The sequence below is a fragment of the Bufo bufo genome, chromosome 10, assembly GCF_905171765.1.
Source record: "Bufo bufo chromosome 10, aBufBuf1.1, whole genome shotgun sequence".
In the NCBI taxonomy this organism is placed as follows: domain Eukaryota; kingdom Metazoa; phylum Chordata; class Amphibia; order Anura; family Bufonidae; genus Bufo; species Bufo bufo.
In genome coordinates this window covers 108,893,495-109,037,673 of record NC_053398.1, presented here as the reverse complement: position 1 = coordinate 109,037,673, position 144,179 = coordinate 108,893,495, and positions in this window count along the sequence as shown.

Below are 144,179 nucleotides of genomic sequence, written 5' to 3'. Positions count from 1 at the left end.
ATGTAAAAGTAAATTCCCCATTAAAAGTGCCCTGTCTGACCCAGGAAGAAGTACAACAGCGACGTAAAAAGATTAAAATAAACAAATCGCCAGGACCAGATGGCTTACACCCACGTATCCTAAGAGAATTAAGTAATGTCATAGGCAGACCCTTATTTCTGATATTTACAGACTCTATACTGACAGGGAGTGTTCCACAGGATTGGCACATAGCAAATGTGGTGCCAATATTCAAAAAGGGTGCAAAAACAGAGCCTGGAAACTATAGGCCGATAATTTTAACAAATGTTATGGGTAAACTGTTTGAAGGTTTTCCAAGAGATGCTATCTTGGAGGATCTTAATGAAAATAAGCAAATAACACCATATCAGCATGGCTTCATGAGGGATCGGTCATGTCAAACTAATTTAATCAGTTTCTATGAGGAGGTAAGTTCTAGACTTGACAGTGGTGAATCAATGGATGTTGTATATCTGGACTTCTCCAAAGCATTTGACACTGTACCACATAAAAGGTTAGTATGTAAAATGAGAATTCTTGGACTGGGAGAAAATGTCTGTATGTGGGTAAGTAACTGGCTCAATGATAGAAAACAGAGGGTGGTTATTAATGGTACACACTCAGATTGGGTCACTGTCACTAGCGGAGTAGCTCAGGGGTCAGTATTGGGCCCAATTCTCTTCAATATATTTATTAATGATGTTGTAGAAGGCTTGCACAGTAAAGTATACATTTTTGCAGATGACACTAAACTGTGTAAAGTAATTAACACGGAAGAGGACAATATACTGCTACAGATGGATCTGGATAGATTAGAGGCTTGGGCAGAGAAGTGGCAGATGAGGTTTAACACTGACAAATGTAAGATTATGCACATGGGAAGGAATAATGCAATCACCTGTACTTACTAAATGGTAAAACTCTCGGCAACAATGACATGGAAAAGGACCTAGGAATTTGAATAAACAGCAAACTAAGCAGTAAAAAACAGTGTCAGGCAGCTGCTGCCAAGGCCAATAAGATAATGGGTTGCATCAAAAGGGGCCTATATGCCTGTGATGAGAACATAGTCCTACCACTTTACAAATCACTAGTCAGACCACACATGGAGTACTGTGTACAGTTCTGGGCTCCTGTGAACAAGGCAGATATAGAAGAGCTGGAGAGGGTTCAGAGGAGGGCAACTAAAGTAATAACTGGAATGGGGCAACTACAGAACCCTGAAAGTTTATCTAATTACTATGTATAAATATATCAGGGGGCAGTACAGAGATCTCGCCCATAATTTATTTATCCCCAGGACTGTGACTGTGACGAAGGGACACCCTCTGCGTCTGAAGCAAAGAAGGTTTGTACACAAACATAGAAAAGGATTCTTTACGGTAAGAGCAGTGAGACTATGGAACTCTCTTCCTGAGGAGGTGGTGATGGTGAGTACAATAAAATAATTCAAGAGGGGCTTGGGTGAATTTCTGGAGTGTAATAATATTACAGGCTATAGCTACTAGAGAGGGGTCGTTGATCCAGGCAGTTATTCTGATTGCCTGATTGGAGTTGGGAAGGAATTTTTTCCCCCTTAAGTGGGGAAAATTGGCTTCTACCTCACAGTTTTTTTTTGCCTTCCTCTGGATCAACTTGCAGGATAACAGGCCGAACTGGATGGACAAATGTCTTTTTTCAGCCTTATATACTATGTTACTATGTTAATGTCAAAGGATGGTGGCTCACTCACTGTTCCACTATTGGAGAAGGTGCACTGCCCCACAGCACTCCCTATTGCTGATAAGGTAGGGAAAATCCGATGAAGTTGGGTGTCACTCAATACCAGGCAATCATATAGACAATCCAACTTGTCTATATGATTGCCTGGTATTGAGTGACGCCCAACTTCATCCAATTTTATGTTACTATGTTACTATGTTACTTAAAGGGGTTATCTCATGAAAACTATTTTGCCATTTTTAAGCCAGCACCTGGATCTGAATACTTTTGTAACTGCATGTAATTAAGAATTTACTATAGCCACTGAGTTATTCAATAAAATGTATCTGTATAGCACCACCTGCTGTTTGTTTTTCCCTTATTACTTTGTACACTTCGCTGAGGTGGTCACACGTGCTCAGTTCTATTCTTTAACTGCTTCCTGAGCAGTAATAGGGAGAGTGCCCTGTTGAGTGCGCAATGATCAAGGATGCGAAACATTTATTTCTGATCATTACCCACTAATTAGCTGTATCTACATGCAGCAATGATTGCTTATGCTTGGGGATTAACGAATGTTACTACAATCATTTGTCCCCATACAGCTTTGTTTACATAGGATGATGTGCTACAGATAATTTATTTTGTGTGTTCTCCTCTAATTTTTCTCCTCTACTATTCCTCTGAATATTTTTATCTAACAGTAGCATACTGTATGTGTATATACCCACTGTTCTCTGATGATCTTAAAATACTGTGTGTGAATGTATAAGCTGAACTATAGGCTGTTTTCAGAAGGCCTATAGACGTGGATGGAGAGCGTACCACTCGTGCATGGCTACCTTTCCTTTCACCTTTATGGGAAATAGCCGAGCCAGCATATCGCTGTTTTCAGAACTCCCATAGAAGGGAATGGAGGGCGGCAGCACTTGCGCAGTTCATTCTTGTTTACTTTGGGGCCCCGTTTAAGAAATAGGTGTGGGTCACTATCTGACTTTGGTGGCATAACCTAGTGATATGGCAGCAATTTCTCAGATGAGACAACCCCTTTAGGAACTGGGATCAGGCTTGGTGATGATATGATCAAGGATAGGTACACATGTATTATAAAAATATACAATTTATTGTTGATACTGTAATGCAGTATTTCTTTGTTGAAGTATTGTTGTTGTGGCAATGAAGTGTCTGAAGAAGGGACCAGTATGGTCCCAAAATGCATTACACTATCAACAATAAATAGTGTATTTTTTATAATATACATGCATTTATACTTGACCACAGCTCCATTAAGCCTTACTCCAGTTCTTCAAGGTTTTTTTTAGGGATTACTATGGTCTTAAACAGATATGCTCATATACGGTAGTTGCTTACCTCATGTAATCTTCCCCATGCTTTTCTTTCCAATTTGGGCTCTCCTAACCCATTTTCACCATATAGACAAATCCCTCTGGTTGGTTTTCATCCTGTATGCAGCACTTCCTGTTCCTATATCCAACCAAACCCATGATGCACTTCTCCTCTCTCTGCCACAGCTCCAGCACCGCCCTAACAAGGCCCAGCTACTTTATAGCTCCTCCCACCCAGCTAGTTACATAGAGACTCCCTGTCACTGCTCCTCTTGCTGTTTGATGCTCATGGATATAACATCACAGGAAATAAGAAAGAGCTGCATGGACATGGTCATGTGACCATAGCCCAGAACGGGAGACAGGAGCAATACATTTAAAAGAAATACAAAATGAATTTACAGCTACATAGACAAAACAATATGATAAATAAACAGATTTATTGTCCACTCATTCAGATGCCACATAGATGCAATAAATAAAGCCTGCTCAAATACAGCCTGCTGCAAAAATGGTGCAAAAGAGGCGTGAAGCAGTTTCTTGCAGCTAATTATTTAGTTTGCAATTTTCATTAAAAAAATGGAGAAGCAATATAAGATTTGTAAACTGACTAATTGCTGTGCTCCACTTTTTCATTGCCACATTTTTGATCAATCTCACTCAGTGTTTTAACTGGACTATACACAACTCCCATTCACCAAATCTGGAGGGAGTAATCACTATGAAGATAGTGGCTGCATCAATAATTATATAATTTAACCTATAAAAGCAAGCAGTGGATTTTGACCTGTTGTCTGTGGCCTCTTGTTTTTCTTGATCATAGGGGCCCCTTGTTCCCATAGGCAATAAGCCTCTGCTAGATGAGTCTAGAGGCAGGCATGTTTATGATGGATTCAATAGCTATCAATCTTAAATGGGTTGTCCTAGGAAGACCAGCTAAGTTCTTATGCTCTATTAGGCATGTGGACATCATTGAGAAAGGGTGGTCCCTTGTTCAGGACCTGACTCTACAAGTTAGAACTGGGACTGGCTCCTGTTCTTGCTTACTCAACCGTCCTTGTATTATATGGACGATCATTCATCTGAGAGATCACAAGCCACCATTTTGAAGAGCCAAGCAACCCCTTAAATGTATGGCCATAAATCATTTAGTGCGGCTAGATGCCGATCCCTATATCCAAAACCTCTTTAATGCAGAAAGTAGTGATATGCAAAGTATAAAAAAATGTGATTCAGCTGCTTCGCTGAATTTTACAAAAAAATTTGGTTCGTGACAAATGACTTTGTCACGAAGCGCATTTCTTTGTGAGTAGTGTGTGCAGTGACAGGGAGCTGCAATTGCGCTGCTCCCTGTCATTGTACCCCTCAGATGCTGCGTTGATAGCTGATCGCGGCATCTGACAGTAATAACACAGTGTAAAATAAATTAAAAAAAGAATGAAATCATATTTACTTCATCCATTTGCTTGCGACGGGCCACCCATTGCCATCTTAATTGAAGATCTAGCGTGAAATCTTGCGCGGCCTGTGATGACATCATCACGTTGCCCGGCGTGGTGATGTCATACGTCACCACGCACAAGATTTTTGTGTGATATCTTCAAACAGGATGGCGGCAGCCGGCTCTTCGCGAACTAGTGGATGAGTTAAGTATGATTTATTTTTATTTTTATCACCATTCAGGGAAAATCGATTTGCTACCACGAAGAACGAGGAAATTCGGCTGCATGGCGAATCTAATTTTCCCTGAAATTCGGATTGTGGACTTCGATTTACCCAACACTGGCAGAGAGAAATTAAGTAGTTGAAGAGTAGCAGAGCAAAGAGATAGTACTAATACAACATGATGCAAGTGAAATACAAAATATGCTGGTTTTTGGTTGTCAAACAGCAGTACTTTGGGACCTACCATTTGCCTGTACCTGTGCATATAATTCTTGCTAAGCAACAATAAACCTATTATATAGACCTTAATTTATGCTATATTTAGGGAGGACGTTCCAGGGAATGACACAGAAAAACATTGAGCTCATGCATGTAATGTAACTAAATGCACCCAGCAGTTTTCCACGTATGATAGGTAACCTTACTCAAGATTACATTCATTCTGTACAAGACAAATTGTCATAGTAAATTGAAAGGTGAAGGAAAATTTTCAGACGACACTTTCTGCCAAGTCATCTTGTTATATCCATCAAATATTGCTAATCGATGAAGCCATATTATATACACCTCCATTTGTGCTGTCTATGCTATTGGGTAATTACAGGGGAGGAATTACGGCGACATTAATCCTGTAGGTGAGATCCTTAGAAGAGAAAACATTTTGGTTGTATCAATCAAATATTGTTAATCAATAGAGATGTATCTTTAATTTAGAAAAGCAAATTTATAAAGCTCCTTATTAAAACAGAGTCTCAAAGAAAATTTTAATGGCATCAGTTATGAACCTAAAGCTTGTAGGACATCTGCTGAAGTACTAAGCACAGTGTGCTATGGTCAGCACTAGTGGGGTACTGGTAGCACATAGGCCCAAGATAATGAGTGGCAGGGTCGAGTGCCACCAAACCATTATGCCTTGCATCTAGAATTTATATGCAAGGCTATCGCATCTGAATCTTTGCCTAAGGCCTCTTTCACACAGCCGTTTTTTTTTTCCGTTTTGCGGGCCGTTTTTTGCGGTCCGTATACGGTCCGTATACGGAACCATTCATTTCAATGGTTCCGCAAAAAAAACGGAATGTGTTCCGTATGCATTCCGTTTCCGTATTTCCGTTTTTCCGTTCCGTTTAAAGATAGAACATGTCCTATATTTGGCCGCAAATCACGTTCCGTTGCTCCATTAAAGTCTATGGGTCCGCAAAAAAACGGAATGCATACGGAAATGCATCCGTATGTCTTCCGTATCCGTTCAGTTTTTTGCGGAACCATCTATTGAAAATGTTATGCCCAGCCCAATTTTTTCTATGAAATTACTGTACACTGTATATGCCATACGGAAAAACGGAACGGAAAAACGGAACGGAAACGGAAACACAACGGAAACAAAAAACGGAACAACGGATCCATTTAAAACGGACCGCAAAACACTGAAAAAGACATACTGTTGTGTGAAAGAGGCCTAAGATGAAGGACATTCTAGCTATACTTTTATGCTCCGGTCTATGCAATGCAGGCCTGGACTGATCATTGCCCCTACTATACAGATTCCAAGTGGGTCATGCTTCTGGTCCTCACAGTGGGCTGCACACTTAAATTCTATAATTTCTCACTTTTAGACATGGGTTCCTGAGCAACAGCCCAACCGGGCATACAACAAACTCCCGATACTAATGAAAGAACGTTTTTGAGTGTTAACACTAGATTCTGTTTGAAGCTTAACTTGGCATCACTGTCTGGTAGTTCAGCCTCATCCTATTGCTCCCTTTTTTAACAGCTCTAGGCAAATTTGATGGAGTCATTGCAAAACTGATTTTACTAACTTTGTTAACCCTTTAGGTGTTCTACAAGAATTAATGGAAAATAGAGATACAATTTAAAAATTTCACATTTTTGGCAGATTTTCCATTTTAATATTTTTTTTACTTTTACAAAGCAAGGGTTAAAAGCCAAACAAAACTCAATATTTATGGCCATGATTCTGTAGTTTACAGAAACACCCCATTTGTGGTCGTAAACTACTGTACGGGCACACGGCAGGGCGCAGAAGGAAAGGAATGCCATACGGTTTTTGAAAGGCAGATTTTGCTGGACTGTTTTTTTTTACACCATGTCCCATTTGATGACGCAAACCTAGAGTAGAAACTCCATAAAAGTGACCCCATCTAAGTAACTATACCCCTCAAGGTATTCAAAACTGATTTTACAAACGTCGTTAACCCTTTAGGTGTTCCACAAGAGTTATTGGCAAATGGAGATGACATTTCAGAATTAAGTTTTTTTGCCAAATTTTCCATTTTAATCAATTTTTCCCAGTAACAAAGCAAGGGTTAAGAGCCAAACAAAACTCAATATTTATGGCCCTGATTCTGTAGTTTACAGAAACACCCCATATGTGGTCGTAAACTGCTGTACGGGCACACGGCAGGGGGCAGAAGTAAAGGAATACCATACGGTTTTTGGAAGGCAGATTTTGCTGGACTGGTGTTTTTGACACCATGTCCCATTTGAAGCCCCCCTGATGCACCCCTAGAGTAGAAACTCCAAAAAAGTGACCCCATTTTAGAAACTACAGGATAGGGTGGCAGTATTGTTGGTACTAGTTTAGGGTACATATGATTTTTGGTTGCTCTATATTACACTTTTTGTGAGGCAAGGTAACAAGCAATAGCTGTTTTGGCACCGTTTATATTTTTTGTTATTTACAACATTCATCTGACAGGTTAGATCATGTGATATTTTTATAGACCAGGTTGTCACGGATGCGTGTATACTTTTTTATTATTTATGTAAGTTTTACACAATGATTTCTTTTTTTAAACAAAAAAAATCATGTTTTAGTGTTTCCATAGTCTGAGAGACATAATTTTTTCAGTTTTTGGGCGATTACCTTGGGTAGGGTATGATTTCTGCGGGATGAGATGACGGTTTTATTGGCACTATTTTGGGGTGCATGTGACTTTTTGATCGGTTGCTATTACACTTTTTGTGATGTAAGGTGACAAAAAATTGCTTTTTTACACCGTTTTTAATTTTTTTTTTTTACGGTATTCACCTGAGGGGTTAGGTCATGTGATATTTTTATAGAGCAAGTTATTACGGACGCTGCGATACCTAATATGTATACCTTTTTGTGATGTAAGGTGACATCATTTTTTTTATTTAGTACAGTTTTTATTTAAAAAGATTTATGGTGTTCATCTCAGGGGTTAGGTTATGTGATATTTTTATAGAGTTGGTCGATATGGACGCGGCAATACCTAATATGTATACTTTTTTTTTATTTATGTAAGTTTTACACAATAATATCATTTTTGAAATAAAAAAAGATAATCTTTTAGTGTCTCCATCTTCTGAGAGCCATAGTTTTTTCAGTTTTTGGGTGATTATCTTAGGTAGGGTCTCATTTTTTGCAAGATGAGATGATGGTTTGATTGGTACTATTTTGGTGGGCAAATGCCTTTTTGATAGCTTGCTGTTGTACTTTTTGTGGTGTAAGGTGACAAAAAATTGTTTATTTAGCACAGCTTCTATTTTTTTTTTTTTACGGTGTACATCTGAGGGGTTAGGTCATGTGATATTTTTATAGAGCCGGTCGATACGGACGCGGTGATACCTAATATGTATACTTTTTTTTTATTTATGTACATTTTACACAATAACAGTTTTTTTTAAACAAAAAAAATGATGTTTTTGTGTCTCCATATTCTGAGCCATAGTTTTTTTATTTTTTGGCCGATTGTCTCAGGTAGGGGCAAATTTTTTGCGGGATGAGGTGACGGTTAGATTGGTACTATTTTGGTGGGCAAACGTCTTTTTGATAGCTTGCTGTTGTACGTTTTGTGATGTAAGGTGACAAAAAAAAAGTTTATTTAGCACAGTTTTTATTTTTTATTTTTACGGTGTTCATCTGAGGGGTTAGGTCATGTGATATGTTTATAGAGCCGGTCAATACGGACGCGGCGATACATAATATATATTTTTTTACTTTTTTGGGGAAAATTACGTTTTTGTTTATTTTTACTTGAAACTTAATTTTTTCAACTTTTTTTTCACTTTATTTTTTGTCCCACTTTGGGACTTGAACTTTTGGGGGTCTAATCCTTTACAATGCATTCCAATACTTCTGTATTGGAATACATTGGCTGTATGAGTAATACTGTGTGTATTACTCATACAGCTTCTGGCCTGTGAGATCTAGGGGGCTGGATCTCACAGGCTCGTCACCGGAAGGCAGCGCGATGCCTTCTTTAGGCATCGCGCTGCCTTCCATGCCATCGGGTCCCCCCTACAGCCGCATGGGGACCCGATGGCACCACCGATCGCTGCCGCAAACCGCAGGTAAAGCCGCAAACCGCAGGTCTGAATTGACCTGCGGTTTGCGGCCACAGGCATTTAGCCAAGGTGCCTGCTCAATGATTTGAGCAGGCACCGGGTTCCGATCACCGCCCGCCGGTGATCGGAAATACACAGGACGTACCCGTACGCCCTGTGTCCTTAAGTACCAGGACATCAGGGCGTACCGGTACGCCCTGTGTCCTGAGGAGGTTAATGTTTGTGTGTCTCATTAAAAGATATCAACACTATCCACTATAACAGTGACATCTACAGCACCCCGCCCCCAAAACAGTGACTTCCACAGTACCCCACCCCATAACATTGACCCCCCACAGTGCCCCATCCCTTAAAATTGGACCTCCACAGCAGCCCACCCCCTTAACTTTGACCTTTACAGCAGCCTTTCCCTTTAACAGTAACTTTCACAGCATACCACCCCCTTGAAAGTGACCTCCACAGGGGCCCGCCCCCTTAACAGTGGCATTTACTGGATCGGGGGTGTGTCCTTTTGAACAGCTCACTCTAAGACAGCAGCACTGTACTGTGTGAGTGTGAGCTGCAATGAGAAAGTCAACCTCCCTCCCACTCCTGCAGCTGACAGAAGTAGATTTTTACCTTCATTTTTTTTCAATCCCTGTCGGCTCAGGAGTGGGAGGGGGCGTGGCCTATCAAGGTAAGGGGCATGGATTAGCGGGACCTATTGCTGGAACAAAGGCACATCTTGAAATAAGGTACTAAGTGCTATTAGGCCATGGCTTTACTTCAATAGTGATTATCTTTGTGACAGATTTCCTTTAAAGCTCTCCTACAGCAGTGAAGATAAATGGCTGGGTTGTTATGGAAATCTAGAATAAAACTGTGTATGTGGAGGCTGGAGGACCTGCGAGCTTCTATTGGCTAATAAGGGTCATGTGACCAAGCTTCTATTGGCTAATGCATTTTTTGGGAATATCTCAGGAATGGCACATCGTAGAGAGCTGAGACCTGGTCTAAAACCTATATATATTACACTAGCTAAAAAACCCAGCTTTGCTCGGGTATATTTAATCTATTTCATTTAATGTTTGTGTGTGTCGTTAAAAGATATCAACACTATCCACTATAACAGTGACATCTACAGCACCCTGCCCCCAAAACAGTGACCTCCACAGCCCCCCACCCCTTAACACTGCCCCCTCCACAGTGCCCCGTCCCTTAAAATTGGACCTCAATAGCAGCCCACCCCCTTAATTTTAACCTTTATAGCAGCCTTCCCCTTTAACAGTGACTTTCACAGCATACCACCCCCTTGACAGTGACCTCCACAGGGGCCCGCCCCCTGAACAATGGCCTTTACTGGATCGGGGGGGTGTCCTTTTGAACAGCTCACTCTAAGACCTCTTTCACACGACCGTATGGCTTTGTATGTGGAGGCTGGAGGACCTGCGAGCTTCTATTGGCTGATAATGGTCATGTGACCAAGCTTCTATTGACTAATGCATTTTTTGGGAATATCTCAGTAACAGTACATCCTAGAGAGCTGAGACCTGATCTAAAACCTTCCCGGACACATGATGTAACTGTGTGCCAAATTTTGTGATCGTAAATGCGACGGTGCGGATTCCTTTAGTGGACATAAACACACATACACTCAGCTTTATATATTAGATTGTAATATATCCTGTTGATTGCCACTGTTCTGCAATATATCTGCAGAGCACTGTAGAAAGGGTTGATACACAGGCAGTCTAATACTGAGATACTTTGAGACTTTCTATCTATGTGCTGAGAAGTTAGAAATTGTCCACTAGAAGGAACTTTGAAAAGGTTTGGATGGAAAAAACAGACACATTGACCTTTTCACTGTCTGGTTTAGCTTTATTGTTTACATCTGAATACTTGTTTATGTCTGGAAAAACTGCTTAGTCATTTCCATAGACTTGTATTGAAACTCTATACAAGTCTATCACTGAAATTGCAACACTGTTTCTGTTAAAGCTGTGATTCTCCACTCCACCCCTCCCACTAGAAGATTCTAGTTCAGTTATAAACTGTATATTATGAGAGCAGTTAGAACCCCTAGTTGTCTGCAGAGACCAGTGGTTAGTAAAAGAGACTCTGCAAAACTGCACTAGTGACCAGAAGGAGATGCTGAGATGAGGTACTTTGACCCTGAGTCACCAGCCCATTTGACCAGAGGGCCAGATTTCTCAGAAAGAGAGAGGGATATCTAGCTCAGGTTTTTCCTCAGTGCCGACCCTTCTTCTGCCAGGGAGGAGACAGTTCAGTCCTTTGTCTATAATGGTTTGCACCTGAGTTCCCCCAGTAAAAATGCACACTGGTTTACTACAAACCCTGACTTTGGACTTATTTCCCATTGGGGTGTGCCAGGCCTTACCATCCCCTCCAGAGAGCAGCAATATGTGGTGACACTTCAATGGTGTCTGGGGGACCCATCATACCATTTTGGCCACCCCAAACTTAGCAACGGAAAGAGGGGAGCTGATATTACTGCTTTGTATTAGATATTGGACAGACATGATTTCTGTATTGGGGAAAGGGGGCTGGCATATAACCTTGGCTTTTGTAGGGACTTATTTATGGTTAAAACCAGGCAGTGCAGAGGAACCCACATGGCCAAAGCCCTCATTGTGGCAAATGGCTGGATAACTTTATGGCAAGATCATGCATCCATTGGCCTCTGAGTGTGGTCGTGGTTTGACTATGTCTATTCAGTGTCTGGTATTTACTTCCTTCTCATGCTATCCAGCTGGTAGCAGCCACCTGTACAAGACACTAAAGCTGGAGAAACCATGGGCTGCTGCTAAGGTAGAGCCTAGACATCCACCCATGCCTATGGCCTACATTAAATCCAAGAGGGGTCAGCAGAGTCACCAACATCTGCCAATATTCTCGGAGAGGAAAACTGCATGGCATATTACAGCCCCACCATAAATGTCACCACTGGTGAGGTATTGCTGTACGTTGTGCCCCCAGGAAAATGTGCAAAGCGTAAAAGGAACAACAGCTAGAGAAGCTATAGCTTTTGAAAGGCTGACTGTGGATGAAGCAGCCATAGATTGATGATCTATAGATGTCTAGGAGCAAAATCCACCCAACAGAGGGAGAATGACTTGCTGATGTAACAGAGGAGCAATAGCCTGCGGCAGCAGCAACAGAGCCAGAGTTTGACAAACCTGATGAGGTCCAAGAGAAACTGCCTTCAGCCAAGAGTAGCCTTCTGCAGATACCTTCCAACAGTCAAGGATTGCATGTGAGGTAGATAGTAATAGGGTGGACCCTTCTAAATAAATGTACCATTATCTGTTTGGTACAGCCAAGGTCCAGGGGCAAAGAAAGAAAACACAACCATTGACCACAGTCTGAAATAACCTGTTGAAGTAAGATATTAAACATATGTGAACTGTACTGAGCAGATGAGTAACCACCAAGCTTGAACTGTCCCCTGTGACCCAGAAGTATATTACTAAAGTATGTTTGTGACAAGTAAAGATTAACTGTAAGATCACCCTGCTCCTGTTTCTATGGTACACCCCCTGCTTCTCTGGATATTTGCACCCTCGCATATGACCTACACCAGGGAAAATAATATAGCCTGGTGCATAACCTCCATTTTAACTGATGTGTGCAATGAGGAGTGGAGAAAGAACCAACCACCACAAGAGGCTTTACCTGTGAATAGAAGTCTGCCTCATGCACCATCCTTGTCAGTCTCCTACACTAAGTATATCACACTAGAGTTTTCATTGGCCAGAGGATGCGCTCATTAAGCAGGCAGCACCGCCCGCACTTCAGTCTGATCTCCGCAGAACCAGAGAGGTACTCTCCTGGACCTGCACTGCTGGCATCCTGTTGCCAGGTAATGGGCCTTCCTGGCTGTCCGACGCACTTTGCTTGTTGCTGTCCTGCCGGCATTGCAGGCCCACTGTAGTATGCCTAAAGGTGTGCTCCATTGTGGGCTGTGCTGCTGGTGTCCTGTTGCTTAGTAATGGGCAAGCTCTATGAGCTGGAGAACCGGACAATCAGGGGGGTCAAGATCCAGCATTATGATGTAACAGGTCACATGGGTGGACGTCCCATGTGACCTAGGGAGCACCCTATTTAAACAGGAAACTGCTGGCCACAGTTTCCTGTGATTAAGATGTTTATACATATGCCCAGCTATATTGAGCTTTGACCTCTGGATTTCCTGGACCACAGCGTGTTCTGCATCTCTTTTGCCTGACCATTTGGACTTGGCATAATTTCCTGGTTTGACTTCTCAGCTTGGTACATTTCGGCATTCCGTTTTCTGATTTGGCTTTAGATCTGATTCTCCTGATATTGACTTCGGCTTGTACGACTCTGCTATTATCCTTTTGGTTCTGTTCTGGTTCTGACCCATCCCGTCAGTGTCTGCTCTGCATATTTGTCATATTTTGTTCCCGCTTTGTTTCCTGTAGGCCCCAGCACTTAGTTTGGAAGGGACCGCCGTCCAGTTGTGGGCTGTCATTTAGGGAGGATTGTTCAAGCAGGTAGGGACAGTGGTGTGGGCGAAGTTCAGGGCCTCATTGATCCCTAACATGATAACAGTACCACACATAAGGCACATTGTGTATCACTGAATGGTGGTACACAATAAAGAATATCAGGATTTTTTTTTTCTCTCAGGTTCATTTAAAAAAAAATTTAAAAGCAATATTTCTCAATATTAAATTAGAAGCTTGTGGAGATATCTTAGAGCTCAGTTAAAGTCTAGTGGTGCCATAGCGCATATGCGGGCATATACATAGATAGTAGAGCAGGGCTGACTTAGATTGAATAGATTGAATTGAATAATTCCTTGCTTGCAAGTCAAACCATGAAACCATTTTTATACATTGCTTGCACCAGCTTTCTATAGATGAAATAGTTCAAATAAATACATAAATATCTAAAGCTATTTACTGCCTTACCTCAGTTTTGCTGCTAGTGGTAGGTTCCATAATTTGTTTGGAATGTCTAGGTAGGTGTACGATCTGAAGTCCAACGTGGGGAAAGAAGTAGACCAGTCAGGTAAAAAAAAAGTGTGCTATGGATGTTTCTTTCTAAAGGTTGTATTCAGTATTGCAGCTCTGTTCCATTCCCCTTGGAAAGTATGACTATGCCATGGGCATTTCGAATAAAGTATTAGTGCAATATACATGCAATAGAAATATTGGTTGTTTTTTTTATATACTGTACATTACATTTTCCTCTCTGGTAGCGCCCCCTGCTGTTTATCCTTCTGGTCTACCTTCTTCTGAATTTAGTGGCGGACTAACACGCTCATTCGTTTCCATGCTTCGATTCTTTCCCCTTAGTGCAGTCAGGGGAAGAAGTGCAAACTACTTTCATTCATTCATCCCTTGTACTAACTTCATAGAAATGTATAACCATATCTCTTTCAAGACAGTGAAGAAGGATATTGGGCATATGTGAGTAACTATTTTCAATGCAGGGAGGAAGGGGTTAACAATAGCTGTATGCAATGCATCCTGAGAGATGCAGAAGCATGATGAGACGCTGCCCTCCTACAGAAAGGGAAGAAAGTCCTCCAGATGAGTTGTAGTTTTTCAATTTGTGGGGTAACCCCTTTAAAGTTGACCTACAATACCAGACATAACCCCTTCCCCTGGACAGTCATCGAGTCATACCATTCTAACTGTGTTCAACCCTTTAAAAGTAGTTTTGTTATGATTAATAAAAAAAATAAAAAAATAAAAATCAGGCATCATATAGTACATGACAATCAAAGCTAGAACAAGCCTTGCACCTTATATGGATCCAGAGCTTCCTCATTTATTTTTCCAATTGCTCTTCTACTGTAGGTTCTCTTTGGGCTGGTACCTCGGAGGTGTGTGTATGTGGGGGGAGGTTGTCTTTTCTCAGGAGGTGTCTCCTTTCTTCTCTCCTGAATCTGTCATAGCTTAATATGGAGGGTAGCAGTTGAAGGATAGAACTGAGCATAGTCGTCCACATTAGCAGGTGGACGTGCACATTACCATACTGACTAAACACAAGGGGCATCATTTTAATTAGGTAAAGAGAATATCTCACAACTGGAACATTTTTGTAACAAAGTAAATTACAGAAGTAACTAGTTTGTCATTCTTAATTTTATTAAGATGATATTAAATGGTGACACAACCCCTTTAAGAACACATTCATATAAATGTGACACCACCATATTGATTAACATAAGCTGTGAGCTGCAAACAGCTCTTTAAATAGCTACTTTAAAGCAGGACTCTGGATAAAAGGAACCTCAGTCTGAAAATACCTCTATAGGATTTCTATGGAAGTACGTTGCGGTTGTGGGCATGTGCAGAGGTCATTCTGCTGGGAGGGGCAGCATCTTAGTTGTCCGCCTCATTTATTGTTGGTGGTGGACTCTGTCTTATCTGTTTCTATTCTTAATAACAGAGGTGTTACCTTTCATTATAATCCTGCCTGTGAAGATAATGTAATTATTGCTGTGAAGTAATCTCTGCACAACAGTAAGCGTCAACCTATGGTGAGGCTCAGTGGCCCCTGTGAAAAAGAATGCTGCAGGATTTTTTTAAATATTCTGAGAAGGGTATGGTTTGGGAGAACCGATATCTGCCATTGAAACGGTGAAACTGTGTGTGGTAAGCATTGGGCGTGTCTCTGGGAACTGAAAGGTTAACCCACACACATGATAAGCAGGGTTGATAGTCTGTTTTGTCTATGTTAGCCATAGCTAACATAGACAGATTGTAAAATATGTACTGGGACCTGCCTATACTGGAGTGAGTGAGGTTGGCAGTGGGACGCTCACTCCACACAGGCTTCGGTCCTGGGCTTCCATAGCCCACAGCTGTGGGTCATATGAATCGTTAGGGCCTAATTTAAAGCTCAGTGAAGAGCTGAGCAGGATGGCCATACCTGGAGAGCTGAACTACAGAAGGTATTGCATGTGCCGGCCCCACGTATAGTCAGGGATTGTCTTTTGTATACTTGCTCAGCCGAGCAGGGTTTGTTTGTATAAGCCTATTTGTTAAGGCTATGCTTACCTTTAAATATATAAGTGGGAAATAAAAACACTTATCAGACTAATCAGACTTTTTCCTGTCTGTGTCCCTGCTTCCTGCACAGCTACCAAGTGTCAACCAGAACAATTCCCCACAATACAGGGAGTGCAGAATTATTAGGCAAATGAGTATTTTGACCACATCATCCTCTTTATGCATGTTGTCTTACTCCAAGCTGTATAGGCTCGAAAGCCTACTACCAATTAAGCATATTAGGTGATGTGCATCTCTGTAATGAGAAGGGGTGTGGTCTAATGACATCAACACCCTATATTAGGTGTGCATAATTATTAGGCAACTTCCTTTCCTTTGGCAAAATGGGTCAAAAGAAGGGCTTGACAGGCTCAGAAAAGTCAAAAATAGTGAGATATCTTGCAGAGGGATGCAGCACTCTTAAAATTGCAAAGCTTCTGAAGCGTGATCATCGAACAATCAAGCGTTTCATTCAAAATAGTCAACAGGGTCGCAAGAAGCGTGTGGAAAAACCAAGGCGCAAAATAACTGCCCATGAACTGAGAAAAGTCAAGCGTGCAGCTGCCAAGATGCCACTTGCCACCAGTTTGGCCATATTTCAGAGCTGCAACATCACTGGAGTGCCCAAAAGCACAAGGTGTGCAATACTCAGAGACATGGCCAAGGTAAGAAAGGCTGAAAGACGACCACCACTGAACAAGACACACAAGCTGAAACGTCAAGACTGGGCCAAGAAATATCTCAAGACTGATTTTTCTAAGGTTTTATGGACTGATGAAATGAGAGTGAGTCTTGATGGGCCAGATGGATGGGCCCGTGGCTGGATTGGTAAAGGGCAGAGAGCTCCAGTCCGACTCAGACGCCAGCAAGGTGGAGGTGGAGTACTGGTTTGGGCTGGTATCATCAAAGATGAGCTTGTGGGGCCTTTTCGGGTTGAGGATGGAGTCAAGCTCAACTCCCAGTCCTACTGCCAGTTTCTGGAAGACACCTTCTTCAAGCAGTGGTACAGGAAGAAGTCTGCATCCTTCAAGAAAAACATGATTTTCATGCAGGACAATGCTCCATCACACGCGTCCAAGTACTCCACAGCGTGGCTGGCAAGAAAGTGTATAAAAGAAGAAAATCTAATGACATGGCCTCCTTGTTCACCTGATCTGAACCCCATTGAGAACCTGTGGTCCATCATCAAATGTGAGATTTACAAGGAGGGAAAACAGTACACCTCTCTGAACAGTGTCTGGGAGGCTGTGGTTGCTGCTGCACGCAATGTTGATGGTGAACAGATCAAAACACTGATAGAATCCATGGATGGCAGGCTTTTGAGTGTCCTTGCAAAGAAAGGTGGCTATATTGGTCACTGATTTGTTTTTGTTTTGTTTTTGAATGTCAGAAATGTATATTTGTGAATGTTGAGATGTTATATTGGTTTCACTGGTAAAAATAAATAATTGAAATGGGTATATATTTGTTTTTTGTTAAGTTGCCTAATAATTATGCACAGTAATAGTCACCTGCACACACACACATCCCCCTAAAATTGCTAAAACTAAAAACAAACTAAAAACTACTTCCAAAAATATTCAGCTTTGATATTAATGAGTTTTTTGGGTTCATTGAGAACATGGTTGTTGTTCAATAATAAAATTAATCCTCAAAAATACAACTTGCCTAATAATTCTGCACTCCCTGTATACAGTACAGACCAAAAGTTTGGACACACCTACTCATTCAAAGAGTTTTCTTTATTTTCATGACTATGAAGGCATCAAAACTATGAATTAACACATGTGGAATTATATACATAACAAACAAGTGTGAAACAACTGAAAATATGTCATATTCTAGGTTCTTCAAAGTAGCCACCTTTTGCTTTGATTACTGCTTTGCACACTCTTGGCATTCTCTTGATGAGCTTCAAGAGGTAGTCCCCTGAAATGGTTTTCACTTCACAGGTGTGCCCTGTCAGGTTTAATAAGTGGGATTTCTTGCCTTATAAATGGGGTTGGGACCATCAGTTGCGTTGAGGAGAAGTCAGGTGGATACACAGCTGATAGTCCTACTGAATAGACTGTTAGAATTTGTATTATGGCAAGAAAAAAGCAGCTAAGTAAAGAAAAACGAGTGGCCATCATTACTTTAAGAAATGAAGGTCAGTCAGTCAGCCGAAAAATTGGGAAAACTTTGAAAGTAAGGGCTATTTGACCATGAAGGAGAGTGATGGGGTGCTGCGCCAGATGACCTGGCCTCCACAGTCACCGGACCTGAACCCAATCGAGATGGTTTGGGGTGAGCTGGACCGCAGAGTGAAGGCAAAAGGGCCAACAAGTGCTAAGCATCTCTGGGAACTCCTTCAAGACTGTTGGAAGACCATTTCAGGGGACTACCTCTTGAAGCTCATCAAGAGAATGCCAAGAGTGTGCAAAGCAGTAATCTAAGCAAAAGGTGGCTACTTTGAAGAACCTAGAATATGACATTTTCAGTTGTTTCACACTTGTTTGTTATGTATATAATTCCACATGTGTTAATTCATAGTTTTGATGCCTTCATAGTCATGAAAATAAAGAAAACTCTTTGAATGAGAAGGTGTGTCCAAACTTTTGGTCTGTACTGTATATACACTGCATGCAGAATTATTAGGCAAATGAGTATTTTGACCACATCATCCTCTTTATGCATGTTGTCTTACTCCAAGCTGTATAGGCTCGAAAGCCTACTACCAATTAAGCATATTTGGTGATTTGCATCTCTGTAATGATAAGGGGTGTGGTCTAATGACATCAACACCCTATATTAGGTGTGCATAATTATTAGGCAACTTCCTTTCCTTTGGCAAAATGGGTCAAAAGAAGGACTTGACAGGCTCAGAAAAGTCAAAAATAGTGACATATCTTGCAGAGGGATGCAGCACTCTTAAAATTGCAAAGCTTCTGAAGCGTGATCATCGAACAATCAAGCGTTTCATTCAAAATAGTCAACAGGGTCGCAAGAAGCGTGTGGAAAAACCAAGGCGCAAAATAACTGCCCATGAACTGAGAAAATTCAAGCGTGCAGCTGCCAAGATGCCACTTGCCACCAGTTTGGCCATATTTCAGAGCTGCAACATCACTGGAGTGCCCAAAAGCACAAGGTGTGCAATACTCAGAGACATGGCCAAGGTAAGAAAGGCTGAAAGACGACCACCACTGAACAAGACACACAAGCTGAAACGTCAAGACTGGGCCAAGAAATATCTCAAGACTGATTTTTCTAAGGTTTTATGGACTGATGAAATGAGAGTGAGTCTTGATGGGCCAGATGGATGGGCCCGTGGCTGGATTGGTAAAGGGCAGAGAGCTCCAGTCCGACTCAGACGCCAGCAAGGTGGAGGTGGAGTACTGGTTTGGGCTGGTATCATCAAAGATGAGCTTGTGGGGCCTTTTCGGGTTGAGGATGGAGTCAAGCTCAACTCCCAGTCCTACTGCCAGTTTCTGGAAGACACCTTCTTCAAGCAGTGGTACAGGAAGAAGTCCGCATCCTTCAAGAAAAACATGATTTTCATGCAGGACAATGCTCCATCACACGCGTCCAAGTACTCCACAGCGTGGCTGGCAAGAAAGGATATAAAAGAAGAAAATCTAATGACATGGCCTCCTTGTTCACCTGATCTGAACCCCATTGAGAACCTGTGGTCCATCATCAAATGTGAGATTTACAAGGAGGGAAAACAGTACACCTCTCTGAACAGTGTCTGGGAGGCTGTGGTTGCTGCTGCACGCAATGTTGATGGTGAACAGATCAAAACACTGACAGAATCCATGGATGGCAGGCTTTTGAGTGTCCTTGCAAAGAAAGGTGGCTATATTGGTCACTGATTTGTTTTTGTTTTGTTTTTGAATGTCAGAAATGTATATTTGTGAATGTTGAGATGTTATATTGGTTTCACTGGTAAAAATAAATAATTGAAATGGGTATATATTTGTTTTTTGTTAAGTTGCCTAATAATTATGCACAGTAATAGTCACCTGCACACACAGATATCCCCCTAAAATAGCTAAAACTAAAAACAAACTAAAAACTACTTCCAAAAATATTCAGCTTTGATATTAATGAGTTTTTTGGGTTCATTGAGAACATGGTTGTTGTTCAATAATAAAATTAATCCTCAAAAATACAACTTGCCTAATAATTCTGCACTCCCTGTATATATATATATATATATATATATATATATATATATATATAGATTGTGACAAGGAAAATGAAAGAAAGCTAAACCTTATTAAAGAAAATCTGTTTAATATTAAAACTTGATTTAAGCAATAGGTCATTTTTCAGCTGCATTCCCTTTAACCCCTTCCCACTCAGCACCAAATTACTATATCATTGTAGTCATTCTAGGTCAAATGTTTAAGTCCCCTAGTGAGGCATAGAAAGAATGCCTATATGCACAACCACCTACCTGAATATTTAATACTAGTGATTAGCGGCAGGGGCAATATTTGAATTCGCAATATTTAGCGAATATTTTGTAGAATATTCGTCGAATATTCACGAATTCGAATATTCGTTATATTCTACATATTATTTTTTTTACTCAAATAGGCAAGGTGATGATCGCGTAATATGCGAATATTACGTGATCAATACAGGCGTGGGTCAAAAACGAATATATAGAATATAATGCAATATATTTGTTTTTCGAATATTCGTCATTTTTTCCATCTGAACACATGATTCCTCCCTGCTTGTTGCTTGTGGGCCAATGAGTCATTGGCCCAAAAGCAATTTAAGCAGGGAGGAATCATGATTTCAGATGGAAAAAAATGACGAATATTCAAAAAAACGAATATACGGTATAACACTATATTCAATATAGTGTTATATATAAAAATTTTAGAATATTCGTCATTTTTTTTCCATCTGAAGTCATGATTCCTCCCTGCTTAAATTGCTTTTGGGCCAATGACTCATAGTCCCACAAGCAAGAAGCAGGGAGGAATCATGTGTTCAGATGGAAAAAATGACAAATATCCGAAAAACGAATATGTAGCACGATATTCTAAATATTCGCAAATTCTCGAAGTTGCGATATTCGAGATAAAAATTAACTTTTCGAATATTCGCGCTCAACACTATTTAATACTGTATAGGTGTCCCCAAGTGTATCGTCATGAATGAGACTGCTTCCTTTTTATTAGTCTTAGCATTGACCCTGTTAAGATGCTCCAATAATAAAAACTGCCACCATGTCCTCCTTGTCACTATATATAAACCATTGATTAGCATACTTGGAAAGGCTCACTCAGCAATTCAGTTTATATCAGGGAAATTTCTCTAGAAGACCCAAATTGTTGCCACCTCTCATGATGGCCCTCTGTGCCTGCTGCCCTTCCACAGCCATGGGTGTCTCATCACTTACCCTACTGTTGCCCAGTGTCCAAGCCACACAGATCCCTCCTTGCCTTCCAGTAGCAGGGCCAGATGCTGGAGTTATATATCCTTCGCCTGGCTGTTAGTCCTCTTTCCCTGACCCATAGGGAGCACGCTTCCTGCTTCTTAAAGGGCCAGTTTACCTGTACACCAATCTTCACCAGCCAGTGGCTGGACACCTGTGGGTATTTAAGATGCCTTTCCCAAGAGAGAGGTGCCTGAGCAATAAGTTTCTCTAGCTTGCTAGATCCTGCAAAGGTGCTATAATCTTATTTCTGCCTGTGTACCTACTTCTGACTAATTCTCTATTCTGACTTTCTGCCACCTAATTTGAACCTTGCTTGTTCATGGTTCTGACCCTTAGGCCTCTTTCAGACGGGCGTTGCGGGAAAATGTGTGGGTGCGTTACGGGAACACCCGCGCGAGTACAAAACATTGTAATGCGTTTTGCACTCGCGTGAGAAAAATCACGCATGTTTGGTACCCAAACCCGAACTTCTTCACAGAAGTTCGGGCTTGGGATCGGTGTTCTGTAGATTGTATTATTTTCCCTTATAACATGGTTATAAGGGAAAATAATAGGATTCTGAATACAGAATGCATAGTAAAATAGCGCTGGAGTGGTTAAAAAAGAAAATAATAATACATTTAACTCACCTTAATCCACTTGCTCGCGTAGCCGGCATCTCCTTCTGTCTTCATCTTAGCTGTGTGCAGGAACAGGACCTGTGGTGACGTCACTCCGGTCATCACATGATCCATCACCATGGTAAAAGATCATGTGATGGATCATGTGATGACCGGAGTGACGTCACCACAGGTCCTGTTCCTTCACACAGCTAAGATGAAGACAGAAGGAGATGCCGGCTACGCGAGCAAGTGGATTAAGGTGAGTTAAATGTATTATTATTTTCTTTTTTAACCCCTCCAGCGCTTTTTTACTATGCATTCTGTATTCAGAATGCTATTATTTTCCCTTATAACCATGTTATAAGGGAAAATAATAATGATCGGGTCTCCATCCCGATCGTCTCCTAGCAACCGTGCGTGAAAATCGCACCGTATCCGCACTTGCTTGCGAATGCTTGTGATTTTCACGCAACCCCATTCACTTCTATGGGGCCTGCGTTGCGTGAAAAACGCAGAACATAGAGCATGCTGCGATTTTCACGCAACTCACAATTGATGCGTGAAAATCACCGCTCATGTGAACAGCCCCATAGAAATGAATGGGTCGGGATTCAGTGCGGGTGCAATGCGTTCACCTCACGCATCGCATCCGCGCAGAATACTCGCCCATGTGAAAGGGGCCTTAGAGTTTAGATTTGCTCATTTTTAAACTTTGCATGCATGTGTGAATCCAGCATTTTTGAAGTTTCGTCCCTAATAAGGTTGCGACAAATTAACAGTAATAGTGTGCTATGAGTGGTATCACATTTTAAACAAACGATACTGTTCATATTTGACCATTAATTTATATTGTCTGGTAGTTAGTGCAGCTATATTCATTTATATACCTCTGGAAAGATAGATAGAGTTTGGTTTTATATATTTACATAGTCCTATTAAGTGAGTCAATAGGTTATAAAAAATTATTTAATAAAATCAATAAACCTTTCAGTGACAACATGAATGAAGTTGGCAAATGTGCACAACAAGATTTTGATTGTCTAAGCAAAAAAGCTATAAAATAGCGTGAACATATACAACATAGAGAATGACTTATAGAAAATCTATAATTTAGCATAAGCCAGTTATCAAGATTGGCATGAAAGTTATTGCTTCTGGACCTCATAGAATGACCTCATGTATGGAGCTTTTTAATGGTCAGCTCTGCTATGTTGCAAACTATAGTTGTGAAAATCATTTAAATGATAAACACAATAAAGTTGTATCCTCTAAAGAGAAGTAAGACAGCAAAGGGAATCTTATGTAGTGTGGTAGCAGCTCTCCTTAAAGGGAATGTATCATCAGAAAATTGTTTTAACATATTTTAATATGTTATTTTTAATTTTCTATGTCACGATCTATATTTTAAGAAACTCCTGCAGATTTTGTCCTGGCCTAGCAATAGGTGCCATTTAAAGGGCTGTTCAGATCACTCTTCAGCAGTCATCTCATTGTTATCACAAGGTGGATCACAAGTGCAGATACCACCTATATACAAATAACATAGAATCCACCATTCACAATAGGTGACATCACAGTTTATCTATCTCCTCCCAGCCTCTGCACAGGTTGCAGAGCATGCCTAGAAAACTCCCATAGAAGTCAATGAGTCCCCTCCAGTCTATTACATCTACGACCCACGTTGGATGCTGTAAAGCATATCCGTAAATGCTGTTAACAGCTCAAGCAATATGGCTTCCCCATAATCATCTTCTGGAAATAGACTTTTAAACAATGTACATTCATACAATAAAAACAGATTAGAATAAAGGAATATGTATCACTATTGAGTTTAAACCCTTAGGATACTGGAGGTTTTTTTGTTTTTGAGTTTTCATTTTTCTTCCCTATCTTCCTGGACAACATCTGCATGGAGTTTGTATGTTCTCCCCGTGTTTGTGTGGATTTCCCCCGGGTACTCCGGTTTCCTCCCACACTACAAAGACATACTGATAGAGAACTTAGATTGCGAGCCCCAATGGGGACAGCCCGATGCTAATGTTTGCTAACCCCTTAAGGACCGGGCTCATTTTCACCTTAAGGACCAGGCCATTTTTTGCAAACCTGACCAGTGTCACTTTATGTGGTGATAACTTTAAAACGCTTTGACTTATCCAGGCCATTGTGAGATTGTTTTTTTGTCACATATTGTACTTCATGACACTGGTAAAATGGAGTAAAAAAAATATCATTTTTATTTATAAAAAAATACCAAATTTGCCAAAAATTTTGAAAGATTTTCAAATTTCCAAGTTTCAATTTCTCTACTTCTATAATACATATTAATACCTACAAAAATAGTTATTACTTTACATTTCCCATATGTCTACTTCATGTTTGGATCATTTTGGGAATGATATTTTATTTTTGGGGGACGTTACAAGGCTTAGAAGTTTAGAATTAAATCTTGAAATTTCTCATAAATTTTTGGCAGATTTTCCATTTTAATATTTTTTTTTCCAGTTACAAAGTAAGGGTTAACAGCCACACAAAACTCAATATTTATGGCCCTGATTCTGTAGTTTACAGAAACACCCCATATGTGGTCGTAAACTGCTGTACAGGCACACGGCAGGGCGCAGAAGGAAAGGAATGCCATACGGTTTTTGGAAGGCAGATTTTGCTGGACTGGTTTTTTTGACACCAAGTCCCATTTGAAGCCCCCCTGATGCACCCCTAGAGAGAAACTCCAAAAAAGTGACCCCATTTTAGAAACTACGGGATAAGGTGGAAGTTTTGTTGGTACTAGTTTAGGGTACATATGATTTTTGGTTGCTCTATATTACACTTTTTGTGAGGCAAGGTAACAAGAAATAGCTGTTTTGGCACAGTTTTTTTTTTGTTATTTACAACATTCATCTGACAGGTTATATCATATGGTATTTTTATAGAGCAGGTTGTCACGGACGTATTGTATACAATTTTTTTATTTATGTAAGTTTTACACAATGATTTCATTTTTTTAAACAAAAAAAATCATGTTTTAGTGTCTCCATAGTCTGAGAGCCATAGTTTTTTCAGTTTTTGGGCGATTATCTTGGGTAGGGTATGATTTTTGCGGGATGAGATGGTGGTTTGATTGGCACTATTTTGGGGTGCATATGATTTTTTGATCGCTTGCTATTACACTTTTTGTGATGTAAGGTGACAAAAAATTGTTTATTTAGCACAGTTTTTATTTTTTATTTCTTACGGTGTTAATCTGAGGGGTTAGGTCATGTGATATTTTTATAGAGCCAGTTGATACGGACGTGGTGATACCTAATATGTATACTTTTTTTTATTTATGTAAGTTTTACACAATAACAGCTTTTAAAAAAAAAATATATGATGTTTTAGTGTCTCCATATTCTGAGCCATAGTTTTTTTATTTTTTGGGCGATTGTCTCAGCTAGGGTCTCATTTTTTGCGGGATGAGGTGACGGTTAGATTGGTACTATTTTGGTGGGCGTATGCCTTTTTGATTGATTGCTGTTGTACTTTTTGTGATGTAAGGTGACCAAAAAATTGTTTATTTAGCACATATTTTTTTTTTATTGTTTTACGGTGTTCATCTGAGGGGTTAGGTCATGTGATATGTTTATAGAGCTGGTCGATACGTACGCGACGATACCTAATATGTCTATTTGTCTTTTCCCTATTTTTTAGAATTTTTTTTACTTTATTTTGGGAAAAGGACGCTTTTATTTTTTTTACTTGAAACTTTAAATTTTTTTGTAAAACTTTAATTTTATTAACTTTTATTTTTCCACTTTATTATTTGTCCCACTCTGGGACTTCAACATTACAGAGGTGATTTACATATGAATAAGATCGCTTTTTATAAGAATATAAGGCACACAGAGCATAAACAGAGGGATCATTGTAAACACTGCATGGAGACTAATGGGCACATATAAATATCTACATATCGTTAATCCTGGTGACAGAATCCCTTTAAGAGCTGCAGAATGTAGTAGTGCTATATAAGTGCATAAATTAAATAAATAAATAAATAAGATGCTGTTACACTTGGGAGGCTTTTTGTGTGTCATGATGCATCCCAGTACTGCAATAATGCTAAAGGAATAATCCAATTTTGGCAAAAAATATTTCATTTCTTACCTTTTATCTACTTCTAAGAATATAGAGAGTGAGCTTTCTCCTCTTCTCCTACCATGTAAGCCATACTTATTCAGTCATTCTGTAAACATGCTGTCATGAACATTAACATTTTGAGTGCTTACAGAGCTCAGTATTCGTAATTTGTATCTCTGACCCTCAAGTGGTATGACCTTGGACTCGATTTCCTCAAATGCCCACTTCTAGGAAGATTAGCAACTGTCTTGAAGGTTTCCATTAACAAACAATCCTTTTTACTCTAGAATGGTGAATTTCAAATTGTTTTCAAGTGTCCTTATAACCTTTGATGAGCAACAACAATTGTTTCACTGAGGTCATGAATAATATTTTTTCTTCATAGGATAAAGACAATGTAGACACAAACCTGAGTGCTCCAGAACACCAACCTTCTACTTGCTCAGTTTTTATGAATCATGTACATAAGATTAGTAATAACAGCAATAACAAGCATTGGTAGTGGACTTTTCCCACCCAGGGACCTCATAACGCTGCTTGGAAATTCATCTTGTTAATTCATCTTGAGAATTATCGAAAGTTGCAGAGGAAGGGAATCAGTGGCTACCATGTAGACATTCATACCCAAACATCTACTAGAGTCAATTTTCATAGGAAGCTAATTAATGAAGCCTTTTTTTAAAAAATGGTGTCAAAATATGATGAAATTTGCATGAATTTTTTGGAAATTTGGCCGATCAGAGTTTTAGAAAAATCAACCTTGTCTAGTTTGCGGGGGAGTGAGGCATTGATTGGCTTAACAAAAAGGGGTTTGGCTTAATGCAGTGATGGCTAACCTCCGGCACTCCAGCTGTGGTGAAACTACAACTCCTAGCATGCTCCATTCATTTCTATGGAGGTCTGAGAACAGCCAAGCAAGTGTGCACCTTGGGAGTTGTAGTTTTACCACAGCTGGAGTGCCGGAGGTTAGCCATCACATGCTTAGTGGAAAACAGGATGGCGTAAGTTGTAGCATTTTGTGCCACAATGCTGACTTGAATTCTGTCACAAAGTAAGCCTACCAATAGTTGGTATAAAGTAAGACGAAACTGTCTATGCTAAATTTATCATATACATTTTGTAAGATTTTGGTGTGTTTGAGGAAACTGAGTTTCCAGAGGAGACCTACACAAACATGGGGAGAACATACAAACTCCATGCAAATGTTGACTGAATTAGGAATTGTCCTACCATACCATGTGATTCATTTCTTTCTTGGATTTCATTCCTTGGGCTTAGGTCCTGAGTCTTGATTGACATAGACCTCACTTTTGTTCCTGGATGTTGCTCATGTCTTATCCTGGGGATTTTTTATCTGGTACATGTTGTACTGACACTCTGATTCATTCCAAACTACTACCCATCACATCTCCTGAATGCTCTCCTTCTCTCCTGGTGATGACACTTGGCTTTGTTCATAACTATGCTACTACTTACTCGGAACTACTTCGACCAATCAATGACTATTCTGGGGATAGCTACATGGGCATTTGAACAGTCTGAATTAGGCTACTTTCACATTAGCGTTTTTCTTTTCTGGCATAGAGTTCCGTCCTAGGGGCTCTATACCGGAAAAGAACTGATCAGTTTTATCCCCATGCATTCTGAATGGAGAGTAATCCGTTCAGGATGCATCAGGATGTCTTCAGTTCAGTCATTTTGATTGATCAGGCAAAAGATAAAACCGTAGCATGCTATGGTTTTATCTCCGGCGAAAAAAACTGAAGACTTGCCTGAATGCCAGATCCGGCATTTTTTTTCCATAGGAATGTATTAGTGCTGGATCCGGCATTCAAAATGCCGGACCCGTCCTTCCGGTCTGCGCATGCGCAGACCTTTAAAAATGAGAGAGAAAAAATACCGGATCGGTTTTGCCTGATGACACCGGAAAAACGGATCCGGTATTGCAATGCATTTTTCGGACTGATCAGGCATTTTTCAGACTGATCAGGATCCTGATCACTTTGATTAGTAGAACTACAAGTAACAGCACTCTGCTAGTCAATTGCACAAAGATATAAGCAAACACTGAAAGTGCTTGGTGGTCATACTTACTGCAAATGCAGCTAGAAGCTCAGGATCCTGATCAGTCAGAAAAAATGACATGCATTTGCATACAGTTTGCCTGATCAGGCAGGCAGTTTAGGCAACGGAACTGCCTGCCGGAATCAAACAACGCAAGTGTGAAAGTACCTTTAGGAATTGTCCTTGTGGCAATTCTTAGACTCTGCAACCTGAATAAAAGAGACAAAATCTGGTTGTGGCTCTCAGGATACCACTTCCTCAAAGTCACAATATGAGGGAAGTAATAGTCTGCCAAAACCTAGACATCAGCATAGACAGGTGTGTATTTGATGTCTAAATGGAGAAGAGCTTTAAATTGATTTCTATTAATGAGAGCCATTCTGCCCATAACATTTTATCTCTACTAACGCTACTTATACTAATACAGCACTTAAAATAACAATATAAATAGGGACAGGGTAATGTTGTTCCTATGTTTTTTTTATCTTATCCAAAACTTGAATGAGAAAAATATTTGTTAATAAAAAATTTGAATAGATTTCCTTTTTTTTTTTTTTATTCCTGATGTTAACCATTACTTTACCCACACTAGCCTGTTGCGATGTACAACTGCAAAATGCTTTTACAAAATCTATAAAATATAACATCAACTAAGGGTACTTTCACACTTACGTCAAAGTTTTCCAGTATTGAGTTCCGTCCTAGGGTCTCAATAGTTTTATCCTAATGCATTTTGAATGGAAAGCAATCCGTTCAGGATGCATCAGGATGTCTTTAGTTCAGTCCTTTTATGGTATTTGGACGGAGAAAAAAACGCAGCATCCAAAAATCCTGCACACTTGCCGGCAATTTTTTCCTTTGGAATGTATTAGTGCCGGCATTAAAATTGCCGCATTGACGGATCCGGTCCTCTGGTCTGCGCATGCGCAGACCTTTAAAAATGTAAAAAAATAAAAATACCCGATCCGTTTTTTCCGGATGACACTGGAGAGACAGATCCGGTGTTGGAATGCATTTGTGAGACGGATCCGCGTACGGATTCGTCTACAAATGGTTTCCGTTTGCATACAGATTGCCGGATCCTGCCGGAATCGAGCAACGCAAGTGTAAAAGTACCCTAAACTGCTAACATCCAAGCTGACACTTATCTCTGCATAGAAACTGAGCATGTTCTGTTGACACAACCTTTTTTTTTTAATTCAAAAGTAATACAGGAGAGTGGATATAAAGGAAGTCTACCTAAAAGGACAAAAGAAGGAGGAACGCAATCATTTATATCTATTTTTATTGTTTCCCCTACATGCAATAAGCCCAGGCTTTCTCAATTTGTGACGTTGATTGCAGATACAGTATCTGAGTACATATGAAAGCACAAACTGTGTGACATTGGGGGAGATCTACAGTACTAATACTGTCTAAAACTAAGACCATGTAAACATAGACTAGACAGTCTTAAAGGCATTATCCAACCCCTATAATGCCCCTCCAAATGCCCAGGCAGCTCATAAAGGTTATACTTACCCCACTCCCCGGCACCCGCGTCAGTCCTGATGCCCGCACAGCCACCGTTGCATCTCCCTGTCGCGCAGATGAAAACATCCGGCAACTAGTGGGGCAGCCAATAGCAGGCCGCTGCGGGAACAAGCCTCTCTAGCATCACCCGCAATGCTAGGGAGGCTATTCCTATCACGGCTGGCTATTGGCTGCCCCCCCATCACTGGATGTTTTGATCCACACTACGGGGAGATGCAGCGGCGGCCCTGCAGGCATCAGTATCAACGCGAGTGCCAGGGAGCGGGGCAATTATAACCTGTATGAGGTGCCTGGGCATTTTGGGGGGCAATATAGGTGTTCGATAACACCTCCTTTAAACTGCACCACATTTATCGCAGTGGATGATAAAGCTTTCACATCTTTAGACTGTCTATTGTAACTTTACTCCATCTATAAGTTTGTAGGTGGCAGTGGAAGTCCCCTTACTGTCCACACCAGGTTGAGAGAGAGAGGCCACACCGGAGTATAATAGAACTGAAGACTTTACTGGAGAACTTTTTCAGCAAGATGTTGGTGTACAGATATCTTGGCACAGACTCTTTACACAGGTAGTATGTATAGGAACACATACAAACTGATAGCTTAAACCGGAATGCTGTTAATAGAGGCAGTCTCTTTCTTGCTTTTGTGGAACACATTTTTTGGTTACACAAGTTTCCCTAACACATAACGTCAGATCGAGGGGTGCAGTCAGGCTCGGACTGGCCCTCAGGGGAGGCGGGGGATTCCTCGGTAGGCCCCCAGTCTCCTGCGCCCGGAGATAAGACCGAGGAGTATATATTTCTCTTGTTTCTCAGGAGAGATAATTATTGTAGCCACTAGGTGGCAGTATCGCACAGTCATGCAGCCACCTACTGGTGTAAATTTTACAGAAGGCCCCGCAGTATTTTCTAAACAGTGAAGGAGAAGGGAACATTTCTGGCCATTCTCCTGCCCTCCCTGCTGTCAAAAAACTGTGGTTGCTGGAGAGAAGGACCCTTCTGCGGTGCTGGGCTGATTTCTCAGGTGTGTGACAGTAGTGAGCTGTAGGAGACTGTAAGGGGGAAATAGAGTATTTGTTTACAGTAGACTCAGATCTATGAATGAGTACTGCTCTCTTCAGAGTTCAGAGTGGCATTGGGGGGACTCTGCCCTAGGTCCCCCCAATGTCTCTGCTTTAGGTGCACCCCCATAAATGCCCCAGCTCCAGATGTCCCCACCTCTAAATGCACCACTAGTATTGCCTCTTCTCCAGTTACCCCTGCTCCAGGATCCCCACTACTACCCTGCCTCAGGTGACCCTAATCCCTCTGTTTCAGTTATGACCCTCCGTTTGTGTCCTTTGCTCACATTGCTCCTCTAGCACCTTTGTTAAAAGGAAGTGACCTGCAAAGGGGGTTGGACTTATGACTGAAAATTCTGCACAGTGCGTCACATTCTCCAGTATTGACACGTATGGTTTACATGGCGGTAGTGATGATATTCCGTATTTACAGGCATTACTGCTGCCATGTAAAGAGATACTGGTGGAGTGGTGGAGGATTTAAAGGGGATGTCCAGATTTTCAAGTTATCCTTTCCACACCATAGGGCATAACTATATGATTAGTGGGGTCCGATTCAGTGACCCCCCCCCCCCCACTGATTCCAGGAACGGGTCCTGTTCCCCCTTTTTGATGGTGTGGCAGGCCACACATATGCCCTGCTGCTACATTTATTCTCTTTGGGACCACTGGAATTAGCGAGCGCTGTACTCTGCCATCTCCAGAGACCCCATAGAGAATAGATGGAGAGGCAGGGCATATGCTCGACCTGCCACTCAATCAAGAAGGGGGATCAGTGGGGGCTCCACTGTTCAGACCCCCATTGATCACTTAGTTATGCCCGATCCTGTGGATAGAGGATAACTAGAAAAGTGGACTCAGGCCCTTTAACAGGTGAGCATTTCTATTTTAGTTTGACACATATTTTGGGCCAGATTTTTAATTTTAATTTTATTTATTTTTTTACAACCAAAGAAAACCTTTTAGAATAGGGAATGTGAAAAGGTCCAACAGCTATGACACGACAGGTGATAAGTGTCTGATTGAGGGGGGTCTGACTGCAGGGATCCTCATGATCAAGGGAATGTGGTCTTAAGACCCTTGTGTAGATTGGCGGTAATGTAATTGAATGTCTCAGGACCCCTTTTTTCATGATCAGTTCCAGCAGTCAGACCCCAGCAATCTGATATTTATTACCTATTCTGTAGATAGGCAATAGGTCATTACGGTAGGACAACCCTTTTAAATATACTGTAATGTGCAATCTGAGGAGGTTACGATTTGGTAAATTTCATGCCAGAAATGTATGCTTAAAGGGGTTAAAGGGTTTGTCTCACTTCAGTAAATGGCATTTATCATGCAGTTAATACAAGGCACTTACTAATGTATTGTGATTGTCAGTATTGACTCCTTTCCATCACATTATACACGGCACGTATCCGTGGTTATTACCACCATGTAATCCAGCAGTGGTGGCCATGCTTACACACTATAGGGAAAGGCTGGAAGTGCGCATAGGCCAACACCTTTACCTATATTATGCAAGCACGGCCACCGCCGCTGGATTACAGAGTGGTCAAAACCATGGATACGTGCTGTGTATAATGTGATGGAAAGGAGGCAATATGGACAATCACAATACATTGTAGTAAGTGCCTTGTATTAACTTTCTCTACATGATAAATGCCAGTTGCTGATGTAAGACAGCCCCTTAAACCCCTTTAAATGTGCTACATTTAATAGGGTTAGGCATAAATGTCTTGGTGTGTGCATTGCTTGTTTCCTATGTGTGATTGGTGTGTGCTATACACTCACCTAAAGAATTATTAGGAACACCATACTAATACGGTGTTGGACCCCCTTTTGCCTTCAGAACTGCCTTAATTCTACGTGGCATTGATTCCACAAGGTGCTGATAGCATTCTTTAGAAATGTTGGCCCGTATTGATAGGATAGCATCTTGCAGTTGATGGAGATTTGAGGGATGCACATCCAGGGCACGAAGCTCCCGTTCCACCACATCCCAAAGATGCTCTATTGGGTTGAGATCTGGTGACTGTGGGGGCCATTTTAGTACAGTGAACTCATTGTCATGTTCAAGAAACCAATTTGAGATGATTCGAGCTTTGTGACATGGTGCATTATCCTGCTGGAAGTAGCCATCAGAGGATGGATACATGTTCTCATTCTGTTTACGCCAAATTCGGACTCTACCATTTGAATGTCTCACCAGAAATTGAGACTCATCAGACCAGGCAACATTTTTCCAGTCTTCAACAGTCCAATTTTGGTGAGCTCGTGCAAATTGTAGCCTCTTTTTCCTATTTGTAGTGGAGATGAGTGGTACCCGGTGGGGTCTTCTGCTGTTGTAGCCCATTCGCCTCAAGGTTGTGCATGTTGTGGCTTCACAAATGCTTTGCTGCATACCTCGGTTGTAACGAGTGGTTATTTCAGTCAACGTTGCTCTTCTATCAGCTTGAATCAGTCGGCCCATTCTCCTCTGACCTCTAGCATCCACAAGGCATTTTTGCCCACAGGACTGCCGCATACTGGATGTTTTTCCCTTTTCACACCATTCTTTGTAAACCCTAGAAATGGTTGTGCGTGAAAATCCCAGTAACTGAGCAGATTGTGAAATACTCAGACCGGCCCGTCTGGCACCAACAACCATGCCACGCTCAAAATTGCTTAAATCACCTTTCTTGTCCATTCTGACATTCAGTTTGGAGTTCAGGAGATTGTCTTGACCAGGACCACAGCCCTAAATGCATTGAAGCAACTGCCATGTGATTGGTTGACTAGATAATTGCATTAATGAGAAATAGAACAGGTGTTCCTAATAATTCTTTAGGTGAGTGTATATGATCTATCACGATGTATCAGTGGTGTATGTGCAGTATGTGCATATGCATCAGTGGCATGTGCGCCACGTATAAGTGTCTTGTGTCCCACATCTGTCCAATGAGTGATTGGTGTGCGCTGCATGTGTCTTGTTTCTGACTGACTTAAGTGCAGGATATCCAAATATGTGTAAATTCTGCCACATGTATGTTTGCTGTTAATGTCTGCCATCATACTTCATCATTAATACTTCTGTTATCACTGTAAGGGCTCATGAACACGACCGTTGGATGTTTTGCAGTCCGCAAATTGTGGATCCGCAAAACATGGATACCGGGTGTGTGCATTCCACATTATGCGGAACAGAACAGCCGGCCTCTAATAGAACAGTCCTATCCTTGTCTGTAATGCCGACAATAATAGGACATGTTCTATCATTTTGCAGAACGGCCATGAGGACATACAGAATTTTTATTCAATAGCCATTCCATTGAATGTTCCAGTAAAAGCCCATTCTTTATAGTATATGACCATCAATTAAGGGTCCCCCTTCCTGTGATTGTCTCTTCTGGAGTTCCTGTGGCTGACTCTATTATCAATAGTTTATCTCCGATGTGGCAAGAAACTGAGACTTCCCTGCCACAGGCATCTGCTCATATTAAGAGGTACACTTATTGCAAGCTCAGGACCTTGCCTCAGTTTTCTCCTGAAAATAAGGTCTGACTCTTTACAAAAAAAATATCAGAATCAAGGTACCCTAGTACAAGTTGGCACCCACTTAATTGGTCCCTTTGAGGTGCTGAAACTGTTGAATATACAGTAGTTTGTTACCAGTTACGCCTTCCAGTTCTCCCTCCTCAGGCCTGCGGTGTTCAATCATTATTTCAGAGATTCTGCTACTTCCTCCTGCGAGTATTGAAGATGTGTTTAAAGTGAAGAATATTCTGGACATGAAGAAAATCAGAGGCAAGACTTTCTTCTTGGTGGATTGGAATGGTTACAGTCCATAAGAAAGATCTTGACAGCTAGCTGGGAACATTAATGCCCTTGTTCAGGACGTAAGAAAGGATACTGTTATTTCGGTGGCCTCACTGTGTCTACCAGGGACATTAGTCATTGAACAATTACTACTCCTCTTTTTTACTTCACTACCACTCCCTCCTCTCATAGCTCTATGTACAGCTGCACAGCTGCTTCTAATTGATAATCAAATTCCCCTGTAACACTGTGGTGCTAACCTCATTTGCTTAAGAAAATATGTTCCTAGCATGCTTTTTCCTTATTAAGTTGTTCTCTATTTTCTGCCCATGTACCAACCTGTGCCTGTTTACTGTTGTGATCCTCTGCTGCCAGTATTACCTTGGACCTATTTCTCATGTTCACATGAACTCTGCATGCCTTGACCTTGGTCTGTTACTGATTACAAGTTTTGACTGATCTTTTGGTGCACTGTTTGAGCCCCAGATGTCAACCATACCAGGTGTCAGGATTTGAACCCAGAAACTCCTGCATCCCAGGCAGTAGCATTTCTCACTGAGCTACTGGCAATTCTTGACAGCTCCTTCTGATGGACAGTTACTTGTTCCTTAATAGGCTTGCCTTGATTGCCTAATTAACTCCACTCTTGGACTTTCTATTTAAGTCTATAATCCAGCTGCTGCGCCTGAGCTTCTTAAAATCTGTTGTGCTTATCTGTTAAGCCTCATGCACACGTCCATGAAACACGGACCATGTGATACCGGCCTGGATTTCTTCTGAGTGCAGGAGCGCACGGTGTCATAGGTTGCTGCAGCGGCAGCAGGAAGCGCACGGCATCATAGCAACCAATGGCACCGTGCGCTCCTGCACTCAGAAGAAATCCAGGCCGGTATCACACGGTCCATGTTTCACGGACGTGTGCATGAAGCTTTACTGAACCTAGATTGTTATTTGGCTACACCTCTGCCTCACACTACAACTTTAGCTATTCATCTGTTACCAAACTCAGACTGTTATTTGACTACACCTTCCTTCAGTAAACCCCAGTTATTCGGATTGTCAGAACCACTGGATTCCTACCTCGCTTTCCAGTCCTTGATGATTTAGGTGAGCAATTGTGTCAGTCCTATTACACCGGGATTACTCCAAGAGGTAGCAGCTTGATGGTTTCCCTACAGTGAAGTCTAGATCCCTGTACAGGGGTTAAAGGGTGAATACAAGAGGAATGCCAGGATAATGCTCTTAGGTTTAGCCCAAAGTCAAACTGTTTTTCTTGACACAATTTTCAGACCCATTGCAGTAAAAAGTAAATCTGCTCCTATCTGCTTTACAGTATTTATTTATAAAACTTGATAGGGAAATCTCACATGATGTCTTTTGCAGGAAAAATTTGGTGGGGATTCTGTGACAAAAATGACATTGGATGGCCACTACTGGGAGCCGCAAATTAATGGGTGATCACCCTAAGAATAAACATGTCAGTTCTTGGGGCCTGAATCTTTGACTTCATCAAGATACCACATGCTAACCGTCAAAAACATATGTAGTAATATTTACCCCAAAATGACTTGCCATATTTTTTACCCCATAAGACACAGTGAAATTTTCTCCCCACTTTGGGGGGAAAAAAGTGCATCTTATTCCATTATGGAAGTGTTCATTAGTATCTGAGGACCGGGAAGTGGTGAATGCAGCGCTCCCCGGGCACTGTACTCAACGCTTCCTGGTCCTCTGCTGTCGACTGTGCTGTGGCTGCGCACAGCGCGAGGGCACTCTGTGACATTACGCTGTGCGCGTCGGGTCATAGCAAAGACGCAGCAGGAAGAAGAGAGAAAGTGCTGCTGGTGAAGAGTGGATTTTTTATTTTATTTTCTCTGAGGATGGGGCACATCTGAGGCTGATGGCTGGAGGCACATTTGAGGCTGATGCCTGGGGGAACATCTGAGGCTGATAGCTGGGTGTCACGGGGAAGCGTCACGGGTATAAAGATAGAGCGGAGGTGCACCCCCTGAGCTGCCACCCGGTCCCCTGTCTCTGCCTACTTGCACCACCAGCCCTAGGTGACGGGGCGCAACTGGGCGACAGTCCCTGACCTGAGTAAGTGCAAGCAGAGAGATAGAGACAGCAGGGAAGCGGACAGCCAATGAGAGGTAGCACTCAAGCGGACAGAGAGGTGGAACAAGCAAGGTACCACCAAAAACGGAAGGGCGAGGCGGGTCAACTAGCCGGGGTCAGTCCAGGAGGTCACGTCAGTACGAGGGAGGAGACAGAGACAGATCCGAGAGCGGGCCGAGGTCAAAATCCGGGAAGTCACGTCAGTACAATAGAAGAGGCAAAGACAAAATCCAAAAGCAAGCCGAGGTCAAAATCCGAGAGGTAGCGTCAAGGCTCAGGTAGCAGGCAGAAGAGGTGTCAGGAAGCAGATCAAGGGTCAAATCCAAAGGTAAGCTTAATAACAAGAATAATACACAGCCTAAGGGACCAAAATCACAGGCAACCTGTAGCCAGCAGGTTGCCTGTATTTATAGTGGGGAGTGAGGGTCATGTGACGTGGCCAGCGTCACATGCCCGACAGACAGATAAGTCGAGCACCGAGTGATCAGCTCGGCGCTCAAGGCAGACCTAGGAGCAGGGAGCCTCCCAGCTAGCAAAGCCGCCCTGGGAACGAGGCCGAACACAGATCCTCGCTCCCGAAGCTAAGCAGCAGGTGTGCGGCTGATGGGAGACCGAGTACGCCTTCGGCGCCCCGTTACAGCTGGGGCCACATCTGAGGTTGATGGCTGGGGGCACATCTGAGGCTGATGGCTTGGGGTTGATAGGAGGCTGATGGCTGACCTGAGGTATGGGGGTCTCATTTATCAGAAAATTTTGTTTTCATATTCAGGTAGATAACATCCCTACAGGACACCCCTCATAGAGTACATGTAAAAAATTGTAATCAGTTATCAGCTGATCTGAGGCATAGGGGTCTCATTTGAGGTCTGAATGGGGGTCTTATTTAGATTGGGGCTATTACTGTAGCTGAGGTCTGATTGGGGGTTATTCACATTGGGATTTGAGCTGAGTTTTGTTTGTGGGTCTTATCTGAGGTCTTATTGGGTTCTTATTAACATAAGGAGTCTGATCTGAGGTCTAATTGAGAGTCTTAATAACATTGGGGGTCTGATTGGGGCTGTGATGAGCTGATATCTGATTAACATTGGGGGTCTGATTATTGGTCTGATCTGAGGTCTAATGAAAAATTTTTTTTTCATATTGTCCTCCTATAAAACCTAGGTGTGTTTTATGGGCCGGTGTGTCTTATGGGGCTAAAAATCCAGTACATTATACTAAATTCAATACATTGCAATTTTTATTTGGTGGATAATTTTTTTTTTTTTATCCTTACACATTAGGAAATTGTATAGCACTTTTCCAATATATTTCCATTATTAGAATTGCTGACATTTTTTCATGGTTGTAAAGGAATAGGCTAAGCCCACATCTCTGACAGGTAACTCTGATAGTCTGTTCTGGCAGAGGAGCTTGAAAGGGGTTGGATACAAATTTGGGTTTGATGTATTCAGACTGAATGGAATTGGACTTGAAATGAATTTGGGGAAATTTGCTCATCTCCAGTTATAAGCATATTTATCCAACACTAAAAAGAGGAACAGAAATAAGCATTTTTTTTATATATTCAGGTAGATAATCTATTGAAAACCCCTCATAGAGTGCATATGAGAAGCCTATAAATGTCATCCCAAGTTATAGAGAAAATCAGTTATGTAAATTATTGTTATATAAAATATTTAGAAATAATTAAAAAAAATTATAAAAAAACTCCCAACAACATAAAAAGGTCACTAACTAACAGTGTTGGCAGAATGATACAGCCACCCTAACACTCTACACAGTTCTTACGGTACATTTCCATTGACTATGGAAAGTGGAACTACATTACATGTTTTAGTGGCACTATCGTGGGTTTGTGTACTTGCAGTGAGGTTGGCAATAATACTGACTAAGGCTCTGAGGCCTCTATTCCAGTAATGGTCCCAGTAGCCAAGGGCAGATTGGCCATAAACCCTACAGGGAAATTTCCCGGTGGGCTGATACCTAGGACAGCAACCCAAGCCCTCCTCACGGCCGCCAGACAGGTACATGATGATCCAATTCTCTCTATGCACCTGGCCAGCAGCTGCAGGTGCCATCCAGAATTCTACTGTATTGCCATTCAAAGGATAGCGATACAGTTGAATACTGTGGTGCAGGTGACAGTATATTGTGCTACATTGTGTTTTTTGAGTCAACTGGGGTGGTATATTGCTCTTACCTACTTCTGCTGTCTCTGCCTAACTTTGTTGCCCTGCCTTCTGTCAATTTGGACCCGCCTGCAACATGGAGACACTTTTACCCTTTTTTCCAGGGCCACATTTAGTTCCCAGTCCGTCCGCCCCTGCCGATAGCGGTAGCCACACCTGAGTCTGGTTCTGTACTGTAACGGAGGGAGTGGCATACCCCACTACCAACCTACATCCCACTCTATTAAAATCCAGCCCATGAAACTAAGTCTAAACTACCTGTCTCAGGAAACTATGCTTTACTGAAGCACAGCTTTCTGGATTCTATTATCTCACCCAGCTAAGGACTCTGGATGAAATATATACCCCTTCCAGCACCTTACTACATGCATTGTTACTGCCACATTATGCTATTAAAATAAAAAGCATGCAAGTTTTTTTTTCTCCAGAAAAAGGGATTGATATAAAAGTGGTTTTACTTCAACTCAAATATTGTGCATCTGTTGTTATACCGTATCACGCCAGATACAAAAAGTGAGCAAAAATAACTAATCATCAGTCAACATAACTGAGATCCCGTGACCTCAGCTGGGTTTCACATTATGACTTTCATATATTTGAAGTTATGAAGAATATACTCAATATGACAGGTGCTGTGCTTGGAAGAAAACACAACCATTTTAAAACTAACTACCTCTGCAATTTGAGCTCCAAGACAATGTCAGCAGATGTCTGAGATTCATGTGTAAGGACTTGAATCAGTAGATGATCTTGTTTTCAAGCTGATCTTCTGTAGTGTAGTGGAATCTGTGAGTAATAATTGCAGATAATACTCTGCTTGTGTGAGGACTTGATCTACTCTGACCATTTCAGCACATTATTTCATGTTCATTTTTTATTTCTGATTAATGATTTAGTCACAATATTTTCTTACCTTTAGAGAAAAATTTTCATAATACCAATGGGCTAATGTATGATTGTAGGTGTATATGACGCTAGTTTTTAGATTGTTTTTTATAAATTAAGTGCAAGTGCAATGGTCATTTACCTATTTCAGATAAATTATTCCTGGAGGATACCTGGAGTGTATTATGCCCTGGAACCCTTGTAAAAATAACAATTGCTTAAAGGGGTACTCTGGTACAGGTGGCCTTGCGGTTCGCCCGGCGGTCGTTTCGCGGCGAACTTTGTGCGTTCGCGATTCGCCGAACATGCGAACATATGGCAATGTCCGCCGGCGCCATAGTCTTTTGCATTGCGCCGAACTTTGCCCCATGACAAATCCGGTGGGACAGGACAGCCAATTGAGACGTTTCAGCACATGGACACACCCCATACCCTATAAATAAACCCGATCTGGCCGCCATTTTACATTCAGTCTTTTGCCAGCGTAGGGAGAGGTTGCTGTGTGGAGCAGGGACAGACTGATAGGGACACCAAACTCTAGCTAATAGGGCCATAAAAGACCTTTTAAGGACTGGTATAGGTGTGCTATCGATAAGTGTGATATACTAAGGGGTGTGACATACTTATAAGATACTTTCTAACATAGAACGTATATAATAGTGCATTTGTATTGTGCAGCAGTTGTACAGAGGGACAAACGCTATTGGAACAACTAATTGCAACGGGTGTGATATACCTTTTGCCCCCATAAAACTGATTGAGGGGTGTGATATATCTATAATATACTTTCTAACATACAAAGTATATACTGCTTTTGTATTGTGCAGCAGTTGTGTGCGGTTCTGCTGCGATACCACAGCTATATAGAGGGACAAGCGCTATTGGAACAACTACCGTATATACTTGAGTATAAGACGAGTTTTTTGGCACATATTTTTGTGCTCAAAAAGCCTCCTCGTCTTATACTCGAGTCTAGTCTAGCTCCGGTAATACAGGCAGTGCGGGGGGCGGCGCTCAATCACTGACGTCACGCGCCTGCGCCGCCTAGTGGGAGAAGGTGCGTGACATCAGTGAGTGAGCGCCGCTCCCCGCACTGCCTGTATTACCGAAGCAAAGACAAAGTAAGAATACTGCTGTGAGCGTCGGGGAGGGGGATCTGTGGATGGCATTGTAGGGGGATCTGTGGATGGCACTGTAGGGAGATCTGTGCATGGCACTGTAGGGGGATCTGTGGATGGCACTGTAGGGGGATCTGTGGATGGCACTGTAGGGGGATCTGTGGATGGCACTGTAGGGGGATCTGTGGATGGCACTGTAGGGGGATCTGTGGATGGCACTGTAGGGGGATCTGTGGATGGCACTGTAGGGGGATCTGTGGATGGCAGTGCCATCCACAGATCCCCCTACAGTGCCATCCACAGATACCCCCTCCCCTAAACAGTGCCATCATGGCACTGTTTAGGGGAGGGGGGATCTGTGGATGGCACTGTTTAGGGGGGATCTGTGGATGGCACTGTTTAGGGGGGAGATCTGTGGATGGCTCCCTGTATTTAATGCAGAGTGTGTGTGTATATAATGCACACACTCTGCATTAAATACAGGGAGTCACCCTCTTGCAGATGTGTGTATATAATGTAGAGTGTGTGCATTATATACACATACACTCTGCATTATAGCTGCATTTCCCACCCTAGTCTTATACTCGAGTCAATAATTTTTCCCATTTTTTTGGGGTAAAATTAGGGGCTCGGCTTATACTCGGGTCGGCTTATACTCGAGTATATACGGTAATTGCAACGGGTGTGATATACCTGTTGCCCCCCAAAAAAACTGATTGAGGGGTGTGATATACCTTCTTCCACAAAATACTAATTGAGGGCTGCGATATACCTGTTACCCCAAATAAATAGGGTGGTGTGATATAACTGTTGTGGCAAAAAAAATAATTGAGGGGTGTGATATACCTGCTTCCACAAAATACTGATTAAGGGGTTTGATATAACCTGCTTCCACAAAATATTGATTGAGGCCTGCAATATACCTGCTTCCACAAAATACTGATTAAGGGGTTTGATATATCCGTTTCCACCAAGTATTGATTGAGGCCTGCAATATACCTGCTTCCACAAAATACTGATTAAGGGGTTTGATATATCCGTTTCCACCAAATATTGATTGAGGCCTGCGATATACCTGCTTCCACAAATACTGCACTTCTCTAGTGACTTAGGCACAGGGTCATTTTGAAAATGACAGGCACAGGAAGAGGCAGGCTGTTAAGCAGGGGTGGTAGGGGTCGGGCAGGTGCACCAGGCTGGAGCCTCAGTGGGAAGTTGGAGAAGGCGTTTGTGATTACTTCAAAGGACGCACCAGAGTTGGTTGAGTGGCTCATTCAGCCTTCCACTTCTGCACCCTCCTCATCCTATGTATCTGCACCCTCCTCACTCTCTGCTGTGTGCACCCCCAAAGACACCACCACCACCATAGCCCCTCCACTGGAGTCAGAGGAATTATTTTCCTATAAATTCCCAGACTTTACCGATGCGCAGCCATTCTTGACATTGGATGAGGAAGAGGAGGTAGCAACGACCGCCACCCAGCGGTCTGACAACAGTTCCCAGATCAGCCCAAGGAGGGAGGTCCCCGCTGTTGCTGCCAACTCCGAGATCTCAAATGTCAGTGGTGGTGAAGGTGACGATAATGACGTGTCAGTGGAGGGACGTCACGTGGGAGAAAGGGAGGGAAGTTCAGAGGGAGAGATGGAGCAGCAGAGAGGGAGGAGAAGGAGGAGAAGCAGGCAGAGCTTGCAGGGCACAGGAGGCAAAAAGCAGACTGCAAATGTATCTGGAGCGAGCCATCCAACATGCTTGGTTACTTCTGGCGCTCCCAGGATGCCAATTCATGGCTCCGCAGTGTGGGATTTTTTTTAACGTGTCAGCTGCTGACAATAGTGTTGCCATCTGCAGCCTGTGCTATTCAACGCATAAGTCACGGTAAGCCAAACACTCACCTAGGGACGACCACCTTAAGAAGGCACCTGGCCTCCCATCACCAAGCCCTGTGGGAGCAACGCCGTCAGAACCCACAAAGCCACACTTCCCGCGCTCCACGTCATGCCTCTTCTTTTTCTCCTTCTCCTCTCTCCTCCCATTTGTCCTCCACTCCACCTTCCACTGTGCCATTGTCGCATTCATCTGGCAAAAGGCAGGCTTCCGTGGCCCAAATTTTCGAACGTAAAAAGTTGATGAGGCCGGATAACCCTTTTGCCCAATGGCTGACCGCCGGCTTGTCGGAACTGCTAGCCCGCCAACTACTGCCATATAAACTGGTGGACTCGGAGGCCTTTAGAAAATTTGTGGCCATTGGCACACCACAATGGAAGGTCCCCGAAAGGACTTATTTCTCCCAGAAGGGCATCCCACAGCTATATGGCCACGTTCAGCAGCAAGTGAATATATCTCTGCACACAGTGTCGGTGCCAAGATACATCTGACCACAGACACGTGGTCTAGCAAAGACGGGCAGGGAAGGTACATAACTTTTACTGCCCACTGGGTGAACCTTCTGACGGCCATCAAGCATGTAACCTGTGGCTCCTGTGTGGATTTAGTGTTACCGCCATGGATTGCATGCAGGCCTGCCTCTTCTTCTCCTCCTCCTACTCCATCCTCCGTCTCCTCCTCAGCTGACTCCTCCTTTTCCACTGCTACCGCCTCTTCCGCTGCACCCCCCAAGCTCCCCAGAACCTATTTAACGTGCCAGGTGAGACATTAGAAAATGATATAAAGCACTCCAATATTCCTTGTTCTTTCCTTATTTTATTTCACCTAACACAGCAACGTTTCGACCTTGCTGTCTTTATCCAGCTCACAATACAATACCACGATAGTGAACATTTAAAAACCTTCAAAATACCTCTGATTGGTTACATGTTTCCCTGCCTCCATTACCCCCCCCCCCCCCCCCCGCTTCTCAAACATCGATTTACACTTTCATGCAATTACTTATCATATACACATATTCACATACCGTGCCCCATGCTGCGGGAATATCCCCTGGTCCTATGGCTGATTTACATGCCTTCCATGAATATGCCAATCAGTTGCATGGCCAGCTAAAATTCACAAAGGTCTTCTCTACAGAATCCCTACAGTTCCTAGATACACTGGTCTATGTCAAGGATGGTAAATTGGAGACCGATCTGTTTATTAAACCTACGGATCGGAATAGCATGCTACGCTTTGACAATGCACACCCGAGGAGGACACTGGAATCCCTACCATATAGCCAATTCCTACAAGCCAGAAAGATAGCTTCAGAAGAAGGTCTGATAGATGATAGATTACAAAAGATGGGACAAAGATTCAGGGATAGGAAATATTCCAAAAATCTTGTAGACCGGCATCTTGAGAGGGCTAGACGTAGTGAACGGCAACAACTATTATCAGCAGCTGGGAGAATAAAAGAGCAGAAAACAAACTCCATTTGTGTCGACATATATGAGAATAAGTAATAAGATATCTGATATACTTAGACACAACTGGCATATTCTGACTCAATCTTTTCCAGGGGTAGAGGAGTTTCAGTCACCTCCCTTGATGGCATACAAAAGACCAAAGAATCTAGGTGATAGCTTGACATGTGCAGATATAAAGGCGAAGAAAAAGCAGGAAAAGAGAAGGGGGTGTTACCCGTGCTTGAGCTGCTGCAATTGCGGCAGCCTAATCAGGGGTGACTCCTTCTGTCATCCGGGAACAGGAAAAAAGTATAACATCAACGATTACTACACTTGTAATTCAGTTTCGTTATATATAGCTTGCAGTGTCTGTGTGGCCTTCTATATATTAGGGGAGATGACGCAGCCTTGCAAGAATTGGATTAACCAGCATAGATATACTGTACAATCCGAAAGTTACTAACTAAGGGACAGAATCAACAAAATCAGGACTTTGGGGATGAAGTAGAGCTACCTGTACCAGAACATTTTTGGAGATACCGGCACAATATTTCACAATTGAGATATTGTCATGCCCTGCTCAGGCTATGTGCGGAGGTCTGCCAGATTAGCAGCACGTGTCAAGCCTTTTGTTTTGTTTTGGAGTCAAGCTAGATCCGCCTCCCTTCAGGTGCACTGGGTGGGGTCGTTGGTTTCAGTTTAAATCACACCCACTCCCAGTGTTGCCTGCGGGTTATAGCTTCTGTCTGGCTCTGTGTTTGCAAGGAAGGAAGGATTGGATGTTCCTGCTCAAAAGATAAGTTGTTTTTTTGTTATCTTGTGGTTTGCTGTCTAGGCTGTTAGAGAGACGCCTGCCCCTCCAGGTTCGGAGGGAGCAGGCTGCCTCTATTACCCCTTTCATCATCTTAGGGATTTTTAGGGTATTCTCAGCCCAGGCACGAGGACACGTTATTCCCACCTTTAAGGGTCTGAACGTGGGCTTAGGAGTATAGGGAGAGCTGGTAGGGATTTATCGGGAGGTGACCTTGATCCCCAGCTTCTCGCCTAGAAACTTGTTTGTTTATTTATCTGTGTTTCTATATCCTGTCCGCCGTGACATTATAACCCGCCAATACTTTGACTGCCATTGCTCAGCGGTTTTGAGATGGAGTCAATTGATGCGCTAGTTGATCGCATGCAGGGATTATCCCTAGAGGTTGCTTATCTGCGTAATTCGGTCACACAGTGTCAGAATGCTCTGGCATCAGGTGCAAGTCAAATTTATGGGGAGCCTAAAGTCGCGCTCCCTGATAGATTTGCAGGGGGTGTGGATGACTTTATCCGATTTAAAGAATCATGCAAGTTGTATTTTCGGCTGCATCCATCTTCATCTGGTGATGAGAGTAAGAGGGCAGGGATAATCATTTCTCTGTTAAAAGGGGACGCGCAATCCTGGGCCTTTTCTCTGCCGCCCGGTTCTCTGGCCCTCCGGTCGGTGGAAGAATTTTTTAAAGCCTTGGGATTAATATATGATGATCCAGATCGGGTCTTGATGGCGGAATCTAAATTGCGTTGAACATACTGCAGAGGCTTATTGCGTTGAGTTTAGGAGATGGGCTACCGAGTCAGAGTGGAATGACCCCGCGTTACGTAGTCAGTTTTGTCAGGAGTTATCTGAGAGATTGAAAGATGCCCTTACCTTTCATGAGTAGCCGGATACATTGGAGAATGCAATGTCTTTGGCAGTACGGTTAGATAGACGTATTATAGAGAGGTGTAAGGCTCCCTCCGCGCAAGGGATCCTTTCTGTGAGTGGTTTCGTCTCACCTGCTCCCCAGGGTGATGTTACATGTAACTCTGGGGTAGGGGAGAACCCATGCAGCTGGGTCAGGTATCTTTCCGTTCTGGTCGTAGAGACTTTAGGAGGTTGCATAAACTATGTTATTACTTTGGAAAAAGTGGTCATTTTATTTTTGCTTGTCCTTTCGTTAAACCGCATGTTGATGAAAAAGAATCACCAAGAGGTTAACTTAAAGAAAAAAAAAAAAAAACATTCCTGACACTTGGTAGTGTGAATGAAGTGGTGGAGCAAACAGGTATGCAATCTTCCTGTAGTACTCGTTTTCTCCTTCCAGCTATGGTGGCGCTAGACTCAAGAAATATTTTTGTTGAAGTATTCATTGACTGTGGTGCTGGGGTAAACCTTATTGATTTTCTTTTTCTTCAAAATCTGGGTCTAAGTACTTGCACTTTAGAAAGAGAGATTCTGGTTTTCGCAATTGATTCTTCCCCTCTTTCTCATAGGAGTCTCACTCATATTGCTCATGGTATTTTGTTAAGGGTGAGTGATTCACATGTTGAGATTATGTCTTGTTTTGTCATGAAGGACTTACCCGCTCCTATAGTCTTAGGGTTACCATGGTTGACAAAACATAACCCAATTATTGATTGGTAAGCAAGACAGATCATTGGTTGGAGTGAGTTTTGTTCAGATAATTGTCTTGGCACATCTATTTCTGGTGTGTCTACTACGGCTCTACCTCTGTATCTCTCAGATTTTGCGGATGTCTTTTCAGAGGGTGGGGCTCAGGAATTGCCCCCTCATTGTGACTATGATTGTCCAGTTAAAGGGTTTCTGTCACCCCACAAAACTCTTTTTTTTTTTTTTGGATAGTTAGATTCCTTATAGGGCGATATAGGAGAATATAATAGTCTTACTTACTTTCATGCGGCCGATTCTTTATAAAACGAAGTTTTATAATATGTAAATGAGGGCTCTACCAGCAAGTAGGGCGTCTACTTGCTGGTAGCAGCAGCAGCAATCCGCCCCCTCGCCGTGTTGATTGACAGGGCCAGCCGTGATCTCCTCCTCCGGCCGGCCCTGTCAGTAATTCAAAAATCGCGCACCTCTGGTCATTCGGCGCAGGCGCACTGAGATGAGGAGGCTCGTCTCCTCAGTGCGCCTGCGCCGATGACATCACCGAAAGAGAAGACGTCATCGGCGCAGGCGTACTGAGGGAGTGCTGAGGAGACGAGCCTCCTCATCTCAGAGCGCCTGCGCCGAATGACCAGAGGCGCGCGATTTTTGAATTACTGACAGGGCCGGCCGGAGGAGGAGATCCCGGCTGGCCCTGTCAATCAACACGGGGGCGGATTGCTGCTGCGGCTACCAGCAAGTAGACGCCCTACTTGCTGGTAGAGCCCTCATTTACATATTATAAAACTTCGTTTTATAAAGAATCGGCCGCATGAAAGTAAGTAAGACTATTATATTCTCCTATATCGCCCTATAAGGAATCTAACTATCCAAAAAATAAAAAAGGAGTTTTGTGGGGTGACAGAAACCCTTTAATCTCATCCCAGGGGCTAAGTTGCCAAAGTCTCGGCTTTACAATCTTTCTCAACCTGAAAGAGAGGTCATGCAGAAGTATATTGCCGAGAGTTTGGCAAAAGGTCATATTAGGCCATCTAAGTCTCCAGGGGCAGTGGGTTTATTCTTTGTAAAGAAAAAGGATGGATCGCTGAGACCTTGTTTGGATTTCCGGGAATTGAACCGTATTACGGTCTGTGATCCGTATCCCCTTCCTTTGATCTCCGATCTTTTTGATCAGATTGTTGGAGCCAAAGTGTTCTCCAAGTTGGATTTAAGCGGGGCCTACAATCTGATCAGAATCAAGGAAAGGGATGAGTGGAAGACTGCCTTCTACACACATGAGGGTCATTTCGAGAATCTGGTTATGCCTTTTGGGTTAACGAACGCGCCAGCGGTATTTCAGCGATTCGTCAATGACATTTTCCATAATTTTGTAGGGAGGTTCGTAATAGTTTACTTGGATGACATTTTAATTTACTCTCCTGATCTGAAGACCTATCAGGATCACGTGAGACAGGTTTTGACGATCCTTCGGGAGAATAAATTATATGCCAAATTGGAGAAATGTGTGTTTTCTGTGCAGGAGCTTCCGTTTCTGGGTTATCTGCTTTCTGACTCTGGTTTTCGTATGGACCCCGAAAAGGTCCGGGCGGTTCTGGAATGGGAACGACCGAAGAATCAGAAAGCTTTGATGCGGTTTCTGGGGTCTACTAATTATTATAGAAAATTTATTTTGAACTATTCTACCATTGTAAAACCTCTAACCGATATGACTAAGAAGGGCGCCGACGTCTCTGTCTGGTCGGATGAGGCATTGCAGGCCTTTTTTACTATTAAAGAATGTTTCGCGTCTGCTCCCATTCTGGTGCAGCCCGATGTGTCTCAGCCATTCGTGGTGGAGGTTGATGCATCAGAGGTGGGGGTTGGAGCAGTGCTGTTTCAGGGTTCATCTCCTGGCAAATGGGTTCCGTGTGCTTTTTTTTCCAAGAAGCTCTCGGTCGCCGAGAGGAATTATGATGTAGGAGATAGAGAATTGCTGGCCATCAAATTGGCCTTTGAGGAATGGCGTCACTGGTTGGAGGGGGTGTCTCACCCCGTTACTGTATATACGGATCATAAGAATTTGGCTTACCTGCAATCTGCCAAGCGACTGAACCCTAGACAGGCCAGATGGTCACAGCTTTTTACCAGGTTCAATTTTGTAATTACTTTTCGCCTGGGGGTTAAAAACGTTAAGGCAGATGCGTTGTCTCGCAGTTTTCCTGGGGGATGTGATTCAGAGGATCCTGCTCCGATTTTGGCTGATGGGGTGGTGGTCTCCGCTCTGTATCCCGAATTGGAGATGGAGGTGTTGGGAGCCCAGGAGGGGGCTCCTGGTTCTTGTCCCCCAGGGAGGTTGTTTGTTCCTGACGGACTGCGATATAAGGTGTTCAAGGAACATCACGATACTGTCCTTGCTGGACATCCTGGGGGTAATTCCACCTTTGATCTTGTGTCCCTGGGGTTCTGGTGGCCAGGGTTACGTAAGAACGTTGAGGATTACGTGGCAGCCTGTGAAAACTGTGCACGGTCAAAGGTTGCTCATACTCGACCTGCTGGTTCACTTCTTCCGTTGTCTATTCCGTCTCGTCCTTGGATGCACTTGTCTATGGACTTTATTACGGATCTGCCAAGTTCCTCCGAGAGGACAGTAATTTTGGTGGTTGTTGACCGTTTTAGTAAAATGGCTCACTTTATATCGTTAGCTAGTCTGCCCAATGCCAAGACTCTTGCGCAGATTTTTGTGGATAATATCGTGAAATTGCATGGCATTCCTTCGGATGCTGTTTCTGATAGGGGCACACAGTTTGTCTCCAGGTTTTGGAGGACGTTCTGCTCTCGGCTTGGCATTCAACTTTCGTTCTCTTCGGCTTTCCATCCACAGTCGAATGGGCAGACAGAGCGTACTAATCAAAACCTGGAGACCTACTTGAGGTGCTTTGTGGCTGAAAATCAGGAGGACTGGTCCTCATTCTTGTCCATTGTTGTGCTTTGAATAACCGTAGGCAGGAGTCCACGGGTAAGTCGCCATTTTTTGGCGCATACGGTTTTCATCCTCAGTTTGGTACCTTTTCTGGGACTAGTTCCTCTGGGATGCCAGATGGAGAGATTTTCTTCTGCCTTGTCTTCTATCTGGCGGAGGATCCAAGTGAATTTGGAGAAGGTGGGTGAGAGGTATGACAAGAGACGTATGACTGGTCCAGACCTGTGTGTGGGTGATCTGGTGTGGTTGTCTACTAAAAATATTAAACTGAGAGTACCATCTTGGAAACTGGGTCCAAGATTTATTGGACCGTACAAAATATCTGCGGTGGTCAATCCAGTGGCGTTTCGGCTGGATCTTCCGCAAACTTGGAGGATCCATAATGTGTTCCACAGGTCTTTGCTGAAAAAATATGTGGAACCGGTGGAACCATCGCCTTTGCCTCCTCCTCCTGTTCTGGTTGATGGAAATTTAGAGTTCGAGATCTCCAGGGTTCTTGACTCAAGTGTTCTTCGGGGTTCCCTTCAGTACCTGGTACACTGGAGGGGATACGGCCCTGAGGAAAGGATGTGGGTTCTGGCTCGGGATGTTAGTGTCAGACGTCTGGTGAAGGCTTTTTACAGATCCCACCCGGATAAGGTTGGGCCAGGGTGTCCGGAGGTACTGTCATGCCTTGCTCAGGCTATGTGCGGAGGTCTGCCAGATTAGCAGCACGTGTCTAGCCTTTTGTTTTGTTTTGTTTTGTTTTGGAGTCAAGCTAGATCCGCCTCCCTTCAGGTGCACTGGGTGGGGTCGTTGGTTTCAGTTTAAATCACACCCACTCCCAGTGTTACCTGCGGGTTATAGCTTCTGTCTGGCTCTTTGTTTACAAGGAAGGAAGGATTGGCTGTTCCTGCTCAAAAGATAAGTTGGTTTTTTGTTCTCTTGTGGTTTGCTGTCTAGGCTGTTAGAGAGACGTCTGCCCCTCCAGGTTCGGAGGAAGCAGGCTGCCTCTATTCCCCCTTTCATCATCTTAGGGATTTTTAGGGTATTCTCAGCCCAGGCACGAGGACAAGTTATTCCCACCTTAAGGGTCTGAACGTGGGCTTAGCAGTATAGGGAGAGCTGGAAACTTGTTTGTTTATTTATCTGTGTTTCTATATCCTGTCCGCCGTGACAGATATAGGATTATAAATGGTGTTCCCATTCTCAGTAGAGGAGGTGATAGGGAAAAACTACTGAAAAGGAAGGAATTAAGATGGATCTTTGAATTAGATACCATGGAACCAAAAGGTTTGAATAGGGAATTTAAGGTGGGCTCTCTCTTCTGAACCCCATGAAAGATGTGCATTTTAATAATCTAAGTAAAAGTACCTGGCTAATAGCCGTGTTTTTAATTATAATTAACCCTTCTTTGTCTCCATTTTTAGGAGGAACTGTGCACATGCTGTGGGAAGATCGATCTTGGATTAAAGAATAGAGAACTTGGACCCCTGATGAGGGACTTGGAAGGAATACATTAATCATAAGTAAAAAGACATCAGAGATACTACTATTTCTTTGGGAAACATGTGGCCACTGTGGTGTCTACTGTGTGGACAGAGGTATAGATAAGTAATAATATGAATATTTTTTATTATGGGGAGATTTATTGGGTGTTGCATCTTAGGATGAACCAAGTTAATGTTAAAGGTATCTATATCTATAAAACGAGGATGCTGTGGCGGAAAGGCTGGATATACAAGGTACAGGTATGTCCACAAAGACTTGGAGGGACAACCGAAGGGGTAGACTCCTCTCTAGTATATGGACTGGAGCCACCCATCGGGTGTAGGTCCCATGTGTATGAATGCGATAATAGGATTGGATGACTCCAGGATCTGGGGGTGACCCCCCAGTACATTGGATCTACTCACCAATCTAGTAGTGGATGGTGGACTAACTGTTACACAGACTAATACTAGCCCTGTATGACCCATTTAGCAAAAATGACGGTTATGAGTTCCTGGAGATGCCCCAATGAAATCCCATTAAAAGTATATTATTAAAGGAATGCCAAATTGGTGGACCTTGACCACATGGAGATCGCAGTGACTGCAATGTTTCCCTATTCATAATATATTTTTAGATAGTGGACTTCCAGAAAATTTGTTACTAACATTACCTAGCGTCCAGTAACCGAGTAACCAGGAGTTAGGTGATCGGCGGAGAGCATGTGAGACACAGCGTCATAGTGACGCGGGGTCAGGTGATTGAGTCAGGTGACCGGAGGTTCACCTAAACGATCGCGAGATGACGGAACCCAGGAGAAGTGTCCGCCTTAGGGCGGAAGTGCGGGATGATGTCAGAACGCATGCGCAATGGGGATAGAAGGACGCCAGCCGTTTAGTAACTGCCGAAAGGAAATTTGAGAATGAAGATCCAGGGGATTTTCCCGCAGCATGGGGAACGGTATGTGAATATGATAAGTAATTGCATGAAGGTGTAAATCGCTGTTTGAGAAGCAGGAGGGGTTAATGGAGGTGGGGAAACATGTAACCAATGAGAGGTATTGTGAAGGTATTTAAATGTTCACTATGGTGGTATTGTATTGTGAGCTTGATAAAGACCACAAGGTCAAAACGTTGCGGTGTTAGGTGCAATAAAATAAGGAAAGAACAAGGAATTTTGGAGTGCCGTGCCTTTATATCATTTTCTGACGTTTGCGGGGACCAAGAGGCCGGGATCTGATGCTACAGGCACCGTCACAGACTGGACCAGCTGGAAACCCAGTGAGTAGTGCTGTCTTATCGCTATACTTTAATATCCAGGTGAGACATTGCCATGCTGTGCTGCTGCTGTTGTGCCTGGAAGCCAAGAGCCACACCGGTCGTGCACTGCTTTCAGCTCTGCGGTCACAGGCCGATCAGTGGCTAACCCTGCTTAATTTGACACTTGGAAAAGTGGTGTGCGACAATGGTGCCAATCTGCTGAGCACGCTGAAACAGGGCAAAATGACACATGCATGGCACACGTCCTGAACTTAGTTGTGCAGCGATTCGTTGCCAAATACACCAGGGTCCAGGACATCTTGCGGCAGGCCAGGAAAATCTCTGGCCATTTTAGAAGATCTTACACCGCCGTGGCTCGCCTTACTGACGTTCAGCGGCGACACCACTTGCCCGTCAGACTTCTGATTTGTGACAGTCCGATGCGCTGGAACTCCACCTTGTATACGCTTGATAGGCTGCTCCAGCAGCAACGTGCAGTTAACGACTACCTGTACGAACTGTGCAGCAGGACAGGTTCTGGGGAGCTTGGTTTATTTTCACTGCGCAAATGGCTGCTCATGTGCGACGCATCCAGACTTCTGCAGCCATTTGATGAGATCACCAATCTGGTCAGTTTCAGCCAGGGCGCCATCAGTGACATCGTACCTTACGCCTTCTTTCTGGAGCGTGCATTGTGTCGTGTCATTGATCAAGCCGTTGAGGAGCTGGAGCTGGAAGATGAGGAAGTCGCAATGCTGAATGAATTACCAGGGGGGGCTACTCCATCTGAGACAAGTCAGCAGGAGTCGGAAGAGGAGTCAGAGGAGGATGGTGGCTGGGGGTAGGAGGAGGAGCAAGAAGAGCAGGCTTTGAGGGGGAGTTTAAACTTTTCGGGGATCCCTGGTGTTGTCCGTGGCTGGGGGAAGGAGACCGAGGACAACATTCTCCTGGGTGATGAGCAGGAGCCAGGGCTCTCCACCGTTTCCAATTTAGTGCAAATGTGGGCCTTCATGCTCCAGTGTTTGAAGAGGGACCCCCGTATAAAAAGCATAAAGGGCAAGGACCAGTACTGGGTGCAACGTAATTAGACCCCCCATACAAACACAAAATGGCGGACATGTTACCAGCATCACAGTGGGCTGTCAGAATGCAACATTTCCAGGCCTTGCTTCAAGAGATGCTGCATTCTTCTGTTGCGGGCGTTGGCAGAGAAATTTCCACCCACAGCGAAACAGGTGCAGGTACCAATCCTACCGCGCCTGCAAGAAGAGGGCGGTTTGAAGATGTGTTGGTCACTTCGAATATGTGATCATTCTTTCAGCCAAACCATCGACAGCCACCCTCTGGATGCAGCTTCAGGGAACGCCTAGACCGACAGGTGTCCGACTACATCGGGTTAACGGCCGATGTGAAGGCTCTCAGAAGCGAGGAATTCCTGGACTCCTGGGTGTGCAGGCTTGACCTGTGGCCAGAGCTGGCACAATTTGCCATGTAACTCTTGGCTTGCCCCTCGTCGAGTGTCCTGTCCGAAAAGATGCTCAGTGCAGCAGGGGGATCGTGACCGATAAGCGCACTCGCCTAGCTCACGACAGTGTGGACTACCTCACATTTCTAAAAATGAATGAGGTATGGATTTCGTAGGAATTTAACACCTGTGACGAACACGTGTAATTTAATTTCCTCATGCCAGCCCACACATATCCGCCACCACCCAGAACAAAGAATAGTAATTGTCTTATGTATATATAGCGGCATAAAAGGCCTTTTCTGTCAGGTGAATGCCTAATATTTGGGGCCTCTATTCCAGTGGCCTACAGTAAAATTTTTATCCAGCGACCGCCTAATGTACCTTCAGCCACATCATCACAAGTTGTTTTCTGTCAGGTGAATGGCTAATTTTTGGGGCCTGTACTACAGTTGCCTACAGTAAAATTTGTATCCAATGACCGCCTAATAAACCTCCAGCCACATCATCACAAGTTCTTTTCTGTCAGGTGACTGCCTACTTTTAGGGGCCTGTACTGGCCTACAGTAAAATTTGTATCCAGTGACCGCCTAATGTACCTCCAGCCACATCATCAGAAGTTCTTTTCTGTAAGGTGAATTCCAAATTTTTTGGGCCTGTACTCCAGTGGCCTACAGTAAAATTTGTATCCAGTGACCGCCTAATGTACAAACCGGATTCCAAAAAAGTTGGGACACTATACAAATCGTGAAAAAAACTGAATGCAATGATGTGGAGGTGGCAACTTCTAATATTTTATTCAGAATAGAACATAAATCACGGAACAAAAGTTTAAACTGAGAAAATGTACCATTTTAAGGGAAAAATATGTAGAATCAGAATTTCATGGTGTCAACAAATCCCCAAAAAGTTGGGACAAGGCCATTTTCACCACTGTGTGGCATCTCCCCTTCTTCTTACAACACTCAACAGACGTCTGGGGATCGAGGAGACCAGTTTCTCAAGTTTAGAAATAGGAATGCTCTCCCATTCTTGTCTAATACAGGCCTCTAACTGTTCAATCGTCTTGGGCCTTCTTTGTTGCACCTTCCTCTTTATGATGCGCCAAATGTTCTCTATAGGTGAAAGATCTGGACTGCAGACTGGCCATTTCAGTACCCGGATCCTTCTCTTACGCAGCCATGATGTTGTGATTGATGTAGAATGTGGTCTGGCATTATCTTGTTGAAAAATGCAGAGTCTTCCCTGAAAGAGATGACGTCTGGATGGGAGCATATGTTGTTCTAGAACCTGAATATATTTTTCTGCATTGATGGTGCCTTTCCAGACATGCAAGCTGCCCATGCCACACGCACTCATGAAACCCCATACCATCAGAGATGCAGGCTTCTGAACTGAGCGTTGATAGCAACTTGGGTTGTCCTTGTCCTCTTTGGTCCGGATGACATGGCGTCCCAGATTTCCAAAAAGAACTTCGAATCGTGACTCGTCTGACCACAGAATAGTCTTCCATTTTGCCACACTCCATTTTAAATGATCCCTGGCCCAGTGAAAACGCCTGAGCTTGTGGATCTTGCTTAGAAATGGCTTCTTCTTTGCACTGTAGAGTTTCAGCTGGCAACGGCGGATGGCACGGTGGATTGTGTTCACTGACAATGGTTTCTGGAAGTATTCCTGAGCCCATTCTGTGATTTCCTTTACAGTAGCATTCCTGTTTGTGGTGCAGTGTCGTTTAAGGGCCCGGAGATCACGGGCATCCAGTATGGTTTTACGGCCTTGATCCTTACACACAGAGATTGTTCCAGATTCTCTGAATCTTCGGATGATGTTATGCACAGTTGATGATGATAGATGCAAAGTCTTTGCAATTTTTCGCTGGGTAACACCTTTCTGATATTGCTCCACTATCTTTCTGCGCAACATTGTGGGAATTGGTGATCTTCTACCCATCTTGGCTTCTGAGAGACACTGCCACTCTGAGAAGCTCTTTTTATACCCAATCATGTTGCCAATTGACCTAATTAGTGTTAATTGGTCTTCCAGCTCTTCGTTATGCTCAAATTTACTTTCTCCAGCCTCTTATTGCTACTTGTCCCAACTTTTTGGGGATTTGTTGACACCGTGAAATTTTGAATCAACGTATTTTTCCTTTAAAATGATACATTTCCTCGGATTAAACGTTTGATCTGTCATCTACGCTCTATTACACATAAAATATTGACATTTGCCATCTCCACATCATTGCATTCAGTTTTTATTCACAATTTGTTTAGTGTCCCAACTTTTTTGGAATCCGGTTTGTACCTCCAGCCACATCATCAGAAGTTCTTTTCTGTCAGGTGAATGCCTAATTTTTGGAACCTATACTCCCGTGGCCTAAAATAGAAATTTTCTAGGCTCCAGCAGGGCACATTTTTGAGTTTCCCTTTAAAGACACATAAAAATGGCCCCTGATTGAAAAACTCTGGTATGGCACTGTCCATGTTATGGGACTATTTGTGCACTTCAAGTAAGTATTTGGTGGCTGCAAATATGACTTGAAGTTTTTTCAGGTTTGCCTGCCATTAAAGTCAGGGGGCCCGCCGCGAACGCGCAGTTCGTGAACATTTGTTCGTTTATCACTTTTCTCTGGGAATAATTTAAAATGGCTGCCAGCAACCTGTCCTAGAATGTCAGCAGGACTGGTTGCCACCACTTGCAGGGCTGCCCAGGGGTCTGAGGAGGCAGAGCCTTAATACAAATTATGCTCTTGCACTTCCATATACTACATATTGGTGAGTGTTCCTGTCAGGCTGCTTAGCATATCGTAGGCAGGATTGCATCATTACCATCTATTGTAGAGCAACCTGTCATGGCCCACAAACAGGTAGGAACTAGTGTTAGGGACCACTCCATAGAGGCGACCTTGACGTGGTGAGTGGCTTATTATGCTTTGGCCAAAATGTACACCAATGCCTCATCCAGCATAGAGGCAGGGAAGAATGCTGGTTGCAGAGTGCTATTGCATTTGTGTCTTTTTCTTTGTATATGTATTTCGCCATAGCGATGTGCACCTGCATATAAGGTTGTGCTGATTGAATCCCCCACATTTTTTCTTTGTAGTATATATTGGAGGCATGGCAATCTCCATGCAGTCATGCACACCTGACCAGTCAATCTGTCCTGGAGGCTGGTTTTAAAATCAGTATAAAACTGAGTCTGCATATATAGCACCTACCAGTAGCCATTTGGCTCCAGGAGAAGTATATAGTGGGCTCAGCATGCATGTTGGTACTTGCATCCCTGGATCCGATGAAAGCTGTAATGGCACCGGACGGGGTTAAAAGCAGAGTGTGCTTGGCGTGCATGCTGCACCTGCATTCCCTGGACTTTGTGTGGCTGTCATGGCCCACAAACAGGTAGGAACTAGTGCTAGGGACCACTCCATAGAGGCGACCTTGATGTGGTGAGTGGCTTATTACGCTTTGGCTAAAATGTACACCAATGCCTCATCCAGCATAGAGGCAGGGCAGAATGCTGGTTGCAGAGTGCTATTGCATTTGTGTCTTTTTCTTTGTATATGTATTTCGCCATAGCGATGTGCACCTGCATATAGGGTTGTGCTGATTGAATCCCCCAAAGTACTTTTATACCAGCCCTGTTCGATAAATTGTATACTCAAGTACCTTAATCCAGATCCAGCACCACTACTTATAATGTATTACAAACCGGATTCCAAAAAAGTTGGGACACTAAACAAATTGTGAATAAAAACTGAATGCAATGATGTGGAGATGGCAAATGTCAATATTTTATTTGTAATAGAACGTAGATGACAGATCAAACGTTTAATCCGAGTAAATGTATCATTTTAAAGGAAAAATACGTTGATTCCAATTTTCACGGTGTCAACAAATCCCCAAAAAGTTGGGACAAGTAGCAATAAGAGGCTGGAAAAAGTAAATTTGAGCATAACGAAGAGATGGGAGACCAATTAACACTAATTAGGTCAATTGGCAACATGATTGGGTATAAAAAGAGCTTCTCAGAGTGGCAGTGTCTCTCAGAAGCCAAGATGGGTAGAGGATCACCAATTCCCACAATGTTGTGCAGAAAGATAGTGGAGCAATATCAGAAAGGTGTTACCCAGCGAAAAATTGAAAAGACTTTGCATCTATCATCATCAACTGTGCATAACATCATCCGAAGATTCAGAGAATCTGGAACAATCTCTGTGCGTAAGGATCAAGGCCGTAAACCCATACTGGATGCCCGTGATCTCCGGGCCCTTAAACGACACTGCACCACAAACAGGAATGCTACTGTAAAGGAATTCACAGAATGGGCTCAGGAATACTTCCAGAAACCATTGTCAGTGAACACAATCCACCGTGCCATCCGCCGTTGCCAGCTGAAACTCTACAGTGCAAAGAAGAAGCCATTTCTAAGCAAGATCCACAAGCTCAGGCGTTTTCACTGGGCCAGGGATCATTTAAAATGGAGTGTGGCAAAATGGAAGACTGTTCTGTGGTCAGACGAGTCATGATTCAAAGTTCTTTTTGGAAATCTGGGACGCCATGTCATCCGGACCAAAGAGGACAAGGACAACCCAAGTTGCTATCAACGCTCAGTTCAGAAGCCTGCATCTCTGATGGTATGGGGTTGCATGAGTGCGTGTGGCATGGGCAGCTTGCATGTCTGGAAAGGCACCATCAATGCAGAAAAATATATTCAGGTTCTAGAACAACATATGCTCCCATCCAGACGTCATCTCTTTCAGGGAAGACCCTGCCTTTTTCAACAAGATAATGCCAGACCACATTCTGCATCAATCACAGCATCATGGCTGCGTAGGAGAAGGATCCGGGTACTGAAATGGCCAGTCTGCAGTCCAGATCTTTCACCTATAGAGAACATTTGGCGCATCATAAAGAGGAAGGTGCAACAAAGAAGGCCCAAGACGATTGAAAAGTTAGAGGCCTGTATTAGACAAGAATGGGAGAGCATTCCTATTTCTAAACTTGAGAAACTGGTCTCCTCGGTCCCCAGACGTCTGTTGAGTGTTGTAAGAAGAAGGGGAGATGCCACACAGTGGTGAAAATGGCCTTGTCCCAACTTTTTGGGGATTTGTTGACACCATGAAATTCATATTTTTCCCTTAAAATGGTACATTTTCTCAGTTTAAACTTTTGTTCCGTGATTTATGTTCTATTCTGAATAAAATATTAGAAGTTGGCACCTCCACATCATTGCAGTTTTTATTCACGATTTGTATAGTGTCCCAACTTTTTTGGAATCCGGTTTGTATAATATTGTATAGGGAGAGTGCAGGGAGATTATAGGGAGAGTTTTTAGACACTGTAGGGAGAGCATAGGAAAATGATAGGGAGAGTGCAGGGACATTTTAGATGTAATCGCCATGTGCATCTTGTTTATCTGATGCCACAATCCCAGTTAATGTGTTAGTTTATAAATATAATTATTGTGCCGCGGTATTAGGCTACATTTACATGACCGTATGTGTTTTGCGGTCTGCAAAACACTGATCCGTAAAAAACACGGATGACGTCCTTTTGGCATCCGTATTGCATCCATTTCTTTCGCGAATCCATTGTAACAATTCCTTTCCTTGTCCGCAAAACGGACATGCTCTATGATTTTTGCGGGGATACAGAACAGACATACACATTTTTTGTGGACCCATTGAAATTAATGGGTCCTCATCCAAAAAAACAGAAGGGACGCGGAAACAAAATACACTTGTGTGGATATGGCAAAATCATCATCTGCATCTGTTACTACCAGAGCTTTGGGACGTTCTCACAGCTCTGTTTCTCCACCCCTGTGATGATGTCACTACTAGAGCTGGGAGGAGTTTTCTGTTTCCTTCCTCCCAGCTGTTTCTCCTCCGTTTGATTTCTCCTCCGTCGGACAGGGGTCACCCTTTATCCTCCCTAGTTTGGGTCCGGTCAGTAGCTCTATTTTCTGTGCATGCTCTTGTTGCTCACACACAGCCGTGACATTATAATCCACCAAAACCGTCTTTTTTGACATGGATCTGCTTTCTGGCCTGGTTGACCGCATGCAGGGTCTTTCTTTGGAGGTAGCGGATCTCCGTCAATCTATGACTCAGCTTCAAGCATTGGGCTCTGCTCCGGCCCATGGAGTCTGTTGCGAGCCAAAGGTCTCACTTCCGGAAACGTTCTCCGGGGGCAGTGAGAGTTTTGTTCGCTTCAGAGAGGCATGCAAACTCGATTTTTGCTTGTGTCCACATTCCTCTGGTAATCAGGAGCAGAGGGTGAGGATTGTCATCTCCCTGCTCAGGGGTAATGCTCAGACTTGGGCTTTTTCGCTGCCATCAGGGGATCCCTCCCTTCGATCCGTGGAAGGATTTTTTGTGGCCCTGGGGCAGATATATGATGATCCGGATCGTGTTGCTCTGGCCGAATCTAACTTAAGTTTTTTATGCCAGAGCAAACTGTCTGCGGAGCTTTATTGTTCTGAATTTCGGAGATGGGCAGCTGATTCAGGTTGGAATGATGCTGCACTCCGGAGTCAGTTCTGTCATGGTCTCTCTGAGAGATTGAAAGATGCGTTTGCTTTCCATGAGAGACCAACGTCCTTAGAGTCTGCCATGTCACTGGCGGTACGCCTTGACAGGCGTCTAAGAGAAAGAAATGAGACCTCTCTGTCCAGCCATTGTCAGTCTAGGGGCAGTGGTGCGGACTCATTCAGTGTGCAGGGGCCTCATCCTGTCTCGCTCCCCTCTGAGGAGGAGCCCATGCAGCTAGGTCGACTTGCCCCTGATAAAAGAGGATTTAGTCCTCAGAGTATGGTGTGTTTTTGTTGTGGGGGCATAGGTCATTTGGCAAATGTTTGTCCGTCTAGGAGATTCTTGAACTGTACTAAGAGCGATAATAAGAGAAAAACCTCAAAAGGTAAATCATCAATCTCTGCTTCATCTGCTACTTTGGGCAAAGTTGATGTAGGAATTGATGCTTTTCCTCTGACCTGCAGTTCCCGTTTTCTCCTGTCTGCCAGGGTGGCGCTAGAGAGCAAAGTCATTTCTTGTGAGATTTTTGTTGATAGTGGAGCGGCCGTCAATCTTATTGACACTCAATTTGTAGTGTCAATCTTATTGACACTCTCTTCTGCTTTTCACCCGCAGTCGAATGGTCAGACTGAGCGCCTCAATCACCCTCTGCATGGTTTTCAGGTTTGCACATTAGAAAAGGATATACCTGTTTTTGCTATTGACTCTGCTCCACTCTCACAGAGATCTCTGAAGGGCATTGTTCACAATATCCGGTTAGCTGTAGGTGACACTCATGTGGAGGATATATCTTGTTTTGTCCTTAACGGATTGCCTTCTCCTCTAGTTTTGGGGTTACCCTGGCTCACTAGACATAACCCCACTATTGATTGGCAAGGAAGGCAAATAAATGAGTGGAGTGACTTTTGTAGAGAGAATTGTCTTACAGCGACTTTTGCAGAGGTGTCTTTCTAAAACTGTGCCATCATTTCTCTCTGATTTCTCGGACGTGTTTTCCGAGAGCGGTGTTCAGGAGCTACCTCCTCACCGGGAGTTTGACTGTCCCATTAACCTCATTCCCGGCGCCAAGATGCCAAAAGCTCGCCTCTACAATCTCTCACAACCGGAAAGAATCGCAATGCAAACCTATATCTCCGAGAGTCTCGATAAGGGGCATATTCGTCCCTCAAAATCACCTGTTGCCGCTGGGTTTTTTTTTGTTAAAAAAAAAGATGGCTCTCTGAGACCTTGCCTAGATTTTAGGGAGCTGAACCGTATCACGATTCGCGATCCCTATCCCCTTCCTCTGATCCCGGACCTCTTCAACCAAATTGTTGGGGCCAAGGTTTTTTCCAAATTGGATTTGAGAGGCGCGTACAACCTGGTCAGGGTCAGAGAGGGGGATGAATGGAAAACGGCCTTTAATACCCCTAACGGGCATTTCGAGAATCTCGTTATGCCTTTCGGCCTGATGAATGCTCCGGCCGTCTTTCAGCATTTTGTTAACAGTATTTTCTACCATTTAATGGGGAAATTTGTATTGGTGTATCTTGATGATATTTTGATTTTTTCCCCTGATGTTCAGACCCATCAGGATCATCTTTTTCAGGTTCTGCAGATTCTGCGGGAAAATAAATTGTACGCCAAGCTGGAGAAATGTGTTTTTATGGTATCGGAGATTCAATTTCTGGGTTTTCTCCTCTCTGCTTCTGGTTTTCGCATGGATCCGGAGAAGGTCCGTGCTGTACTTGAGTGGGAGCTTCCTGAGAATCAGAAGGCATTGATGCGCTTTTTGGGTTTTGCGAACTATTACAGAAAGTTCATTTTGAATTATTCCTCTGTGGTCAAACCCCTCACTGACATGACAAAAAAGGGGGCAGATTTTTCCTCTTGGTCGGAGGAGGCGCTTGCAGCTTTTTCTAAGATTAAAGAGAGTTTTGCATCTGCTCCCGTCTTGGTGAATCCCGATGTTTCCTTACCTTTTATTGTTGAGGTGGATGCTTCCGAGGTGGGTGTGGGTGCGGTTTTGTCCCAGGGCCCTTCTCCTGCCAAATGGCGACCCTGTGCCTTTTTCTCTAAAAAACTCTCCCCGGCAGAGAAAAACTATGATGTGGGAGATAGGGAGTTGTTGGCCATCAAGTTGGCTTTCGAGGAATGGCGCCATTGGTTGGAGGGGGCCAGGCACCCTATCACCGTTTTTACCGACCATAAGAATCTGGCATACTTGGAGTCGGCCAGGCGTATGAATCCGAGACAGGCCAGATGGTCTCTGTTCTTCTCCAGATTCAATTTTGTCATCACATTCCGCCCTGGGATCAAAAATGTGAAGGCTGATGCTCTCTCTCGCTGTTTTCCGGGAGGAGGAAACTCCGAGGACCCGGGTCCCATTTTGGCGGAGGGGGTAGTTGTTTCTGCTCTATATTCGGATTTGGAGGCCGAGGTCCAGGCTGCCCAGACTGAGGCACCTGCCCGTTGTCCTTCTGGGAAGTTGTTTGTGCCTCCTGAGCTACGTCACAAACTCTTCAAGGAGCATCATGATACTGTTCTTGCTGGTCACCCCGGAAGTAGAGCCACGGTAGATCTCATTGCTCGGAGATTTTGGTGGCCGGCTCTTCGTAAGTCGGTGGAGGGTTTTGTGGCTGCTTGTGAGATGTGCGCTCGCGCTAACGTCCCTCGTTCACGGCCTTCAGGTTCCCTTCTCCCGTTACCCATACCTTCCCGTCCTTGGACACACCTGTCCATGGACTTTATCACGGATCTTCCTCGTTCCTCAGGGAAGTCGGTGATCCTGGTGGTGGTGGACCGTTTTAGCAAGATGGCTCATTTCGTACCTTTCCCTGGTTTACCCAATGCTAAAACGTTGGCGCAAGCTTTTGTCGACCATATTGTTAAATTGCATGGCATACCCTCTGATATTGTTTCCGATAGAGGCGCGCAGTTTGTGTCCAGGTTCTGGAAGGCTTTCTGTTCTCGCCTGGGGGTTCGGCTGTCCTTCTCTTCTGCTTTTCACCCGCAGTCGAATGGTCAGACTGAGCGCCTCAATCAGAATCTGGAGACATATTTGCGCTGTTTCGTGGCAGAGAACCAGGAGGATTGGTGTTCATTTCTCCCTCTTGCTGAGTTTGCTCTGAACAACCGCCGTCAGGAATCTTCTGATAAGTCGCCATTCTTTGGTGCATATGGGTTCCATCCGCAGTTTGGGACATTCTCGGGAGGGGCTCTTTCTGGTTTGCCTGAGGAGGAGAGATTTTCCTCGTCTTTGTCTACCATTTGGCAAAAGATTCAGAGTAATCTTAGAAAGATGAGTGAGAAGTATAAGCGTGTGGCTGATAAGAGACGTGTGCCTGGTCCGGACCTGAGTGTGGGTGATCTGGTGTGGTTGTCTACAAGAAATATTAAACTGAAGGTTCCCTCCTGGAAATTGGGTCCCAAGTTTATTGGGCCTTATAAAATCTTGTGAGTCATCAATCCTGTTGCCTTCCGTCTTGATCTTCCACGGGTTTGGAAGATACATAATGTATTTCACAGATCTCTCTTAAAACCATATGTCCAGCCCACGGTACCCTCTTCTTTGCCTCCTCCTCCGATTTTGGTTGATGGCAATCTGGAGTTTGAGGTTTCCAGAATTGTGGACTCTCGCATTGTCCGCAGTTCTCTCCAGTACCTCGTTCATTGGAAGGGTTATGGTCCTGAGGAGAGGATGTGGGTTCCGGTGTCGGACATTAAAGCCACTCGCCTCATCAGGGCATTTCATAGGGCTCATCCTGAGAAGGTGGGTCCTGGGTGTCCGGAGTCCACCCGTAGAGGGGGGGGGGGGTACTGTCACTACCAGAGCTTTGGGACGTTCTCACAGCTCTGTTTCTCCACCCCTGTGATGATGTCACTACTAGAGCTGGGAGGAGTTTTCTGTTTCCTTCCTCCCAGCTGTTTCTCCTCCGTTTGATTTCCCTGCCTTTATATTCCCCCTCCTCCTATTGTAGGTGTGGATTATATTTCTCATTTGGGTTGTAGCTCTTGCTTGAGTATCTTCCCTTGTATGCTATCCTTTCACTGGACCTGTGTTCTGCTGCAGCAAGTACTCCGGATATTGCCAGCCTGTCTTTGGATCCGTCTTCACTGCGGCTGCAGCCCTTCAGCTAAGTGTGCAGACATTGCTGTGTATCTGTGTTTTCTGACTGGATCCGAGGCGACCACGGTTCCCTCCATATACTGAGCAGGGAACCGGTGGCCGTGCCCCTTCCACTATTGTAGGGGTTACAGTGGCCATCAGTCTTAGGTACGCGGGCATGCCTCCTTCCACCATTTGGATCCGGGCATGGGCTTAGCAGCATAGGGAGAGCTTTTGAGGGTCGGACAGGGGTCACCCTTTATCCTCCCTAGTTTGGGTCCGGTCAGTAGCTCTATTTTCTGTGCATGCTCTTGTTGCTCACACACAGCCGTGACAGCATCTTGTGGAACTGCTGACACATTCGCAGTTAATCTCTCATTTTATATATAGAATTACTCTGCCTCAGTATTAAAGGGTGGTCTAATATATCAGCACCTGCATCTTGTTGAACTACTGACACATTTGCAGTTAATCTCTTAATTTATATATACTGTAGAATTACTGTGTCTCAGTATTAAAGGCTGGTCTAATATATCGCACTCTGCACCTTGTTGAACAGCTGACCTATTTGCAGTTAATCTCTAATTTTATATTGTACCGCAGTATTAAAGGGCAGTCTAATATGTCGCCGTCTGAATCTTGTTCAGTTACTGACACAATCCTCGTTAATCTTTTAGTTGGTATATAGAATTATTGTGCCTCAGTATTAGAGGGCGATCTAATATATCGCCCTCTGCATACTGTTGAACTGCTGACACATTCGCAGTTAATCTCTTATTTTATATATAGAAAATTACTGTGCCGCAGTATTTTAATGTAGTCTAATATATTGCTAATATATCGCTGCGTGCATCTTGCTCAACTGCTGAGACATTCATAGTTAACCTGTTACATTACTGGTACAGTTACTGTATACTGTGGCCAACAGACCTGGGCCCTCCAAAGGAATGCTGCATCTCCCACTGGCACACACCCACTCTCTGGCAGTCAGGGGCTTGACATTGACAATTTCAGCAGAAGAAAGCTGTTGTTCCTTCCCATCAACTTCAATGTTGTGTATTGCTCCTAATGCTCCTTCTCCTCTTTATTTGTTTCGACAGCAATCGATCACCGAGGTGATTGCAAAAAGAAAACAGTAGGCGTGCACTAATCCAACAGCGCAGAAGCTGAACGTGCACTTGGCCAAGTTACTGGTACTACAGTCCCTCCCTTTCCATGTAGTTGACTATGGATGTAGTATGTAGTAGAATATAGAAATCATTCTTTATTTATGCACCCCTTAGGGGGACCAGGTCCTAATGATGACCTTTTGCTGGCTTTACTGTTCCAAATCATCCTTTGTTGTCTCTATGTTCAAGAAAAGTCAGCAAGATGCAAAGAGAGGAGGAGTTGGATGTTCCTGATAACACATCGTAAGTAGTGATGCGCGGCAGGAGTCATATTCGAATAAGTCGCTTGTGTCATTGGCCCACAAGCAACTTAAGCAGGGAGGAATCATGACTTCAGATGGAAAAAAAATGAAGAATATTCTAAAAAAACTAATATATAGCACTATATTAAATATATAGTGCTATATATTTATTTTTTCGAATATTCATCATTTTTTTTCCATCTGAAGTGAACACATGATTCCTCCCTGCTTCTTGCTTGTGGGCTAATGACGTCATTGGCCCACAAGCAAGAAGCAGGGAGGAATCATGTGTTCAGATGGAAAAAAAAATGACGAATATTCTAAAAACAAATATATAGCACTATATTCTAAATATTCGCGAATTCTCGAAGTGCCGATATTCGCAATTAAAATTCGCTATTCGAATATTTGTGCTCAACACTAATTGTAAGTATTAGATGTTATGGAAAAAAGTGAAAAAGTAGATGGCAGAAGAAGGGATCTTCGACCTTTATGGCAGGAGAGCGGCTGGGGTTGAATAGTTGGTTCACAACTTGGGGGTGGCATGAGGGTGGGGTGATGGGTAGGTCATGGGGAATCACCTGCTGTGCCACGAGGTACTCTTCATATGTAGCTTCAGCATGCAAGGGTTAAAGGTAAGTATAACGTTAATTATAGGTTAACATGTACTGTATATAGTAGTCAACTATTGACCCGATGTAGCCCCTTTTGGTAATTCTCATACAAAGGGGCATTTTCAGGAGACTGCACGTCACAGCAGCAATAATTGGCACATTGTGCCACACACCTTACCAGCCAAACCGCATACCAGCAACAGCCCCTGTTTGGCTAGCATATTATATGGCAGCTACTTCAGGCTCCTGTCCCTTATGGCAATAATCCAGCGGCTATGTTTGATCCATCCACCATGTGCGGCGCATCTGGTATTAACCGTAATACATGTTGAAAGCAAAATATAGTACCATCCAGTTCATAGTATATATTTGTATACTTTTTGATTTTACACTTGAAATATGGAAATTGTTCTTTTTTTTTTTTAAAGGGATTCATGTCTACAGTTAAAAAATAATTTCTGTTCTTTCAGTAGTTTTCCATTTCACAGAACAGAGCCATTTGCAATGAATGTGTATCTTTTTATATTTATTCTTATTCCGTTTTTAAAAGTTCTTCATTGTTTGTATTGTTTTCAGAGCATATAGTAAGGGGCCCAGTTTTGCATTTTCCTTTTTTCCTCACAACGTTCTAATAGCCATAACTTTTTTAAAATATTACATTCATACAAATGTAAGGTTATGCACATGGGAAGGAAAAATGCAAGTCACCCGTACCTACTAAATGGTAAAACATTCAGTAACACTAACATGGAAAAGGACCTAGGAATTTTAATAAACAGCAAACAAAGCAGTAAAAACCAGTGTCATGCAGCTGCTGCCAAGGCCAATAAGATAATGGGTTGCATCAAAAGGGGAATAGATGCCCGTCATGAGAACATAGTCCTACCACTTTACAAATCACTAGTCAGACCACACATGGAGTACTGTGTACAGTTCTGGGCTCCTGTGAACAAGGCAGACATAGCAGAGCGGGAGAGGGTTCAGAGGAGGGCAACTAAAGTAATAACTGGAATGGGGAAACTACAGTACCCTGAAAGATTATCAACATTAGGGTTATTCACTTTAGAAAAAAGACTGAGGGGAGATTTAATTTCTATGTATAAATATATCAGGGGTCAGTACAGAGATCTCTCCCCTCATCTATTTATCCCCAGGACTGTGACTGTGACGAGGGGACATCCTCTGCGCCTGGAGGAAAGAAGGTTTGTACACAAACATAGAAGAGGATTCTTTACAGTAAGAGCAGTGAGACTATGGAGCTCTCTGCCTGAAGAGGTGGTGATGGTGAGTTCACTAAAAGAGTTCAAGCCGGGCCTGGATGTATTTCTGGAGCGTAATAATATTACAGGTTATAGCTACTAGAGAGGGGTCGTTGATCCAGGGAGTTATTATGATTGCCTGATTGGAGTTGGGAAGGAATTTTTTTTCTCCCTTAAGTGGGGAAAATTGGCTTGTATGAGTTGTGGGGGGGATGAGTTGTACTATTTAAGAGCACCATTCAATTTACGATGTCAGTTATTGTAAAAAATTCTTTGTGGGGTTAAAGTAGAAAAAATACAGTTCTGCCAAGGTTTTCGGGGTTTTGATGTAACAGTGTTCACTGTGCACTGAAAATGTCATAATGTCAAACTTTTTTTTATCTACTACTTTTAAAAAAAATAAAAACCTTTTAAAAAAATCTAAATTTTATTTTCCATCACCATTTTCTGACTACTATACATTTTTTATATTTCAGTGTACAGATCTGTATGAGGGTTTGTTTTTTGCGGGACGAAATTTAGTTTTTATTGATACAATTTTTGTGGTATGTCTAACTTTTGGATCACTGTTATTCAAATTTTTTTGGGGGGGGCAATTGACAAAAAATGGCGAATCATGTGTTTTAATAAAAATTTTCATTACAGTGATCAGCGCACATTACATTTTTATTAATATTTGAATAGTTCAGACATTTTCGGACGAGGCGATACCAAATACGTTTTTTTTTGTTCATATATTCTTATATAAACAAATGGGGGTGATTTAAACGCAATTGCGGTTGGGTGACTGCTGTATGATACCGCTGGCACCTGCCAATTATGGAGCTGGCTCAATGCAGCAGCTCGCTCCATACATTCTATCAGCCACCAGGACGTATGGGTATACCTGATTAATAGTGTTTGTGATAAATGAATTCATAACCAAATTTCTGGTCGAAGTTTGGTAAATCGACCTTATCGCATTTTTGAAAACTTCGCTTATCACTAGTCATTGTCTCTGCCACTGTCATGGGGGCCACTGCTGCTGCTGCCACCACCGTCTCCATTCTATCATGGCGCCACTACTGCTGCTGCCACAGTCCCCACTCTGTCATGGGGACCAGTGATGGTCAGTTCGCTGTGTTCGCCAGCGAACACATGCGGGCTGCCATCTTGACTCACCCGTCCAGCGATGCACAGGTAAGCCCTTACCTGTGCCTGTGCCGGGAGCCGTTCTGAAATTAAATGCGGTCACCGGGGGCAGGCAGTTCCAAGAACAGCCCAATGAAGGCCCCTGGCGGCTGTTCTCGGAACTGCCTACACCCGGTGACCGCATTTGATTTCAGACCGGGCTGCCACCACCAACCCCACTATGTCATGGCACCACTACTGCTGCTGCCACCGTCCCCACTCTGTCAAGGGGACAGTGCTGCTGCTGCTGCCACCAGCAACACCACTCGGTCATGGCGCCACTACTGCTGCTGCCACTCTGTCATTGAGCCAGTAATGCTGCTGCCACCACCAACTCACTGTGTCATGGGGCCACTGCTGCGGAAAAAAGTGAATGGGTCAGAAGGCTATCAGGATGCACTGTATAAAGTATATACTCACTGTTCTCCTGATATATTTATGGATATAAGTAGTGTTGAGTGAATCAAAGCCAAACAATTTAACTTCGATCCGAATTTCAGGAAATAGTTGATTCGCCGCAAAGCGGAATTTCACCTCTCTTCGTGGTAATGAATCTATTTTTCCTGAAATGGCGGAAAAACTTAAAAAATATCCATACTCACCTCATCCATTTGCTCGCGAAGAGGCCATCCGGGCCGTCTTGATTGTAGAAACTGTGTGAAATCTTACACAGGGTAACATATTACGTCACCACGCTGGAGTGCTAGCCGGGCGTGGTGACGTCATAAAATCACTGCGTGAGATTTCGAGTGGTGTCTTCAATCAAGATGGCTGAGATGGCCTCTACGCAAGCCAATGGATACGTGAGTTGTTTTTTTTTACCCTGATTATCCGCTTAAAGGCCTAAATTGTAGCCTCAGATGCGTCAATCAGCGATGAATGTGGCATCTGAGGGGCTCAATGATGGGGGAGACACGATCGCGTTCCCCGTCATTGCGCCCGCTACATACAATAGAATGCACTTCGTGACGAAGCTGGGTTACCACCATGTGAACTCCCCCTCCTCACTCCTAAATAGTTCCACAGATTCGCCTTTCAGGGTAATGAGAAAGCTGAATTACTTGTGTTTTGTAAGCATAGTATTAATTGGACTGTGTGCACAGATCCAGAAGTGTTTTATTCCAGCCTTCCCACACTAATGGATGTCAGATTTGCCTAGACAGACAGTGAGAATACCATCCTGCCTTTATACAGTAGGCAAATTTGCCATGCAGGCATCTGGGAAAGCTGGGTAGCACTTTATGGGCTTTGTAAGAAGCTTCAATGTTTCCAGTGCTTTTACAGTGCTCTGACTGTCCATGGAAATTTATTGTTAAATTAAGCCCCGTCCCTTACCTGAAATTCCTGTGTGACAGTGAGGGCAGACGAGTGCATGTAAACAGATAACAGCCAAAGATGGAGAGACAGGAAGGAATGGGACATTTGTCTGACTGCTTTCTGTAGCAGTTTAAAAATGTCCAAGCAAGAAGAGGAAAAGACAAACTTTCCTTAGCAGGTTATGCTTTTTTTTTCTTTTCCTTTTTTTTCGGCTTTAGTGTCCCTTTAAGAGGTCTACTAGATATGGTGTATTTTTTGTGAAAGTACCTAAAATAAAATATTGATAATGGATTTTTAATCCTGAAAACATCTGCATGACGTAAAGAGGCACTTCTCTCAATTTTCTTTAATCGCATATTAACAATTTATGCCTTCACTTCAAAATTCTAGCTTCAAAAAGTTGCACAATAGAGGCTATGCGAGTTTTCTGTTATACACAGCATTTTGCATGATAAAGATACCGAAGCATTAGAATATAAATACTAAACAATTGCAGAGGACACAGATTTTATCCCTCATGCGTCCTCCTCTCTCCTTTGTCCTCCTCCCTTTTTCATGGGACACCTTAGATCTTTCTTTTGTTCCATTAGATGACAGATAATAATATTCAAAAATATATATTTAAGGCGAAACTGTAAAAATTATAAAAAAATGTGTATATATATTTTTTTTATAAATTTTTTTCTTCTGTTTCAAAGATTTCAAGACCAAATATTTCTAAATCCCTTATTGTATGTTTGCACTGTGAAAATTGAATGCTACATGTGTAATTTATCTACTGGCTTAGCTCAACGCAAGTTTTTAGTGGACTAGAGGACATTTTGGATTTTAGAGGCCTATTTTTCTATCGCTGGCCGTACAGATGTTGTACAGCGCTAAAACATTAGAAACACCTTCAAAGTGACTTTTTTATGTTGACCCCTAAGGTATTCATCTTAGGGGAATTTGGAAATTTTAAGCTTTTTTGTTTGTTTTTTTACGTTTTTTAGAAGTGTAAAAATATGTGTGCATTTGTATATTTTGCACACAAAAAAGTCCACTATACTAAATATAGCTAAAACAAAAACCTTATATTCTACACATACAATGTCTGCTATACTATTGCTAAAACGAATTATAAAAAATATATTTTATTTTTTATGAACTATATAAAAATACTATTGCTAAAATGAGTAACTAGACCCATAATTAAAAAATAAATAAATCTTTATTTCACTTTTGATTTTTTTTATAATTTTTTTTTTATATATTAATTTTTTACTTTTCATAAAAAAAAATTATGAAAAAACATGAATTAACCTCTTCCTGCCACAGTCAGGGCAGGAAGGGGTTAGTTCACAGACTGCAGGTTTTACAGTTAATTTTACAGGGGGGCGCTCAAATTAAAAAGAGCTGGCTTTCTGATTTTCCATTGCGATAGATTGCTGTAACACCCCCGTTACAGCGATGCTACGCAGGGAGACCATGTTAGTTGGTCTCCAGGATACTTAACGTTTTTGTTTTTTTTAAGTAAATTACCCTCCCAATCCCACCCACGACCCACCCATGATGCGTCCTCCCCTCACCGCCTCCCCCCGGTAACAAACAGGGGAGAGAAGGGGAGGGCTGGAGAAAACGGGGGAAGCTCTAGGGACTCCAGTCTCCCCAGATTCTACGCCATTTTTTCTCGCTATTTCTTTGCTTATACAGAATATGTTCATATCTCTTGTTGGTATTTATCAGGTTTAACCATGTATTCATACTGGGATACTTAATGTGTTGTCTAATGACAGCGCGGTCACAGAGATCTGCAATTCCACGGGCCGCCGGCAGATCGTAATGTAACCCGACGCTTTTATATATCGGGTTACAGATGGCAGCTTACCACCACAATGTATATAGCCGAGCGGCAGTAAGCAACAGGTTAACACTAGAGCCCATTTACATGGCCCGATACTAAGGGCAATGGTCAGGGACAAAACATTCTCTCCCAATTATTGCTAGCTCATTTGAGCTGCATTTACACACAACACAACATCACTACTATGATCGTTCATCCTCATACAGATTCATTGTTTGTCAGCAGCACATCCCTGTTTACATAGAGCAATGTACTGCCGACAAGTGACACTTTTATGTGTCACATAAATGACAGATCACCTGACAAGCAAATCAGGAATGTGCATTTTTAGTAATAATAACTGATAATTTGGCCATGTAAATTTGCCCTTATGCTTTTGCTGTGCAGAACATTGGTTTTTAAACATTTATCTACAGATTGGCAGCAGGAAGCATTTGAGGAAAGACTTGCAAGCACCTGCAACCATGCACTCATGAATACAGGCAACGTACTGTGCAAGTAACATTGTATAAAAGCGGAAAGTAATGTTTTGCCACACTCAGCCTGTTCCAGCACCAGACACCATCTGCAGGGAAGATGTCCTGTTTATGGCTATGTCGATTTCCATCCATAGTCAGTAAACCTACTGTAACTGTACGCTAGCTGGCCGCCATAAAAATGACAGGTTATGACAGTATATTGTGCATAGGGAAATTAAATTATAGACCATCCCCTGGAGAAATCATACCATGACATTACCACAGACCCATGCATTTCTGCTGTAAATTAAAGCTTCAAGACATTTCAATTTCTAAAATATATGCCATCTTAGTCATAGGCATGGCGGGGGGGGGGGGGGAGCCTAATTAGCACTAAAATAACACAAATTCAACAGTTTGAAAAGGGCAACGATGAAGGTAAAATATCATGATGTGACACGATTAAAAAGCCATAATAACTTTAAGGACATTCAGCAAAAATATGAGCACATTTGCCGTGCTTAGCGCTAAGCAATTAAACAGGTGATTGCACCAAACATCGTGAATGAGATGCCGACTGCTTGCCATAAACGGGGACGTTTCTCAGCCTTTATAAATTAATTACTTAATTTAGGCCATCATAAAACATAAACCTAATGATGTCTGCCTAATTTATTTCTTTAAAAAAAACCACTGACAATTAAGCAGTTGCAAAGCATCTCCGAGTCATGGATGACAGTGTGTTCTTTGCAAATTTTATCACCCCCCGCCCCTCAAAAAAAAAAAAAACTCCCCTCCAATCTAATAAGAGCCCAAATTGAATTAGTCTTTCAAATTAGCAATACATACATAGAAAGCGCCATGAATCTAAATGACAGGCAAAGACCTACAGCTCAAACACGCGGCTCGTGGTTAGAACATCCTTTCATATATTTTTAATAAAACTGCTGATACAAATTCAAAATCGACTTCATAAATCAAACATGATTTAATGTATGTAGCTCCAAGGTTTCCCCAGGACCAGCTGCGCAAGTCCCTGTCTTCGAGAAGGCACGAGCTTTGCAGTTCAGTGCTTGAGGTTTTATGAAAGGTTTATTGGATTTCAAAGTCCCTTAAGGGGAAACCCTTTAAATGTCTTTGCAATTATAAGACTAATAACACTTTCAGTTTCTGGATGGTGCCGTGACTTGACAAAGATAAGGAACTTCAAGTTGCTCAGTCAATACAAAGCTATTAATCTCTGTCACCTCCTTGTCACTGTGGCTCAGGAAAACAATGTCGTTCCATGACCTAGGGGGAAGTCATGTAGTGATTTTATTCAGTGTGTCAGGATTCATCAAACCAGATTTTGTCACTCCTTTCAACTCCCTTGAAACCGTCCCGATACTTTATCTTGACTAGGCTGGCACCCTTCACATAGTTTTGTTGCAGGCCCTGCCTCGGAATATTATTTAGCATTTATTCATGCATATGGGGCCCTAAAGGGACTGCGCAAGGTTCTATACAACAGTAAAGATGGCTTATGAAACTAATTTTATTCTCGTCAAGGTGAATTAAAGCAGTGAGACGATCACCGTCTAATCGAATTTGCCATCTCTACATAAACAAAGGTTAATTTCTTATCTTGAAATGAACAATTGAATTACACTTTCCTTCCCGGGAGTAGTATTTTGGTTTTAAACTTTCTTTTGACTTTGTACTTTCTTGACAAAAAAAAAAAAAAGAAAATCGGTACATTCTACAGATGGACTAAGTGATAGCAAATGAAAGAAGGGGGAAACTTTACATTTCAGTCTAACTTTTGGTACAACTACTGTATTTTTCACTCTATAAGACACACCTGATCATACGACACAACTAGGATGTAGAGTAGGATCATAAACATTTTCTTTGCATCACTGTATTCAGATGCCCATAAATATTTAATGTTTTTGTCTACATAGCTCTAGTTTTTATTGGCACCATTTTGCTATATATATATATGATTGTTTGATCACCTTTCATTTTTTTCGGTGGGGCATTATTGACATGGTTAATCAATATCAATATATTTTTTTATGCCTATTGTTTTTTTTATTGTTTATTTATTTTTATATGCAAATTTGGGAAAATGTGGTGATTTAAATTTTTAATATTTTTGTGTGTTTTTTAATATTTTTTTTTAACATTTTTATATTTTTTTCACTGTCATTTTAAGTTCCTAGAGGAATTGTACATGTGATCTTGATCTTCAGATCGCTTGTACCATAGACTGCAATAGAATACTACTGCAGACTATGGGATTCTGATAGGCTGCCTGTGAAGTGGTACCTCAGACTCGGATTCAGAGGATGTTCACCATGACAGTGCTGGGAGCTATCACAAGGCCCCAGGATGTCAGAGCTACCAATCAGAGGCATGCAATTTGGCTGTAGAAGCTCCAATCAGAGGGCATTGAAAGCCCACTCTCCCACTTTCATAAACTCTCATCCACTTAGCTGCTACTTTTGAGTCCTAAAATCTGAAGCGTATCCACCTTATGTGGACAAGCCCTAAAGTCAAGTTCACACAGTTGCATTAGTATGCTGAAAATTTGATAGTGGCATAGCAGAAGTTTATGTTTTTTAAGCAGTTTTTGGTGTAGAATGTGCCACTTTTAATCCAGCCTTCCCACACTGATGGATGTCACATTTTTCCACTATGCAGATTTTCAGTCTGTACATAGAAAATAAACACTCCTTATGAAGTACCCCATGGATTTAAGATTTTGGTGCAGAAAACCGTTCAAGCAGATTTTGTTGAGAAGGCAATGACCTAATTCATGCGGATATGCCAGGTATTTAGTGGTATATTCACTTAGGATAGCTTCACATATGAGTTATATATTCCGTTATACAGTTCCATTATAACAGAGTTAAAATGCAATATAACAGAATTTAAGGACAGAATGCAAAATTAAACCCTTTAGAGGATTCAGTTTTGATCCTTTCTAATAAAGTTCTATGCGCACAAATAATGGTTCTGTCTTGTTCCATTATATAAGACGGAAAAAAAGTCCTGTCAACAAGACTTTTTTTTTTTCCAGAATAGAACATGTATAATTTGCGGAACTGAAAACAGATCCACAAAATACACATGGCATGGGCCCATAAAAACCAATGGCTCAGTGTGCTGTCCAGAAAAAATGTGGATAGGACAAGGATAAAAAAATGCAGAATTATGCAAAAGATTTGGGCAGGTGTGGAAAAAATGCTGCAAAGTAAGAATGTTTTAAATCATAGAAGTGTTAATAGTTTAAATGTGAATTTATTCTGCAGCAGGACAAGGACCCCAAGTTTACAGCCAATGTCATTAACTACTATCTTCAGTGTAAAGAAGAACAAGGAGTCCTGAAAATGGTGATATGGCCCCCACAGAGGCCTGATCTAAACAGCATGGGATTACATGAAGAGATAGAAGGATGTGAGCAAGCCTACATCCACAGAAGATCTGTGGTCAGTTCTCTAAGATGTTTGGAACAACCTTCCTGCCGAGAGTGTAGGTGTTCCTAGAAGAATTGATTGTGTTTAGAAGGCAAAAGGGTGGTCACACCAAATATTGATTTGATTCAGATTTCTCTTGTTCATTCACTTTGATAAAAATAAACTATTAACACTTCTGTTTTTGAAAGCATTTTTACTTTGCAACATTTTCCCAACACCTGTCTAAAACCTTTCCACAGTACTCTGTAATAGAAACAGCTGTTTGAAGCTGTAAAGCACTTTGTACATATTGGACAGGAACTGTACAATACACACAGTGTATCAGAAAAATATAATGGAGCTACCCGGACCTGGTATCCCAAGGAGCAGCTCATCCTGGCCCAGGTAAAGAGCAGTACAGAACTGTATTGTAGAGAAGCACTGTCAGTAACACAGGTGCCTTACCAGTGAAATGCCCATCTTGATTGGCTGGATCTTCCATTCAATCATATGTCCTGCAAATCAAAATCTATGGCATTTTATGATGTGGTTTGAAGATACAGTGGACCAGAAAAGACTATTATATCTTGAAGATATTGTAAACTGAGGTAATTTTAAAGGGCATCTGTCAGCAGATTTGTACCTATGACACTGGCTGACCTGTTACATGTGCACTTGGCAGCTGAAGGCATCTGTGTTGGTCCCATGTTCATATATGTCTGCATTGCTGAGAAAAATGATGCTCTAATATATGCAAATGAGCCTCTAGAAGCAAAAGGGGCGTTACCATTACACCTAGAGGCTCTGCTCTCTCTGCAACTGCTGCACCCTCTCCACTTTGATTGACGGGGTTGGCCATTGAAAACATCATCATGCCTGGCCCTGTCAATCAATGTGGAGGCATGGAAGTTGCAGAAGGAGCTGATAATATGAGTGGCCACATAATAGTGTCATCATAAAGTCCATAATAGTGATCACGAACATCTATCTGTAAGCAAAGATGTCATCATATCTGAGTATCTCAAGAGATAGTGAACCCTCTGGCTGAAGACAGGCAGGTAGCGAGTCAAGAATATGCCAGATAGTAGAGAGAAATGTAAAAAGAACAAGACGTCACAAAAAAAAAATGATCTAGATATTGTACAAACATGACTCTGTAATGATTTGCCATCTCTGACACAATTTTGGTGAGCACCATTATACTACTATATGTGTTAGAGAATAGCTCTTCATTGTGCTCTATATTCTCCTGAGTGCTCTACAATGCAAGCCCTAGGACATAGACAATCATATTGCCCAACTAATTTAATTGTTTCTGAAAGATAAAAAATTTAAACCAGACTTCTCCATGTCAAAAGCTGGGAAGACAATTTACAGTAGCTCCCTGTAGTAATACTGTATATTGAGTTCATATGAACCTTGTTAGCTTTCGTGCTTGGGTTTTTGCGCATATGTAAATCACAAAAAAAAAAAGGTGCACCACAATAATATGCGACTGACCAATACTGTCAAGGTATCTCGGTGTGGCGTGGGTCCTATTTTTATATTTCCATCCATACATTATCCCATCTTGTAGCAAGCATGGCTGAGCTACATTTACATAGAGTAGAACCTTCCTTTCCATTCTAACACCCCCTCTGTGGTGTGGTGGGCGTGTCCCACTTGCTGCAGGGAGGGTGGAGTTCTAGTTAGAGTTAGTTGTAGTTTACCCCCTTCCAAGGGAGGGTGTGCAGCAGGTGCATGTCCCTGCTAGACGTGCTATGCCTAGACCAGCAAGAGCACCTTCAGCTTTGCTGGACATGGAGGCAGAAGCTGGAAGCCTCTGAGGCCAGGAGTAAAGTTCCCTGGACAAAGCTAGAGACAGACTAGATTACAAAGTGAAGTACAGAATAAGCTGAGTCCTATAGCCAGCTTGTTAGCACAGCAGAGCCAGAGAGCAACAGACGTAGCAGAAAGGAGTTTTACTGCCACAGTTAATGCCTAAGCTTGCTGGGAACCAAGACAAATGCTGTAAATCGTTTGGAGGATCGTTTATGCAAAGTAATGCTGTTATCAACTTCATCACAAGGTCTGGACTCAGTTATTTCTTCATTCCCTCAATTATTCTCCGTATTTTCTGCTTTCGGAGGGCAACGCCTGGGTTCCAGCATATACAGGTAGGAGCATTGTGACATGTGCAACACCATTAAGGGACACTTAGGCCACCCTACACCTCTCTGGCATTCCTCCACCTGGGTACCATCTATCATATCACTAAAAGGAGCCCTGTGCCCTTGTTTCACTGCAACTGGCTCCACAACAAAATATGTACTTTAAGGGACCCCAAGTAGTGTGCCTGATGACTGCACATGTTTTACTGAATCTGTTCCCACAAAAATAAGCAAACCTAGTTCCAAAAAAGTTGGGATGCTAGGTAAAATGTAAATAAATGTGAACAAAAAACCTGAGTGCAATGATTTGCAAATCTCATAGTCATAGAACACATATTAGAGGTTGAACGTGAAACCAGTTTACAGTTTCATGAAAAATAACTTTTTTTTTGCAGGACAAATTGTACTTTCTAATGGCACCACTTAATATTGCATACAATGTAGTGTGACTGGAAAAAAAATCCAAATGGGGTAGAATGGGGAAAAATGCAATTGCTCCAGGTATACAGTATACTGTAGGTTTTGTTTTGATGGTTGTTCCCTATGTGGTGACCTGTGACCGGTGCTCTTAATTCTCTGGGTCAGTACAATTACAGCAATACCACATTTATATAGTTTTTCTTGTGTTTTAATACTGAAAAAAACAAAAACCGTTGAAAAAAATTGTTTTTTTCTTTGCTCCGCCATATTCTGACCCCCACAATTTTTTTTTATTTCCATCTACGGAGCTGTGAGAGGGCTCATTTTTCTGGCGTGAGCTACATCTTTTATTGATAGTATTTTTAAGCATGTATCGCATTTTGATAATTTATTTTTTTTGGTAGGTGAAGGAACAAGAAAACAGCAAATCGGTCATTTGTATTTTTTTTTACATTGCATTCACAGTTTATTTTTATTGTTTATTTATTTTTATTATGGTGAAAGAGGAGTTGATTTGAATTTTTTTTTACTTTTTTAAGCTCCCCTAAGGAACATGCAATCTGGTAAGTGAAAGGTCTGTGCGGCGCATTGCCTATAGCACAGACCTGTCACTTACCAGTAGGAGGAGCGCCCGGCAGGTCACAGACATCGCAGCTCGCAGGTAAGTATAATGCTTCTAAAAATTGCTAAGTAACCATGGCAACCAGGACTGCACTACCGATCGGAGCCCCACTGCCACCAATGATGGGGGAACGTGATTTTAACTAGGGGGGGGGGGAGAGGTGAGGCCGCACTGGCCACCAATGATGGGGGATTCGGAACGTGATTTTAACTAGGAGGGGGGAGATGTGAGGCCGCACTGGCCACCAATGATGGGGGATGCGAAACGTGATTTTAACTGGGGGGGGGAGAGGGGAGGCCGCACTGGCCACCAATGACTATAATATTGGGGAGGGAGGGGGTCTGCCCCCTCCTGCCTGGCAGCACCTGATCTCTTACAGGGGGCTATGATACGCACAATTAACCCTTTAGGTGCGGCACCTGAGGGGTTAATTGTGCGGATCACAGCCCCCTGTAAAAGATCGGGTGCTGCCAGGCAGCAGGGGGCAGTCATGTACACAGTTCGTAGTATATTCTAACTTGAAGCGTCCCCATCACTATGGGAACGCCTCTGTGTTAGAATATACTGTCGGATATGAGTTTTCACGAAGTGAAAACTCATATCTGAAAAAGCTTTTATGCAGACGGATCTGCGATCCGTCTGTGTGAAAGTTGCCAACGGCCACCGATCACGGACGCGGATGCCAATCTTGTGTGCATCCGTGTTTTTTCACGGACCCATTGACTTGAATGGGTCCGTGAACCGTTGTCCGTCAAAAAAATAGGACAGGTCATATTTTTTTGACGGACAGGAAACACGGATCACGGCCGCGGAGGAACAACAGTGCATTTTCCGAGTTTTCAACAGGCCCATTGAAAGTCAATGGGTGCGCAGAAAATCACGGAAAACGGAACAACGGCTTCGGATGCACACAACGGTCGTGTGCATGAGGCCTTATACTGTATAAGTATATTCCAATGCAGTGCTGCCAGTGCTGCTACATTGGAATATACCTGTGATAGGCCTGGTAGCCTCCTACAAACTCCAGCCTATTACAACCAATGAATAGCTTCCCCGATCTCAGAGCAGGGAAGCTGTTCGGGCCCCAGAAGTGCATCACTTCAGGGAAAGCATATATGGAGCAAGTTGGGAAGAGGTTAATTTGTATAGAGGCCTCCCCACTACCTTGAGACATATGCAGAGATAAGGATCGGGCAGTTGGATTTAAACTAATCTTTTTGATGTCTAGGAGATAAACTGTTGGAGGAGACAGTGGCCTCCTCCACTCTTCCCACTGAGAAAACGTGCATGCTTGACCAAGCTGAGCATTTATGTGTATGTGTGGATAAGTTGAGATAGCTGTCGGCCAGCTCACAGCTATCTTATGAGTTGGCCAGGCTAAGACTAGGACTCCACAGAAACTTGTAATGTTTGCCGTGGATTAACTTTTTAAGAACCAAGACTATTTTGAAGTTAAGAATCACAGGAATTTTTCCTTTTTGCATTGCTGAATTTAGCTGTATGGTGTGAGGGCTGTTTTGGCGGGGGGGGGGGGGGGGGGGGTGGGGGATACGTTGAATTTATCAATAGCCCCATTTTTAGGTACATATAAGTTAATTAACTTTAACTTACCGTAATAAAATAATTAACTTGCATTAATCTATTTTTGGGAAATGGATATTGCTCTTTGCGTAAATTTACGTCATTAGCTGTGCCTTCTGTAGAAAGAACTTTAAGGGGTTTTCTGGGAAATCAGTTTTTTTAAAAATGGGCCACAAAGTATTAAAAATAAAAAAAATAAACCTAGACAGGTTCAGTCCCTGCTGTTCCTCACTTTCCATCCTGGCTTGACATGCTGGAAGTGCCAGGAAAGACACACTCAGCCCATCATGGGCCATAGTCGTGACTTGCCTCAGCCAGTGACTAGCTTAGCTGAGTGGGTGTTTTCTGGCATTTCTGACATGTCAAGCTGGGACAGAAAAGTGAATAGTAGTTGGTGCATACCTGGAAACCATGCGTTGTTGCAAATTGATTATCAATGAGATTGACAGCTGCTCCACTATCTACAAAAATCTCACAAACAATGTTCTTGCTGTCTAGCGCCACCCTGGCAGGTAGGAGAAAACAGGAACTACAAGCAAACGGTAAACCTTCAATTTCCGCATCAACCTTGCCAATAGTAGCAAGTGGAAAGGTTTTAGAGGTTTTTTTTAATTTATTTTTATTACCCTCAGAAAACTTCATGAATCTCCTAGAGGGGCAAACATTAGGTAAATGATTTATACCCCCACAACAGAAACAAACCCTCCTCTGAGAGCTGAATGAGACAGCCCCACTGTCCCTGGGCTTAATATGACAGGAAAGAGTAGTCTCCTCTCTCTCTCTAAGACGCCTGTCAATACGAACAGCTAGAGACATTGCTGACTCTAACGACGCTGGTCTCTCATGAAAAGCGAATGCATCTTTCAATCTTTCCGAAAGACCATGGCAAAATTTACTTTGGTGTGCAGCATCATTCCAACCAGTATCAGCTGCCATCTCCGAAATTCAGAACAATATATCTCTGCGGAGTGTTTACCCTGGCATAAAAAACGCAGTTTAGATTCAGCCAGAGCAATACGATCCGGGTCATCATATATTTGCCCCAGGGCTACAAAAAATTCATCCACCGATCGGAGGGGCCGTGCCCCCACCGGCAGCTAAAAGGCCCAAGACTGAGCGTTATCCCTGGGCAGCGAGATGATGATCCCCACCCTCTGCTCCTCATCACCATGAGGAATGGGGAAGTAGGCGAAAATGGAGTTTGCAAGCCTCTCTAAAGCAAACAAAATTCACACTACCGCCGGAGAACATATCCGGAAGCGAGATCTTAGGCTCAGAACAAACTCCATGAACGCCAGCAGAACTGGTCACCTGAAACTGAGACACAGTTTTGCAGAGATCTGCTACCTCCAGCGAAAGACCTTGTATGCGGTCAATCAAGGCTGAAACCAGATCCATGCTTAAGACGGTTATGGCGGTTTATAATGTCACGGGTGAAGTTTGCAGATAGCTGGAACTTATGAATAAACGAGCGACTGGCTTGATCTCAAATTAAGGAGCATATAGGTGAGCCCTATAAAACCCTAAGAGCTCTCCCTGACTGCTATGCACATGCAAGGGTCTCGATGGTAGACGATTGCATGCCCACGTACCTAAGTCTGTGTGACACCTGAAAACCCTATAATAGTGAGGGGACACGACCACCAACTCCCTGCACTTAATACAGAGTCAAGGTCATCTAGAATCAAGCCAGCAAGGAAACACAATAAAGTAAAGGACTTATCTGAGCAAACAGCAGAAGCAGCCTCCAGCAGTGAACACTTCACCCAGGAAGTAGTATAAACCGCAAAGTGAGGCAGCATGTGAGGGAATATAAAGGAAGACGATTAGTCTAAATAAGTGACACCTGGCAGAAGGAAAGGAGATGACAAAGTGAAACCAAAACAAAGAACATCATACAAGAGGTAGAGAAGAACGTCTGCCAGACCTTCTCACAGAACTGGCGGTGACAGGATCTGGGCTGTGGTTACTACAATGAAAAGTTGAGAAGAACAGTAAAAATAGATTGCGGGCATCACCAGCCAGTAGAATAACATTTTTATTAAAGCAACAAAAAAAAAAATTCTCTAAAAAGTTTTATTTTACTGGATTGGCAGCACCGTGTAATTTGTTTTTACTGTTCTTAAGATCAGTAGGTCCTCACAGCATGGACCAGTTGATGGCTTAAAAGAAAAAGCATATTTAAAAAGATAATAAAAAAATAAGTAATATATTTTTTTTCTGATCTTTTAAATTGTGCCTTTTGCCCATAGTTCTGATCAGGACACATCTTCCTTATTAGCGCTACTGACCAAATCATCTGTGTAAAAATTTCCCAGCTACGCTTTGCGTTATGGCCTTTATCCACAACTTTAAAGCTAATTCCACGCTGTTCAGTAATTGCAAGAAATCCATCGATATATGTTCTTATTAGATTTTTTTTTTCCTAGTAAAAATTCAGTTTTTGTATTAATAAACGCATTCTATTTTTTTTTTATAGAAGAGTAATGAATCCGGTTTATAACAATATAATAAAATTTATATCCTGATTACTTTATGCTCCTCCATTTGTTCAGGGACAAGATTGTACATTAGGCATCTCTTGTTATAACTCACAGCATCTTAGAAAACCCATGTAAGTAAAGCTATACATCTCCTTCAGACTTTCACCAGAAGAAATAGCTCCATCTGCTCACTTCCGAAGAATATATCAAGTATAAATGTGCTAAACGTGAATGTAAAAAAGAAGAGAAAAAAAACTAAGTAGGAAAACAAATGTTCAGTAAATTATGTTCATAGTTGTAGAGAAGGAAAAATGTTAGACGATCGTACAGGCAAAATGGTTTTATTTATGTATATGCTAATTTCATCCAAGTCTTGTATTTTGTAAATTTCAGCTGGCATCATTCTTGCAGTTGGAATGGTAGACATTTTCTGGGGGTATCGGCTAAATGGAAAATGTTAGAAAATGGCAATTTGTTACACTGCATTATTCTGATCTATTTTTCATTAGTATGTAGCCACCAACAGCTAAAGAAAAAGTAAATTATAAACCTGAACAAATAAAATGTTACTTCTAATCGATCATCTTTCTGATTGGTGATTTGTTACGGACATTAAACAAAGAATGAAACGATAAAACTAAACTGAAGACAATCTTGACGTATTTCATGCCAAATGTCCGATCTATATCACATCAATGGAAACCAAAACTAGGCCACAGATCATCACAGAGATCAATTGGTCATTTTTGTCTGAATGGTCATTATGGAACACTGATGCCCAAGACGAAAATCATCACACACCAACCTTGAAGGCAAGTCTGGAATGTACAACAAGCTTTAGTTTTATTGTACTATGAAACAAAATACCATCAAAGGAAAGAATTTTAGGTTTGCATACAAATTAGTCCAGGACCAAACATTCTGGTGTGTCAACCACCAGCATCATAGCTTGCATTGACTAGCTGATGAGCCTCCTTTACTATAGCCAGACTGAAGCTGTCTTCTTGTCCAAGTGCAGAAAACACGTATGATTGACTGAGGCTCAGGAACTGGTTCTCCTCTCCACTCATGAGCTGGGTAATGTTACAGAAAATAAGTCCATAGAGTTAGTTGCAGAGTGCATGGAATTTTCTACCAAGATGTATTTTGGAACACCAGGGGGATGCAGCCATTCTGATGTTGACGCTGCCTCAGCCAACTACTGTTTGATGCTGATTGTGCAAGCATCCATTAGCTGGCCCACATTGCTTACCGGCTATCTGGCATTTGCCAGAGCTGCTAGTTGGCGAGTCCAGCCTTGAATTTGTCTGAAGTTGATCAAAACAGACAATTTCAACCAAAGCAATCATTCCTGAGATGAAGTTTAAAAACAAAAAATTGTTCTAGCTGACTGATGAGTCATCAGTCAGCTAGAACAATTTTTTGTGATGACAGACTATTATCGTCTGCAAAGAAGTTGACCTTGTTTGAAATGTTTAAAAGACAAAAGATCTTTCATTTAAAGAAGGATTATTTGTAGATGAAAGACCTTTATTCAAAAGAATGTTTCCAGAAAGGTCTTTCTACCATCACCTGGATTAATTGAACATCTATGGCCAGTTTCAACAACTGTAAAGACCAATATGGACTAAAGGTGGCAACACACATTAGTATAAAGTTGATAGAAATGGACAATTAAAAAATAAAAGAACATTCGTAGAGTGAAATTTAACAACGAACGATTGTCTCAGGCCATTATATAAAGTAAGATCGTTCATAAACAAGGGAGCTTTTTTTGAAAGAGCAATCTCAGAAAGATCTTTTGTTCATCGCCCATTTTAATTGAACGTGTATGGGCTGTTTGAACAACTGTAACTGCCAATATGGACTAAAATGTGTATGACCATGTTTGCTAAATGAATGGTCACCAGATGTTCAACCATCATTCATCTTCTATCTAATGTGTATGGCCATCTTATGGCTGGTGATATATATATATAAAAGAGCTGTCATTCCCAATGTCTCATAAAGCATGTGTGTTAACCCTGCTACACCCGTACATGCCTGCTCAGCACTGCTAAGTAAGCATATGTTCTCAGTAGTAAAAGGAGTAGAAAGACACCACTAGACTAGTCTGGGAGGGACTTATTTCCCTCAGACCAAACACGGTTAGTACTGGTGAATGCCATGGATTTCGTCATTGATGAGTACATTACATGGATGACCTTTCATTTGAATTCCCCCCACATGGCAGTGGCAGATGTTTGGCCAGATGATATATATCCCAAGTATAATGCCAGGGTTCAGGACCCTGAGTCCTGCCTTTATGAAAGAAAATTATTCACCAGCTTCCAGAAGCTTTTTCTGGCTTTTATATGTAAGGACCTATTTTGCTAATTTCAAATTTTAAATATTTTAGCCTGAAAAATGAATGTGTCAACTACAATGTTTTTTTGCTAGTTAAAGCCAGATAGTGAGTCTTATACTTTTTTCTAATATGTTTTTATTTTCAGACTTGGTGATGTCCATGATTGAATTTTTTGTTTATTTAATTTTTACTCTAAGGAAGAGGTGGTGATTAAAATTTTTAAATTTTTGTATTGTTTTTAATATTTTTTTATTTTTTTTAAACTTTTTTTAAGTCACTATAGGTGACTTTACATGAAATCATTAGATAGCAACTTGTATTCTGTAATGCATATTAATGCACAGGGTTCAGGGTTCGGTATATTGGAATATACTAGTAATCAGCCTCGGAACCTCATACAGGCTCAGGCCTATTACTAGTTTGTACCGTATGCCCCAATCTCAGCCAGTGGAAGGTGGCTTGGGCAGGGAAGCGCATGGCTCCAGGTATTAGCGCTCCCAGATGCTGTGGTCACATATGGCCACAGCATCTGAGGTGGTAAATGGCTTTGATTAGCTTTACCCCAATCGCAGATATTAGCCTGTGTAAAACAGCAGAAACCCAATGGTTATGGCACCCACTGCCCTTGTGAGTGGGCACCATCTTTATAGAACGGACTTGTACGGTGAAGGTCCATAAGGGGTTAAACAATAGTTTCTTTTTTATGTCCCTTTTCCCACTTCCCTACATGTCTGTAGGTCTTTAAAGATGCCAGGTCTTTAAAGATGGTACCTGTTCCAGAACAAGCTCCATAGCTAGCAGGTGCCTGCTGTTTCATATAGCAGACACCTTCAGCTAATGTCTGTGATCAGTTGTAATGCCGATCATAGACATTTAACCCCTCAGATTCCATGGTCAAATTAGACCACGGCAACTGAGAGGCCAGAAACCCGAAATGCCTCCCTCGGCGGAGATCAGGGAAGGCGTTCCATGTGAGTAATGAGCCTGAGCCTGTACTAGGGATTGAAAGAGAGAGTTGAACGGCACTCCTCTAGGATGAAAGCAGTGCTCAGTGGTAAACTGGATTCCAATATATTCAAAAAACCACGGCACTCTATAGTTCTGCTGCATAAACTTATTTTATTTTGTTTTAATCCATCCGGAAAAATTATATTTAGCCACTGGCCAACGTTTCGGTCTAACTTAGACCATGTTCACGGCCTTAGTCATGGTAGAATTTTGTGTGCAGGATGACGTGTCCACGTGAACCTGTACTAGGCTTCCAGGCTCATCACTTGTATATTATAAATCAAGCTAGCAGGTGGCAACACTGAATTGTAATATAACTATTTCTGTATAGGATGAATTTGAAAATTCCATTACCGTATACAAATTGCAAATCTGATGATCGCATGTTGTGGTTCACTTGGGGACCTTTAAAAAATACTTTAAAAAGTTTTAAAAATATAAAAATTCTAATTAAATTCCACAAAATCGAAATACTTAAACAATAAAAAAAAAATCAACATCATGGACATTGTCGCTTGCAAAAACATCCATACTATTAAAATATTTTTTTTTAAAAAACTATTCAAAATGGTGAATGGCCGATTTGCAATTTTTTTTATCACTTTACCTCCCAAAAATATTGTATAAAAAGTAATCAAAAACTCATACACACCCCAAAATGATATTAACCAAAACTATAGATTGTCCCGCAAAAAATAAGCCCTACATGCATTATTTTCAAAAGTTTTTTTTTTCAATATTAAAATGCAAGAAAAACTATACATATGTGTTATTGCCGTACTAGTACTGACCTGGAGAATAAAAAGCACAAGTCAGTTTTAGTGCATAGTGAACACCATAAAAACAAAACCCATTAAACTGTGGCAGAATTGCGTTTTTTTTTCAATTCTACCCCATTTGGAATTTTTTTCCAACTTCCCACTATACTCTATGCAATATTGAATGATGCCGTTAGAAACTACCGTATATACTCGAGTATAAGCCGACCCGAGTATAAGCCGAGGCCCCTAATTTTACCCCCAAAAAATGGGAAAAATTATTGACTCGAGTATAAGACTAGGGTGGGAAATGCAGCTATAATGCAGAGTGTATGTGTATATAATGCACACACTCTACATTATATACACACATCTGCAAGAGGGTGACTCCCTGTATTTAATGCAGAGTGTGTGCATTATATACACACACACTCTGCATTAAATACAGGGAGCCATCCACAGATCTCCCCCCTAAACAGTGCCATCCACAGATCTCCCCCCTAAACAGTGCCATCCACAGATCTCCCCCCTAAACAGTGCCATCCACAGATCTCCCCCCTAAACAGTGCCATCCACAGATCTCCCCCCTAAACAGTGCCATGCACAGATCCCCCCTAAACAGTGCCATCCACAGATCCCCCCTCCCCTAAACAGTGCCATGATGGCACTGTTTAGGGGAGAGGGGATCTGTGGATGGCACTGTAGGGGGATCTGTGGATGGCACTGCCATCCACAGATCCCCCTACAGTGCCATCCACAGATCCCCCTACAGTGCCATCCACAGATCCCCCTACAGTGCCATCCACAGATCCCCCTACAGTGCCATCCACAGATCCCCCTACAGTGCCATCCACAGATCCCCCTCCCCGACGCTCACAGCAGTATATTTAAACTACTGGTAATCAGTAACATTTAACTTTTACCTTGTCTTTGCTCCGGTAATAGCAGGCAGTGCGGGGAGCGGCGCTCACTCACTGACATCACGCGCCTGCTCCCACTAGGGCGGCGCAGGCGCGTGACGTCAGTGAGTGAGCGCGGCCCCCCGCACTGCCTGCTATTACCGGAGCTAGACTAGACTCGAGTATAAGACGACAGGGCTTTTTGAGCACAAAAATATGTGCCAAAAAACTCGTCTTATACTCGAGTATATACGGTACTACTTGATCCACAAAAAAAAGAAGTCCTCAAATGGTTTTGTAAATGGAAAAATAAAAAAGTTATGGCTCTGGGAAGGCAGGCAGCGAAAAACTAAAATGTAAAAACGGGAAAAAAAATGGGGGGGGTAAAAGGTGACTAAAAATAGCAAATTGTGTGGGTTTAATTTTTTACTGCTACAACGTTCACCACACAGGAATTTAAAAAAATATTTTAATAGTTTAGACATTTTCGGATGCGGCAGTACCTGATATGTTTATTTTATTATTGTTAATATCATTTTATATGTAAAATTTGGAAAGCGGAGTGATTTAAACTTTTAATATTTTAATGTCTTTAAAAAAATTTTTATAATAATAACTTTTAACTCCCTTAGGGGACTAAAACTTTTAATCCTTTGTCCTATTCACCCTAATAGAGATCTATTAGGGTGAATAGAATTTTGACACACTCCCTGCTAATCTATGCTTTATGCACAGCGCAGCAGGAAGCTTACCATGGCAGCCCTGGTAAGCTTCAGAAGCGTCTAGGCTGCCATGGTATTCGATCAGAGCCCCGCAATTTCACTGTGGGGACTCCGATTGGAAGGCAGAGGGAGCATCCCTCTGCCTTGCCTCATAAATTCAGCAGTGTTGATCGCAGCATCTGAGGGATTACTGAGGGGTTCGTCACGATTGCTGTTCCCTGTCAGTGAGGCCGGGGGTGTGCTGTATTGTGCAGCCGGCACTCACTGGGAATGGAGCAGGCTTACCGCAGCAGCGTGCTTTATACATTCCCTCATACACTCCTCTGCTATTCCTCCTTGAAATATATGAATAAATTGAAAACTGGGCATCATTTGGAGGATGTCAGCACTGATTAAACAATAACAGACAAGGTGAATGGTAACTATAATGTGTAAAAGAGGGAAGGCATGGATTTCTAACCATTGTTTCAGAATTGCTATTTTTCTGGGGGAAACAAGAATATGTGTATTCAAAGCATAGTCGGTTTCTTTCAGAAACAGCACCACACCTGCCTAAAGGTTACATGTGGTATTGCAGCTCACCTGCTCCACAAAATATGGAAATATGGAAATACAATACAAATCACAGACAGTAGATGTGTGTGGCACTGTTTTGGGAATTTTTTATAGCATGACACATATAAAAAAAAAGCAAAAAACATCAGGTCCCACTGTCAAATCTGGCCTTATGCTTTTATATATCTGTAAAATAATTTGATGGACTCGGTAGTAAACATATCTGTTGGCAAAACATACGTAATCGAATAAGAAAATAAAAAGACTCCCAACCTTCATTTCTTCTCTACAGTGTTATCACCCAGGAGCACAGAAACCTTTCAAGACTGAAGAAAGAACAATCAAAACTATTCTTGAAATCATCATGCAATAAAAGAGCTCTAACTTAGCTGTGTGTTGTTTTCAAGGATTACACCGACTGCTGCCATTGATTCCTAAGTCTCATGGTGAGTTTTCATTTTCTTCAATAATATTTTTGTGTATAAATCCCTACAAATAATAAATGAACTTTTCCTTATGGGTGGTCTATATGGCTTCATCTTCTTGTCCAGCAAGCTGCATTACCACATTACCATGTCTGCTGAATGAATGGGAAGACTTTGTGAATTTGTACACAACGTTGTCATTGCATGTAGATCATATATTTTGAAATTAGAATAAAAAAAAAGAACCTCAGTGCAAACTAAAGTGCAGTAAAAAAAATACAGTCATATACATAATACCAATGCCTGTAAACAGTGCACATAGTAACATGCTACTAAATGCTTAAAATAGAAAACAGCATAAAGAGTAAAATAATGCATATGCTGAATTGGATCTTAAATTTTAGAGGTTCTTTAAGCACATTACAAAAATTAAAGCCTGTAAACACTTTTGCAACCTTTTTTTGTTCCAATTTGTATAAAAAAAATAAGAAAAAACTTTGAAACAGATTGAAAATAAAATGTAATGTATACAGCTCTTAAATGGGGTTTCTTATCTCAGACAATGGGGTCATATCACTATCTCGTAAACGCAGCCAACATAATGAAGGAGGTGCATAACGCATGCGTGGCCCCCCTCCATTCATTTCTATGGGGCCGCTGAAAATAGTTGCGCGGCTATTTCCGTCAGCCCCATGGAAGTGAATAGAATCGGTGGCTGCGCAAGCGCGGGGTGCTCCCATTTATTTCTATTGGGAATACGAAAATAGCCAAGCTTGCAGCTGAGCTATTTTTTGTGGGCCAATAGGAACGCTTGGTGGTGGCCGGACTCGGCACTGCTGGCCACCACTTTGCCAGCTTCATTTTCGGCTGCATTTATGAGATAGGTGCAGGTCCCACCTCTGGCACCAGCAACTATCAGACAATGGGGACATATCCTAGTGATATGCCCCCATTGTCTGAGATGGTAATACCCCTTTAAGGGGCTTTCCGGGTGTTAAATATTGATGACCTATACTCAGGACTGCTCATCAATATCAGATCAGTGGGGATCCACCGATCAGCTGTTTGAGGAGGTCGCTGCGCTATGGTGAGCGCCATGGCCACTTTAAAGCACGCCAAACACACCACCATTATTGAATAGCTGCTGTGATTGGTATTGGTATCTAGGCCATGTAACTGATGAAGTGATGTCACTGGCCTAGGAAGAGTCAACAATGCTCACCGATGTGCCACTGTCGCTTCAAACAGCTGATCTGCAAGGGCGTGGAAATCGGATGCCCACCGTTCTGATATTGATGACCTATTCTGAGTATAGGCGATCAATATCAAAATCTCGGACAACTCCTTTCAGCACATCTATACTATATGGTCCAAAGTATGTGAAAACCCTTCCGAATTATTGCTGTATTCTGTAATTGCTGTACTAAAAGCTCAGGCACAAAGTGGTAAGCAACACAAACATATGGAGGGGGATTGAAAGGGTATATCATGTCAAGTACTCCAAAATAATGGCTTAAAAAAGTCACAAAATTATCATTTTTTATTTATTGTCTGTGTAGCGACCCGTTGGTTCACTGCTACAGGTCTAATGCAAGGATTCACTACTAAAATTGTTAAATTGTTTACTGTGATATTAATTTTGCACTTTCAGTCTTACAAGTAGCTAATGTGACATTACTATGCACGCTGTACTCCAAAAAGCTGTATATGGGTTAGAATTAGTTAAGTTATAGTTACTGAATAGTGGGCTGGTCGCGCTTCCCCTGGTTAGGAGTTTCTGGAAAGTAAGCCAAGAGAAAGCTTCTACAGGTGTGTAAGCTAAAGCTGGAGAAAATAATTCTTCTCCAGGTAGGCACCATTCCTGTGAGTAAAAAGCTGCCATAAAGGTAACTGTGCTAAGAACCAACCTTTGAGGAAAAAAAGCATTGAATTTTTGCAAAAGGTTGAGAACCATTAAAAAGGGACAGTGCATGGACAATAAATCCAGTAAAGATAACGCAAGTTTATGGCTTTAGACTTTAATTCATGTGGAATGAGGAGTTTGCTTCTGGAACCCTTTCACACTACTGAGATGGACTGGCCATCCATTCTAGGACTGCACCCCAGAGATGGTTATTGCAGAAATATAGGAAAGCACCTGCACACTTTTGGTTAATTGGGAGGATTGCTTGTAATTATTAAAAGAGACTCAGGGAGGACCATCGTAGTAGCTATTCCTTATACGCAGCATTTGGAAAGCCCTAACCTATGATATACCTGAGACCTGTATCTACTGCTTGTACTTTCACTGAAACACCATCAGCCACTCAACAAAAGAGAGACTGTATTTTGCCTTATCCAAGCCGGCCGGACTATTTCTTCCTTGCACCTTGCTGGCACCTCCATCTTCCTGCCTTGTACCCACATCACATATCCATCCAACATTAAGGGCACCCCAACCACCACCAGGTAGAAGACCCCACAATCCAGGGTGTTCCCCTAGGGGAAGAAGTGTTGAGCCCCTCTCTTCACTCCACATGTAGCCCAGGGAACGCTGAAGCCGTGCTAGCCACCTTGAGGACTACTATCTCCCTTATCACCGCCGTCTCCACTCCCATCCTCTCCGTTGGTTGGGTGCCCTGCATCTATGAATTTAAACATGGCTGGCAACCCAGTTTTGAATCCTTAAATTATACAATTTACACTTTAAAAGTAGGTTACAATTCTGGTGATATCTGTCAAATATTGTCCAGTGTCTGGACAATAGGTATGTCAATGTCGCACTGCTAAATGGGTTTGCGGTACAAGATAATTTTAGGCAGCACGGGACAGCATCTACCTCAAAACTGGGCTTGTGTCTCTACTGCCATTGTGTCAAAACTGACAGCACTTCTTCACATAAATACATCTATTATTTAAACTTACATTAATCTGAAAATTTACAAAAAAAAAAAAAAAAAATTGCTTGCCACTTTCTCCCTTCATCTCTTCCATTCTTTCGGTCCTATTGTCACGGAACCATGAACCAGACGTACAACAAGAGATAAGTGAAAATAAGAAGGCTTTATTGAAAATAAAGCTGTAAAGCAAAAGTCCAAACGGATGGTGAAACCGAGCAGAGTCTTTGCGAAGCCAGAGGTCAGGAACCAGAAGGGTAGTCAGACGAAGCCAGGATCAGGAACCAGCAGGGTAGTCAGACGAAGCCAGGATCAGGAACCAGCAGGGTAGTCAGACGAAGCCAGGATCAGGAACCAGCAGGGTAGTCAGACGAAGCCAGGATCAGGAACCAGAAGCAGCAGCAGTCTTAGAAGCATGTGAACACAAGAGGACCAAGCAAGGAACTGAAGCCACAGACCTCCTATATATATGAGCTAGGCATCCAGCTCCTCCCAGGGGAAGGAGGAGCCGCAGGGTGGAAGGCTACAAGAAACCCAGAAACCAAGATGGCCGCCAGCACATGTCAAACGAAGGAGAGCAGCAAGCAGGTAAGACCATGACAGTACCTCCCCCTCAAGGGCCCCTCCTCCGCGGAGCACAAAACGGTTTCTGAGGGAAGCGTGCGTGGAAGGCTCGGAGCAAGGCAGGAGCATGGACATCTGCGGAGGGAACCCAGGAACGCTCCTCTGGACCATAACCACGCCAATGGACCAAAAACTGCAACCGACCGCGGACCAGGCGTGAGTCCAGGATATTGCTCACCTCATATTCCTCACGATTGCCCACTTGGACCAGACGAGGCCGAGGAACCGAGGAAGTGAAACGATTACACACCAGTGGCTTCAACAGGGAGACATGAAACACGTTGGAGATCCGCATGCCAGGAGGAAGCGCAAGGGCATAGGCTACCGGGTTTACCCTGCGAAGCACTCGGAAGGGACCAACAAAGCGAGGCGCCAGCTTGGGAGTGGGCACTCGAAGGTTGAGGTTGCGGGTGGACAACCATACACGGTCTCCGACCTGGTAGGAAGGAGCAGGCGCTCGTCTGCGATCAGCCTGGAGTCTCTGGCGCTGCGCAGAGACCTCAAGGGACTTCTGGATCTGTACCCAAGAAGCACGTAGGACGGAAAGGTGATCCTCCACAGCCGGAATATCCTGGGGAGAGAATACCTCCGGTAACACGGCAGGTTGGAACCCATAATTGGCCATGAAGGGAGACGTCCCAGAGGAAGAGTTCACCGCCGTGTTCCTGGCAAACTCAGCCCAAGGCAGGAGGTCAACCCAATTGTCTTGGTGATCGGAGACATAGCAACGAAGGAATTGCTCCAAGGCCTGATTGGATCGTTCTGCGGCCCATTGGACTGAGGGTGGTAGGCCGAGGAGAAGGAGAGATGAATCCCCAACTGGGAGCAAAAGGCGCGCCAGAACCTGGACACAAACTGACTCCCCCGATCCGACACAATCTCCTTAGGCAAACCGTGCAACCGGAAGACCTCCCTGGCAAAAATCGTGGCCAACTCTTGTGCAGAGGGTAACTTCTTGAGAGGAACACAGTGGCACATTTTGGAAAACCGATCCACAATCATGAGAATGACCGTATGGCCTCGGGATGCAGGGAGGTCCACAATGAAATCCATCCCCAGGTGTGACCATGGGCGCTCCCCGGTGGCTATGGGTTGCAGAAGGCCCAACGGAAGGTGCCGAGGGGACTTACTCTGGGCACAAACGGAGCATGCCGCTACATATGCGGCGATGTCGGAACGTAGGGAAGGCCACCAGAACAGACGTGAAACAGCCCAGGACAGCTGATTCTTTCCAGGATGCCCCGCGGTCTTGGAGTTATGGTAGGTTCGCAACAACCGAGTGCGCAACTCCTCAGGCACAAAACATCTGCCGTTGGGTCTCCCAGAGGGAGCACCAGATTGAGCCGCCAAAATCTGCTCACCCAGGGGAGAGGTCAGGCTGGTGCGAATGGCGGCCAGGATCTGATTCGGAGGTATGACCGAAGTCGGAATCGACTCCTCCCTGGACAGCTCGGAGTACTGCCGTGATAAGGCATCCGCCCTGATGTTCTTGGAACCGGGTAGGTAGGAGACCACGTAATTAAAACGTGACAAGAACAGAGCCCATCTGGCCTGACGTGGTGTCAATCTCTTGGCCTCAGAAAGGTAGGTCAGATTCTTGTGGTCCGTCAGGATGAGAACCGGAACCACCGAACCCTCGAGCAAGTGCCTCCATTCTTTAAGGGCCTGCACGATGGCCAATAACTCCCTGTCACCAATCTGATAGTTGCACTCCGCGGAAGACAGTTTCCGGGAGTAAAACCCACAAGGAAGCAGAGGACCCTCTGGTGTTCTACGCTGAGACAGAAGGGCGCCTACTCCCGTCTCAGACGCGTCCACCTCGAGGACAAAGGGCAACCCAGGGTTGGGATGCGACAGAATCGGAGCCGACACAAAGGCGGACTTTAGGGCCTCAAAAGCTCGGATGGCCTCGAGCGGCCAGACCTGGGAATTACTGCCCTTCCTGGTCAGATCCGTGAGAGGCTTGGCCAGCATGGAAAAGTCCCTGATGAACTTCCGATAATAATTGGCGAAGCCCAAAAAGCGCTGCAGGGAACGAAGACCACTGGGCTGGGGCCACTGTAAGACAGCCGAAACCTTCTCAGGATCCATGGAGAACCCCTCAGCGGAAATGATGTAACCTAAGAAGGTTACCTGGGATCGGTGAAATTCGCATTTCTCAAGCTTACCGAACAGCTTGTTCTCTCGTAACCGTTGCAACACTCGTCTGACATCCAGAATGTGGGCCTCCATGGATTCAGAATATACCAAGATGTCATCCAAATAGACTACCACACACTGCTGCAACAGGTCACGGAAAACATCATTGATGAATTCCTGAAAGACTGCGGGCGCATTGCACAACCCAAAGGGCATAACCAAGGATTCGTAATGACCGGTCCTGGTGTTAAACGCGGTCTTCCACTCATCGCCCGCCTTGATCCTTACCAGGTTATATGCCGCCCTCAGGTCGAGTTTGGTAAAGACCGTGGCCCCTTTAAGGCGATCGAAAAGCTCGGAAATCAAGGGTATCGGGTAAGCGTTCTTGATCGTGATGCGATTGAGACCCTTGTAATCGATGCAAGGCCTCAACTCACCGCCCTTCTTTTTCACAAAGAAAAATCCAGCCCCTGCCGGGGACAAAGATTTGCGAATGTGTCTGCGTGAATGCGCCTCCCTCACGTACTCCTCCATGGCCTCATTCTCCGCTACCGACAGTGGATAGACTTTGCCACGAGGAGGAACGGCACCAGATTGTAACTCTATGGCACAATCGTATGGGCGGTGCGGGGGGTAGGGCAACCGCGCGCACCTTATCGAATACATCCCGGTACTCCTCATATTCAGGAGGCAACAGAGAGTCCGAGGAAGTACACAGCAACTTGACAGACCCATGGATGCAACTAGCCCCACACTGCGGTGACCACGAGAGGATCTCGACCGATCTCCAATCGAAAGTCGGATTATGCTTCTGGAGAGAGGGGTACCCCAAGACCGCCGAGTAGTGTGGAGACGAAATAACCTGGAGGCAGACCGACTCTCTGTGAACGGCACCAATGGCTATCCCCACTGGAAGGGTCTCATGAGTCACGTGTGGCGGCAGAAGGGGTCTGCCGTCTATCGCCTCAAGAGCCAGTGGGGAACCTCGAGCCTGCAGAGGAATGGAATTGGCGGCAGCGAACACACTATCAATGAACAAACCACCAGCACCAGAGTCCACCAACGCCTGGGTCGTCACCGAGCCCCCGACCCAGGAGAGGACAACAGTGATCAGTGGTTTGTCAACACGGGAAACCGGGGACCAGGAGACTCCACCCAAGATCTGCCCCCGACAGGATCTCAGGGTACGAGCGTTTCCCGGACAGTTCGGACATGCCAACCGAAAATGCCCACCGAGACCACAGTACATGCATCGGCCCTCACGTCTCCGGAGTGCCCTCTCCCCCTCGGACAGGCGAGCAAACCCCAGCTGCATGGGTTCACCCCCAGACAAGTCATCCCCAGGAGGCGTGGGAGGAGAGGGAGGCACGGGTGGGACAGCAAACGTAGGCACCAATCTGTTAGAAGACCTCCGCAGGTTCTCCTTAAAGGAAGGTCTCTCCCTGAGTCTGGTGTCAATCAAAATCAGGAAAGAAATAAGAGACTCGAGCTCAACTGGTAGGTCCTTAGCTGCAACCTCATCCTTCAAGGCATCCGAGAGACCATGAGAGAAAGCAGCGACCAGAGCCTCATTATTCCAGCCCACCTCTGCTGCCAGGGTACGAAACTCAATGGCGTATTCAGCTACGGATCGTGAACCCTGTCTGATGGACATAAGGAGCTTCGCAGCAGAGGCAGCACGAGCCGGCACATCGAATACCTTCCGAAGAGAAGCAACAAAACCGGAAAACTCGGCAACCACCGGATTGTTGTTCTCCCATAAAGGGCTGGCCCAGGCCAAGGCCTTGTCCGAGAGCAGCGAGATCAAGAAGCCCACCTTTGATCTCTCAGTAGGAAAGGCATGTGGCAGCAACTCGAAATAAATGGCCCACCTGGTTAAGGAAACCTCGGCACTGAGTTGGCTCTCCCCAAAGCGCTGTGGAAGAGGGGCAGAACCGGTCATACCCCGAAACACCGCAGGCGCAACAACAGGTGTCGGGGTAGACTCTGGCGCAACAACCGGAGCGGCAGTAGGAGCGAGCCCAGGAGCGACAACCGACCCATCGGCAACGGGAGCGAAATGAGCCGTGCGTTCAAGCAGGGTTTGCAACGCCACAGCGAACCGACCCAACAGGTGATCCTGCTGATCAAGTCTGGCAACCAGCGTGGGTAGCGAGGATGGCCCTGTACCGTCAGAATTCATGGCTTGGTCCTAATGTCACGGAACCATGAACCAGACGTACACAAGAGATAAGTGAAAATAAGAAGGCTTTATTGAAAATAAAGCTGTAAAGCAAAAGTCCAAACGGATGGTGAAACCGAGCAGAGTCTTTGCGAAGCCAGAGGTCAGGAACCAGAAGGGTAGTCAGACGAAGCCAGGATCAGGAACCAGCAGGGTAGTCAGACGAAGCCAGGATCAGGAACCAGCAGGGTAGTCAGACGAAGCCAGGATCAGGAACCAGCAGGGTAGTCAGACGAAGCCAGGATCAGGAACCAGAAGCAGCAGCAGTCTTAGAAGCATGTGAACACAAGAGGACCAAGCAAGGAACTGAAGCCACAGACCTCCTATATATATGAGCTAGGCATCCAGCTCCTCCCAGGGGAAGGAGGAGCCGCAGGGTGGAAGGCTACAAGAAACCCAGAAACCAAGATGCCCGCCAGCACATGTCAAACGAAGGAGAGCAGCAAGCAGGTAAGACCATGACACCTATTTTGTCTCATATTACAATTAAAGCTTAGAAATATGGGGCTCATTTTTTAAACAGAAATATGTCTAAATAATGTGTATTTCTGGCGCAGGTTTGTGACCTCTCCCCACTCACTCCAGATCTAAGGTGTAATATCCACCCCCCCATTGCTCCTAGCGGCTCATTTGCATATATTGAAACATCATTTTTTCTCCGAAATGTGGGAACATGGGACCAACACAGATGCTTTCAGCTGCCAAGCGCACATGCAGCAGGTCAGCCAGTTTCATAAGTACAAATCTGCTGACAGATGCCCATTAAAGGGGTTGTCCAAGTTATATTTATTGATGACCTATCCTCAGGATAGGTCATCAATATCAGATCGGGGGTGTCGACACCCGGCACCCCCGTCTAACAGCTGTTTGAAGAGAAGGCGCGCGCTATGCCAGCGCTGCCTCCGCTTCATTGTTTAGCTGCTCACCGTCACATCTGCAGCGGTGATCAGGTGTAATTACACCCAAGCCGTCCCATTCATTTCAATGGGGCGGCTTGTTCCTATACACTTCTATAGGAGCGCCTCGTCCCATTGAAATTAATGGGACGGCTTAGGTGTAATTACACCTGATCACCGCTGCAGCTGTGACAGCGAGCAGGTAAACAATGAAGAGGAGGCAGCGCTGGCAAGGAGCGCGCCTTCTCTTCAAACAGGTAATAGGAGGGGGTGCCAGGTGTCAGACCCCCGCCGATCTGATATTGATGACCTATCCTGAGGATAGGTCATCAATAAATATAACTTGGACAACTCCTTTAATGGATTAATTTTCAGGCATACCAAGGCTAATGAAAACATGGCAAAAAATGTTTTGTTTTGTTTTGTTTTTTTACATTTATTTATTTATTTTTATTAGCTATTTACTGGTGTGCGGTTTCTAAAAACTAATCTGCAAGACTGTAAACCATCTGGATTTGGCAAATAGACAACTAACCACATCTTCAATGGCTTGCATATTAGAGAGGTATAGGTATCGGTGTAGAATTCATGTGGCTCATTGGTACCATGAATCGGTAAATGTAAATTACAAGTAACTGCTCCTTCATATTTTCTGTTATACAGAGTGAAAGTATGCGGTAGAAAACACAATAGTAGGAAGCACTTTATGGAGCAATCTTCCAGCTACTATTAATATGAGAAAAGAGCAGCTGTGGATACGGAGATCTAAAACATGACATTAATTCCTAGAATGTCTCAGACGCCACACATTTAAAGGGCATAATTTCCATAGCTAGCAGTTTGGCGAGCTTAACTTTCAGAAATGAAGCTTTGGCATGTGCTTGAGATAACTTTTATTTCCTCTTAAGAGGAACCTGTCATTTTGAAAATACATTATAATCTACAGACAGCATGTTATAGAGCAGGAGGAGCTGAGAAGATTGATACATAGTTCTATGGGAAAAGATTAAGTAAAACTTGTAATTTATTCAATTAAATTCCTGCTTATTCTGGGCTGTGATGTCCAGGAGGAGGTCCTATCAGTGATTGACAGCTCTCTCTGTATACACAGTCATAGAGGGAGGCTGTCAATCAATGATAGGACCACCTCCTGGACCTTCAAAGTCCACAATGAGCAGGAATTTAATTAAATAAATACAAGTTTTACTTCATTTCCCATAGAACTATATATCCATCTGCTCAGCTCCTACCGCATCTATAACCTGCTGTCTGCAGCTCAGACACCATGTTCAACGTGACATGTTCCCTTTAAATAATGCATGCATTGTAACTTCATAGGTTTCATTGCAACCAAAAGGAAGTTATCATGGTTTCCCTTGCTTAGTACCACACCACCATAGGGTTTGAGATAAGGATAAAGCATCATTTAGTGTTTTTTGTGGACCACAATACATAAAATATTGTAAAGGGAAAAATAAATAGCATCTAATAGACACCTTTTAATATTATTTAAAATTGTATGTTTCCGATTAAAGGGCACCTGTCAGCAGAAATATTGTTATTAAACATGCTGACCTTATACATGTACTTATGTCAGGTGAAGCTAGTGTCTTGGTCTCATCTTCTTATGTGCCTCCATTTTATTGAAAAACAATATTTTATTATATGCAAATGAACCTCTAGGAGAAATGGGGGTGTTGCCCCTACTCCTAGAGGCTCAGCTCTCCCTTCTATGGTTGCACCCTTAACATTGTGATTGGTAGGGCCGGGCAGTGTTCACGTCATCCTGCCTAGCCCTCACTTCGCTTGAAGTCTAAAGCCTATGCTGTGCCATTCAATATTTGGTGCAGCTATCTTCCTTACTGTGCCTACACCAGTTACTTCACAGTACACCTGGAAGACAATGAAGCCGGCATCACTGACATAACTCAAAAAGAAAATCCTTCTGAGCAATGCAGGCTTCGTCGTCTTTCGGGTGTACTGTGACATAAGAAGCCACCTCATTCGAATTTCAATGAACAACTATGGGATGACATCAAGTGACCTACAAAAACAATGGCAAATGTTAGCTGGAGGGGGAATGCATGAAGAGGACAGTTCGAAACAGGCCTTAGAGACAGGGCTGAAGTCAGGCAAAGCTTGAAAAAAAGCCCTTCATCAATGAAAAGCAAAAAAGAGCCAGACTGAAGTTTACAAAAGACCATAAGGGTTAGACCATAGAGGACTAGAGTAAGGTCATCTTCTCTGATGAGTCCAGTTTTCGGCTTTGTCCAACACCAAGTCAAGTAATGGTTAGACGGAGGCCCGGAGAGGCCTACAAACCACAGTGTCTCGCACCCACTGTTAAATTTTGTGCAGGATTGGTGATGATGTGGGGATGTTTCAGCAAGGCTCGAATCAAGCAGATTTGTCTTTTGTGAAGGACACATGAATCAAGCCATGTACAAAGTTATCCTGGAAGAAAACTTGATTCCGTCTGCTTTAATAATGTTTTATTCAGCAGAAGAATGCCCTATGTCACACAGCCTGGTCAATCAAGGTGTGAATAAAGGACCACCAGATCAAGACCCTGTCATGGCCAGCCCAATCTCCAGACCTCAACCCCACTGAAAACCTCTGGTATATGATCAAGAGGAAAATGGATTTCTGCACATGGACTGGCATTAAGTTACCCAACAGCAATGTGAAAGAATGGTGGAAAGCATGCCAAGACCTATGAAAGCTGTGATAAAAAAAATCAGGGTTATTCCACAAAATATTGATTTCTGAACTCCACCTAAGTTAAAATATTATACTATGTTGTTGAAAAATGAATATAAACTTGTTTTCCAAGCATTATGTGAGGTCTGATATTACTGGAACTGTTTTGTCATTTTGACCAGTTGTCATGTTCTAAAAATTGATGCTCTAAAATACAACATCTTTCTCTGGAATTTTGAAGAAAACTCGGTAGTTTACAGAATAAAACAAAACTGCACATTTTAATCAAACACATACCTATAAATTGTAAAACTAGAGAAAATTATAATTTCACAGTGGTCTCTTAATTTTTTCCAGAGTTGTATATGATACAGTATTAATCCAATTATAAACCATATATCTTATTTTTTGTCCTGTAAGATACACCCCCCCCCCCCCCTTCCAAGTCAGGGGAAAATATCTGTGTATCTTATGTGGCTAATACTAATGAGCGTTTCATTATGGAAGCGCTCATTAGTAGAGGAGGAGTGAGTGATGAATGCAACGCTCCCCTCGCTCTGTACTCACCGCCTCCTGGCTTTCTCCTGCAGGCTCCTTATACTGTGCTGAGACACCTGCACACAGCATGAAGACATCGGTGCTCTGTGACCTCATGCTGTGCAGCGTTAGGGTCACAGCACAGTGCAGCAGGAAGAGCCAGAAGAGCGCTGGATCCCTGAAGTGGCAGTGGCGCCCAGACCAGGAGAGGTGAGTTGATTATATATTTTTTCTGATCTAAGGTTTGAGTGGGGGTCTTAAAATTGGGGGTCTGATCTTAGTGTCTAAATAGGGGTCTTATTAACATGAGGGGGTCTGTTCTCAGTTCTGAATAGGGGTCCTAACATTGGGGGTCTGATCTGAGTGTCTGAATGTGGGTCTTATTACCATGGGGGTCTGATCTAAGTGTCTTAATGGGAGTCTTATTAACATCTGATCTGAGGTGTGATTAAATTGGGGTCTGATTGGGGCTCTGATTGGGGGTCTCATTTCTTATTTTCCTCTTCTAAAGCCTAGGTGTTTCTTATGGTTAGGTGCGCCTTATAGGATGAAAAATACGATAACATCTTACATATGCTTTCAATATTGGTTCATCTACTGTATATTTAAAAATACAAACTAAGAATATCAACTGTAATAGTATATCAATAATGCTGGTCCAAAAATGTAACAAATATTGCGTGGAATGCACAATAATGCTACCAAATGTTAAAGTCCCACTTTAAAAGCATATAAGGCTACTTTCACACTAGCGTTTTAAATTCCGCTATTGATATCCATCATAAGATATCAATAGCGGATGAAAATGCTTCAATTTTGTCCCCATTCATTGTCAATGGGGAGAAAACTGAACTGAACGAAACGGAGTGCACCAAAATGCATTCCATTCCGTTTGGTTGCACTCCCATCGCAGACAGAATAACGCTGCAAGCAGCGTTTTTCTGTCCACGATGTGGTGCGGAGCAAGACGCATCCGTCCTGACACACAATGTAAGTCAATGGGGACGGATCCGTTTTCTTTGACACAATAGAAAACGTATCCGTCGTCCATTGACTTTCAATGGTGTTCATGACGCATCCGTCATGGCTATAGAAGACATAATACAACCGGATCCATTCATGATGGATGCATGCGGTTGTATTATTGTAACGGAAGCGTTTTTGCTGATCCATGACTGGTCCGCAAAAACGCTAGTGTGAAAGTAGCCTCATGTATCCAGTCCAATGAATAGTATTAGTAATCCACAGTATCTTCGTGCTACACTGAGAATCTAGATAAAAATTCTGTACTTACATATTATACTGTCCTCATACACGTTAGCACGGTGTGTAATCTGACATGTAGCTAAACCTTCTCTGTCTTGATAAGAAGAGAAAACTGTACTGCTTTAACTTTCTCTTTATTGATAGTAGATTGACAGGAAAGGTGAAACTACAGAATAAAACTGTAGTATTTTAGAACATAAATATCCAGGGTACATGGCATAAGACACAGAATAATCCGTTATACATTCAGTATTTGAGATGTTACAATGATAGTGCTATCAAATGCAACAACATAATAAACTGCAGTATAATCACGCATAGACAGTGCTCTTACCGACTATGCTTAAAAACAGGCTGAATAAAGGATGATGGGGCAGGAAAACCAGTGAGAGTGTGTGGCTCCTGAGACATAAGATGGTGGCTGCTTGCTGTACCAGCACAAGACTAGAAAGAACCAGGAACTACCCACAATGCCCTGGGACTCCCATAATGTGTCGGAATAACAGGCTGGGTGAAATACATGAACTCATCAGTAGATGGTGCTGTTACCATACAATATAATGCAAATGAATTACAACACAGTTAAATGCAATGTCAAACTGATAAACACACAGAAAACATCTGGATCTGCATCTGGGGACAGAACATATATCACTGCAAATCAATAATCTGTGCTATACAGCGCTTCTCACCCACTCCTTAGATATACAGTGGAATCACGGCTTAGTCCATAGGCCAATTAGTTGGTGTAGTATGTGCTTTTTCTTCTCTGTCTAGAAAGCCTTAGATTCCCTATGAGTCAGAACACTGAGACCTCATGGCCACCCCCAAAAAACACTCTACTCATCACAGGAAACATTGTGCCAGCTAAAACTGGTGTATTAGCATGTTTAGTGATTTCCATAAAAATGCTTATTGGCAGTCACTAATGGGTCATAAAACGATATCAGCAATATATTGTTAAAATAACGTACACATCTATACAATACATACAACGTTGCTTTCAGATCCTGGATATAATGTTCTATAGTGCTCTAATGGAGCTTTAGTTAAAGCACACATTAGGAAATAAAAGTGGCTTTCACAAACTGGAAAGAATTCCAAAGTAAAGTAGTACAGTAAGGTTTCTATAGAAACATTCATGAAATAAGGACTGTTGTCCACACTGGTAGTAGACAACAGAAAAACATAAACCCAGTGCAGACAACAGAATACACTAAACCAAAGGCAGGCAGTAGAAATTAGCAACTTATATATATATATATTTTTTTTTTTGGGGGGGGGGCGGGTTTGGGAGCAGTTTTAAGTTTGCTGTACTGCCTACAATAGAGGATAGCAGTAGCAGTACAGGGTGGGCCATTTATATGGATACACCTTAATAAAATGGGAATGGTTGGTGATATTAACTTCCTGTTTGTGGCACATTAGTATATGTGAGGGGGAAACTTTTCAAGATGGGTGACCATGGCGGCCATTTTTAAGTCGGCCATTTTGAATCCAACTTTTGTTTTTTCAATAGGAAGACGGTCATGTGACACATCAAACTTATTGGGAATTTCACAAGAAAAACAATGGTGTGCTTGGTTTTAACGTAACTTTATTCTTTCATGAGTTATTTACAAGTTTCTGACCACTTATAAAATGTGTTCAATGTGCTGCCCATTGTGTTGGATTGTCAATGCAACCCTCTTCTCCCACTCTTCACACACTGATAGCAACACCACAGGAGAAATGCTAGCACAGGCTTCCAGTATCCGTAGTTTCAGGTGCTGCACATCTCGTATCTTCACAGCATAGACGATTGCCTTCAGATGATACGAGATGTGCAGCACCTGAAACTACAGATACTGGAAGCCTTTGCTAGCATTTCTCCTGCGGTGTTGCTATCAGTGTGTGAAGAGTTGGAGAAAAGGGTTGCATTGACAATCCAACACAATGGGCAGCACATTGAACACATTTTGTAAGTGGTCAGAAACTTGTAAATAACTCATGAAAGAATAAAGTTACGTTAAAACCAAGCACACCATTGTTTTTCTTGTGAAATTCCCAATAAGTTTTATGTGTCAAATGACCCTCTTCCTATTGAAAAAACAAAAGTTGGATTCAAAATGGCCGACTTCAAAATGGCCGCCATGGTCACCACCCATCTTGAAAAGTTTCCCCCCTCACATATACTAATGTGCCACAAACAGGAAGTTAATATCACCAACCATTCCCATTTTATTAAGGTGTATCCATATAAATGGCCCACCCTGTAGTACAGTATGCAACATGACAATTCTGTACAATTACATTTATTATTAAAATTGAAGAGAGTACGCTGAACCTTAAGTGGAGCGTGTGGACTGCTGAGGGCGCACGAAACAACCAATCAAAGACAGTATTTTAGTTTCAGTAGTGTACACTACTGAAACTAAAATACTGTCTTTGATTGGTTGTTTCGTGCGCCCTCAGCAGTCCACACGCTCCACTTAAGGTTCAGCGTACTCTCTTCAATTTCACTACCCTAGTGGCAGGGTGGCTCCTGCCCAAGGCGTTAGGACGAATCTTGGCTGCACCAACCGTCTCTTATCCATACTCGATCTCCATTGCAGTTGCATCCAATTGATGCAACCGCAATAGGTGAGCAAACCATTTCTTTTATTTGAAATTTGTTTTGTTGAATTTACTTACCCTATGAGCGCCTTCTCTATCCCATTGGCCATTATTTATTATTAAAGGGAGTCTGTCATCTACCTGACCGGTTTCAAACAGGTGAGATTGTTCAGTGGGGCACAAAGACATGACACAGATGTTACCCATGTTTAGTTCTTCTGATGCTTCAAATCGCCCAAAAAGTAGTTTTTATCATATGCTAATGAGCCGAGAGTTTTCTGAAAGTGCCCAAGTTCCTCCGCCTCACTCGTGCCTAACTCCGCCCCTCAGTAAGATCAGGCCAGCCCTGTGGCTCTGTGACTTCATATTTCCCTATAGGCTGTTTGCGCATCACTGCCGGGCCCGAGCATGCGCAGTGTTCTGCCCACTGTTGGCAGAGGGACAGGGATATGGAGTGCGCATGCACCAGTTACTGGCGTGAAATTGGCACCTGCGCACTGCATATCTCTGTTCCTTCTGACCAGGCGTACCGCCTACTGTCTGGGGAAGGCAACCCCATGAGCTAATCCCATTATACTATTTTATGTTTTACCATTCATATGATATTTTAATAATAAAAACATTAATATATCTCTTGTAGACACTACTCATTTTTTTTTCTTTTAAAGATACATTTGGAATACAGGTTTTCTGGGATCTATACATTGATGACCAATCCTTAGGACAGGTCATCAGCATCAGATCGATGGAGGTCAGACACCAACATCAGCAACAGCTGATAGCAGTCAATAGAGAAGGAAGCACAAAACTTCATCCACTAAGGGCCACAAACATACACATATGGTACACACTAGAATAGGCAAACAGTGTCCTGAGGAAGCCAGCTCATAATGACAAACCTGAAGCTCTATGGCATCTCCTTGCTGTCCTGTAAATAAAGTGGCACAATGAACATTACAAAGTGTTAGCAATTGATAACCTGACAGTACTTTATAACACACATTTATATTAGTATAGAAGCAGAAGGGTCGATAGGCTCTAAAGGTACTGACACAGGGCAAGTATGCAGATACTGTGATTGTTGTGATCCCCTGATGCCAAGAGACTGGGCACATGCTTCTGGTGCCAGATGAAAGCAACACCAGTGGAAGGAATCCTTTTAAGGCTACTTTCACACTAGCGTCGGGGCTCCGCTTGTGAGCTCCGTTTGAAGGGTCTCACAAGCGGCCCCGAACGCATCCGTCCAGCTACCAATGCATTTTGAGTGGATGCGGATCCGCTCAGAATGCATCAGTCTGGCGGCGTTCAGCCTCCGATCCGCTCAGCAGCTTGCAGCGTTCGGGTGTCCACCTGGCCGTGCGGAGGCAAGCGGATCCGTCCAGACTTACAATGTAAGTCAATGAGGACGGATCCGTCTGAAGTTGACATAATCTGGCTCAATTTTCAAACGGATCCGTCCCCCATTGACTTTCAATGTAAAGTCTGGACGGATCCGTCTGAACTTTCAGACTTAGAATTTTTTCTAAACTATAATGCAGACGGATCCGTTCTGAACGGATCCAAACGTCTGCATTATAGGAGAGGATCCGTCTGTGCAGACACCAGACGGATCCTCTCTGAACGCAAGTGGGAAAGTAGCCTAATACTGTACTGTCCACAGGAATATTTTTTCTATCATGTATAACGGAAACAAGTGGAACCGTTATTTGGTCCCATAGACATTTATTAGGACAGAGCAAAACGGAATGTCTCTTAAATAGGGATGAGCGAACTTGTGTTTCAAGTTCGGCGTACAAAGTTCGGGTTCGGGTTATCTAAGAATCCCGGTATGGATTCCGCTACCACAAACCGTAAATTATGGTTTTACCAGATGGTATCATACATAAGATTAGATACAGCAACTAAGCAGCAGTGTCACAAATCACAGGATTAGATACAGAAACTGAGCAGGCAGTATCACACATGATAGGGTTAGATACATAACTTAACAGACAGGAACACAAATAATAGGATCAGATACAGCAGCTCAGCACACAGTATCACACATGATAGGAATAGATACATGGCTTAGCAGACAGTATCACGCATGACAGGATTAGATACAGAGCTCAGCAGACAGTAGGACACACTATCACATATTAGCATTAGATATAGCAGATTGCTGAAGAGAGAAAGCAAGTGGATGAGGATGAGCCTGGTTAACCACTAAGTAAACATCCCATGCTGACAATAGTAACCTTCCAGCAGAGCGAGAGGGAGGGGGCTATGATGATAGAACTAGATACAAGTCTTAGCAGAAAGTATCATGCATGAAAGGAGTAGATACACAGGTCAGCCGACAGTATCACACATAATAGGATTAAATGCAGCGGCTCAGCAGACATCATCACCCATTAAAGAATTCGATATTTATTAGACAGTATCATACATGATAGGGTTAGATAAGCATACTGTTCTGAAATCCTCTGTGTTGTTGGGGGCCCTGCTCCTTCCACTATGTAGCCTGTGACATCCACAAGATCAGCACACTTGTAACGGTCACGTCCACACACACACAGGGGGAAGGGTAGTGACCACTGCGCTCCACCCTCACCCCTGGCCCTGCCTACTTGCCTCACGAGTCCTGATGACAGGGGACAACTGGACGGCAGTCCCTAACTTAGGATATGTGCAGGGAAGACAGACAAGACAAAATACGGAACATGAACAGACCGGGTCAGAACCAAGAGAGCTACGCAGTACAACGGATTAAGCAAATAATAGTCAGGAGAAGCCGGGGTCAAATACCAGGAGAGTAGCGAAGTACAAGAGGAGTCCAAAGAGAGTAGTCAGGTGGGAGCCGAGGTCACAATACCAGGATGTATGCGCAGTACAGGAGGAGCAGGCAGAGGATCATCAGGGAACAGGATCAGGTAAATATTCAGTAGTCCAACAAATAGCCAGGAACCTAGAAATTAACAGGCAACCTGTAGCCAGCAGGCTGCCTGTATTTATAGTGGGGAGTAAGGGTCATGTGACGTGGCCAGCGTCACATGACCGACAGACCAACCAGTCGAGCACCGAGTGATCAGCTCGGCGCTCAAGGCAGACTAGGAGCAGGGAGCCACCCAGCTAGTAAAGCCGCCCTGGGAATGAGGTCAAACACAGAACCTCATTCCAAAAGCTAAGCAACAGTTCTGTGGGCAATGGGGGACCGAGTGCACCTTCGGAACCCCGTGACAGTACCCCCCCTTTTACGAGGGGCCACCGGACCCAAGACTTCAGGCGATGGCTTTTCAGGGTATTCTAAATGAAATTTACGAACAAGTCTAGGAGCATGAACCTCCCTGGCAGGTACCCAAGATCTCTCTTCAGGTCCATACCCCTTCCAGTGAATCAGGTACTGCAAGGAATTACGCACCTTTCTGACATCCACTATTTTAGACACCACATACTCGACAGCATCATTAACAAGAACTGGCGGAGGCGAGGCTTTTGATGGTACTACCGGTTCGAAATATTTTTTAAGCAGAGATTTATGGAACACATTATGAATGTGGAATGACTCAGGCAGCTCCAACCTAAAAGATACCGGGTTAATCACTTCCGTGATCTTATATGGTCCAATAAAACGAGGAGCAAATTTTTTAGAAGTTACCTTGAGAGATAGATTCTTGGAGGACAACCATACTTTATCCCCAACCTGAAAGTTTACCCCCCTTGAACGTCTCCTATCGGCCTTGAGTTTTTGAGAACATTGCGCCTTTTCTAGGTTCGATTGAACCCGGGCCCAAACTGTGCACAGTTCGGAGGAGAGTTTATCAGCTTCAGGGTTAGAGGAGGAGACGGACGACCCAGAATGAAAATGGGGATGAAAACCATGGTTACAAAAGAAAGGGGAGACCCCAGCAGAAGAATTGACACGGTTATTCAGAGCAAATTCAGCCAACGGAAGTAATTTGACCCATAATTGCTGGTCATCAGCAACATACAACCTCAGGAATTGTTCCACAGACTGATTAAGGCGTTCAGTCTGCCCATTACTCTCAGGATGGTAGGCGGAAGAAAAAGACAACAAAATTTTACATCTTTGACAGAAGGCCCTCCAGAATTTGGACACAAACTGCACACCCCTGTCCGAAACAATATTTTCCGGGATGCCATGTAAACGAACAATCTCTCTCACAAAAATAGACGCCAGGGTTTTAGCATTCGGAAGTTTAGACAGGGGAATGAAATGAACCATCTTGCTAAACCTATCGACCACTACCCAAACCACAGTCTTACCCTCCGCCAGCGGTAGGTCAGTTATAAAGTCCATCGAGATATGGGACCAGGGTCTACTGGGAATGGGTAGGGGTCGTAGGTTACCAGCAGGGCGAGTCCTAGGTGTCTTAGACCTGGCACAAACCTCACAGGCTGACACGTAGGACTTGACATCCCTGGTCAGAGTGGGCCACCAATAAGATCTAGAAACCAGATCCTTAGTGCCCTCAATACCCGGATGTCCACAAAAGGCAGAATCGTGACACTCACCCAACAGCTGGAGACGAAATTGTACGGGAACAAACAACTTATCTGTTGGGGTGGATGCCGGTGCCAGATGTTGCTCAGCCTTAATGTGAGCCGAGATATCCTGGGTTAGAGCCGCTAAGAAGATGTTTGCTGGTAGGATGGATTCAGGCGGCGTCTCAGTGGGTTGAAAAGCATGGAAGCTCCGCGATAATGCGTCTGCCTTCACATTTTTACTTCCCGGCCTGAACGTAATGGAGAAATCAAAACGGGTAAAAAACAGAGCCCATCGGGCTTGTCGGGGATTCAACCTCTTAGCGGACTCGAGAAACATTAGGTTTTTATGGTCAGTGACAACAGTTACTCGATGCCTTGCCCCCTCCAAAAAATGTCTCCACTCCTCAAATGCCCATTTAATGGCCAACAGCTCCCTATTCCCTATGTCGTAGTTTCTCTCCGTGGGAGAGAATTTCCTAGAGAAGAAGGCACATGGTCTCAGGTTAGTGAGGCTAGCAGGACCTTGTGAAAGGACTGCTCCTGCGCCGTCCTCGGACGCATCCACCTCCACAATAAAGGGTCTCTCCTGATCAGGCTGGATCAGAATGGGAGCGCTAATAAATGCCTCTTTTAATGTTTCAAATGAAGAAATGGCCTTGGTAGACCAATTCTCCAAATCCGCCCCTTTCTTAGTAAGGTTGGTCAATGGCTTAGCAATTACAGAAAAATTCATGATAAATTTACGGTAGTAATTAGCGAAACCCAAAAACCGTTGTAAAGCCTTTAAGGATGAAGGCCTTACCCATTCCTTAATTGCTAAAACCTTACCAGGATCCATCTTAAAGGCGTGAGGAGTCAAAACATGCCCTAGAAACAGTATCTCCTGTACACCAAAGACACATTTCTCTTGCTTAGCGGATAGCTGGTTCTCCCTCAACACCTCTAATACTTGTTTGACATGGGACACATGAGATTCGAAATCAGGAGAGAATATCAAAATGTCGTCAAGATAGACAATAATAAATTTACCTAAGAACTCCCTAAGAATATCGTTCATTAAGTTTTGGAACACAGCTGGGGCATTGCTGAGTCCAAAAGGCATCACCTGATATTCAAAGTGTCCTATCGGAGTATTGAACGCTGTCTTCCATTCGTCTCCCTCCTTGATTCGGATTAGATTGTATGCCCCTTTCAGGTCAATCTTGGAAAACCAGGTTGCCCCCAAAACCTGGTTAAATAAATCCGGAATCAATGGGAGAGAGTATCTATTTTGGACAGTGATTTTATTTAATCTCCGGTAATCAATACAAGGCCTAAGACTACCATCCTTCTTTTTAACAAAGAAAAACCCTGCTCCCATAGGAGAGACTGAAGGTCTAATATGCCCTTTAGCAAGGCTCTCCTTAATATAATCTTCCATAGCCTTGCGTTCGGGCCCTGAAAGATTATAAATTCGACCTTTAGGACATTCGGCACCCTCAATTAGCTCTATGGCGCAATCATAAGGTCTATGGGGGGGTAGAACCTCTGGAGTAAAGGATGAGAACACATCAGAATATTCCTTAATAACAGAGGGTAATGTATTAGACCTTACTGAAACCCCAGCCTGGACCACGGACAAGCATGAGTCACACTTAGTTCCCCATTTCACCAACTCTCCTTTGGACCAATCAATTGTGGGGTTATGTAAACGGAGCCAAGGCAACCCTAGTACCACCTCAACCGGTAGGTTCTCCAGGACTAGAAGAGAACATCTCTCAGAGTGGCACACACCCACGGACAGAGAAATTTCAGAGGTACATGACCTCACCGTACCACCAATCAGGGGAGTAGCATCAATAGCCATGACATGGATAGGTGTAGGTAAAGCAAACATTGGAATACCCAATTTACAAGCAAACTCAAAGTCAATAAAGCTGGCTGCTGAACCGGAGTCAATAAAGGCCTTACCCGGCCACTTATTAACCCCCAGAGAAATTGTTATGGGTACCAAAAGCTTACCTTTAGAAAAATCAGGGTGTACCTGGTCTTTAGGTTGTCTTGCCTTAGAAGACTTGTCAGAGAGAACCCTCTTAGGACACTTGTTGATCCAATGGCCAGGATCTCCACAGTAGAAGCACTCTCCGCGTCTGCGACGAAGATTACCCCGGGTCATGCCAACCTGCATGGGTTCCTCGGTGGAGACCTCAGTGTTGTCCCTGGAAAAGGCCTCTGGCTGGACCACCATCTGAGAACAGAACTGTCGTTCTTGTCGTCTCTCTCTAACTCGTCTGTCAAGTCGGACAACTAGGGTCATCATCTCCTCTAAGGTCTCAGGAATTTGGTAATTGACCAATAGATCTTTTAAATTATCAGATAGACCAGACCTAAACTAACTCTTCAGGGCTGGTTCATTCCATCCTGAGGGGACACACCACCGTCTGAATTGGGTGCAATACTCCTCCGCAGGGAGATGGCCCTGAACCAGTGCCCTAAGAGCTGTCTCGGCTACCAGGGCCCTGTCTGGTTCGTCATAGAGGGTACCCAGGGCCTGAAAAAAACCCTCCACAGAAGTTTGACAACTGGCCCCAGGAGGTAACGAAAATGCCCAGTCCTGGGGATCACCCTGTAGTAGAGAAATGATAATCCCCACGCGTTGGCTCTCGGGACCGGAGGACACAGGGCGCAAACGGAAGTAGAGTTTGCAATTCTCCTTAAAGGAGAGAAACCTCTTCCGGTCTCCAGAAAAGGGTTCTGGGAGCTTGATCTGAGGTTCGAAATATGGACTGGAGGACAGAGGAGTGGAAGAACCTTGCCCTAACTCACAAGAACGGAGTTTCTCTCCTAGCTCCTGCACCCTCTGTGTCAAATTAGAGACATGGTCAGTCAGGGTAGTAAAAGGATTCATGATACAGTGGTTATTGGGCCTGTTAATCTGTAACGGTCACGTCCACACACACACAGGGGGAAGGGTAGTGACCACTGCGCTCCACCCTCACCCCTGGCCCTGCCTACTTGCCTCACGAGTCCTGATGACAGGGGACAACTGGACGGCAGTCCCTAACTTAGGATATGTGCAGGGAAGACAGACAAGACAAAATACGGAACATGAACGGACCGGGTCAGAACCAAGAGAGCTACGCAGTACAACGGATTAAGCAAAGAATGGTCAGGAGAAGCCGGGGTCAAATACCAGGAGAGTAGTGAAGTACAAGAGGAGTCCAAAGAGAGTAGTCAGGTGGGAGCCGAGGTCACAATACCAGGATGTATGCGCAGTACAGGAGGAGCAGGCAGAGGATCGTCAGGGAACAGGATCAGGTAAATATTCAGTAGTCCAACAAATAGCCAGGAACCTAGAAATTAACAGGCAACCTGTAGCCAGCAGGCTGCCTGTATTTATAGTGGGAGTGAGGGTCATGTGACGTGGCCAGCGTCACATGACCGACAGACCAACCAGTCGAGCACCGAGTGATCAGCTCGGCACTCAAGGCAGACTAGGAGCAGGGAGCCAGCCAGCTAGTAAAGCCGCCCTGGGAATGAGGTCAAACACAGAACCTCATTCCAAAAGCTAAGCAACAGTTCTGCGGGCAATGGGGGACCGAGTGCACCTTCGGAACCCCGTGACAACACTCCTCTCCTAAAAATACTCTGTGCTGCTGAGAAGTTCCTGCTCCTTCCACTATGTAACTCCACCTCAGACCTCCCACAATATCAGCACACCCCTGTCCTGAAATACTCTGTGTTGTTGGGGACCTTGCTCTCTCCATTATGTAACTCTCAGCCTTTGAGTTCCAAGAGGATCAGTGCATTCCTCTCAAGAAATACTCTGTGCTGCTAGGATAGTGCTCCTTTTGCTATGTAACTATCAGCCTATGACCTCTCACAAGATCAGTGCATCCCTCTCCTGAAATACTCTGTGATCTGTATTGATCTTATGGCCTTATGTTCAGGTATTAGCTAGATATTGATGAGATTAGTTAGGCACTACATTTCGTGATACACATATCTGGCCATGTTGAGATAAATGAATAGGTAAGTGTAGACACCAGTAGACCATTGTAACTTGTCAATACCCGTGTGCAGTGTGTTTGTAGAAGGGGAAGGACATTTACTTGTGCTTCTGTCTTTAAATTACAGAAAAAACACTTGCAACTTTGCTAGTATTGTTTAATAATCTGTGTACCAATTTGTGACTTTTCATTTATAGGCCTCATAATAACATGTTGTGAGGGATACCACCCCTCGTGCCTGCTTGACGTCAACTACGTCGAGCTCACGAGATGCAGTATGATCCCTGGTTACCAAGACGTGATGTTACACCCTCCTGGAGGAGCATGTAAGGTAAGCTTGGTACAGTTTACACAGACACCTCTGTCCACTGCGGGCACAGAGACGCAACAATGCTGAGAGAGCCTTTTCACTGCCGCAGCAAAAATCAGTGCTTTCTCAGCTTGGGTAATCTGCCAGCAGCTTCTCGTTTGATATAAGCCCGGTCCACTAACGGGATTATATAGGGTGAGAAACCAACCTGTGGTAGCTTATAACTAGGCCGAAACACGGATGTGGGGATTCGTGATCGAGATACAAGACAGCACAAGATTAAATTATATATTTCATCGCCTTAGGGGCACACTAGATAACACAATATACACAAACAATATATATAGTGGTCTGAGGTTACAAATACAGGTAATATTGTAAACACAGGGTTACACAGAGTACAAGTCAGTTACCGGGTAGATGAATGTTCCTTTGGGTTAGGATGGTGTAATAGTCCCTGGCTGTGGTCACGTGGGGGGCAGTGATGTCAGCTGTTTCCAGGTCTCTCCAAACCCATGGCACGATGTGACCCCCTTTCAGAAAAGACCCGCCCGCTTGTTGGCAGGAGCCTTTTAACCTGTAGCCGGCCCCTCCCCTCCCAGCCTCTGGGAGTGGTCCCACCCTCCCTGCTGATCCTGGCAGCTCAATGACCCACAAAACCCTTTAGGGTTCATAGCTCCAGACAAGAACGTCACAGGGGGATGGTTCTAGGACCAACAGATCCACCTTGGTTCCGTCTACAAGTAGAGTCCAAACATGGTACAGTTATTGGGTTTATGTGGAGAGATATGTATATCTCCCTTCCATGGCATCCCACCACCAAACTAAGTCCATGGGCATGTCCATCGTGGCTACCTGGACACAATATGTATCCGGTTTGCCCCTGTGATGGCCGGGCGAGTCATAATTCCTTATAAATCGCCGATTCCATGCTGTCTGCTAGATTTGATTGAACTGGGGAATGGCTTAGACCCCCTGCAGGGAGGTTTTCCTGCAGGATCCGTGCTGTCTGAATGGAGGTGTGAAATGTAACCAAATGTCGCCTGCTAGGAGTTTTCTGCTATCTGGCTGAGCTTCGAAGCAGGGTCCCCCTGTGGAGTTTGATTTCCTCTGCTAGCTGAAAGCTAATGGCTGGTGTGGGAACATGGCTGACATGAAATAATAATCCATATTCCTCACGCATGTCTTATAAACAGAAGAGTGTAAAACAAATACCCATGCGTCATTATCCAAGAGTCAGAATTTGGATAATAGCGCAATCAGCAATAGCAGAACCAGACATGCGACCAGTAGTAGTAGTAGTAATATTAGTAATGGGCCACAGTTCTTCCTGGCTTTCGATACGTGCAACTTTATTATTGAGGACAAAGAGGATGACATTGTGGACTGGATGGCTCACGCTCCTCTCAGTCACAGCAAGATGATGTTGAAGTCACCTCTGAGTCTGATGCATTTCTTTGATGCCCGTTGTCACACCATTCCTCCTGCTCCTTCTTCTTGTGGCCCCAGAAAAACCTTTTACTTTCATTATCTTTGTCTTCACTGACTGTACTTGTGGGGCACCGAGAGGCAACAAAACTCCACGTGCTATGGAAGATACGCTGTTGTGGTAGTAGTGGCATTCGGAGGAGTAGGGGCAGAGGTAGTGACAGTTAAATTTGGGACATCATGCCACTAATGTTTTTAATCCTCAGTTTACGTGTATTCAGTTTCCACATGGTTGAAATTATTTGGGGGCGGGGTTAAATTTCATTAAACAGCATATGTATGTGATTTGAAGTATAATGTATAGACGAGCACTCCTCATCCGGTCTTATGCAGAAATTAATATTTATTAGTTAAAAGATGTATAAATTTTTTTTTTGAAAGGATATTGTTACGGCACCCCGGGCGTAAAAGGGGTTAAAACCGTTTAGACGATCTTCCTCTTCCATAGCTACAGGCACAGCTACTTCCAGAACACCAAACTCCCGAATGGCATACAAGGGAATGCTCCAAACTCCCGAACGGAATACAGCATAGCACTCCAAACTCCCGAACGGAACCTCACGAATAGCTGCTAGCAGACGAATAGGAAACGCACCCAAGCGGCTTACACTCCTAGCAATCAGTCTCTAACAGCATACAGTGAATCCCCCCAAGAACGAGACGAGGCTCTGTGTTGAGGGTCAAGCAGTGGACAACCAGAGCTGTGGGTTTATTGTTCTTATATACACATTAGTACCACCCACAGGGTTTTGTAAAACAACCAGTAAACACGTACAATACACTCAGACACTCCCACACAAAATCCTCCCCTCTGCTGTGATACAATTACCTTACACAATGGGTTAATGTAATCATCACAGGCAGGAGAATACACAGTTTTACACAATGTCTTCTGTCCTGGAGACATTGGAAGTAATCCAATTTATCTCCAAGGGCAGAGGCAAAACTTCATTAGCCCAAATGGTAGCAAAAGACAATTAAAGACATAAGAATATTTAACTGTGCAGCTATTGCATAAAACATAGACATTTAACATATCCCCAGATAGCTTGGATCTGAGCTCATTCAATTATTAGGTGAATGGCACTCAGACTACACGAATACAGTTCAATTGCCATGGAGCCAAATTCTTTCACATAGTCTTTGCAGGGAAAATCAAGCGTTTCAACATGGGGTCATAGTCTAAAGGAAGCAGGCGGGCAACCAGGCTTCTCCAGCACCAAGTGGCGAGGTTGGTTTCGCCACATTTCTCCCCTTTTCCAAATAGACTAACAAGGTATCTGACCTTCTGCCGGTCAGTGCCCCTGTTGGGTCCAGTAGCCCACCCACAAAATAGAAACAGCAGTACAGCCCACCCACAATAAATGGTTACAACACCTGAGCAAGGGATAAACTTGTCCATGTCCAGGTGCCTCACCACGGCTGTGTGGGGGACTGGTAGACTGCCTTGGTGGGTTGCTGAGTGGGCAGAGACCAGCGGTATTCTGCCCCTGGTGTCAGCGCTACCACGGAAGTAGCCTGGTTGGAGCCTGGTTGTTGGAGGGGGAGGACCGACTGTCTCCCCTTTAGATTACACAGCTCTGCTGTTGTAGTGAGAGACCGACTGTCTCCCCTTTAGATAGACCACCATGCTGCTGTGGGGGGAAACCGACTGTCTCCCCTTTGGCTAAAACAGCCCCTGTTTCTGGGGACAGGACGACTGTCCCTACCCCCTGTGCTGTGAGTGCAGAGACCACGGTCCCATCTGCACTGTTGTGGGGCTTACTGTCTCCCCCTGGTGAGTTAAACTGCCGCTGGGGGATGGAGACTGGGCTCCCAATTCCCTGTAAATCAAACGGACCGCTGCGGAATGGGAGACTGTGCTCCCAATTCCCTGTAAATCACACAGCGCCTGGGGAATGGAGACTAGGCTCCCAACTTCCTGTAAATCACACGCCGCTGGGGAATGGAGACTGGGCTCCCAATTCCCTGCAATTCACACTGCAATAGGGAGAGGGTAACAAGCTCCTCTCCCATACATACTTCCAGCCTCTGGGGAGGAGACCGACTGTCTCCGCTCCAATACAGTGGCCTGTTGCTGGGGAAAGGAGACTGATCTCTCTATTCCCTGTAGGACACTCTGCTGCTGAGGAATGGAGACTGGGCCCCCAATTCCCTGTAAATCACACGGCCACTGGGGAATGGAGTATGGGCTCCCAATTCCCTGCAGGACTGGTGGAGAGACCTCGGTCCCATCTCCACCGGCCACCTGGGGTTCTTCCCAGTAACACTCCACAATATCTGCCCAGCTGAATGGGTCTGGATCCGGGTCTGTCATCTTGCTGTCCTGCTGAGCCTTCCCAAATGGAGAGGTAGAGATCTCGGTAGTTCCTGCTCCAGTTCCCACTCCAGGGTTGCTAGGTGAGCCAGGTCTTTCTCTACTTCATGGGTGGTCATCCCAAACCTGCCTAGCCTTCCTCTCGTAGAAAATGTCCTGAAGTCTGGACTGTGCAGGGCCATCCAAAGTCAGGCTCTGCCAAAAGAGACTCCATAACTAGCCAGGACTATCAAACTCCTCTCCCTCTGGCTTGTCATGCTCAGCTGTCCAGGGTATATACTGTGCCATATACCACCAGAGCGCCTGGTAGGCATCCTCCAGCCATAGCTCCTGCCATACCCGGTGCTCTAGTTCCTTCACCCATTCCTCCAGGGGTTGCTCTCCCAGGAAGGGCATCCGCAGGGCCACTTGCTTCTGCAATCGCTGCTCTTCACTGGGGAGACACTCGCCTCGCTGGTATTGTACATTATCCAGGGCCTGGTACCAGAAGCCTTTCCTTAATGCATCCCGGCCATCCAGGTCTTCCTCATTGTATGCCACTGCTAGTTCCATCCTGTTGCTGTCAGGGTCGCTGTACTGGGACATGCGTTGCCATCAAATTGTAGTTCCAGTGAATGATGTTACTTTGTAGCTGTCCTTCTTGGCTGTGAGAACCATCCCGTCGCTTGCCACTAATTGTTACGGCACCCCGGGCGTAAAAGGGGTTAAAACCGTTTAGACGATCTTCCCCTTCCAGAGCTACAGGCACAGCTACTTACAGAACACCAAACTCCCGAATGGCATACAAGGGAATGCTCCAAACTCCCGAACGGAATACAGCATAGCACTCCAAATTCCCGAACGGAACCTCACGAATAGAAGAAAACGCACCCAAGCGGCTTACACTCCTAGCAATCAGTCTCTAACAGCATACAGTGAATTCCCCCAAGAACGAGACGAGACTCTGTGTTGAGGGTCAAGCAGTGGACAGCCAGAGCTGTGGGTTTATTGTTCTTATATACACATTAGTACCACCCACAGGGTTTTGTAAAACAACCAGTAAACACGTACAATACACTCAGACACTCCCACACAAAATCCTCCCCTCTGCCTGTGATACAATTACCTTACACAATGGGTTAATGTAATCATCACAGGCAGGAGAATACACAGTTTTACACAATGTCTTCTGTCCTGGAGACAATTGGGAAGTAATCCAATTTATCTCCAAGGGCAGAGGCAAAACTTCATTAGCCAAATGGTAGCAAAAGACAATTAAAGACATAAGAATATTTAACTGTGCAGCTATTGCATAAAACATAGACATTTAACATATCCCCAGATAGCTTGGATCTGAGCTCATTCAATTATTAGGTGAATGGAACTCAGACTACACGAATACAGTTCAATTGCCATGGAGCCAAATTCTTTCACATAATCTTTGCAAGGGAAAATCAAGTGTTTCAACATAGGGCCATAGTCTAAAGGAAGCAGGCGGGCAACCAGGCTTCTCCAGCACCCAGTGACGAGGTTGGTTTCACCACATTTCTCCCCTTTTCCAAACAGACTAACAGGGTATCTGACCTTCTGCCGGTCAGTTGAGGTTGGTTTCGCCACAGATATGTTTAAGGAAGATGTGATGTACAGGGAGATAAAATGGCGTATACAGTTACTTATTGGAGTTCCCACACAGACATAAGATCGATATGAACTTGATCACATTGGTGCAATTGTGCAAAGAAAGTGCATGTGCAGTAAAAAGATATTCAAGATTGTGAATCGATAAAGGTAGTTAAAAAATAGAAAATAAAAAATATGAAGAAATGTGGGAAAAATATAAAAATAGTAAAAATAAAAATATATAATAAAATTGAGTGTCCAATCTGGTTGACAAGTTGATCCTGGTGCTGGTGAATTAATTAGTATTTGTATTCTTGATAGAAGATCAAAAAGTTGATGAAAAATATGTGTAAGAAAAATATATATCACTGTGGTATAAATAGTTCAGTGTCTTCTCCTATAGATTTGTATTCTCCTTTCCTCTGTGGGATAATTCTGTTCTATAATAGTTAATGCTGGTAATAGTCAAGGATAGCTAGCATTTATATTGCACAATGTCCCAATGGGTTTGCAGTGGTTAACAGTGGTTAATAGAGCTGCTAATAATGGTAAATATGTTGCACAATGTCCCAATAGGTTAGCAGTGATTAATAGAGTTCTGCTGGATATTGTTACAATATTTCAATACAGTGGTATTCACACTTATTGGATGTATAATTGTGGCTTTCAGTTAAAGGGTTACCCGATTCTGCTGGATACTGTTATAATATTTCAATGCAACAGTATTCAATAGAAAAATGTAATTCACAGGCAGAGGGTTCTTAGGTCAGCCGTGGCGTCCCACATGGCCGCCGATAACAACTCCAAACTGCCGTTACCTGTGTGATGTATTCACGGCTATCCTGCTTGTATTCGCCCTTGTAAAATCGGCGGGCGTGTGGATGAGACGTCAGTCTTTCGGCGTCCCACATGTGTAGTGACGATCCTGTGCTAGCCGATCTGCGGGCAGGTTTTGTTGTGGTGGTTGGAAGCGCTTCCAAAAAGCATATGATGTTATGTCAGAATATTCATATGTAGAGTGCGAGCAAAAGACCATTGAGGAAGGAGTCAGTCCTAGACTCCGAAACGCGTATGGTGTAAAGAAGGACTTTTGACGTCTCATCCACACGCCCGCCGATTTTACAAGGGCGAATTACACTTTTCTTTTAAATACTGTTGCATTGAAATATTATAACAGTATCCAGCAGAATCGGGTAACCCTTTAACTGAAAGCCACAATTATACATCTAATAAGTGTGAATACCACTGTATTGAAATATTGTAACAATATCCAGCAGAACTCTATTAATCACTGCTAACCTATTGGGACATTGTGCAACATATTTACCATTATAAGCAGCTTTATTAACCACTGTTAACCACTGCCAACCCATTGGGACATTGTGCAATATAAATGCTAGCTATCTATGACTATTAGGCCTCATGCACACGACCGTTGTTGTGTTCCGTTCCGCAAAATGGGGTTCCATTGTTCCGTGTTCCGTTTCCGTTTTTGTTTCCGTGTGTCCTCCTTTATTTTTGGAGGACCACCAGACATAAAGGAAAGTTAAAAAAAAAAAGTGTAAGACAAGTTTGCCATTCAAATGATAGGAAAAAAACGGACACGGACGAAAATCTTGTGTGCCTCCGCGTTTTTTAGCGGTCCCATTGACTTGAATTGGTCCGCACACAGTTTTCCGCGAAAATTATAGGACAGGTTATATTTTTTTGACGGACTGGAACCACGGATCATGGACCCGGCAAACGGTGCATTAGCCGAGTTTTCAACGGACCAATTGAAAGTCGACCCTGTTAAAGGCAAAATCTTTGGACGCTTGGTCCCCCAAGCCACTTTTTTTCACTTTATTTTTTTTTATCCTATAACATCTTGTGTGTGTTTAAACATCATGTGCCCCAGATAAGGGACAATTTTTGGAAGCTTTGGAATATAAAAAAGCATAGCACATATGCCGGTGTGATGTGTTTTAAAACATGCTGTATGTTAATGCTCTCAAAAATGCGTTTTCCCACAGCTATGTATGTCAGTGTAACTCAGAAATCATTCACTATTGTGTTCCAGAGCTTGGGGAGGAGGGAGGGGGGAAATATTCATAATAAAATGAACGAAAAGAGATAAAAAGTTTTCCTGAAACATATGAGTCCTAGGAGGCTAAAGGGGGTTATACACCAACTTTCAGAGCAATTGGAGCAACTTCGGTTCGGCCCGAATCGATTCAGGTCATCAAACCAAACCCGATATGTATCTTGACTGGTTCTCTCACCTGTAGTAGGCACCTTGATTCTATTGCAACATATGAAGTGGCATCACCTGATCCAGCGGAAAAACAGAAGTGGTTGCCAGCTAGCATAAGAGTGCCCTCCTTTTCCCAGTCAATTTGTGGGAGCCAGGTTGCATCCACATGCAGTACAGAGTCCTTGTCATCATTATCATTAGTTAATGCTTCTCCTGCTCTGAGGACCTCTCCACCTTTCCATCATCAGCAATCAATACAAAGAATGTGTGGCTAGGAAACAACTCTACACACCCAGCAATCCTCTCATGCGCAAGTTTAACTCTTACCTGGCCAAGTTGCTGGAGGTGCAGTCGCTGCCGTACTACTTAGCAGATTCTTCTGTACTTGTGAACTGATGGAGTGCGCGCAGCCTTATGGGCAGATACCTGGCTCTAAAAACCATTTCCTGCTTTGTATTGTTATGTGGCGGAGAACATGGGCACCTCCTTGCAATTCTGGCTGTATGACAATGTGCAAACCCCCGTGGACACCTGCAGCAGCTGTTACAGGAGGGGACAGTACATGTCTTCACAGCATACTAGGTTAATGAATTTTAATGGCAGAGGAGATGCAGGTTCACAGCAATGAGACCAGGTCCTATTGACACCTCTATGTTTGTGTCTGGTTCCCACACCAGGAGCTTATCCACCTCTTCCACATCCTTCTCCATGGACATCCTTGCATCCCCAACAGTAACAGGGCAGAGCATTGCTCCTACTACCCCTCCTCCAATGAAGCTCAGCAGCCTAGGGGAGAGTAGTGTTGATCGCACGAATATCGGCACTTCGGGAATTCGCGAAGATGTAGAATATAGTGCTATATATTCGTAATCACGAATTTTCAAGTTTTTTTTTTCATCAGTAACCTCCCTTCTTGCTTGTGGGCCAATGAGAAGGCTGCAATATCTTTGTCAGAGCTTAGCAACATCCCAAGCAACCAATAGGAAAGTTGCATACCCCTTTACTATATAAGAAACTCCCCAGCAGCCATTTTCTGCTGTTTATTTGCAGTTCTGAGAGAGAGAAAGCAGTTACATTGTTGTGCTCTGTGCTTTCATCTAGATCCTATTTCTTATCCAATTAAATAGTTAGTTAGCTCATGTGTATAATACAGATAGTTAGTGGGAGATAGTCAGTGTAGGTTAGATAGTAATAGTGTAGCTGATAGGTTCCAGTGCAGGCTGTTATGTAGTGTGATAGGAGTTTCTCTTGTCCATACATACATGCTACAGACATAGTGCTGTGAAGTCACAACAATACTTAGTGCACCAATCAGTAATATCTACTCAGACCTGATAAAATGTGCAGTTGCATGTATTGTGCAAAAAATATGCTCATAATTAGTGCCGATTTGCAATAATGACTGGAGATCACGAATTCTAGAATTCGCGAATTTATTGTGAATATCGCAAAATCGAATATTGCCTATGCCGATCATCACTAGGGGAGAGTAGCGACACAGCTGATCAGTTGCTAAAGTGCATCAAGCAGAAAATATCCCACTCGCTGTCTCCCCACCAACTCCAACTGGACAAGATGGTCAGCGACAATGGCATGAACATTGAGGCTGCAAAGCATTTGGGGGAAATAACATAAGCTTCCTGCATGGTGCACATGATACATTTAGTGGTGCAATGCTTTTTGAAAAAGTACCATGGCTTGCAGAAGCTGATGAATACATCTGTCATTGCTGACGGCGGCTATTTATCGCCAGACCCATCACACTACTGCCACTGTCTGTCTGCCTACCATCATGTTCCCTACTGCATGGCTTCTGAAGCCGCCACCTCTGGAGCTGCTACTCTGCTAACTCCCATATTGCCTATTTCATTATCTCTACTGCTACTACCATTACCCCTACACAGTCACCACTACTACTACTATCCCAACAGAGCAGAGCAGCACACATCTACTGCCTTGTCTGTTCCATGCTGAGCTGCTACTGCTGGCTTTACTATTACTGACAGTTATTACCCCTAAACACCTTACCCTTTTTAAATCCACACTGTACTGCTGCTGGTCCCAAATAAAAGGGAGAATTTGTTAACTTTTGTTTAACTTCAGAATAAGCTACTGTTTCTTTTGACAATTAACATCATACAAACTATGCGTATATGAATACAGGCAGGCATTCTGCCCCTATTAATGCATAATTTTGGATGCTTGTGCAGAACAAGCCTCTGTTTCTTATGACATTAACACGTCTGTGTGTATAAACGGGGGCAAGTCACTTTTTTTTACAATAGCATATATGTTTTAATACCATCTGCCCCTAATAAGGGACAATTTTTTTTAAAATGTTCTAATATTAATATGTAAAACAAATGCAATTGTGCAGTGTGTTTTTAACCACCTCAGCCCCCAGTGCTTAAACACCCTGAAAGACCAGGCCACTTTTTACACTTCTGACCTACACTACTTTCACCATTTATTGCTCGGTCATGCAACTTACCACCCAAATGAATTTTACCTCCTTTTCTTCTCACTAATAGAGCTTTCATTTGGTGGTATTTCATTGCTGCTGACATTTTTACTTTTTTTGTTATTAATCGAAATTTAACGATTTTTTTTTTGCAAAAAAATGACATTTTTCACTTTCAGTTGTAAAATTTTGCAAAAAAAACGACATCCATATATAAATTTTGCTCTAAATTTATTGTTCTACATGTCTTTGATAAAAAAAAAATGTTTGGGTAAAAAAAAAATGGTTTGGGTAAAAGTTATAGCGTTTACAAACTATGGTACAAAAATGTGAATTTCCGCTTTTTGAAGCAGCTCTGACTTTCTGAGCACCTGTCATGTTTCCTGAGGTTCTACAATGCCCAGACAGTACAAACACCCCACAAATGACCCCATTTCGGAAAGTACACACCCTAAGGTATTCGCTGATGGGCATAGTGAGTTCATAGAACTTTTTATTTTTTGTCACAAGTTAGCGGAAAATGATGATTTTTTTTTTTTTTTTTTTTTTTCTTACAAAGTCTCATATTCCACTAACTTGTGACAAAAAATAAAAACTTCCATGAACTCACTATGCCCATCACGAAATACCTTGGGGTCTCTTCTTTCCAAAATGGGGTCACTTGTGGGGTAGTTATACTGCCCTGGCATTCTAGGGGCCCAAATGTGTGGTAAGGAGTTTGAAATCAAATTCTGTAAAAAATGACGAGTGAAATCCGAAAGGTGCTCTTTGGAATGTGGGCCCCTTTGCCCACCTAGGCTGCAAAAAAGTGTCACACATCTGGTATCTCCGTATTCAGTAGAAGTTGGGGAATGTGTTTTGGGGTGTCATTTTACATATACCCATGCTGGGTGAGATAAATATCTTGGTCAAATGCCAACTTTGTATAAAAAAATGGGAAAAGTTGTCTTTTGCCAAGATATTTCTCTCACCCAGCATGGGTATATGTAAAAAGACACCCCAAAACACATTCCTCAACTTCTCCTGAATACGGAGATACCACATGTGTGACACTTTTTTGCAGCCTAGGTGGGCAAAGGGGCCCATATTCCAAAGAGCACCTTTCGGATTTCACTCGTCATTTTTTACAGAATTTGATTTCAAACTCCTTACCACACATTTGGGCCCCTAGAATGCCAGGGCAGTATAACTACCCCACAAGTGACCCCATTTTGGAAAGAAGAGACCCCAAGGTATTCGCTGATGGGCATAGTGAGTTCATGGAAGTTTTTATTTTTTGTCACAAGTTAGTGGAATATGAGACTTTGTATGAAAAAAAAAAAAAAAAAAAAAAATCATCATTTTCCACTAACTTGTGACAAAAAATAAAAAATTCTAGGAACTCGCCATGCCCCTCACGGAATACCTTGGGGTGTCTTCTTTCCAAAATGGGGTCACTTGTGGGGTAGTTATACTGCCCTGGCATTTTCCAGGGGCCCTAATGTGTGGTAAGTAGGTAAATGACCAGTGAAATCCAAAAGGTGCTCTTTGGAATATGGGCCCCTTTGCCCACCTAGGCTGCAAAAAAGTGCCACACATGTGGTATCTCCGTACTCAGGAGAAGTTGGGGAATGTGTTTTGGGGTGTCTTTTTACATATACCCATGCTGGGTGAGAGAAATATCTTGGCAAAAGACAACTTTTCCCATTTTTTTATACAAAGTTGGCATTTGACCAAGATATTTATCTCACCCAGCATGGGTATATGTAAAATGACACGCCAAAACACATTCCCCACCTTCTCCTGAGTACGGAGATACCAGATGTGTGACACTTTTTTGCAGCCTAGGTGGGCAAAGGGGCCCATATTCCAAAGAGCACCTTTCGGATTTCACTCGTCATTTTTACAGAATTTGATTTCAAACTCCTTACCACACATTTGGGCCCCTAAAATACCAGGGCATTATACCTACCCCACAAGTGACCCCATTTTGGAAAGAATAGACCCCAAGGTATTCGCTGATGGGCATAGTGAGTTCATGGAAGTTTTTATTTTTTGTCACAAGTTAGTGGAATATGAGACTTTGTATGAAAAAAAATAAATAAAAAAAAATCATCATTTTCCACTAACTTGTGACAAAAAATAAAAAATTCTAGGAACTCGCCATGCCCCTCACGGAATACCTTGGGGTGTCTTCTTTCCAAAATGGGGTCACTTGTGGGGTAGTTATACTGCCCTGGCATTTTCCAGGGGCCCTAATGTGTGGTAAGTAGGTAAATGACCAGTGAAATCCGAAAGGTGCTCTTTGGAATATGGGCCCCTTTGCCCACCTAGGCTGCAAAAAAGTGTCACACATCTGGTATTGCCGTACTCAGGAGAAGGTGGGGAATGTGTTTTGGGGTGTCTTTTTACATATACCCATGCTGGGTGAGAGAAATATCTTGGCAAAAGACAACTTTTCCCATTTTTTTATACAAAGTTGGCATTTGACCAAGATATTTATCTCACCCAGCATGGGTATATGTAAAATGACACCCCAAAACACATTCCCCAACTTCTCCTGAGTACGGCGATACCAGATGTGTGACACTTTTTTGCAGCCTAGATGCGCAAAGGGGCCCAAATTCCTTATAGGAGGGCATTTTTAGACATTTGGATACCAGACTTCTTCTCACGCTTTGGGGCCCCTAGAATGCCAGGGCAGTATAAATACCCCACATGTGACCCCATTTTGGAAAGAAGACACCCCAAGGTATTCAATGAGGGGCATGGCGAGTTCATAGAAATTTTTTTTTTTTGGCACAAGTTAGCGGAAATTGATATTTTTTATTTTTTTCTCACAAAGTCTCCCGTTCCGCTAACTTGGGACAAAAATTTCAATCTTTCATGGACTCAATATGCCCCTCACGGAATACCTGGGGGTGTCTTCTTTCCGAAATGGGGTCACATGTGGGGTATTTATACTGCCCTGGCATTCTAGGGGCCCTAAAGCGTGAGAAGAAGTCTGGAATATAAATGTCTAAAAAATTTTACGCATTTGGATTCCGTGAGGGGTATGGTGAGTTCATGTGAGATTTTATTTTTTGTCACAAGTTAGTGGAATATGAGACTTTGTAAGAAAAAAAAATAATAATTCCGCTAACTTGGGCCAAAAAAATGTCTGAATGGAGCCTTACAGGGGGGTGATCAATGACAGGGGGGTGATCAATGACAGGGGGGTTGATCAATGACAGGGAGTTGATCAATGACAGGGGGGTGATCAATGACAGGGGGGTGATCAATGACAGGGGGGTGATCAATGACAGGGGGGGTGATCAATGACAGGGGGGGTGATCAATGACAGGGGGGGTGATCAATGACAGGGGGGGTGATCAATGACAGGGGTGGTGATCAATGACAGGGGTGGTGATCAATGACAGGGGTGGTGATCAATGACAGGGGGGTGATCAATGACAGGGGGGTGATCAGGGAGTCTATATGGGGTGATAACCACAGTCATTGATCACGCCCGTGTAAGGCTTCATTCAGACGTCCGGATGCGTTTTGCGGATCCGATCCATCTATCAGTGGATCCGTAAAAATCATGCGGACGTCTGAATGGAGCTTTACAGGGGGGTAATCAATGACAGGGGGGTGATCAGGGAGTCTATATGGGGTGATAACCACAGTCATTGATCATGCCCCTGTAAGGCTTCATTCAGACGTCCGGATGCGTTTTGCGGATCCGATCCATCTATCAGTGGATCCGTAAAAATCATGCGGACGTCTGAATGGAGCTTTACAGGGGGGTGATCAATGACAGGGGGGTGATCAATGACAGGGGGGTGATCAGGGAGTCTATATGGGGTGATAACCACAGTCATTGATCATGCCCCTGTAAGGCTTCATTCAGACGTCCGGATGCGTTTTGCGGATCCGATCCATCTATCAGTGGATCCGTAAAAATCATGCGGACATCTGAATGGAGCTTTACAGGGGGGTGATCAGGGAGTCTATATGGGGTGATCACCACAGTCATTGATCATGCCCCTGTAAGGCTTCATTCAGACGTCCGGATGCGTTTTGCGGATCCGATCCATCTATCAGTGGATCCGTAAAAATCATGCGGACGTCTGAATGGAGCTTTACAGGGGGGTAATCAATGACAGGGGGGTGATCAATGACAGGGGGGTGATCAGGGAGTCTATATGGGGTGATAACCACAGTCATTGATCATGCCCCTGTAAGGCTTCATTCAGACGTCCGGATGCGTTTTGCGGATCCGATCCATCTATCAGTGGATCCGTAAAAATCATGCGGACATCTGAATGGAGCTTTACAGGGGGGTGATCAGGGAGTCTATATGGGGTGATCACCACAGTCATTGATCATGCCCCTGTAAGGCTTCATTCAGACGTCCGGATGCGTTTTGCGGATCCGATCCATCTATCAGTGGATCCGTAAAAATCATGCGGACGTCTGAATGGAGCTTTACAGGGGGGTAATCAATGACAGGGGGGTGATCAATGACAGGGGGGTGATCAGGGAGTCTATATGGGGTGATAACCACAGTCATTGATCATGCCCCTGTAAGGCTTCATTCAGACGTCCGGATGCGTTTTGCGGATCCGATCCATCTATCAGTGGATCCGTAAAAATCATGCGGACATCTGAATGGAGCTTTACAGGGGGTTGATCAATGACAGGGGGGTAATCAATGACAGGGGGGTGATCAGGGAGTCTATATGGGGTGATCAGGGGTGATTAGGGGTGATCAGGGGCTAATAAGGGGTTAATAAGTGACGGGGGGGGGGTGTAGTGTAGTGTAGTGGTGCTTGGTGCTACTTTACTGAGCTACCTGTGTCCTCTGGTGGTCGATCCAAACAAAGGGGACCACCAGAGGACCAGGTAGCAGGTATATTAGACGCTGTTATCAAAACAGCGTCTAATATACCTGTTAGGGGTTAAAAAAAACACATCTCCAGCCTGCCAGCGAACGATCGCCGCTGGCAGGCTGGAGATCAACTCTCTTACCTTCCGTTCCTGTGAGCGCGCGCGCCTGTGTGCGCGCGTTCACAGGAAATCTCGCGTCTCGCGAGATGACGCGTATATGCGTCCACTCGGAATGAATCAACCACCTCCAGGACGCGTCTGTGCGTACAGCGGTCCGGAGGTGGTTAAATACAGTGTTTTGTAACACTGTGAACCATGGATTTACCCATGGCTATTTATGTCCGTATTGCTGACATTGAGGTAAAGGGCTTACAAGGGAGGGGTGTAGAGAGCAAAAAATTGTAAAAAAAGAAAATAAAAAAGAAATAACTACAAGATATAAAAAATGTTAGTCATAGGAGACCCCAGAGTATCATATACCAATTTTTAAACCAATTAGAGCAGTTTAAATTTGTGTAGATGTATTTTAAAAAATATGACGAATCGGACATGAAACAAATTTGAAGAAATTTCACTCATTGGGAACATCTATGTAAGTACGTGTAAGTAGGTGTAATGAATGGCGTCACGCAAAGGGAGGGAAATGGGAAGGCCCTGTCCAAGGGAGAGGGAAAGGTGGTGACCCCTGACTCACCTTGCGGCTGGCACCTGACTGCCCTGACGTCCCTAGACGGGTTCCTCACCCGTACGCCGATCACGTGCCTAAACCCTGGCTTTCCCTAAGATGAGCCCTATGTAGTGAACGGGGCGGTGGGATCACTAGTCCGCACCACTGACACTAAGAGGAAAACACCAAGGAGAGGACAGACAATACAGACAAACATATAATCCCAGGTGTGCGACAACAGCAGACCACCAAGGCCCAACAGGGATCCGGAGGGTAACGTTCTGGAACAACAACCAGGGAACACATACACATACACACAGTTTTACACCAGGTTTCCATAACAACCCAGCCATTTTTCTTCACTGCTGCAGGTCAGCTTTAAAGGGGCAGGGCGCTGTGGATGACACTGTTAAAGGAGCGGGGTGCTGTGGAGGTCACAGTTCAGGGGCAGGTAGGATGGCCATTCAGGCCACCCTCAAAATATGGACCGCAGCCAACGGGGATTGAAAAGATGAAGGTAAAAATCAACTTTTGTCAGCTGCAGGGGTAGGAGGGAGGGTGACTTTCTCCCTGCAGCTCATGCTCAGAAAGCACAGTGCTGCTTGCTGAGATTGAGCTGTTCAAAAGGACATCCTTGTGTCCGTCCAGGCCCTGTGCCGGACAGAGGACAAGGAGTCTGAAAGCCGGACTGTCCAGCCTAAAACCGGACCTCCGGCCATCCTAGGGGCAGGCTGCTGTAGAGGCCACTGTTATGGGGACGGGGTATTGTGGAAATCACTCTTAAGGAGATGGGGTACTGTGGAGGTCACTAATGGAGGGGCGGCCACTGTGGAGGTCACTGTTAAAGGGGCAGGCTGCTGTGGAGGTCACTGTTAAAGGGGCAGGCTGCTCTGAAGGTCACTGATAAGGGGTCGGGCACTGTGGAGGTCTCTGTTAAGGGGGACAGGAAACTGTGGAGGTCACAGTTAAAGGGACGGTCCACTATGGACGTCAGTGTTAAGGCTCGGGGTGCTGTAGAGGTCACTGTAAAGAGGCATACTGTCAATATATTTTAATGACATACATAAACATTAAATGAAATAGATTAAATATACCCGTGAGAGCAAGCTTGGTGAGAACAAGAAAGCCTGGGAAAATAGGGTTTTCCCATTGTCTGCAGCAGCTAGGCTGGTAATGAGGTTAATTAGCAGCCAGCTGAGGAGCCTGAATAAATCTGGGCTGAGCTCCTCAATCAGGGCTCTCCCAGTCTCGGAAAGGAGCAGGCTGTGTCAAGGCCTGTGGGAGCCGGGACCCTCTAACCCTGTGTGGGGGTAAGCACTGTGATGTGTTTTGGGGAGCTGGGTGGTAGATCCAGATCCCAATAGAGAGGGAAAAAACAGTTTAGTCAGTGGCCAGACGGCTGAGGATTTATGTTTTGTTTGCTGTTTTTGTGGTGATGTGCTTAAAAATAAAAGCATTGGTTGGACTTCAATCTGGTGTCCGTGGTGAAGTTTGTGAGAATGACCCCCAGAAAAGAGACGATCCCTTACAATATATACAGTATATATAACAACACAGAAGAATTTGTTCCTGAAATGGATCAATGCGGGCTGGATAAATGATAAAACATTTTTGTGAACCAGTAGTCTTACATCCGACGCTGCCTGTTAAGCATTGAACAGTGTTATGTTGCGGTACATAAAATAAAATTCCATTGACATTTGTCATCAATCCCACAGCTTAACCACTCTCTGCCACTTTCTATATTTCATCTTTTTTTTGTCTCACTTGAAAAAAAAAAGCAAACAATTAAGGGATTTATTAAAAACATTTTGTCATGCAGAAAATACCCAGTGTTGTGATAGCGGTTTCAAAAGTGCTGATTTTGTGCTGAACGGAATCAAAGGTGCCCAGACTGATTATGAAAACATACCTCTACGCAGCATCCTCAAGCCTAATTACACTAATTATCTACTTGCACATAAGCCATATGATGAATACTAATGTGATGATATTAGTGGTATTTGTATAAGAGAACAGATTGGATGGATACCAGCCAATATAAGAGCAGTGTGCTGTCTAAAATATGACTCGTCAGCAATTCAAACATACACAGAGAAAGAATAGGAGCAGAGAATATGTCAGAATGTACAACTATAGGCAAATACTACATACTAAAATCATTTCAGGGAAAATACTATTCGCAGCAAAGCTGAATTTCCTCCTGCTTCGTGGTAGTGAATCGGTTTTCCCTAAATGGCGATAAAAAATGTAAAAAAATCATACTTGAGCGCGAAGAGCTGGCCACAAACATCTTGATTGAGGATCTCACACAAAATCTTGTGCAACGTGATGACGTCATCATCTTTATTCAAGATGGCGGCGGCTAGCTCTTTTCAATCAAATGAATGAGGGTAAGTATGGTTTTATTTTTTATTTTATTTTACCCTGTATTATTACTGTCAGACGCTGTAATCAGCTATGAACGCGGCATCTAAGGGGTACAATGGTGGGGAGCGGGGCAATCGCCGCTTCCTGTCATTGCACCCACTACTTACAAAGAAATGCGCTTTTTGACAAAAAAATTCAGCGAAGCAGCCAAATCGAACTTTCTACTTCGCTCATCACTATATATAATAATAAGAAATAATAATTACTTGCAATATTGTATTCAAGGAAAGTAATAAGTGTTAATAGCCAGCCATTAATGTGCTTAGGGTCTGAACTACTTGAAGACATTTGTGTTGGCGAGAGAGGTCATGTGGTATCCCATTCATCAACATGGAGATGTAGGCTGTAGGCCGCATAATCTTAGTGCTGGGAGAGTAGGGCTCAAGGGGGAGGCTGCCCATCTGCCATTAGGTCAATATAATCATTCTGTTAACAGGTCTTTGTTTGCAGACTACACCTCAAAGGATGTATTATGACCGGTCACTGCATATGCATATTTACCAATGTAAAAGGGTAAGAAATTACAGAAAATAGATAATTTGGCACTGAGTGGTATGTGTGGCTCTGAGCTCTAAGATAGGGGAAGAAAACCCCTGGACATAGGCATAACTTAAAGAAGGTGTCATGAACTTACCTGTCTGGGCTCCAGCGGCGAGATCTCAAGCTTTGGTGTGAGACACGCAGCTAAGCCACGTGGTGACACGACAGCATCATTAGCAACAGGATTCAATGCTCTTTCTCTCCAAAGCAGGTGTGTGCTGGAGGAGATCAGCAGTGGGCTGATTGCTCAGCTGATCTATTCCTGTGTGCTAGTGTTCTGACAAATGGAGTGCCGATTCATGACGGTTCTGATCCTGGGATTCGGTGCTCTATTTAAACCCCTTCCTGGCCTTATACTAGTGCCAGTGATAACCTCTGGTTCCAGTTCTGAGTGTGTTTGGATTGCTTCTATTATTGATCTCAGCTTGCCTTTGACCACTGTCTGTCTCGTGTTTTGGTACTGTCTTTCTCATCTGGTTATGACTTCGGCTTGGCTATTTGACTACCCCCTGTCTTGCGATTTGGTACTGTATTGTCCACTTGAGTCCAACCCATTTCTGTACGACTCTGTCTCTGTGTTGATCTGTTTCTGTGTGTGTGTATGTCTTGAATTTTACCAAAGTAGGGAATGTTGACCAGTTGCGGAATTGCCATTTTAGGGCTTGCACTGCAAGTAGGCAGTGAAAATCGACGGTGTTCCAGTTAGTTCTCACTGTCTGTGTATTCCTGCCTACTGTGGTTACATTTTCACTGGCCTTAAAAATGTTTTCCCTTGTGACCTTATTGTTATGTACGCCATGGTTCTGTATTGCCTAATTGGTCCAGGACTTGGCAGAGATAGTACAGCAGCAAGAGTCCTGTATTCCTGTTGTTTTGGGGTCCTCAGTGCCTCTGATCATTGCTTGTCTGTACAGCTCCCTGGTCTAGATCTAAAAGAGTGTCCTATTTTTAGGTCATCAAGGTCTTCCAGGATGTATTCTCCGAGGAGGCTTCTGTAGCTTTACCTCCTCACCGAAAATATGATTGCGCCATTGAGCTTGTCCCTGGTGCTAAACTGCCCAAGGCACAAATCTTAAATCTTTCTGGGCCTAAAAGACAGGCTATCAAAGACTATATTCAGGACAGTCAAAAATAAAAGGCACATCTGACCATCTGTATATCCTGTAGGGGCTGGCTTCTTTTTTGTTTGGAAAAAGGACGGTGGTTTGTGCCCTTGTATTGATTACAGGGACCTCAATAAAATTACTGTCCGGAACCAGTACCCCCTTCCTCTCATTCCTGATTTATTTAAACAAATTGACGGAACGCAATGGTTCTCCAAAATTGACCTTAGGGGAGCCTACAATTTGATCAGAATCAGGTTGGCGGATGAATGGAAGATAGCATTCAACACATCGAAAGCACCAAAAGGCAATTTGAATACCCGGTAATGCCTTTTTGGCTGTGTAAAGCCCCAACTAGTTTCCAGAACTTAGTTAGCATTATCTTGATGATATCCTAGTGTGCTCCCCCGATTGGTCGTCTCATTTTTGCACGTGAGCAGGGTCCTGCAAAAACTGGGGGACTATAATTTGTTTGTAAAATTAAGCAAGTATGAATTTGGAGCAAGAGAGGTCTCCTTCCTGGGCTATATCCTGTCATCCCAAAAATGCTGTATGGATCCCGCTAAGGTGCAAGCTGTTGTCGATTGGGCCAGGCCTTCTTCTCTCAAGGTTCTTAAACAGTTCACTATTATCAACAATGTCATCTACTCTAGTGGCATCTCACCTTTTTTTGTACTTATGGTTTTAATCCACATTTCTCTTCGGTCTCTGGGTACAGCTCTGTAAATCCTGTAGTGGATGCTATCATTGACGATCTGTGTACAGTTTGGGCCGCAAGACCCTGGATAAAGTTCAAAGCATCCAATGTAAACAAGCTAATAGGAATCGGTCTGTAGGTCTGAATTTTGTCTTGGGTGAGCTTGTCTGTTTTTTTTTTTACAAAAATTTGCGTCTCAGAGTACCATCTGACAAACTTGCGCCTAAGTTTATTGGACCATATAAAATCATGTCTGTTATTAACCCAGTACCTTTTTATCTTCAATTGCCTTCCTCACTGAGGATACATGAAGTCCTCCATAAGTCATTGCTTAATAAACATGTCCCTCCTGTAATTTCTCCAGCTAAACCTCCTAATCCAATGGTAATTCTGGGTGAGCTTCAGTATGAGGTAGAGATAATTCTTAACTCCACGAAAGTTCAAGGTTCAGTGCTGTACTTAATCCATAGGAAGGGATATGGTCCTGAGGACGTTCATGCTCCTCGGCTAATTAGAAAGTTCCATTTAAAATTTCCATTGAAGCCTGCTCCCCATGTTGAACGCTTCGGTGGCCCCTCTTAAGAGGTGGGGGGGTCACAAACTTACTTATCCGGGCTCCAGTGGCAAGATCTTCAGCATCAGCGAGAGAGAGGTGCGCTGCTAAGCCACACCATCTGGTGATGCAACAGCGTCATTAGCAACAGGATGCAGTGCTCTTTCTCCCCACAGCGGGTGTGTGATCTATTGCTGTGTGCTAGTCATGACCTAGCAGGTTCTGATCCTGGAACTCTGTGCTCTATACCAATGCCAGAGATAGTCCTTGACTCCCTTGCTGTGTTCATGGTTCCGGTTCTGTGTGTGTGTATTGGGTGTTGCTAAACACAGATGTTTCCCTACTCACCATCGCATTCCCAGGCTCCATGTTGGGACGAGCACTGTCCTCCCTGGCCACCTCCATAATTGTCCGTGTCTGGCTGCATTACGGGGCAGGTAGCTTCAGTGATCTGCTGCTGGTGTCTTCCCATTTATTGCCTCAGTCCTAGGTTTTGTGCTTGGAGGCATTGTCCTTCCTGGAATATTCTCCATGGTTTCCTTCCAGCCCTGAACACGGCATATCTTCCAGCCTGTTTCCTCTAGCACCTCATTAAGGGCCGGCATGCATCACTTCCTGTGACCTTTGTGATCAATCCCAGCCATTATACACTTTTAAAAGTGGTTCAGCCCTCTTCCCAGGTGCCTGAGCATCAAAGGTCCTTGTATCCTGCAAAGGTTGCTGTCATTTGTGATTATGTTCTTGCATTCTTGTATTCTATTTATGACTTTGCTTATCTGCCCTGTCATCTCTCCTGTTGCTGACCCGGATTGCATGACCTGTAACTGAGCCCTGACTCATTGCTTGCTTGACTTCATTTGGGCTTTATTCTTCAGTCCTGCACGGTTGCTCCTGGTTACGACTTGTCGTATTGACTATGACTGTACCTCTGGTACCTTGCTTTGGTTCCCCCTGATCCAGCTCAACCAGTTTCTTTGTGTGCCAATCCACCTCAAGAGGTAGCGACCTGTGTTCCCCTCGGGAAAGCCTCTCCCCACCATCAGGCGTACTGTGAAGAATGAGGGGTTGACTTAGACAAATCCCTTTAGAGGAGGTTGGTCACGTAGCACAGTGGGTTCACACAAAGGGTGCATTTGGATTGCTTCTATTGTTGACCTCGGCTTGCCTTTGACCATTCTCTGTGTTGTGTTTTGGTACTTTCTCGTCTGGTTCTGACTTAGGCTTGGTTATTTGAATATCCCGTCTTGCGATTTGGTACTGTACTGTCTGCTCGGTTCCAACACATTTCTGATCCATCAGCAAAGGTTTAATTCCAATACTGCTGCAAAAATTGAAGCCTCTTCTGCTTTGGAGTCTCCTACACAGAGTGCACCTTCATAGCTGACGTTCACTTCTAATATTAATGGCACGTGGTGCTCTGCAGTTTCCATGTCGCTTATTCACAATGGTGCCTGTAGCGGAGAGGCAGGGTGAAGTGCAGTATCTCCGCTGGTAGACAGGAACAATCAGAATGAAATGCAGGTAGCGTGTATATATCCTATCCCTCCAAGAACTAGACGACACATAGCTTGGAGGTGAACTCCCTGGCTGCTAGCTTGCAGCCCTTTTTATTACATGCTCCCATGAAGGAGAGGGACACACACATTATCATACATTAACCAATAACATTGTAGTTACAACCCACACATATTCCTCCTCTCTGTCTAGGAGATAATTGAATCAATCACTGTATCTCCCCAATTATCTCCTAAACTGAAAAGTTACTACACAATGGGACAATAGAAACCCACCCAGCATATTCCTCCCCTCTGTTTGGAGCTAATTGAGTCAATCGCTGTATCTTCTCAACTTTCTCCTAAGCTGAAAAGTTACTCTTATACATTTTTACAACTTTGTGTAAAAGGGGGGGATTGTCACAAACACAGTCCAACAGTTCTCAATGTGGCTGGATTTGCCACAATGCTCCCCCAGAACCAAGCCGGCATACACAGTCTGATCCAAACGGATCGGCTTGGGGAGGTCCGGAAGAGTACCCACCGATCATTGTTCAAGGTCAGTTTGTCTGGACAACCCGTCGGTGTTGCCATTCTGCTTCCCAGGTCGGTAGTGAATTGTAAAGTCAAACGGCTGCAGCGCCAAACTCCAGCGCAACAGCCAGGCATTGTCTCCAGACACCCGGTTTAGCCATACCAACGGGTTGTGATCCGTGAGTAGCGAGAACTGTTGTCCATAAATGTACGGCTGTAATTTCTTTAAGGCCCACACCACGGCCAGGCATTCCTTTTCGATGGCAGCGTAGCTTACCTCTCGGGGTAACAATTTCCTGCTTAAGTAAGCTACAGGATGCTCGCCGCCATCAGCTCCGACTTGGCTCAGTACTGCTCCCAATCCAAACATTGAAGCGTCTGTGTGGACAAGAAAACGTTTAGTTGGATCAGGAGCGGCCAAGACAGGAGCATTTATCAAAGAGTCTTTCAGTTTTTGGAATGCCTGTTCACACTCTGGGCTCCAGGTGACAATCTTAGGGAGATTTTTACGGGTAAGGTCAGTGAGGGGTTTTGCTACGGCGCTATAATTGGGTACAAATTTCCGGTAATATCCAGCGGTACCTAAGAAAGCTAATACCTGGGTCTTGGTGCGGGGGGTTGGCCATTTGGCGACAGCCTCAATTTTAGCGGGTTCTGGCTTCTGTTTCCCACTACCCACCCTGTGTCCCAGATACTGAACTTCTGCCATCCCTATATGGCACTTGATGGGTTTTAGGGTCAGGTTGGCTTCCCTGATCCTATCTAGGATAAACCCGATATGGGTTAAATGTTCTTCCCAGGAGCTGCTGAATATGGCGATATAGTCTAAATATGCGCACGCAAACTCCTGGGATCCTTCCAATAGCCGATCTACCATCCTCTGAAAGGTAGCCGGGGCGTTCTTCATCCCAAATGGCATGACCTTAAACTGGTACAGGCCAAATGGGGTGACGAACGCCGACTTGGGGATGGCATCCTCGGCTAGGGGAATCTGCCAGTACCCCTTACACAAATCTATCGTCGTGAGGTACTGACCACGGGCCATCTTATCTAAGAGTTCGTCTATCCTGGGCATAGGATAGGCGTCTGATACAGTCTTGTCATTCAACTTCCGGTAGTCTACGCAGAAACGGGTCGTGCCGTCCCGTTTCGGCACTAGAACTACCGGGGAAGCCCAGGGGCTGTCGGAGTGTTCTATCACCCCAAGCTCTAACATTTCGTCAATCTCCTTACGCATGTGTTCCTTGACAGATTCAGGGATGCGGTAAGGGGGTTGACGCATGGGCAGCTGACCAGGGGTCTCCACTCGGTGAGTGGCTAGGGGGGTATACCCTGGTACATTAGAGAAGGTTTCGCTTTTCTCTCGTAAGAGATCTACAATCTGGTCCCTTTCCTGCGGGTTTAATCTTTCCCCCAATTGTACCTCTCCCAGGTCTTCGTTCCGGTTCTCCATTCCCAGGAGATCAGGGAGAGGTAAATTGTCCATATCTTCTGCAGCAGAGGCGCAAATAGCATTTACCTCCTCTGGGCGTTCATGATATGGTTTTAACATGTTAACATGGAGCATCCGACTAACTCCTGCTCCAGTACATGGACCGATCACATAGGTGGTGTCACAGACTTGTTCCACCACGTTGTATGGGCCCTGCCAGGAAGCCTGCAGTTTATCATTCTTAACAGGTTTAAGGATCAACACCTTTTCCCCCACTTGAAAACTGCGCTCCCTGGCACCTCTATCATACCATCGGCGCTGCCGATTCTGGGCCGCCTGAGGTTAGAGCGTAAGGTCTCGGTTAGCTCCTCCAAGCGGTCCCGAAACTCAAGCACATATGGTACAATAGGGGTACCATCTATTGTGACCTCCCCCCTCCCAATGTTCCCGGATTAAATCTAAGGGGCCCCTTACCCTCCTTCCGAACAATAACTCGAAAGGTGAGAACCCAGTGGACTCTTGAGGTACCTCCCTGTATGCGAACAACAGGTGGGGCAAAAACCGCTCCCAGTTCTTCTGGGTCTCCATGAACGTATGGAGCATTTGTTTCAATGTTCCGTTAAACCGTTCACAGAGGCCATTAGACTGGGGGGGGTTGGCCGAGTTTATAATCGGCTTTACCCCACATGTTTTCCACAACTGGCGGGTGACTTCAGCGGTGAACTGGGTGCCCCTATCAGAAATAATCTCTCGGGGGAAACCCATGCGAGAGAATATTTTAATAAGGGCCTCGGCTACGGTCTCGGCATGAATATTAGTCAATGCCACTGCCTCAGGGTAACGGGTGGCGTAATCTACTACCGTCAGGATAAACCGCTTCCCCGAGGGGCCGGGTTTAGCTAGGGGTCCAATAATGTCAACAGCTACCCTACTGAAGGGTTCTTCAATTATAGGGAGGGAGTGTAACTTAGCCTTATATTTATCTCCTCGCTTCCCTACTCGTTGGCAGGTGTTACACGTTTGGCAATACTGCCGAATGTCTTTGGAGATACCGGGCCAAAAAAAGTTCTGCGTTAGCCGGTGTTTAGTCCGACTAACGCCTAAGTGTCCTGACAGGGGGATGTCATGAGCAATGCGTAGTAACTCACGTCGGTATCTCTTAGGTACTACTAACTGTCGCATGGATACGGGAACTGTACCAGCTACTGTCTTCTCTGCATATCTATACAGTAACCCCTTTTCCCACCCATATCTCTCCCCCTCTAACCCAGTTTGGCTTCCTGCTACTTTATCTTTATATACTTGCAAGGAAGGGTCATTAGCTACCTCACTACCAAACTCTAATGGGGGGGCCCAAGGGATAACAGGGGTATTGTTCCTTACTTGAGCCTCAGAGTGATTTGCCGGTGGGTTGGTGCGGGCCTGCTGCCTGGTAACAACAGGTAAAGCTTCCTGGAGGTTCCGTTGTGGCACAAACGCCGAAGTCAGCTCCCCCAAATCGTTGCCCAAAATAATATCCGCTGGCAAATCTTGTATAAGCCCCACTTCCACATTTCCAGACCCGGCTCCCCAATTCAAATGTACCCGGGCAGTAGGAATCTTGTAGATATTACCCCCGGCTACTCGAACAGCTACACATTCACCGGTGAGCTGGTGAGCAGGGATCAAGTGATTCCGGACCAAGGTGATGGTGGCGCCAGAGTCTCGTAATCCCTGGCGGCTCCTGCCATCTAGGTGGACGGCCTGGCAATGTCCTTGTCTGTTGTCAGAGGCTGCCTGTATCGGGTTGGCCTCGTGTAGAATGCCCAAGGGTTCCCATGGAGGCATTGGCACCAATAGCTGCTGGGAAAACTCATTTTGGAAGCAGTGTACTGCCGCTGGCCGATGAATCTGCTGGCTAGGGTTTCCCCAGTTGGAACGGTTTCGGTTCCTGGGACAAGCTTTCTGGATGTGCCCCTTCTGCTTGCAAATATGGCATCTGACCTGAGGGCGAGACTGGTATCTGGGTGCTTGTTGGTAGTTGCCCCCACTCGATCTGTAGGGTGCTGGACTGGATGCTGGAACGGGTGCTGGAACGGGGTTAGTTGTAGGGGCCCCGGAAAGGGGTCGTTGTGCAACCTTCTGTGCCCGCCGGGCATCTTGGTACTCGTCTGCCATAGTAGCTGCCACATGTACGGTATTGGGTTTGCGATCCCGTAACCAGTTTTGTAATTCGTCAGACAGTCCTTGAAAAAATTGCTCCAGTAATAACAATTGTAACAGCTCTTCCAGCTGGGTTACCTGTGCTGCTTGTAACCATCCTTTAGCAGCACGGGTCAATCTATGTGCCCATTCCGTGTGGGTATCTCTCTCGGCTTTCTTTAGCTCCCGAAAGTGCTGGCGGTATGCCTCAGGGGTAATGGCATACCGGGCCAATATGGCTTGTTTTACCTTTTGATAATCTGTGCTGTCCTCATCTGGCATAGTCCGGTATGCTTCCGCTGCCCTACCCGACAATTTGCCGGCCAATAGGGGTACCTTATCCGCAGGATCGATTTTATGCAGCTGGCATAATCTTTCGAAGTCCTGCATCAATGTCCTCGGTTTCCACATAGGTTTTAAATGCATGGTGCGGTAATTTCTGTTTTTCTGATATTACCGGATATGCAGGAGGGTTTGCTCCCCCAGGTGAAGTGAGGTTTGGTCGGGTGGCCGCTAGATATTCATTAATATCAGCTGATGTCCTTTCCAGAAATTCCTGGGAATGTGGCAACGGAAAAAATGCCAGCCTTATCCTCATGTCGTTGGCCCATGCTGAGCTATATGTTTCCGTGGCTGCTGGTGTAACTGCTGCTTGATTGCCCTCCATGAGTTCTGCAATAATGACTCTTTTCGCTTTGTTACTGGCAATAATTCCTCTGGCTTCCAGTAATGCCTTTAGCGTTTCTCTTTTCAGCCTGGTATAATCCGTCCCCATTCGTCATCTGTTCGCATAAAATCCGCATACTCACGAACGATGACTTTGTACGGATGAGGTTCCTTTCCGTTCGTATCAAATAAAACAGCTGAACGGTCTTCTGCTGTGAGATTCGAATCCCGTCACTTGCCACCAATTGTAGCGGAGAGGCAGGGTGAAGTGCAGTATCTCCGCTGGTAGACAGGAACAATCAGAATGAAATGCAGGTAGCGTGTATATATCCTATCCCTCCAAGAACTAGACGACACATAGCTTGGAGGTGAACTCCCTGGCTGCTAGCTTGCAGCCCTTTTTATTACATGCTCCCATGAAGGAGAGGGACACACACATTATCATACATTAACCAATAACATTGTAGTTAAAACCCACACATATTCCTCCTCTCTGTCTAGGAGATAATTGAATCAATCACTGTATCTCCCCAATTATCTCCTAAACTGAAAAGTTACTACACAATGGGACAATAGAAACCCACCCAGCATATTCCTCCCCTCTGTTTGGAGCTAATTGAGTCAATCGCTGTTTCTTCTCAACTATCTCCTAAGCTGAAAAGTTACTCTTATACATTTTTACAACTTTGTGTAAAAGGGGGGGATTGTCACAAACACAGTCCAACAGTTCTCAATGTGGCTGGATTTGCCACAATAATACAGTCCAACAGTTCTCAATGTGGCTGGATTTGCCACAGTGCCATTTGTCCACTCAAAATACACTTTCACCACAACAGCATGGGAACAGTTCACAAATTGCCCGGATTCAGAAATACTGCCACCCTTGGCCCTGAAAGCCAATAATCATCCTTTTTGCGCCTCTTTCACCCATGACAGCAATGAAGGATATGTGTGCAGACAGTGTACTACACACCTTAGAAAACCATCAAGCCAGCTCATCACACATGACTTCCTTCATGAGCAACACCCTGTCGACATCTAAACTAGAAATGTCGACCATGTAAATTGCGAAATGTATCAGAAATAATGCCAGCCAGCAGTAAAAGGAAATCTTAGGAGACTGAAGGCACTCAGGGCCGGCTCTATAATAAGGCAGTCCAAGCGGCTGCCTGAGGGCACAGAGAAGGGGTGGCGGCGCCAGGGCGGAAATTGTTATTTTTATTTTTAAATACATAACTTGCAGACTTGCCCCGCCTGGCCCGGCCGCCCGCCCCAGCCTGCAGGTGTGCCGTGCGGACCCGGCCCTCACCTCCTCACACAGCGGCATGTGAGCTCAGCAGCAGCACGGCATCGGCAACACAGACAGTCACGGGGTCATGGGGTGTGACTGCCGAGTGGAGCTGCGGCGGTGGCAGGTGGCAGGCAGAAGCAATTGGTGTAGACTGGGGAGCGGAGGTCTGGAGACTGGAGTCGGAGATGTTGGTGGTGAGTAACTGTGTGAACAAATGTCTCTGAGTAGTCTGTCTGTGCGGCCCGCAGGGAGAAATTTATGTGGCATGGGGGAGGGGAGAAATGTGACAACATGGATGGAGGGGGATAAATGTGACACCATGGATGGAGGGGGATAAATGTGACAACATGGATGGAGGGGGAAGAAATGTGACAATATGGATGGAGGGGGGAGAAATATGGCAACATGGATGGAGGGGGAGAGAAATATGGCAACATGGATGGAGGGGGAGAGAAATATGGCAACATGGATGGAGGGGGAGAGAAATGTGACAACATGGATGGAGGGGGAGAAATGTGACAATATGGATGGAGGAGGGAGAAATGTGACAATATGGATGGAGGGGGAGAAATGTGACAATATGGATGGAGGGGGAGAAATGTGACAACATGGATGGAGAGGGAGAAATGTGGCAACATGGATGGAGGGGGAGAAATGTGGCAACATGGATGGAGGGGGAGAAATGTGACAACATGGATGGAGGGGGAGAAATGTGAGGGCTGATGTGACATAGGTGATTTGACATGGAGGGGGAGAAATGTGACATTGAGGGGGTGAAATGTGACATGGAAGGGGAGAAATGTGACATGGAGGCCTTGAGGGGGAGAAATGTGACATGGGGGGCATGATGGCTGACATGGGGGCATGATGGCTGACATGGGGGCATGATGGCTGACATGGGGACATAATGGCTGACATGGGGGGCTGATGGCTGACATGTGGGGCTGATGGCTGACATGGGGGCTGATCTGAGGTATTGGGGGTCTGATCTGAGGTCTGATTAACATT